Raw genomic sequence first — 144,179 nt, forward strand, 5'->3', positions numbered from 1 at the left:
AGTAGGAAAAGAACTATTAGAAACAGAAGTTCTCATTCTGAAACTTGGTAGCATGAATCTTAAATTTAGCTAATTGAGAATGAACCATGAAAAAAAGGTCTGGAGTGTTCTAACCAACTGCCTAGAATTTTAGACACACTATTTGACCTTTGACCTTAAATAGACTTCAATGTCAGTAATAAAGGACGACACGCCTCTTTTTTACCTAGCTATGCATAAAGGGCTATTATTACCATGACTCAATGACACAATCCTGTCATTAACAGCTCTCAAAGCCAGAGTGAACACTCGTGGGTTTCTTTAAGTTTTATTTTCTAATTTTATGTTCAAAATACAATTTTGTTTTCTTTGGAATGCACGTTCTACATTGGATCACTTTCTTCTAAAATCCAATATTCCTGATTTATATGAGCTCTCAATCAGTGGCCTAATTTTGAGATGACATCTTTAGGCTCTGATTTCATCAACAGAAAGACCAGTACGACAGGAAGTTGCGCTGACGCTACCACCCTATGTAAACATCCCAGGCATTTTGATTCCGTGTCCGACACTCATTGTTTTTGTTTTCCGTTTCGTCAGAAGGTTGGCCACAGTGCCCAGGAGTGCCTGCACGTGTCTGTAAGCCTTTATGAGCGTTCACGATCCGAAAAAGCATAGGGGCGGGACCTGGATGAACCCTGGACACGGGCAGGTGAGGCATCAGCTGGGACTCCGACAGCGGCCCCCTAGTGGGCGGGACAGGCCGAGACCTAGCACCCGGGCTCCCAGGGGGAGAAAGACCCGGCGGCCGCGGAGAATAGACCGGCGCCTCAAGGGCAGCCCGGAGGGGGCGTGACCGGCTAGCGGGGGCCCGGCCGGCGGGCGGAGGCGGGCTCTTCGAGGGCAAGGCGGAGGCGGGGCCGGAAGACAGAGGCGGGGCTGGGAAGAAGGGGGCGGAACCGGGTGAGGAGGCGGGATCGGCGGGTGGAGGCGGGGCTAACTGCAGGGAGCGGGCCGCGGGCGGGTCAGGGCCGGAAGACAGAGGCGGGGCTGGGAGGAAGGGGGCGGAACCAAGTGAAGAGGCGAATTCCGAGGGTGGAGGCGGGGCCGCCTGTGGAGGAGTGGCAGCCAGGCGGGCGGGACCGCGGTTGGAGGAGGAGCAGGCCGGCGGGGCGGGGCCACGGGCGGAGAGGGGGCGTGGCGGGGGCGTGGCGGCGGGGCGTGGGCAGCCGGGTAGGGCGGAGCCGGAGGGCAGGGTCGGGATCTCCCGGGCCGCGGTTGCTGGCCCGTCTGCTCGCTGCGGCCCCGCACTAAGACCATGTACTGGCGCCGCGCAGCGCTGGTGGGGACTCGGCTCATCCCGGTCAGGAGCAGCTCAGCCGGCCGGCTTGAGGGACCAGCGGGAATTTCGGGCTCCGGGTAAGCGGCTCTGAGAGCAGCACGAGCTGGGCGTGGCTGTGCGGCCTCGCGGGGGTCCGGACCTAGCGGTAGGCTGGGGCGGCTTCTTCCCGGGCGCCCGGTACGCCCCGAGTCGATCGAACCGCTGAGGCGCCTCGGAGGGCGGGAGGCCGGGAAGGGACCAGGAGAGAAGGTGCCTTAAGTGTTCTTGGCGATTTCGGGACCACGTGATCTTCAGATTGCACAAGCCTAAGTCTTGCTGGCTTGAACCTCCCCTCCTCCTCGGTTAGTAGATACAATACAAGATGCCCTAATAAATTAGTATTTCAAATAAACAGCGAATAATGGTTTGGTTTAAGTATATTCCAGATATTGAACGGAACATACGTAGGCTAAACAGTTATTCGCTGTTTATCTGAAATTCTAATTTAACCGAGCGATCTTTATTCTCATTTGCTAAATCTGGCTCCTGCGACAGGAAGTGGAAGTGGCGCTTTCTACCAAATGGCCAGGTCTTCGAGATAGGACGGTGTCGCCTCTGGCTCGAGCGAGGTCGGTGAATACCCGCGGCCCCGAGGCCTGCGTTGCGAGACCGCCTTCTCCCGCGAGGCCAGTCAGGGCTGTCTTACCAGCTCGCCTATCTGTACATCCATCCCTCTGTCTGGGACGTTATTCCTAACTCCTCAATCTGTTAACTTCTGCCACTTTTGCAAGACTCGAGGAGCCCCTTGATTAACCTCTGCTAAACTAGAAACCCCCTCCAGAAGGTGCCAATCACATAGTGTAACTATTTGACAAGTCCTGGAGGTTCAGTGGTGTTTTTACAGTGATACTATCCCTGCGGCATTTCAGCCCTTTGCCTGCTTAGCACATAGTAGGTGTTCCATAAACGTGGCATGGCTAGTAGCTACTTCATTAATGGAGAAGAGAAACGTGTATTGAACAACTTACTTTTTTTTTTTTTTTACAACTTACTTTCTTGACTGAAATTGGAGAAAAGTGCCTTCCAGTAGCTTTCTCTTTTCTTTGGCAGGGAAGGTGATGTTTCAGAATACACCTTCCACCTCCTCTTAGTACATAAGGAAATATGGTCTTAGGAAAGTTCTACTAGAATTCCTGCTTCCAGAGTAGATGCAAATAGTAGATGCTTTGGGAATACTAATTAAGTGTTGGAACTGAGATGAAAAGGATGTGTTCTCTTAGTTGATTGATGTGTTGTTCCACCTAAGCTCCTACTTAGGTCCACACCTTCATCCCTTAACCTCAATTTTCTTTCCTGAAAGCTAGATAGTAAAGGACACAGGCCTTTGTGATATTAGTAAACAAATACTTTGACAATGCTATTTTGTACTGATAGCAAGTAAAACTTTTCTCTTTCATATGTTTGGATATATATTTGCATATTGGGTTGCTCTGAATGGATCTTATCTGATATATTGTCCTTAATGTTTAACTGCACTGCTCTTTAAAATTCATTTTAGGATGGGGAACAGCACATCATCATCTTTGGGAAATGCAGCAACTGCTCCCGTGAATCAGATCCAAGTGAGTGATGGGGGACATGTGGGAAAAAACTTTCCTTGGTGGAAATAGAATTGTCGTACATATTTAATATGCTTATCTAAACTTGACATAGTCTAGTAAATTAATTACTAAGTTAATATATTTTTAAATCTGCTATCAAAATCATGCATGATACAAAGAAGTTCTGGATCATTTTCTTAGTCAGAATTTATGAGATTTATTCTTTTTTTGGCCGTGCCAAATTGCTTGTGGGATTTTAGTTCCCCGACCTGGGATCGAAAGTGTGCCCTCTGCAGTGGAAGCACAGAATCCTAACCACTGAACTGCCAGGGAAGTCCCTATGAGATTTATTCTTAATAGTGCCTTCGCTCCTCTAAATTGGGTCTATGAGGTTGACTGCTCTTTCCGTCTCCCCCACCTCAGGTTTCCTGTTGTTACCAGTCAGGGTGCCTTAGCCAGGCATACTGTTCATTTCTGCCCCGAGAAGCTGTTTTTCTAAAACATAGAACCTAGTTTGCAGTAGTTACTCTATGACCAGTCCTCTCAAGGATACTGTGCACTGCTGTGTTTTCTTGTCTTTCTCTTGCTTGAACTGCAAAGCCTAGTTAAATCTGCCTCAGAAAATTCCTCTTGTGTATATGTTTTTCTACCCTTATAGCCTACAGGATATTGGAGAAGGCAGTGGCACCCCACTCCAGCACTCTTGCCTGGAAAATCCCATGGACGGAGGAGCCTGGTAGGCTGCAGTCCATGGTGTCGCTAAGAGTTGGACACGACTGAGCCACTTCCCTTTCACTTTTCACTTTCATGCATTGGAGAAGGAAATGGCAACCCACTCCAGTGTTCTTGCCTGGAGAATCCCAGGGACCGGGGAGCCTGATGGGCTGCCGTCTATGGGATCGCAAAGTCGGACGAGACTGAAAGTGACTTAGTAGCAGCAGCAGCAGCCTACAGGACATACGTATTTCTCTGTTCCTCACCACCAAACACCACTACACACAAACATTTCTGCCTTTAGTTTATTTGACTACAAAAGTATTGACTCACAGCTGCTGAATATAACAATAATGTTGGAGACCTGTTGTGAGGGATTGCTTCTTTAAAATAAGAATAGGAAACCATGAGGAACTTCCCTGGCAGTTTGGTGGTTAAGATTCCATGCTTCCACTGCAGGGGGCATAGGTTCAACCTCTGGTCATGGAATTTGGCCTCACAATTTGGCCAAAAACAAACAAACGAAAAGAATATGAAACCATGAAATATTTAGCAAGGACAGGGTTGAGAAAATGTAAGAAGGAAGGTTCAAGAAACTGTGACACTGTCATCCTGAGTTTCTGCTCAGTTTGCAATCTCTCAGTTCAGTTGCTCAGCTGTGTCCGACTCTTTGCAACTTCATGGATTGCAGCATGCCAGGCCTCCCTGTCCATAACCAACTCCCAGAGTTTGCTCAAACTCATGTCCATTGAGTCGGTGATGCCATCCAGCCATCTCATCCTCTGTCGTCCCCTTCTCCCTTTCCCAGCCTTCAATCTTTCCCAGCATCAGGGTCTTTTCAAATGAGTCAGTTCTTTGAATCAGCTGGCCAAAGTACTGGAGTTTCAGCTTCAGCATCAGTCCTTCCAATGAATATTTAGGACTGATTTCCTTTAGGATAGACTGGGTAGATCTCCTTGCAGTCCAAGGGACTCTCAAGAGTCTTCTCCAACACCACAGTTCAAAAGCATCCATTCTTCGGTGCTCAGCTTTCTTTATTGTCCAACTCTCACATCCATATATGACTACTGGAAAAATCATAGTGTTGACTAGATGGACCTTTGTTGACAAAGTAATGTCTCTGCTTTTTAATATGCTATCTAGGTTAGTCATAACTTTTCTTCCGAGGAGTAAGCATCTTTTAATTTCATGGCTGCAGTCACCATCTGCAGTGATTTTGGAGCCCCCAAAAATAAGGTCTCACACTGTTTCCATTGTTTCCCCATCTATTTGCCATGAAGTGATGAGACCAGATACCATGATCTTAGTTTTCTGAATGTTGAGTTTTAAGCCAACTTTTTCACCCTCCTCTTTCACTTTCATCAAGAGGTTCTTTAGATCTTTTACACTTTTGCCATAAGGGTGGTGTCATCTGCATATCTGAGGTTATTGATATTTCTCCCGACAATCTTGATTCCAGCTTGTGCTTCATCCAGCCCAGTGTTTCTCATGATGTACTCTGCATATAAATTAGATAAGCAGGGTGACAATATATAGCCTTGACGTACTCCTTTTCCTATTTGGAACCAGTCTGTTGTTTCATGTCTAGTTCTAACTGTTCCTTCTTGACCTGCATACAGATATCTCAAGAGTCAGGTCAGGTGGTCTGGTATTCCCATCTCTTGAAGAATTTTCCACAGTTTGTTGTGACCCACACAGTCAAAGGCTTTGGTGGAGTCAATAAAGCAGAAGTTGATGTTTTTCTGGATCTCTGCTTTTTCTATGATCCAACAGATGTTGGCAATTTGATATCTGGTTCCTCTGACTTTTCTAAATCCATCTTGAACATCAGGAAGTTCACAGTTCACATACTGTTGAAGCCTGGCTTGGAGAATTTGAGCATTACTTTGCTAGCATGTGAGATGAGTGCAATTGTGTGGTAGTTTGAGCATTCTTTGGCATTGCCTTTCTTTGGGATTGGAATGAAAAGTGACCTTTTCCAGTCCTATGGCCACTGCCGAGTTTTCCAAATTTGCTGACATATTGAGTGCAGCACTTCCACAGCATCATCTTATAGGATTTGAAATAGCTCAACTGGAATTCCATCACCTCCACTAGCTTTGTTCGTAGTGATGCTTCCTAAGGCCCACTTGACTTTGCATTCTAGGATGTCTGGCTCTAGGTGAGTCATCACACCATTGTGGTAATCTGGGTCATGAAGATCTTTTTTGTATAGTTCTGTGTATTCTTGCCACCTCTTCTTAATATCTTCTGCTTCTGTTAGGTCCATACCATTTCTGTCCTTTATTGTGCCCATCTTTGCATGAAACGTTCCCTTGGTATCTCTAATTTTCTTGAAGAGATCTCTAGTCTTTCCCATTCTGTTGTTTTCCTCTATTTCTTTGCATTGATCACCGAGGAATCTCTACATCACTATTTGTCAGGGCTTCCCTGGTGGCTCAGATGGTAAAGAATCTGCCTATGATGCAGGAGACCTAGGTTCAATTCCTGGGTCAGGAAGATCCTTTGGAGAAGGGAATGGCTACCCACTCCAGTATTCTTGCATGGAGAATCCCATGGACAGTGGAGCCTGGTGGGCTACAGTCCATGGGGTCTCAAAGAGTCACATGCAACTGAATGACTTTCACTTTACTATGTTTCAGCCACCAGGGTGCTCCTCTCTCTCTAAATTTATGGTCTCAGTGTGTCTCTAACCTGAGGCAGCACAGTGAGGAAGGAGCACTGGCCTTGGTTTTGGGACAGGGTGGGTTGAATCCCACCCAGTGCTGTGAACTCCTCAACCTCAGTTTTCTTACATGTAAAATGGATTCAGTAGTACATCTCTGGCCTGTCTAGCTCTCCCTGAGATAGACTTTTGTAGTAAATATTGAGAGTGAGCAGAAGAGAAGCATGGAAATAGATTTGCAGACACATAGACTCTTGAGAGTCCCTTGGACAGCTAGGAGATCCAACCAGTCAGTCCTAAAGGAAATCAACCCTGAATATTCATTGGAAGGGCTGATGCTGAAGCTGAAGCTCCCATACTTTGACCACCTGATGTGAAGAGCCGACTCATTAGAAAAGACCTTGATGCTGGGAAAGATTGAGGGCAGGAGAGAAGGGGATGACAGAGGATGAGATGGTTGGATGGCATCACCAACTCAGTGGAGATGAATTTGAGCCAACTCTGGGAAATAGTGAAGGAAAGGGACACCTGGTGTGCTGCAGTCCATGGGGTCGGAAGAGTTGAACATGACTTAGTGACTGAACAACTGAACAGACACTGACTTGGAACCCTTCTGACCCCCGAGGGTAGATGTAACTTCTGAACCACTTTGTCCTACTCTCTGATTTTTGACCTTCATCTTGAAGGTGCTGCTTATGACTCGCACTAGGACAACCTAGCAGATGCTTGGGTGCTAGATCTGTCCATTCAGAAATTCCCAAAGGACCTGGGCATTGACATGCACAGAGCTCAACAGACCTCATCCGTGAAGTTGTGACACAGATGCACAGCGAAGCCTCGGGGTCTTTGTGACAAAGGCAGGCAGGATAGCTTCCAAGGCTAATATAGCTTCCAGGCTGATGTTAGAATTGTCGGGAATGTTTTTCAGAAATAGTTTCTGACCTCTGCCTCAAACCCACTGAGTCAGCATCTCTGGAAGTAGCTTTTCCAGGAACAATGAATGCTGGGGAATATCTTTTCAAAACAGTGATGACAGTTGTTTTTTTTACTATAAAGATATAAAAGGAAGGAGTGGAAGTTGAAGGGAAAAACTACTGTTTATACCTGGATCCTTGAAAGCCTTACATTTTGAAGAGAATTCATACATCATTGGGGCTTCAGGTGTCACTAGTGGTAAAAACCTGCTTGCCAGTGCAGGAAATGTAAGAGACATGGGTTTGATCCCTGGGTCAGGAAGATCCCCTGGAGAAGGGCATGGCAACCCACTCTAGTATCCCACGGACAGAGCAGCCTGGCAGGTTACAGTCCAAAGGTTTGCAAAGAGTCAGACATAACTGAAGCGACTGAGCATGCATGTATACGTCATTTTTCACCATTGAACATTAAGGAAGTGGGTCGATCATTTTGTAAAATATAAAAATACCAAATTACCATGCTATACATCTGAAACTAATATAATAATGTAAGTCAGTTATATTTCAAAGTAAAAAAAAAAAAAGCAAAGAAGGGAATTCTCCAGTGGTCCAGTGGTTAGGACTTCAGGCTTCCACTGCCAGGGACATGGGTTCAATCCTGGTTGGGGAGCTAAGACCCCATAAGCTGTGTGGTTCAGCCAGAAAAAAAAAAAAAAAATCAAAGAATGGTTAAGATGGTAAAAAAAAAAAAAAAAATTTTTTTAAAAGACAGTTAAGTAAGGAGTTAACTCCTGAACACCTTCTGAATATTCGAGACGTAGTATGACAGGAGATTAAGTACCTGGGCTGTGGACTCAGACTTGCGAGGGTTCAAATCCCAGCTCACCCACTTATGAACTGAGGACCAGGGGTAAGTTATTTACCCTCCTCTCTGCCTCAGTTTCATCATGTATGAAGTGGAGGCGATGATAAAGACCTATCTCAGTGCCGGGGACCAGCCCCGGCTGATCCAGGGTATTCGAAGCGGGGACGGCGTCGGCGACCTATTTATTTAAATATTTTATCAAAGATATAAAGAGTAATAAAATGAGGATAGCTCAGCAGGAAAATTCAGCGGAGAAAAGAGGCTGAGTAGCTTGGTTTACGCGGGAGACCAATAAAACTTCAAGACAAGAAGTTTGCACCACTTACGTAGGCTGCAGGTGTCCTTCTGTTCTCTCGAAGGAGAGGAGACACTGAGGCCTCCCCCGTCGGATCTTAGAAGCCCAGGCATAATTAGTAAGCATGGTGGGTTCCGCGCTCCAGATGGAGACTCAGCCAGAATTTGGGAGAGACAGCAACATGGGGAGACCAAGTTTCAGTGAACAAGGCCCGCACTTTATTTTCCAAAGTAGTTTTTATACCTTACGTTGTGCATAGAGGATAATGGGGGAAGGGGTGGAGTCATGCAAGGACAGCAGTTCCTGGTCCTAATCAAAGCCAGGCTTTCAAACTTATCATATGCAAAAGTTCAGGTGAATTACATCAGCTTCTGGCCAGGAGGCCTGTTAACATTTTAAGAAACTTATCTTTCTCTAAAGGTGATTATTCCAAAGTCAGGCACCAGCCTCCAAAAAAGCATTGGACAAAGCTGCATTCCTATAGGGCAAAGGTGAGGTGGGCTCAATCAAGAAAAGAATTAACTCAAGGGTCCAAGGTTACAAACATTGAGGCTACTACTTACATTTCTATACACCCATTATATCAGTCAATACACTGCCAAGGACACAGTAGGTAAGGAGTATGGAGACTTAGCAGCAAACATTGGCCCAATAAGTGAAAAACCCTTCACCAATACAATTTCTAATCAATCTTTTAACTACTCAAAGGAATCTGTGTTTAGACAGTTTAGAACATCTCCTACCTCTCACAGTTGCGAGGCTCTGAACAATCACATGTGGCCGGAAAAACCTATTCAGGCAGGCTAGAGGCTTTCCAAAGGAGTTTGTAGGTTAAACACTGTCACACCCAGGAATTATTAACTGGAACTGTAAGCTAACTCTTTTTTCAGAGAGGTAGTGGGGGACAGCCCCCCGTAAAGTCAGAGGTGTAGGTGAAAGCACAAAGCAGAAAGTAGGCAGACTCTGGTTTTGGGGGTAGATGCTCAAGAATTTCCAGGGAGACTCCTGAGGCTTGATCCCGCCTTTGCGTATGCCAAGCCTCCTTCCTCATGACCTTTGCCACGGGCGGAGCTCGCTCCCCACATCTCAGGACTATAGTGAGGTTTAAGTGAACTAGTGAAGGTAAAGTGTTGAGGATCGTGTTGGCACACAGAAGTGTCTGCTGTCTCTGAATTGGCTGTGATTATCTGCGTTATTACTCTGTGCCAACACTTTGTACCCATCACATCCCTTTTCCCTAATAATGTTCCTTTGTCCTCAGTCTACAAATGAGAATTAGATGACATAGGCTGAGTCTGAGCCCTAAATTGTGAGGCTCCAAAATCCATACCCTTCCTACTATATCATGTATCTCCTGTATCATGATTCCTTTCTGAGAGGTAATGTCTAGAGTTAAATTGATCTTTTTGTTTTACTGCAGGAGACCATTTCTAATAATTGTGTGGTGATTTTCTCCAAGACATCCTGTTCTTACTGTACGATGGCAAAAAACCTTTTCCATGACATGAATGTTAACTATAAAGTGGTGGAACTGGACATGCTTGAATATGGAAGTCAGTTTCAAGATGCTCTTCACAAAATGACTGGTGAAAGAACCGTGAGTCCGTTCCCCGTGGTGCTTTGCCCAAGTGGGTGGTGAGCTGGGTCACCTTGGGCCTGTGTCCTTGTGTAGGGAAAAGTGAGCCAGACACTCTCAGAACCTGAACTGATAAAGAAATGGCGGATCTTGGAACAGATTCATAGACCAGGAAACAACAGAGTTCTATTTTTTAAAAATTTTTACCGTGTGTGTGTGAGTGTGTGAAATGGGTGGGGTGATGGTGTTGGCATGAGTGGTGGTTTTTTTTTTTTTTTTTAATGAGTGGTGGTCTATAAATGGTTGACATCCTCCTGGGACTTTTTCAAGATGAAAGAATTCTTCTTTCCTCACTTGAACAGTGCAGATCAAGGGTGCTTCATTTTCTGTACTAATAACAGTGCTTTTGGGCTCCATGTTTTTAGATTCTTGAAATCTGAGGATTTTCCCATAATATGCGTTATGGAAAAAATAGAGGAAATTCCATGGTTGTCCAGTGGTCAGGACTCTGAGCTTCCACTGTAGGGGGCTCAGTCCCTGGCCAGGCAGAATTAAGATCCTGCATGCTGCATGGTGTGGCAAAAAAAAAAAATAAATAAAACAAAACCAAAGGAACAAAAAAGAAAAATAATGGCAACATTATTTTTCCTTCCTGTTTATATGTGCCATTTTCCTTCCTATTTATATGTGCCTGTTAAGGAGTTGATAATGTACTCTTCCCCTTTAGTAAACAATGGTAAGAAAGAACCACTTAAACATTATTAATCATTAGAGATTGCTAATTGCTTTATTTTGCCTTTTATATGTCAAAGCGATGAGGAGAAAGGGATTGAGAGTCAGTTTGTCCTGGGTTTAAACCCCAGTTCTGTCACTTACTTTATGATCTTGGGCAAGTTCCTGTGCCTCCTTTGCCTCCAAAATAAGACTAAAAAATAGTACCCACCTGAAAGGCGGTTGTTCAGACGCTGTCTGACTTCTTTGTGAGCCCATGGGCTGTGGCCAGGATTTTCCAGGCAAGAATACTGGAGTGGGTTGCCATTTCCTTCTCCAGGGGATCTTCCCGACCCAGGAATTGAGCCTGTCTCCTGTATCGGCAGATGGATTCTTTACCACTGAGCTAACCAGGGAAGCCCCATCTAAAGGGTTGGAGAGTTGAAATAGGTAATTATCAAAGAGCTTTTATATGGTGCTTTGCCCATAAAAGCACCCAGAGTAGCATGTATTAGGATCCTGTGAATGGCTTTATACTTCTGACACCCAGGGTGCTATCTAAACTTTTGTTTATCCAACAGGTACCACGAATATTTGTCAATGGAACTTTTATTGGAGGTGCAACTGACACTCATAGGCTTCACAAAGAAGGGAAATTGCTTCCACTGGTTCACCAGTGTCATTTAAAAAACAGTAAGAGGGAAGAACTTTAGTGATGTAAGTGCATATAACTTTGCTAGTCATATGTCACTATATATTTAGAATGATATTGCCTGATAATGCCTTTTAAATATTTGAAGGTGTTTTAAATATATGAATTATCTTCATGAAAAGGTTGTAAAAATAATGAACAATAAATCACTGTGGAAACATCTTATTTGCCAGTTCTTCAGTAAAAAAGATATTTAAAACTGAAGGAGCAGGTAATAGGTGACAACCTGGACAGACAGGCATCTGAAGTGAGTGCTGTAAGGGACAGTCCTGTGGGACTAAGCAGCTGCCCAGGTGACATGCCAGTCCCAGACGACCAAGAACTTTAGTCTGATTATGCAGGGACTTGTTACCAAGTGGAGGATTAACAGAAAGACATTTGGATGGGGGGACATAAGTTTTCAGTAGAAAAAAGCATAATTGTTACTGGGAATGAGGGTTTCAACATAAATTTTGGGGAGACACATTCAGTCCATAACACGGTAAATTACAGCTGGATAAAAGTCTTAATATAAATCTAAGGCAAAACTAGGTTTTGGCAGCTGAACTTTCTTTCCAGAATCATAGGTTAGAAAGAAAATGGTGATCTGTTTAAGAAAAAGTATGATCTTTTTTTTTTGGTCTTTGATTTTTAATGTTAATATCTGAAAGACAAACTTTAAAAAAAAAACAGGCCATTTTTCCCCCCTCACTTTTACCACTAATCAACTTAGACATGAATTGCCAAAATATTTAATTGGGAAGCTGAAAAGCTGCTGGGAAAAACGGGATTTTTAAAATATATTTAAGTTTCTTTGTTTACTAATACTAAAAAAAAAAATACTATTTGAACAATTTTTTTTAAAGGCAAGTTTCCTAATTCAGGTTTAAAATATAGTTTTGCTCATCTGTGAGGAAATATTTACAGTTGACCCCTGAACAAGGCAGGGATTGGGGCTCCAAATACCACCTTGAAAATCCAAGTGTAATTTAGAATCAGTCCTCTGCACCCTCAGATTCATCCAGTTACAGACTGTCTACTACTGCAGTATTTATAACTGAAAAAAATCTACACAGTTCAAACCCACGTTCCAAGGGTCAACTGGAGTTTGTGATCTTTCCTTCTCCATACAGCTGTTCACTGCCATCTTTAAATGTAGAACTCTAATATCGAATGAATGTTTATAAAGTTTTGGTGGGTATATTCATATGTAGCTTGTTCTCTTCAATTCCTATGGCTCAGATCTTAGAAATTTTAATATTAAAGTTTGATGGGAATTCAGAGAAATCTCCGTAAATTGGCACTTAAAATATTTTTATTTGCCTAGTTGAGTTTTGGTGTTACCTTTTCCCAAAGGCAACTTTTATTTTCTATTTTTTAAAATTTTGTAATTGAAGTATCGTTGCTTTCCAGTGTTGTGTTAGTTTCAGGTATAAAGCAACGTGATTCAGTTACAGATTAAATACCTATTACATATATATGTGTGTGTATATATATATTTTCAGATTCTTTTCCCTTACAGGTTATTTCACAGTATTTAGTAGTTCCCTGTGCTATACAGTAGGTCTTGTTAGTTAACTATTTTATATATAGTAGTGTGTATATGTTAATCTCAAATTCGTAATTTATCCTTTCCTTCCTCCCAAAGGCAACTTTGAATAATTTTTTTCCCACAAAAGAATCGTTTTAAACTCTTTAAAAAATGTGTATTTTTATTAAATCTAGTTTTGATTCTATAATTAATACCCATTGGAAAAGAATCCTCAAGCACATATTTTAAATAAACATTGAGGCATTTCAAGACCAGTATTAATGATCAAACCTTAATTTCATTTTATTCAACTATTATAAGATTGAATATTCAAATACTGTAAGATTATAAAATGTAAGGCCAGGAGCCTTACATCTTGTAAGCCATGCATGCTAAGTCACTTCAGTCATGTCCCACTCTGTGGCCCTATGGACTGCGGCCTGCCAGGCTTCTCTGCCCATGGAATTCTCCAGGCAAGAATACTGGAGTGGGTTGCCGCGCCTCCTCCAGGGGATCCTCCATCGAACCTGCATCTTATGTCTAACCTGCACTGACAGGCAGGTTCTTTACCACTAGTGCCACCTAGAAGCTTCTTACAAGGCATATAATAATAACCTTAAAATTCTTCTGTCAAGAAATAAAAAGACAAATACTTGATGTGCATAGAGTTTATTTGGTACCTCTATCAAATTCTACAATAATACAAGTGACTAGAAACAGTTCACATTGTGCCCACCTGCACTCGATGTCTAAAATGATCTATCCAGTATGGGTTTTGCAGGGCTAGACAGGAGAGTCCAGATTTCACAGTATTGGTGGAAACTATTTTGTCATGAAACAGATTTCATACATTAGTGTTTCATCCATTTTTCTATCAGAAAACAGCAGAATTACATTGTTAGATGTGTTATTTACAGTGATAACTTGGAAGACTCAACAGAGTATCAGTGAGTTTATCAACTGATCTAGGAAACCCCCGCCCCTCCTTCAGGGTCCTTTTCCTTTGAAATGGAATGTGTTATAAATCAGACTTTATATACTTTAAAGCACCAGCTTGACAATTTAAAGTTTTCTCTCATTTTTATAAAATATTCCTGCTTTAAAAGGCAAAGTGAATGTAAAAATGTGAATGTAATTAAACATCACTGGCCTGGATACTTCTTATTGCAACTGTTTTACAACTGTATTTACTTCTTTGAATGAATTGCTGGTAGGCTTGAAGGAAAATATTTGCCTTTTGTCTTGAAAAATTCCCTTAAAAAATTAATCATTTTTGGAACTGTACAACTTTATTTTTCACTCAGAGTGTTTAAATATGCAACTTGGTCCTTGGAGATCATGTTACATAGAGTCCAGCTTCTTGGATAATTTGTTATACAAAACAATAAAAAACCTTAAACTATCACAAGGTATTACTGATGTTAACAGTCATGTATGTATAACACATCAGTGTCCTAGGTTATCCTGTTAATGGGTGCTTAAACAACAAATGTACAATCAGATTTTAAAACTTGTTAAATTTCCATTCTTTATGTAAAAGAGAAAGCTGTAAAAGAACCTTCAAGTTCTATACTTCAGAAATACTGACACTATTAAGGCATTACTTAATGAACAGACCCTAAGCAAAGTATGTATGCCTGTGTTAGAGAGCTAGTCATATTTTAAGGCAGTCAGAAGGTTCATTTTTTTCACTTTAAGGCTCTTATATACTTCAATTTTATTCTATGCAGGCATTAGTCTGTATAGTTTAAATACTGAGTGGTCAAATATAGAAATCAAAGCCTTTATATAAAGAAAATGGAGATTTTATAACTAGATTATAACAGTTCTTCCTCAGCCAATTTTTTTTAAAGCTGATTTCATATATCTCATCCCTTAGGAGAATTTCTTCATTATCAGAAGCTGACAATAAAAGGAGGAAAATATAATTTAGATGCATTACAAGCTATGTCTAGTCACACCATACCAAATTACATGCAGTCCATCTTTAGTAGTGCAACAAAAATATTTTTTCTTGGTTACTGTTCATTAATTATATAGTATCTTTGATTTGGCTGTGTATGGATTCTAAACAGTTTGCATTACAAATAAAGCTTATTAAGTAATTTAAACAGAGGCTTCGATACAATGATTGTATTGATATAATGTTCATCAATTATGTGGTAACGATACATAAAATAGCAAGGCTTTAACCCCATTTACTACCCTTAACAATCCAAGTGTTCATTAAGTGAAAAGTACCTAACTTACTATTTCTTTTGTTCATGTAGAGATTCTGATAGCTTCTAAAAGCAGAAAAACTTAAATATATTTGAAAATGGAATATTTTCACTTCTGTTTGTAAAATTACTATAACATGGCAGTACTAAATTAAATAGAAGCAAACGGAAAAATTTTCTTAGGCTCAGAAATACCTTTTATATGTTTTCATTATATTTACAAAATTAATTCTCACTGAAAATAATCACATTAATTTCAGTCATAGAATTCTGCAACATATCTCCTAAATTTAAGTTTCTTTTTACTGATTTCCTATATAGTTTGGTATTTTCAGAGTTTAGGAAAATGTGTCATTTGTTATCATTTCTATTCAAACTGTAAGTTTAACTACATTATTAGTTTTCTTTTTTTTAATTATTAGTTTTCTGTATGAAAAATACTACCATAGGATTAATTTTTAAATTAACGTCATAATAATTTTTCAAAAGTAAATAAAACACTTACTAAGTAAAAAAATGTTCAATGTGGATACAAGTCTTATTTATAAGACCTTTTATATTACAAGCCATGTATATAGAAGCATAGTCAAGTACTTGGTAGACCAAAGATTTTGTGGGTAGTCTTTATAATTATGGAAATATGAGCACTGAGATGTGCTACTTTCTGAGAGTATTCAGTTATTTATTTTTCAAAGAGTGCTTTTTCTAAGAGCCAGGTAAACTTATAATTGCAAACAAAGGCTGAGTAACTAACCCTACTCATAAGGCCACAAAATTTCTGCGTACAGCTTATATAAAAGGTATACAAGTTAACTTGATTGGGAAGAGAATTTATCAATTTGATTATTGTTCCAGGAGACCTGCCTGTTATTAATTTGAAAAAAAATGTGCCCTTAACTCTATGTGGAACAAAAGGCAATCTGCAAAAGATGTATCCCAAACCTAAATACAGGTGACTTTCTTGTCATTCACTTTATTACTCAGGTAGAGCAGGAGTAGAAAAACAAAAAACCAAAATGTCAGAAGAAAGGAATTTTAAAAGAAAAAAAAGGTATAGAAGTAATCTTTCAACAAATAAGGGACTAGGGAGCAGGTATATGGGATATACTAGATTAAATGCATACAGTAAGTACACCTAATTAACTAGCTCGACTTACCTTTTCTCCTAATTCTCCCTTGAGCATGTTTCCATTGCAGCTATCTGACATTTCTCTAGAGGGGTTTATCGCCTTAACAAATCACCCAGGTCTATGGTAGACAAGACTAGAATTTTTCATTTTTGATTACTTACTGTAAGGGCCTTATTGAGAAATGTGTGGGTGCCTTTAAGTCATATTAAAATAAGTCCAATAAGTGATCACAATCATTTTCCTTTATCGTTTAGATGTAGCTTTATTGTGCTTCTAAAGATGTTTCTCACTTAACTGTCAGATCCTCACATTTATTCAGAAATCCTGTCTTAAATTTCCCAAATAACTTTAAATTGCTTTGCAGAAAAAAAGCCTGATTAACTGATATTCTATCATTTATAGATTTACCTATTATTTAAAAGGTAAGCAAATGTTTGTCAGACCATCTTCTTATTTAGAGTATGAGTTTGTTTTTTAATGGGATCTTAGATTTGGAATATATTACTTCTTTCTCTTATCAGAGAATGATGACATTTCCCATTCAGAACAGGAGTGTTTTAAAAAATTACTCAGCTTAATGAGCTGTTATTCTAAAACATTTTGTTTTTCAAAATATATACCCTATTAAAGATTTTAATTTTAAAGAAGGTCTAATTTGTATTGCAAGCCCTCTTCCCAATTTTGACTTTTATACAGATATAAATTCATTGATTCTTCTATGATCCAAGGATCAGCTATGTTATTTTTTAAGGATAGCACACTTGAATCACACAGGTTAAACTGGTTGTCTCCAGTCACACAGTAAGAGAGTGAAAGAGGCTCCAGGGAGATGATGGTACATCCCATTCATTGAGCATTTTCCTCACCAATATTCCCATAAGATGATCACTAAACTAAACAATACAAGACAGTGTTCCTAAGTGGAAGCTCCTAGAAATTTCAACTAACAAGGAAAGGGCAGGATTATAAGATTAGTTTTTGTTTTTACTAATTACAGCTATGTCCTGAAAATATTCACGTATTTTCTGGGACATAAAGTTTATTTTTCTTAGGGTTGTTTTTTTAAAAGCAACATTTTCCTAATCAGCGGTAATGCTACAAGTAATTCAGAAAATAAAACTTCTTTATTACTTGAGAATATTTTATTCATAATGAGGTAAAAGTTTTTATTTTTTCTATATGACTATGTTATATAGCAACACAGGTTATTAAGATACTAATTGTGCTTGAGGGTCACTATGAACTACAAAAGTATACATGTTCACAATGTCTCTGTTTTTCTACTCCTAAAGCAATCATGTATATACATTAAGTATTTCCTAATACCTAAAAAGATAAAAGTCTATTTTATCCCTTACTCTTGTAAGTAAATGTCTTCCCATCTCTGGGGAAATGAACACTGGAATGAGAATGAGGAGGCCGTTTCTAGACCTAGGGTTCCAATGTCACACTCTCTCGGACCTCAGGTTCCTAGCCTAAGTCAAAAAGTTACCTTTTACATTTCTAAGGTTATTTTCAGCTCTAAAGCTCCATGATTTGAAAATAAAGCTACCTTGTGTGGTGGTCTGTAGTTTTCTTTCTCAAATCTTAACATTTAATAGACTTTTCTATGTGACTTCAAAAAGGTCACAGCTAATCTTACTTCTCTGATGGATTTATTAATATTAGTTCCTGAATATTCTGACTAAATACAATATAGAAACAGTATTTAACCGAAGTAAATAAGCATTTATATTATATTCCACTTAACATTTCTATTAGGAATAAAAAGTTAGATCATGTTATAATTTTTAATTTAAGAAAACCTTGGGTTTATGTAATGAATTCAAGTATGATTACATAATTCTATTAGGTTCTTTAAACTTTAAACTCAATCTGAGCATAATATTTTAATGTATCGAAAGTAGCTACCATTTCAAATCTAATGCCTGACACAGGGTAAAAAAACCAAAGATACCAGAAGCGATGTATTTTGCGGGTGTTGGGTAGTGATGCCACTAGCTTTGTTGACCAAAATTTCAGGTAAATCACAATATTTACAAATTGCTACCAGTTGCCTTGAAGGAATGGCTACATATCAGATAAACCCAGTATAAACATGTCAAGTAAGTTTGAAAGGGACATTTTCTTGTCACTCCCAGAGCCCAAATTTCTCATCAAACAGAAGAATATACAAATTCTAACATTACTTAATCCTTCTGCCCCCTAACATAAAATCTCTAACCCCCAAGCACACAAGTCTGTGATTTACACTTATTGTTTGACTTTTCATAGTGAGAAGGCTTTAAAAATCCCCAGTAAATCTTTAAATACATTTAAAGAACAATACATAAAAACTAAAGTTTTATGTGCACATTATCTTAGACAACCATGATGTAATTATGAGCAAATATATTGGCATTTCAACCGCTTAAAGCTCCTCACACAGAAGGGGTATTTGCTCAAGAAAATAATGCACTGTATAATGAATAGGAAGTTTAATATACACAAATAAGAAAAATTTAATTTCCTATAGACTGGTAAGTGGTAATATGCCACTCAAAAATTGCCTTTCAAACCTGAAAGACCTAGCTTGCTTATTTTTTTATACTATCAAAAAAGAATATTTTGCCACAAATGAATAGTAGACAAAGAGAGGAGGGTGCCAATATGTTTACAATTAGAAATATCTAAAACCCATTTATAGTTAGCTAAAAAAAGTAATTAAAAGTAATTAAAACAATATTAAACAATTTAAAGTAAGATAAAGTAAGGTAAAATATTTTAAGGTATAACTGGATTATGGTTATAGTTGAGATTTTATTTGTCATATTTTTCAGATTGAGAGTAGGGGAAGTTAAATGCTTGAAACATCTTATGTTTTCATTTATGAAAAAATGTGTCCCTACATGTGGCTATGTTGGTATAAGCCACAGGAAACCGTCAAGTCATGCCCCTCACAGCAATAAACAAACAAAACAAACCAAAATAGACTTCCTCAGCTGACACAAACTTTAGTATTTCTTCTCAAAGGGTTTCCATTATGTTTCTGGTTAATGGTAAACAATCCTGTAAATGTAAATTAACCCTCAGAAACAGAGTATCTTTTCACTGACTGAGAATGCTGCTATTTATGTGATTGGACAAAACTGTTAAAAGCAATTTGTAAACTCATTCATAAGCAAATGTCTTGGTTGTTGTTTTATCCCCTTGGTACAAAAATTTACAAGGAGTTTCATAATCAATCACAGTACATGGTCCAGTGCATTTCAGAGTATTTGGACATTATCAAAGCTGTCCTTTACCAGTGAAAACATTTAAGAAAACTTCAAGGCATTTCTCAAACAAATGACATGATATAGGACTACTTACACTTTTGGCTCTCACTTCTTTTAAGTACAAATGTGATCATTCACCAAAGCAGAACTGCTGGACTATTTTACAGTGTCTCAACAAGAAGTTCTCTGTTAGGTAGAGGGGGCTACAGTGTATTCTGAAGCTATTTCCCCAAGGCTAGTTTAGTAGAAAGAACTTTGGGCTCATCTTATTGTCCCTTCCTTATTTTTTTGGTAAGGTAACCTTTCCATTATGCACATACTGTACCACTGTCTGACTTTTTTCAGTGGATTAAGATTAGCTGGCAAGTAGCTGTGTATTTTTAGCGAGATCACTGATGGCAGTGGACCTCTTAGGTTGTGCTGGTGCGTATGGTTAAATCATATCTAGTGTGAAACTTCGAATCACATCCAGAGCTCCAGTATCAAAGCCACACATGTCCAACATGCCTCTATCATCTGGGTCTGCAATGGTAAAGCCATTTGATGTCATTCCACAAACAATCAATTTAGCTGGAATATCCATATTCTGTAGGAAAAGATCAAAAACATTAAAAAAAATAGTATGTTAATAAGCAAAAACAAATAACCTCCAAAATGAAAACATTTTAAATTCTATCACAGTTTTTCATTACAAAGCCAATTTGTTTTTCCTCCATAAAATCTGTCAGTCTTCTGGGGCCAGAAGACTTCAGAAGAGAATGTGATCTTTAGAAGTACAGAAAATTAAACATGTGAACAACCTGCCTGAAATTCCCGCTTCTCTGCTGGATGTTATTACTCATTTTATGGACACAAAATACATTCCTGAGCAGCACAGGGATTCTGTACTCATGAAACCTGTCAGAATGGTCAAAGACATCAGACATTTTTACCAGCACATCATACACTGGGGCAGTATGTATGGGTACAAATAAGGAAAACAGTTCCTGGGGTTATCAAGTTTTGTTCTATGACATTGGTATGTATGACATATATAAATGTTATAACTATAATGTCAGTGTAATAACTTGTTCTCTGCAGCTATGATTTAAGGCTAAAATACTTAAGTTTTTGAGAAAGACTAACAATCACTGAGCGTGCACTATGTCAGATACCATGAGCTCTTTAGACAATTGACCTAATGTTAACTGTTATAACGAGGGCTTCCCTGGTGGCTCTGTGGTAAAGAATCCATTTGCCAATGCAGGCGACAAGGGTTCGATCCCTTGGTGGGGAAGATCCTCTGGAGAAGGAAATGGCAACCCACTCCAGTATTCTTGCCTGGAAAATCCCATGGACAGAGGAGTCTAGAGGACGACAGTCCAAGGAATCACACAACTTAGCGACTAAACAATAACAATTGTTGTAACAACCCTAGAAGGTAAGTAGTACTTTTAACCAACATGGTACATACCACAGCAGTGATATACTATTATGACATGTATCAGTTAAATAATTCACTTGGATCCACAGCTAGTATAAAGAGAAAGACCCAGGACTCAGAACCCAGGCTTCTTGATTCTGAGTTCCATTCTCTCACTTGTTGTCTTAAGCACACATGAGAATCCCCAGAAAGGATTGTTAATACACAGTCCCATCCCCAGAGTTCCTGACTCAGCAGGTCTCCCAGGGGCTCCAGGAACATGCATTTCTAACAAGGTCCCAGGTGATGCTAAGAAAAGGTGCAGGTAGGGAAACCACACTTTGAGAGCCACTGCTCTTCATCGAGTTCTAGTTCTACTTCCAGTCACACCTGCCACAGTTCAAAGGCTCCACATTCTCACCTGACTAGCAGATTCCATACTGGACAGTGCAGATACAGAACAATTCCCTCATTTCACAAAGTTCAACTGCAGAGCACTGATGAGAACTCAGAAATACTCATAACACTTAAAGCACACATTATATTATAGCTTTGCTTTACATTTATGTAGTTCTTAGCAAAACTCAGAAATGATGTTGAATCATTAAAAAGTTTGTGGTTAAATTTAAAAAAAATTTTTATTATTACTGAAAATACTGTTTGCAAAGGATATTAAAATGTGTACATCTGGAACTGGTTGAAATAAATTATATATGTGTACTCAGTATTTCCTCACTTCAAGTACTGTTGAGTCCAGAACTAGTGTCGTATATCTTTTACAAACGTACACAACTACCTTCAGTATTATTTTTTTTTTAAATATATTGACTGTTTTAGAAGTGAATCTTGTTTGGGGTGAGAATGAATATTAGAATTTACTTTACCTTTCGATATTCCCTCAGAGCGATAGCAGGATGGACACTTCCAGCAAAGGTCTCGTTATCAGTGAATACAATGAAGACATCAGCAGCTGTATTTGTCTTTTGAGCCCAGATCATTGGAAGAGAGCAATCAGTTCCACCTGCTGGGATCTAACTCAGAATAAAAACGTGGTCTTAAATGCTCTCATTCCCATACTGAGATGTCCAAAATAATTAAATACTTAAAAATACTATTTTACACGTTATCATCTTGTTTAGCGCCAATGTATATGCTTTCAGAAAGCTTGTAAAGTATATTTTTTACTTTGTGCTCGTAAGAAAAACTGAGATGTAATTTGTTCTCATATATTAATATCAGGTATGACATCAATACAAAGTTATTATAAAATACATGTTAAGTAAACTACATGAAATAGTTTCTTACCTGACTCATAGCCAGTAAAACTTGTTGTAAGGTCATATCTGTAGTCACTGGACATGGTACCATTTCATCTGAAAAAGCAACTATAGAAGAATCTTTCTCTGTTCGTGTGACAACCTGAAAAATTCAATAGTAGGAATTTTCACTACAGGGGAAACAAATAGTCTTTTAAAGTTCATCTTTAAAAGAAAATATGATGATTTATTTCTGAACTTACTGTGTGTGAAAACTATACAGTAACAGTATAGCTTTCAAAGCACTTTCACAAACTCTTACAAAGAAACTAGTTTTAACAACAATCCTTTAAAGCAAATAGAGTATATGTTATTCTTCTTATTTTATTAAATAGGCAATAAACCCACAGAAGAGAAGCTAAGAAGCTCGCTGATGGTTACTCACTACTGAATCAGGCTAGAACCGAAGTCTCCTCTCTGTTATTATTAGTCCTTGATCTTTTAACATCTATATTCGTTAATAATTTCTTTAAGCATTATCTATTTCTTTAAAAATATGAGTAACATTTAATATGTTTTTGTAAAATTAAAAGTTCTACTCTGATTTTTCTTTAGACATGCTTTTTCAATATACCTACAATATTGTATATACCTAAGTATTAAAGTATACATAAGTATGTTTTTGTTGTTGTTCAGTCGCTAAGTTGTATCTGACTCTTTGTAACCCCATGGACTGTAGCCTGACAGGCTCCTCTGTCCATGGGATTTCCCAGGAAAGAATACTGGAATATATAAGTATACTCAAATACATATACAATGACTTAAAGCTTTGCTTAAAACAAGTGAAAATATAATTTTTGATCATATCCAACTTTTTGGTTTTGCACCAGGTAAATATTTTCAGTATGGCAAAATCCTAAATTGCCTTAGGAGTTCTCACCATGCACATTGCTGCAGCTACTGTGCTTGCGTTGAGTACACTACCCAAAACTCTTTGGTCCATAGAACCACTGACATCAATTGCCAGTAAGAAACGCTTTCCAGTTGGCTCAACTGTCTAAAGAGAACACAAAACAATCATTAAAAGCAATCACAGAAACTGTAAATAAATTAAATTTCTAACATACCATATTTACTTAATTTTCATTCAAAGACTAAGATAAAAGGCTTGATTTTTGATTTACCAATCGACAAATATATAGAAATGCTTAGCTTTAACCAGCGGTAAAACAATGAAAATAAGATGGCCTATTTAATAACTTTAGTAGCTAGTAAAGAAGTTACAGTCTTCCTTTTTTTTTTTTAACTTTTCCTCATGAAGTAAACTGGGAATTTCTAGCAAGGAATTTTTTTTGTAGTAAAATATAAACAACATAAAATTTACTTTCTAATAATTTTTAAGTATATAATTCGGTAGCATTAAATACATTCACAATGTATTTTTTATATATATATATATATGTATGTATCGGAGAAGGCAATGGCACCCCACTCCAGTACTCTGGCCTGGAAAATCCCATGGACGGAGGAGCCTGGTAGGCTACAGTCCATGGGGTCGTTGAGTCAGACATGACTGAGCGACTTCCCTTTCACTTTTCACTTTCTTGCATTGGAGAAGGAAATGGCAACCCACTCCAGTGTTCTTGCCTGGAGAATCCCAGGGACCGGGGAGCCTATTGGGCTGCCGTCTATGGGGTCGCACAAAGTCGGACACGACTGAAGCAACTTAGCAGCAGCAGCAGCAGCATATGTATGTATGTATGTATGTATGTATATAACCATCATTACTAATTCCAGAACTTTTCATCCCAACAGAAACCCTGTACCCACTGACAATAACTCCTCATTTTTACCCACCTCTAGCCCTAAGAAACTTCTGTTTTACTTTCTACATCTATGAATTTGTGTATTCTGGAAACCTCATGAGTGGAACCACAGGATACTTATCCTTTCCTGTCTGGCTTGTTTTCACCTAGCATAATGTTTTCAAGGTTCATCCCTGCTGTAGCATCTTTCAAGTTCTACTACTTTGTAAGGCTGAATACTCCATTATATGCATATATCATATTTCATTTGTCCATTCATCTCCTGATGAATACTCAGGTTGTATATCATATTTCACTTGTCCATTCATCTGATGAATACTCAGATTGTTCCCACCTTTTGGCTGCTGTGAATAAACCTTCTATCAACATCTGGGTATGAGTACCTATATGAGTTCCAGTTTTCAATTCTTTTGGGTATATACATAGGAGGTGGTATTTTTGGATGGCCAGAGCCATCCAACTAGGTGTGAAGTGGCATTTCACTGTGGTTTTGATTTGCATTTGCCTGATGACTAATGTTGAGCATCTTTGCATGTGCTTAACTGGCCATTTGTTTACCTTCCTTGGAGAAATGTCTGTTCAAGTACTCTGCTCATGTCTTGAATTGGGTTGTTTGTATTTTTACTGTTGAGTTGTAGGAGTTTTATATATATACACACACACATATATGTATATAAATATATATATATATATATATATATATACCCCTGTAAAATAGATGATCTGCAAATATTTTCTCCTTCTCTGCAGATCTTTTCACTCTCTTGACAGTGTCCTTTGATGCACAAAAGGTTTGAGTTTTGATGAAGTCAAAATTTATCTACTTTTCTTTTCCTTTTGTTGTCTGTGCTTTTGATATCACATCTAAGAAGCTACTGCCAAACCCAGGGTCATGAGCTTTTATAATACGTCTTCTTCTAACAGCTGTGTAGTTTTAAGTCTTATCTACAGGTCACTTTGAGTTAATTTTTGTATGTGGTGTAAAGTAATGGTCCAGCTTCACTTTTTTGCATGTGGATATCCAAGCTCCCCAGCACCATTTGTTAAAGACTATGTCTTCTCTCTATTGAATTGTCTTGACACTGTTTATGCCAGTACTACACTGTTTTGATTACTGTAGCTTTGTAGTAACTTTTGAAATCCTAAATTTGGAAGTGTGGGTCTTCCAACTTTGTTTTTTTTTTTCAACATTAGGTTTCCCAATTTGGGTTCCTTTGAGAGTCCATATAAATTTTAGGATGGGGATTTCTGTTTCTGCTAAACATGCCACAGGGATCACACAGAATCTGTAGATTGCTTTGGGTACACCAGCATCTTAACGTTATGAAGTCTTCCAAACTAGGAACACCGGATGTCTTCTCATTTATTTATTTCTTCTTAAATTTCTTTCAGTAGTGTTTTGCAGTTTTCAGTAACTCAGTCTTACACCCCATAGTTAAATTTACTCCAAAGTTTCTCATTATTTTTGATGCTGTTGTAAATGGAATGTTTTCTTAATTTTGTTTTTGGACTGTTCATTGCTAGTGTATAGAAATACTACTGATTTTTTCCTGCTGAATTTATATCCTGCAACTCTGCTGAATCCATTTGCTAGATCTAATATTATTTTGTGGAATTTTTTAAAAAAATTCTTTTTGGTCATGCCACGTGGCATGTGGGATCTTAGTTCTCCGATCAGGGATAGAACCTGTGCCCCCTGCAGTGGAAGGGTGGAGTCCTAACTACTAGACTCCAGGGAAATCCTATTTTGTGAATTCTTTATGGTCTTCTCCATGTAAGATCTAATCATCTGAGAACATGATAGTTTTTCTCCCTTTCCAACCTGGACTGAGATTTTCCTGGTGGTTCAGCGGTTAAGATTACACTTATACTGCAGGGGGCATGGGTTCAATCCCTGGTTGAGGAACTAAGATCCTGCATGCTGCAGGAGTGGACAAAACAATTTTTATAATAAAAAATTTTTAAATGAAAATGAAAACAACCTGGATACATTTTAATATTTCTTCTCCTTTCGTAACTGCTAGAACTTCCAGTAAATGTAAATCAAAGTGGGAAAAGTGGGCATCCTGGTCTTGTTTCTGATCTTAAGGGAAAAGATTTAAATCTTTTACCCCTGAGTATGATGACAGCTGTGGGTTTTTTACACATGACCTTTATCACACTAAGGAAGCTCACTTCCATTCCTGGTTTACTGAAAGTTGTTTTTTTTTTTTTTAAATCAGAAAGGGTACAAGATTTTGTCAAATGCTTTTTCTGCATCAATTGAGATATCATGTGTTATCTTTTAACATGATGTTATATTACATTGATTTTTCTTATATTGTATGATCCTTGTATGTTGAGGGTGACTCTCACTTGTATACTCTCTTTAGTATGCTGCTGAATTTGGTTGCTAATACTTTGTTCAAGAGCAAGACTTTTTTAAAACCAAAAAGTTTTAACTTATGGCTCTGATATAGAATTTCCGTTTGTAAAAAAGATTATTCCCTATCAAGACAGAGGACATCTACTACTGATTAATGAGGAAAACAGGACAGGAGATCAAGTCCCTAGACTCCACAGGAATGCAAATTTTTAAATTTAGTAATTTAAAACATCAAAATTTAATGGTTGATGTCTGGTTGTTGTCCAAAGGTAGAGACAAATACTTTATTCATAAGCTTATGAATATAATCATAATTATATATTCATTTTCACATGAACAGATGAATACCTAATCAAAAATGGTTAAACTACTAATATCATCTTTAAAATGTGTTTCTAAATCCTAATTGGGTTTTTGTTTTCAAACAAAACTCAAACCATTACCTTAAACGTTTTATAAAAAGCGGCATCCAGAGCTTGCAGAATTTCTTCATCGGGGCGCCACTTCAGTTTTCCTCTGAGCCCATGACCTGTCTTATAAGTTTCTAACGCAATTAAAACATGAAATGGATGTATACGAGCCTAGAACATGACAGAGACAGAAAGCGAATGTCAAATTCAAGTGAAAAACAGTAATCATGTCTCTTAGATTTTTGTTATTGTTATTTGTTATTTATAGCTAATAAATTATTTTGTTATTTATAGCTAATAAATTATTTTGTTATTTGTTATTTATAGCTAACAAATCTATTTCATAAAGAGAAAAATGAGGACATATTAAACTTAGATTTCAGAGTCAATGCAATGTGGTATGATAAAAGTCTCAAAACACCTAAAAAATTCCCTGACTCCATTTCCAAAATTTAAGAGCCAGTTGTTTCAATTAGTAGTAGTTAGCAAAGGTAACCAGAGAAGGCAATGGCACCCCACTCCAGTACTCTTGCCTGGAAAATCCCATGGATAGGAGCCTGGTAGGCTGTAGTCCATGGTGTCGCTAAAAGTCGGACACGACTGAGTGACTTCACTTTCACTTTTCACTTTCTTGCATTGGAGAAGGAAATGGCAACCCACTCCAGTGTTCTTGCCTGGAGAATCCCAGGGACGGGGGAGCCTGGTGGACTGCCGTCCATGGGGTCGCACAGAGTCAGACATGACTGAATCGACTTAGCATAGCATAGCATAGCACTGCAAAGGTAACACTTACCTTTTTTAACAGTTTTTCATTACACAGCTTTTCACATACTAAAGACACTTCTGAATTTCCTGGTTCAAGCACTGAATTAGCGGTCATCTTTCCCAGATTCCTTAGTAATGCTGTGAGAGGCATTTCTTGTAACAAAGCCTTCCATACCTATTGCAATAAAATAGGTAGAAATAAAAGGAATTAAGGGGAAATGAATACATGTAACACAGACATATCAATTAATAATAGTCTTTAAGGCTTTCTTTTGGGGGTTTGGACCACTTTCTAAATAAAAATTTGTGTGGGTTGGTCAAAGGCTCATGGAACAAAGTAACCTGCTCTTTATTAGAGTAATAAAGTTAAGTACATTATATTTTGTGAAGGAACTGTATGTAAGAATTTTATTTATTTAATTAGTGAGGTAAACTAACCAATACATTTTCTGGAATGGAACTAATACTTAAAAATTGCCAACTACAGCTGGGCATTGTGCCCAGGTGTTTTAAATAAATGTTAATTTTAAGATATATTTAAAGTTTTTAGGGAATTCCCTGGCGGTCAAGGGGTTAGCACTTGGCACTTTCACTGACGGGGGCCTAGGTTCAATTCCTGGTCCCCTGGTCAAGGAACTAAGATCCTACAAACCATGCAGTATGGCAAAAAAATTTTTAAGTATTAATATATGTTAAAAGCATTAGCAAAATTTATCCTTTTACTACACAGCCTAAGTTCCTCATGTTTACTCATATGCTGGAATGTATTATAACTTTCTTACCTCTTTAGACTTTAAGTGATTTGTTAGGAGATGTTCCCTAACCAGTCTGTGCTCTTCTATCAGATGAATGACTTCCAGTTCATCTTTTGTGCGCTTCACTTTCTCTACAGCCTCGAGATACTTTAATAGTTTTTCAGCCTCCACAGAAAGTGCTTTTTCTTTATACATTTCATGGACCTCTTTCCAGCCCTTTGTAATATATTTGGTGACAATAGCAAGTCCTTCAACAAAAGAAAGAATTAAAACGGCATGTAGGATTAGCAGGTAAAAAACTGGACATGTTACTGAGAACACCTTATGTGAATGACACATCTAGATACAAAGGAGTTTAAACCAGGATGCTACTTCCCATAATATGACAAACGCACCTAAGGAAATGGAGTCAACTAATTTTTGCCTATCCCATGAGGCTCTGGAGGTAAAACTCTAACCTAATCCAAAGTCATTTTATTTCAGAGCTTTTTTTGGGGAAGCAATAGCAATGGAACCTTTAGTACACAGTAACTATCTCAGGTCCACATTCTCAATTCACAAATGTATAGATCTACCTCAGTTAATCTCATATTCACTTGCCCCTTTACCTGCTAAATAAACATGCATTTGTAAATTACAGAGATAAGTGAAGTGGACAGGCAGGTAGGTACCTTGTAATTTTTAATAGCTGAGAAAGTATTACAGGCCTAAATAATGTGTCCATTTCTTCTATAATTCCTTTAATAGTTGAAAAAGCTTTGGGTTGGGGGAGTGAGGAAATCTGGATTCTAGCCTATATGCATGTGTGATTATCTAAGGCCTTAGTTTCCACTTCTGTAAAACAGTGGGGGGACATAACTATCAAATTTCAAGGTCTATGGGGGGAAGGTAGGTAAAATAAATAAAAGAGGTCATTGATATAATAGTGGTCATGACTGGAGAATTAAACAATATACCTGACAGATATTTTAGTGAAATAATTGGAAAAAAAAAATTTGGCTTGGTGCTGCTACAGGAATATATTTTCAATATAAGGTACAATATGGATTTTTAAGTAACACTGGCAAATAATTCATTTTTCCCCCTTAAAATATAGTTCAGGCCAACTAAAATACACCTCTAAGGCAGACTGAGCCTATGTGCTATTTCTGAACTCTAAATAATCTGACTAAAAGTTAATACTCACACGCAGGAACTTCTAAAGAATTGTGACTCTGCTGTCTTACACATCTTAATGTGAAATCTGGAATTCCTGACAGTCCAGTCGTTGGGACTATGTGCTTTCACTGCAGGGGGTATGGATTCAATTCCTCATGGGGGAACCAAGATCCCACAAGCTACATGGTACCCAAATAAATAAATATAACAAGGATGTAATTTCTAATAAAAAATCAAAATATACATGTGTTTATGTATATAAATATTTACAGTAATTTATTGCTTAAATTTCATTTGAAAAAGTTCATTTGTAGTTTTAGAAAAAAGTGGTGAAACAGGAACTACTGAGGAGATTTCATGTATGAAGACATCACCACACAAGACGTGTAGGAAGGAGGAGAAGCAACCAACACTGCCCTTTACTTGTGTCAGAAACTGTGTCTAAGTATTCTGATATACACTACCACTGTTAGTCACAGTAATTTCAAGGGCTATTCCCTTTCTACCTTTTTTTAATAGATGAAGATACAGAAACTCGGACAGGTTCAGTTACTTGGTTTATGGACACACAGTAATAAGTAGAACTGAAATCTGAACTCCTCTGAGGGGCTGTCATTTCAAGTTTCACCTCTGCTGTAAGAAAAAAATGTCAACTTTGCACATGTTCATTTTGTGAGTGTTCACATTCAAAATTAATCCTGTGCAAAAGTTTTTCTTATTTCCCTTCTAAGGACTAAAGAGTCATTGTAGATCCAAATAACTTCTCAAAAGTCTCTTCTCATAGACACAGAAAAACTGCCCCAAGTTACCATGACCTCTGGATGACTGCTTTAGATAGTCTGTTAAGTTCAGCACTACTTCAGGTAGCCTTTAGGTTCCATGGAATGTATGTCCAAGGACGTGCTTAGTTGCTCAGTTGTGTCCGACTCGACTGTAGGCCACCAGGCTCCTCTGTCCATGGGATTTTCCAGGCTAGAATACTGGAGTGGGTTGCCATTCCCTACTCCAGGGCATCTTCCTGACCCAGGGATTGAACCTGCATCTCCTGCACTGGCTGGTGGATTCTTTACCACTAAGCCACATAGGAAGCCCCAAGATTTAGAATATCAACCTGCAAATCTGTCATTTGATTCTTAATCATTAATGTGTAGGTGTTTAATTCCAGGTTGGCATTAAACATATGAATTAGTCAATCAGTGTCTTGAGACTGAAAGACTATTTCTAGAAAATATTACACAATTGTCTGATGACAAATACAAATTTGCCATTTACTGGATATCTGTACCTCACCTGTCGCCATGAAGATCTCATACTTACCTTCACTGGAAGGTTTAAGATGTGACAATCTTAACAGATCTTTGTGAGACCAGCCGTTTCTTTGTTTGTATTTTGTAACTGCCAGGGCGAGGGCCATGCCACCCTTTTCATTATACCAGTCTGCTACAGCTTTCCGGAGGGCACGACCCCACATGCCACACTTCATGCTTTCCTTCAGATCTTTCTTAAACTGGATAAAAGTAAACAGGTGTGTAGGGATGCGACAAACTTCAGGAACAGCTTTGAAGGCGGCTTGTTTGGTGCTTATGTCAGAACACTGGGAGCAAATGGCGAGGGCAAAGAGCGTGGGTTCCTGCTTTGCGGTTCTGCCTTCTTGACTAAAGGATTTTATTTCCTGTATCACTTCACATCCTCTACCATCTTCAATCAATCTGATTAAAGCTTCGGCATTCTCAAGGCCCAGCTTCTGTTCTTTGATATAGTAAGTCCCACCTTCAGAACCAAAACATAAGAACCGGTGTAGCCGATTCATATCAGTGACTTGCCACACATATCCGCCTTCGGAATTAGCTATCTGCTTCTCATTCAGTGGCTGCATTTGGTTTACAGATTCCTCCATTTTTCTGTCTTTAGGAAGCCTATCAAAAAGCAAAATGTTATTACAAGAAAATAATAGAATTCTGTCTCATGGAAACTACAATTTAACAGAAAAACTTGTAATCACCTTTAAAAATCCAGATGCATTAACAGAATTATCTTGGAATTTTTTTGAAAAATACAAATGCCCAAAGTGAAAGTCGCTCAGTTGTGTCCGACTCTTTGAGACCCAATGGGCTATACAATCCATGGAATTCTCCAGGCCAGAATACTGGAGTGAGTAGCCTATCCCTTCTCCAGGGGATCTTCCCAACCCAGAATCGAAGCGGGGTCTCCTGCATTGCAGGTGGATTCTTTACCAACCGAGCTATGAGGGAAGCCCCACTATCACTATTTTCCCCAGGAAAAAAACCCAAAATTTACAGCTAGATAGAAATGATAAGATTATAAAAAGGAAAACCGTTTATTAATCTAGGCTTATTGAAATCTGCCATGAAATATTTTAATTTAAAAATATTGTTTAAGTAAGTTATGGTATGACGATCAGAAGTGACAGTCAAGAAGTTGCATTTTTGATGTAGTTTGCTGCTGCAGAGTCTGAGCAGGCAGCTAGGGTGGAGTCCAGAGGAGCAGAGGGAGAGGAGAAGGGGTGGGGGCGGGGCAGTAATGGTCTCTGACGCAGTGACTGCAGACAAGCTCTTCTTGTGTACCCAACATCTGTTCCTCCCTCCTCTTTTCTAACTATTATCCTCTTTCTGGTAGTCATATCCTTCAGGGGACATTCCCCAGCCCCAAGGGATGAATCTGGATTGCTCTAAACAGTGGTTCTCATAGTCTATGGGCATCAGAATCACTCGAAGTGCTAGTTTAAACATAAAATGATGGGTCCCATTCGCCCCATCCCCTCCTAGTTTCTTTCACAATTCAGAATGTCTGGCTGAGGCCTGAGTTTTGGTACCAGTTATGAGTCCCCAGGTGATGTTCTCAATCCTCTTGCCATGTGACTGGTACAGGTATTGGGCAAGTATCACAGCTCCTGCCAGTGAGACACAATAAATCTGCTGGTAATACTTCGGAGGTCTCCTTCCCTCTTAAAAAGGGGCCTGGACTCTTAAAAAGGCATGTTCTCTAAAAGAAACAAAAGAGCTATATATAGAAAACTATAAAACACTGATGAAAGAAATCAAAGATGACACGAATAGATGGAGAAATATACCATGTTCATGGATTGGAAGAATCAATACAGTGAAAATGAGTATACCCAAGGCAATCTATAGATTCATTGCGATCCTTATCAAGCTACCAATGGTATTTTTCAGAGAACTAGAACAAATATTTCACTATTTGTATGGAAACACCAAAAAAACCTCAAATAGCCAAAGCAATCTTAAGAAAGAAGAATGGAACTGGAGGAATCAACATGCCTGACTTCAGACTATACTACAAAGCTACAGTCATCAAGATAGTATGGTACTGGCACAAAGACAGAAATATAGATCAGTGGAACAGAATAGAAAGCCCAGAGATGAATCCACACAACTACAGATGCCTTATCTTCGACAAAGGAGGCAAGAATATACAATGGAGAAAAGACAATCTCTTTAACAAGTGGTGCTGGGAAAACTGGTCAACCACCTTTAAAGAAAGAAACTACAAAACGTTCTAATACCAAACACAAAAATTAACTCAAAATGGACTAAAGATCTAAATGTAAGACCAGAAACTATAAACTCCTAGAGGAAAACATAGACAAAACACTCTCTGACATAAACCACAGCAAGTCCTCTATGACCCACCTCCCAGAGTAATGGAAATAAAAGCAAAAATAAACAAATGGGACCTAATTAAACTTAAAAGCTTTTGCACAACAAAGAAAACTATAAGTCAGCCTTCAGATGGGAGAAAATAATGCCAAATGAAGCAACTGACAAAAAATTAATCTCTAAAATATACAAGTAGCTCATGCAGCTCAATACCAGGAAAATAAACAACCCAATCAAAAAATGGGCCAAAGAACTAAACAGACATTTCTCCAAAGAAGACATACAGATGGCTCACACACACATGAAAAGATGCTAAACATCACTCATTATCAGAGAAATGCATATCAAAACCACAATGAGGTACCATCTCATGCCAGTCAGAATGGTTGCTATCAAAGTCTACAAATAATAAATGCTGGAGAGGGTGTGGAGAAAAGGAAACCTTCTTACACTGATGGTGGGAATGCAAACTAGTGCAGCCACTATGGAGAACAGTGTAGAGATTCCTTTAAAAACTGGAACAGAACTGCCATACGACCCAGCAATCCCACTGCTGGGCATATACACTGAGGAAACCAGAACTGAAAGAGACACATGTGCCCCAATGTTCATCATAGCACTGTTTACAATAACCAGGACATGGAAGCAACCTAGATGTCCATCAGCAGACGAATGGATAAGAAAACTGTGGTACACACACACAATGGAATATTCAGTTCAGTTTAGGTGCTCAGTCGTGTCCGACTCTTTGCAACTCCATGAATCGCAGCACGCCAGGCCTCCCTGTCCATCACCAACTCCCGGAGTTCACTCAAACTCACGTCCATCGAGTCAGTGATGCCATCCAGCCATCTCATCCTCTGTCATCCCCTTCTCCTCCTGCCCCCAATCCCTCCCAGCATCAAAGTCTTTTCCAATGAGTCAGCTCTTCTCATGAGGTGGCCAAAGTACTGGAGTTTCAGCTTTAGCATCATTCCTTTCAAAGAACACCTAGGGCTAATCTCCTTTAGAATGGACTCGTTGGATCTCCTTGCAGTCCAAGGGACTCTCAAGAGTCTTCTCCAACACCACAGTTCAAAAGCATCAATTCTTTGGCGCTCAGCCTTCTTCACAGTCCAACTGTCACATCCATACATGACCACAGGAAAAACCATAGCCTTGACTAGATGGACCTTTGTTGGCAAAGTAATGTCTCTGCTTTTGAATATGCTATCTAGGTTGGACATAACTTTCCTTCCAAGGAGTAAGCTCAGCTATTAAAAAGTGCATTTGAGTCAGTTCTAATGAGGTGGATGAAACTGGAGCCTATTATACAGAATGAAGTAAGTCAGAAAGAAAAACACCAACACGATATATTAATGCATATATGTGGAATTTAGAAAGACAGCAATGATGACCCTATGTGCAAGACAGCAAAAGAGACACAGATATAAAGAACAGACTTTTGGATTCTGTGGGAGAAGCCAAGGGTGGGATGATTTGAGACAATAGCATTGAAACATGTATATTACCATATGTGAAACAGACGACCAGTCCAAGCTCGATACATGAAACAGGGCACTCAAAGCCGGTGCACTGCGACAACCCAGAGGAATGGGATGAGAAGGGAGGTGGGACACATGTACTCCTGTGACTGATTCATGTCAATGTATGGCAAAACCCACAATATTGTAAAGTAAATACAAGTAAATCCAATTAAAATAAATTAATAAAAAAAGGAAAATAAAAAAGGCATGCTCTTTCTGCTTTGAGATTTGCAGCACATGATGCCTGAAGTGGTGTCCGCTATCTTGAATCATGGGGGAGCCAGTTTAAGATGACATACAAATAAGGATGGCAGAGCCAGAAAAGATTTAAAAAAAAAAAAAAAAAAAAGAGCCTAGGCCATTGATACTATCAAGTTACCTGGAACTTAGAAATGTATTAATATATCATAGTGTGTTAGTGTTAGCTGCTTAGTTGTGTCTGACTCTTTGCAACCCCATGGACCATAGCCCACCAGGCTCCTCTATTCATGGGATTTTTCCAGGCAAGAATACTGGAGTGGGTTCCCATTTCCTTCTCCAGGGGATCTTCCCAACCCAGGAATCAAACCTAGGTCTCCTGCATTGCAGGCAGATTCTTTACTCTCTGAGCCACCGGGGAAGCCTAATGTATCTTTACTGTTTAAATTGTTGATAGGTTTTCTGTTACCTGTAGCTGAGAGCATTCTGATTAACATCCTGATCAACAGTGCTCATTTAGTTTGTGTCATCTGTAACTACCCACTTTTTCCTCCTTCCATTATCTCTAAAGCCACTAGAACTGACTGACTGGCAGCAGTATCACTTTTTATCTTCCTAATAGAGTAACCACAATCATCCACTGCTTTCCACTGCTGTTCTCTCTACAAGTGTTTACTCTCAGGTCTCCTGCCTGCACCACTACAGTGCACTGGGCTTCTCCCCATGGCCAACACCACAGTGACACAGCCAACAAAATCCTCAACCAGCATTTACTACATACTATGTGTAAGGCATGAAGGAAATTTCTGTTCCATTAAAAATAAGATTTTCAAAACTTTTCCTGCCCTCAGGGAAATCAGTCTGTATGATGTGGTAGAAATTTATTTATACCTCAATTTATATACAATTATGCACAACTTTATATCCAATTGATAAAGCACTTGTAATCAAGTGCTTTAATAGAAAAGTGAATAAACAGAGGAGGATAAACTAATGCTGTCTCAATAATCCAAGAAGGCTGAAAAACTGGTATATAAAGTTTGGGGAATGCATTCCAGTAAGGGGTATCTGTAATCTTGCTCTGTGTCTTTAAAGTTTAGAAAAGGAAGTAAGAATACTGCAAAGCAATGTTGACAAGTAAGGCAGTAAAATAAAGCAAAAGAAAAAAAATTTTGAAGATGATAAAAGCTTGAGCATGTTTATATACTGTAGGGAAGGCTAAAGATAGAATCCTGGTGAATATCAACAATTAAAAGCTAAGGACAAAAGGGTCCTTTGAAGGAGAAATAGGAGAGGCCCACAGACTTTAAATCAAGAGGAAGTGATTATCATAGATCATAACAGAGAATTTCACGGAGTGAATGGCTGGTAATGTCAAACACTTGGTAATCAAGTAAATAAGGCTGAAATTGGCAACAGGAATGCTGAAGAGAGGCAATCGCAGCAAGAAACAGCTGGATTCCAGTGTGGTGAAGAGGGCACACAGCAAGGAAGAGCCTTCACGGGTAAATGCTCTTTTATAGAAAGAAAGTTATAAAGGCAAGAGAAAAGCGAAGGTGGGACATAGAGGAAAAATCTTTTCACCTTTTCAGATGAGAGGACAGGAGGCTGAGGTTGGAAGTTTAATTTGGACAGTTGAAGGCAGTGGAGGAAGGGTGTTTAGTGAGGCAATGAGATCCCTGAAAGCTGCTCAGAGCATCCACGTGGAGACTGGCCTTGACAGCAAAAGAGCTATCCCTTTCCCTAAGGGTGATGGGGACGGGTAAGGGCCCCTCTGAGGGAGAAAGAGAAACAAGGAAATGACTGCGTTCCCAGTGGGGAAGTAAGTCTGGTGACTAGGACTGGGTCTCAGAGCGGGGAACACACAGTGCTTGGGAGAAGGTAGGTAAGGAGTAAATGGGAGAAAGCCTCACGTTCTGAATATAACTGAGGGGGACAGAGATTTGGATTGTGTGGAAATAGCAGTGTCAGTATTTCAATACGGCTCTGATACAAAGAAGATCAGCTCTGGGATTTCTTTGGAAGGACTGATGCTGAAGCTGAAACTCCAGTACATTGGCCACCTCATGCAAAGAGTTGACTCATTGGAAAAGACTGATGCTGGGAGGGATTGGGGGCAGGAGGAGAAGGGGATGACAGAGGATGAGATGGCTGGATGGGATCACTGACTCGATGGACATGAGTCTAAGTGAACTCCGGGAGTTGGTGATGGACAGGGAGGCCTGGTGTGCTGTGATTCATGGAGTCGCAAAGAGTCAGACACGACTTAGCAACTGAACTGAACTGAACTGATACAAAGTAGTGAATGTCAGGGCAGGCCTCGGCCTCAAGTGGTGTCCTCAGGTGGTGTCGGAGAGGCGGTGGTCATATTCTATCAGTCACTGGGGACTGATTTACAGTGACTGAGAGCAGCACAGGCTGAAACTCCTGGTGTAGTGGATGGTGCTTTTTCTATGTATTCTTAACCTCTTTTCAGCATGGCATTTACCTCTTCTTTTCAATCCAAAAAGACTAACTGCCTTCTCAAAGACTGATAACATTAATCACTAATTCTAGTAGAAATTATTATTTTGATTTTTATACTGCATTTGACATTACTGGCCTCTCCTTTAGATTTTACAAAAACTCTCTCTGGTGTTACTTCAACCAGGCCATTCTTGCTTACTAGTTATGTTTGTTGGATGAGTGTGAAATGACATTCAATTATCAGATTATACTACTACCCCAGCTTTCCTGCACCAAGGTCCCGGTGGTGAGTCCAAGGTCCCAGTATAAACCTAAAACCCCCTCCTTTCCAAGTTTTCCCTTGTATTATATTCTTTGTGACACACCCAGCTAACATAATGGTTCCCTTGAGAGTGGGGACCAGGTCTTACTTGTGTATCACTCCTCTAGAATATCATTTTTAAATAATTACTAATATATATTTAAGAATAACTAAGCAGGGCTTCCCTGGTAGTTCAGCTGGTAAAGAATCTGCCTACAATGCAGGAGAACCCAGTTTGATTCCTGGGTTGGGAATGTCCCCTAGTGGAGGGCATGCTAAACCACTCTAGTATTCTTGCCTGGAGAATCCCTATGGACAGAAGAGCCTGGTGGGCTACAGTCCATGGGGTCACAAAGGGTTGGACATGACTGAGCAACTAAGCACAGGACAGCACCAGTAACATTAAAGTTGATTTCTCTGAACCATTTATCTAAGTATTATGCATGACTTGCTTTTCTTTCCTGTAACATTTACTTTAAAAATAAGTCTCAATGCATACAATTAAAAACATAATTCTTTAACATAAATTCTGTAATCAGAAAAAAATAATAAATGTACTATATGCAGGTAACAGAAATACAGTTAAGAAAAATAAAACATGAAAAAGTTACAAAGTAATGAGTTCTGAGTAAAATAGTCATCTGAGGATAGTATTTCTCTGTAAATTCTTCTAATATGTTTAATATTAGGTATTCAAGTATCTTTTGTACACCAAGCAGCAAAATGAACTTTAATTCTAGGGAAGATGCCTGAAAAAGAAATGTAATTTTTATAATTCCTATTATAAGAAATGAAATTACTTATTCATAGCTGTACCAATGGAATCTTCCCTTAAGTCTTACATTAATGACAGCTCTGACCATGTATCTTTTCAATATTTCTGCAAGAGAAACTGTTCACTTTTTTCATATGCTTCTGTGAAAGTACTTTCCAGGATGCAACATAAAACATTAACAGCTATGGTACATGTCTACTTGCTTGTGTAGATATACCAGAGTCAGAATGTTTGGCAGCATATTCCAAGCTACTCTGTCACTGAACCTGCAATAGAAATTAACTTTAAAATTGGCTAGGTGGAGACCAGTCCTGGGTGTTCATTGGAAGGACTGATGCTGAGGCTGAAACTCCAATACTTTGGCCACCTGATGCAAAGAGTTGACTCATTGGAAAAGATCCTCATGCTGGGAGGGATTGGGGGCAGGAGGAGAAGGGGACGACAGAGGATGAGATGGCTGGATGGCATCACTGACTCGACGGACGTGAGTCTCAGTGAACTCCGGGAGTTGGTGATGGACAGGGAGGCCTGGCGTGCTACAATTCTTGGGGTTGCAGAGTCAGATATGACTGAGCGACTGGACTGAACTGAACTGCGGTGATAAAACACAGTGGTATAATAATATTTGGTTTTTGTGGGAGGTACGGACTACTGGGGGGAGGGGCTTCCCAGGTGGTGATAGTGATAAAGAACAAGCCTACCACCAATGCAGAAGGTTTGAGACCTGGGTTCAATCCCTGGAGAATCCCATGGACAGAGGAGCCTGGAAGGCTACAGCCCATAAAGTGGAAAAGAGTCGGACAAGACTGAAGCAACTCAGCACACACGCAGACTTCTGGGTATAAGACAGGCTACAATGATGTATTGTACAACACCGGGAATATAGCCAATATTTTGTAACAACTATAAACGGACTGTAACCTTTAAAAGTATTAGACTATCTGGTTTTTGTCCATGAGTCTCAAAAGGCTTCAAAAACCACTTGGGGTTTATATTAAAAAAAAAAAAAACACCTCAAAAATATACATGCATCCAATGTTCACAGCAGCGTTATTTACAATTGCCAAGGTATGGAAGCAACCTAAGTGTCCATCAACAGATGAATGAATAAATAACATGTGGTGTATGTATATACAATGGAATACAACTCAGTCATAAACCATAAAAAGGAATGAAAATTTGCCATTTTCAGCAACATGGGTGGACTTGGAGGGCATTATGCTACATGAAGTAAGACAAAGACAAATATTGTATGGTATCACTTATGTGGACTCTAAAAAATACAACAAACTAGTGAATCAAGAAACAATAAACAGGTTCACAGATATGAAGAATAAACTAGTGGTTACCAGTGGGGGGAGAGAAGGGGAGAGGCACAATACAGGTATAGAGGATGTATAAAGAGAATTATTATGAGATTATATGAAATCATGTGTGTGAAACTTAAAAATTGTAAAGCGGCATAGAATTTAAAGAATCTTTTATTCAAAACAATGTTAACAACAACAACAAAACCCTTGCAATATCCTGATTGATGGGTGTCTTTGTTATGCTAATGAGAGGGCTCTTTCTAGGCCTTTGGATTGCTTCCAGATAGGATCACCATAAAGACCAACAGTCTGATTAGAAGGCTGGAACTCTGGACCAGATCATCCTCCCAGGAGGGGAGGGCAGCAGAACACTGGGCTCAACCATGTGGTCAATGAATTCATCAATCCTGCTTACTTATAAGACCGCCATACACAAACTGCAGACCCCCAACTTCAGCACAGAGTCCAAGTCAGTACTGGTGGGGTGCCGTGCCAGGACTGCACAAACAGAAGGGATCCTGCTGCTGCCTCCAGACTGGCCTGGGCGTGTCCTCCATTTGGCTGTTTGAACTGCATCCTTTTAAATAAAACTGTAATCGTAAGGCTGGTGCTTTCAGGGAGTTGAGTCATCCAGGTGAACTACTGACCCTGAGAGGGTTGCGGGACGCCCACCTGGGCAGGCAGAAGTGTGGGGAGACTGGGGCCCTCCCAGAAGCTGCTATCTGAAGGAAGGGCAATCTGTTGGGAGTTCTGCCCTTTAACTTGGGAGATCTGATGGAACCGTACTCTGGAATGGAACTGAGGTGAAATGAATGTAAGGCACTGAGGTGACATCAGAGACTTGATCTCAAAACACAGACACCAAAGGCATAAGTGACAAAAGGAAAAAGGACAGGCTTGCATCAAAATTTAAAACTGTGTTTCAAAAGATACCACAAAGAAAGCAGAGAGACATCCCAGAGAAAGGGAGAAAACGCTTGCAAATCACACATATGATAAGGAATTTGTGTCTATAATATAGAGGGCATTCATAACTACATGATAAAATGATAAACGCCCCAATTAAAAAACAGGCTAAGAGTCTATATAGGTGTTTCTTCAAAGAAGATATACAAATGGCCAACACACACAAAAAATGCTGAGTATCACTGGTCATCAGCAAATAAAAACTGCAATGAGATATCATTTCACATGTACCAGAATGGCTACAATCAAAAGGACAATAATAAGCAGCATTGTGAGGATCTGGAGAAATTAGAACCTTCATACCCCGCTGGTGGAATGTAGAATGTTGGATCATATGATATCTCTATATTTAACCTTTCGTGGGATTGCTAGATTCCTCTCTAAAGTGTAAGGGGTTTCTTTTTGGGGATGATGAAAATGTTCTGAAATTAGATAGTGGTAACGATTACACAACTGTGTGTGTGTGTGCGACAACTCTGAATATACTAAAACTCCTTGAATGGGATGTGTGAAGTCTATCTCAGAAATGTTATTTAAAAAAATTTTTTAAATTGACTAGGCAAAATATATTTGCGAAGTTATTTAAAAAGATAAGCATTCAAATGATATTTAACCCTACTTTTTTTATATTTGTCTTTAGAAAGCAATTTGAGATACACACAGACATATATATGTGTGTGTGTGTGTGTGTTGTTGTTTAATTGCTAAGTCATGACCTACTCTTTTGTGATGCCATGGACTGTAGCATGCTAGGCTCCTCTGTCCATGGGATTTCCCAGCCAAGAATACTGGAATGTATTGCCATTTCCTTCTCCAGGGGATCTTCCTCATCCAGGGATTGAGCCCATGTCTCCTGTATTGGCAGGCGGATTCTTTACCACTGAACCACCTGGGAAGCCCATATGTGTGTGTGTGTGTGTGTGTGTGTGTATGTGTGTATATATATATATATATATATAAAAATATATATGTGTGTGTGTGTGTATGATGAGATGGGTGGATGGCATCACTGACTTGATGGACATGAGTTTGAGCAAGTTCCAGGAGTTGGTGATGGACAGGGAAGCCTGGAGAGCTGCAGTCCATGGGGCTGCAAAAGAGTTGGACACGATTGAGAGGCTAAACTGATATATAAACACATATGTGTATTTATATATATATATATATACACACACACATACATATGCTGCTGCTGCTAAGTCACTTCAGTCGTGTCCGACTCTGTGCGACCCCATAGACGGCAGCCCACCAGGCTCCCCCGTCCCTGGGATTCTCCAGGCAAGAACACTCAAGTGGGTTGCCATTTCCTTCTCCAATGCAGGAAAGTGAAGAGTGAAAGTGAAGTCGCTCAGTCATGTCCGACTCTTCGCGACCCCATGGACTGCAGCCCACCAGGCTCTTCTGTCCATGGGATTTTCCACCAAGAGTACTGGAGTGGGGTGCCATTGCCTTCTCCACACATACATATATAGGACCTTAATTTCTTCCTTCCCCAACTGCTTTCATCGCCCTTCTCAAAGCTTAAGCTCCAGTGTCAGTGGTTTAGAAGGCAGTTGGGGAGTGAGTTAGGTCAGAGCCTGGTCATCAGTTAATCCACTCCTGAACATCCAAGTGTTATAAATCCAGATTAACAAAGACAGTTAATTCTTCTTTCAGCTGGACTGACATACCCAGTATTCTTAAAGCACACCCCTCCAAAGAAATTTAATACAGCTTAAGTTTTATTAAACTTCTATAAATTAAAATTTGGGGAAGCAATCAAACAAATCACAATGTTACTAAAAGCACAGCCACATTTTGAAATTGGTTGTGGTTCTCTTTTTCCTAATTTTAAATGCAAAATCAGTGAATGCTAGTAATACACAGTATGTAATAGCATTTATTTCTGCTTCTCATTCACTGGAACTAGAACAACTATTGAAGCTGAAGCTCCAACACTTTGGCCACCTGATGCGAAGAGCTGACTCACTGGAAAAGACCCTGATGCTGGGAAAGATTGAAGGCAGGAGAAAGGGATGACAGAGGATGAGATGGTTGACATCACTGACTCAATGGACATGAGTCTGAGCAAACTCCAAGAGACGGTGAAGGACAGGGAAGCCTGGTGTGCTGCAGTCCATGGGGTTACAAAGAGTCAGACAAGAACAACTATAGTACCTTTTAACAATGCTAATACATGATTTCTAAGCATTCCTACATTTTTCTTAAAAGTACACATCTAAGTATCTTTCCAAAGTCTCTTGATCATTTGTTACTTGAAAAGGCTCCCTTTCATCCCAAGAGGTCAAACAAGTTTGTAGCTTACTCCTTTTTAAATGAAGTCAAAACTGACTTACACCTATGAGAGAGAGCAAGATAGTTTGGAAAAGAGAGAATACTGCAAAACCTGGGGCCACACGTTCAGATAACTGTATCACTCAGACTGGTAATGGACATGAGTGGATCAAGTCAAGTGTGATGTAATAAAAAGCAGTGAACAGTAGGAGACATAACAGCATGATATCCTGAAGGCACGCCCTTTCAGCCAACTGGTCAACATGTAGTAAGGGCCTTGTAATTCCAGATCCTCTCATTTTGCCCAAAGACCCAGAAATCTGGATTTTTATGTGAACTCTTAGGATTAAATCTTAACAATATAACTAAGGAAATTTGACCTCCATCCCTTTTCTGATTACTTATAGGTTCTGTCAAGGGCTAATTTTCAGTTTGGTCTCTACAACAGGCACCACGTTGAGCAGAGTGAGTATCAAATGTTAGTTTTGCTGTATTTACTTAGCACAGAAGTTCTAAGTTCTATTGCAAGTTCACAGCAATCCTGCAGATTAAAAAGTAACACAAATGACTGCAAACAGCCCTGGGGTCTGATGACACTCATTCTAGGTGTCATAAGGAAATAAGCCTAGACTCCTCGCCTCACAAACTTTCCCATTTAAGTATACTTAGCAGAACTCCCAGGGACGGGGGAGCCTGGTAGCTGCCGTCTATGGGGTCGCACAGAGTCGGACACGACTGAAGCCACTTAGCAGCAGCAGCAGCAGAACTCCGCCCCCCTCCCCCCACCAGCTTGAGGACAGTCTTTCAGGTATAAACTCCCAAGAAAGATTCCCCCCCAAAATTTTAAATCTAACACCTGACACAAACTTGGGCTTCTACTCCATAATACAACCATGTCTGTCTTAATATTAAAGCTGTCCCGCTGTTTCTCAATAAAATATATCACGTTTATTTTGTGGCTTCACACAACCCTGTAGGACAAAGTTCCCTTATTCCAGGTCCACCAAGCTGAGAAGCAAAGAATCAGAGTTTTACCAAGTAAAGCTTTTTTTTCCCCCTTGAAAGTCAAGGGCCTCTCCTGGAACTCAGAGATTCAGGGAGTGATGCATAATTAATACCACCCTTAAACACTTTATCTTAACATCAGTATTCTGCAAGGGCTTGGTGAAGAAGGGCTGTTTCGTGATTTAGTGAAGACAGCCATTTTTGGTCCAACGCATCTTTTAGTCTTAGGACCATTATACATGTTTTCAGATTTAAGACACTATATTTTTCAACCTCCTGTGCCTTGGAGGCATCGCACAGCACTTGTCTATCACCCCCCGATGGACGACAGGACGGATTCTTCTCCTCTCCCTCGTCATTCCCTCCAGCACAAACTCGTCCTGGGTCTTCTCACAAAGATCCTTCTCCTCAAAGCCTGCAGGCTGGGCAACGCCTCTCGGCGCAGCAGCGGCGGGAGGAGGAAGGAGGAGGAGGAGGAAGAAAGCGGGTCCTCGGGACGTCGGTCGGCAGGAAGCTCCGCAAGCAGCACCGGGAGGGGTCCCGGTCTTCCGGAAGGGTCCGGGCCAGCGAGGAGGCTCAAGGAGCAGCCGGTTCCGCTCCCCCCACCCCCGAGACGGGCAGAGCCCCGAGGAGGGGCGGGAGGAAGTCTGATCCGGCCGCGGAGATGCGGGGCGAGAGCCACGAAGGACCGGCCGGACCCTGCGCGTCCCCCCCAACCCCGCCCCCCGCGCCGCTCAGACCGCACAAAGGGCCGCAGCCACCCGGCCGCCCGTGGTTCCCTCACCTGTGCCCGGCGGCCAAGCCTCCAAAGCCGCCGCGCCACCGGGAGAAGTGCTGTGCGGCAACGCGCCGCCACCGTAAGACGACGACGCACGGCGGCCTGACGCGCGACGACTGCTCTGGGGCCGCCGCCGGGGCCTAGGGGTTCGGCTCCCGGGCGCGAGCCCCGCCCCCCGGCCGCGCCCCGCCCCTGCCCCAGACCGGCGAGGGGCCCGGATGTTCTCTCCTCAGGGGCCCCAGGCCCCGCCCTTTCTCGGATTTTGCCCAGACCGCCCGCCCCCTACCCCTTCCGAATCCGCTCCTGGTCCAGCGCGGCCCAGGGAGAGTCTCGCCCGCTCCCGGGTGGCTAGAGCGTCCGCCCGCGCTCTGTCGCGCTCCAGGTGACGGCGCCGCGGAGGCTGTCGGGAAGTAGGCGGGGTGACGTGTGGTGGACGAGCCCGCGGCGGGTTTGCCGAGCTCAGTGGCCGGCGGTGGCAGGAGCGAGGGCCGGGGGCGCCCGGAGCCGGAGGTGGAGCGGGGCGGCGCGCGGCCGGGGCCATGACGGGCAATGCCGGGGAGTGGTGCCTCATGGAGAGCGACCCCGGGGTCTTCACCGAGCTCATTAAAGGATTTGGTGAGAGCCAAGGGGGCCGTCCTGGGCCGGTGGCGGGTTACGGGAGGAGGCCGGAGCTGGTCACGAGCGCTTCTCTGCGGCTCCGGCCGCCTGGCGTCTGAAAGGAGGCGACTCCCGAATCCTGAAGTCGGGGAGAGGCGGGGGAAAGGCAGGGCTTCAGTGCCGGCAAGTCGCGTTTCCTTGGCGATCTGAGAGCCACCTCTCAGGGACAAGAACGTGTCCCCGGGATTCGACGCTCCAGGACTGGGTTCGCTGGCCCGAACCCTCCGCCCCGGCCGCCACTTTACGACTTGGAAGTCTCCTGTTTCCACCCCCGGCGCCCCCATCCCAGGCAGGTGTGTCCAGGTGTGCGTGTGAAGGCATCGGTCCTGCAAAAAAAAGTCAGGTGTGCCTTGTCGAGGGTTGGGTGTCCAAGGCCCCTGGCTGCCTGGGAACCTGACATCCGAGTCATTCGAAGCAGAACCCGTTGAGTGTGTGTGATCAGCCCTTCGGCCGTCCGCGCGGGCTGGCTACACGGGACGCGCGGGCCACCTTGCTCGTTCTGCTCGCTTGTGGCTTCCGGGAAAGTGTGCATTCTCCAGCGAGTGTTCTAGAGACCACATGCTTGTCTCTTAATTGCTTTCTGACTCTATTCCTTGTCTGTGGTCCCAAGTAACCAACGTATTCGACTTGGTGGCCTCTCTGCCCTTCTTGTCCCCTGTTCTCTACTTTGGCAGTAAGTTTATTTTTATCTGTTACATTTTTTCAGGTATTATTCATTTTAGCTACTATGTTATTAAAACCTGTACTGAAGGTAGAAATTCAACATTGATATGTGTACTGTTTGTCGTGCGTCCACGCTCAGTCGCTTCAGTTGTGTCTGACTCTTTGTGACCACATGGACTGTAGCCTGCCAGGCTCCTCTGTCCATGGGATTCTCCAGGCTGGGATACTGGAGTGGGTTGCCATGCCCTCCTCCAGGGGATCTTCCCGATCCAGGAATTGAACCTGTATCTCTTCCGTCTCCTGCATTGCAGGCAGGTTCTTTTCCCACTGAGCCACCAGGAAGCCCACTGTTGTACATAGCTATTTGAAATACCATTTATCACTCATATTTTGTTTACGTACTGTATATCTCAGACACATAGGTAGGGTTTCAGTATTTTTAGTGTGAATAAAGCAGGGCTGCTGTTCTGAAGAACTGACAAGCAATATATAATATGGCATGTTAACTGCTGCCTTAGAGTATTTACACACAAGTCCTGAAAGAACACAGGCAGAAGGAAAGGCATAAACAGTAGTGATATTAAAGTGTATGACTTAGGGAACAGCTGCTCAGTCCTGTCCATTAGCTTAGTTCTTTACCACTAGCGCCACCTGAGAAGCCCAGGGAAGGGGCTGGGGAAGTGACTAAAACAGTGTAACAGATTAGAGGAGTATTTGAATCCCAAACTGAAAAGATAAACTGAGGCCCAATTGTGTGCCGTGCTGTGTTGTGTGGATTGGCCTGTAATCCCCAGCGACTTAACTGTCAGATATTTCAATGCTGAAATGACATTTTTATAATTGAAAAACATTTACTTCATGTAGTGTGCAGTACAGTGGAATGGAATGAAGTGAGAGACCAGATAACTCTTAAGATGGTCAGAATCTGAGAAGATTAGCTCAATATGAAGTAGTGATTTGGAGAGGAGGTAGTCAATAATTTTGGCTTTAAGTCCACAGGACAGTTAACTGGTGGGATAAAGGGGGAAAGGTGATAATGACTTTAGTCTCTAGCTTCAGTTCAGTTCAGTCTCTCAGTCGTGTCCGACTCTTTGCGACCCGATGAACCACAGCACGCCAGGCCTCCCTGTCCATCACCAACTCCTGGAGTTTACCCAAACCCATGTCCATTGAGTCGGTGATGCCATCCAGCCATCTTATCCTCTGTTGTCCCCTTCTCCTCCTGCCCTCAATCTAGCTTAGGAGACTGGTGAAGTAAAAGAGAAGAGTAGGCGTAATGGACCAGGAAATAGGTTCAACTTTGGACATACACTGAATTTGAAATGTGCACACGTTTAACCATGAAGTTTTACCTTCAAAACCTTAACTATTATGACATGTTAAAGTTAACCTTAAAAAATGTTGTACCAGGCAAATTTGCTTATTTTAAAGTTAGTTCATTCTATTAACAGCTGTTGCTTCACTTTCATATGTGCAGAAAGCTTGGAATTGAAAGTGATTTAAAAGTCATGTATAAGAGACTGATACGGAACCGCACCTCCTGTACCTGCACTTGTGAAAAGTGAAGCAATATGATTGGCTCAATTAGCAGGAGACCTTTGCCAAAAGTTAAATGATGGAAGTTGTACATCATTATCAGCTGCTTCAAAGAGACAAAAGTTTATTTCTGTCTTTTTTTTTTTCCTCATTCACGTCACGGATTTAAAAATGCTTTTGGAAGTTTATTCTTTCAAAAGTGAAACATCTTATTGTTTTATAGGTGCTACTGTAGTTTTAAGTTTCTTCACTGAAGGGGAAATTATTTGTGAGTTCAGTGATTATATAATTAAAAATTCTGGTGGAATATAACATCAGGGTAAAACAAAGTTCTGTGTTAAGAAACTGATGGAGCAGAACTATATTTTTAATTGATACAGTGCATACATGATTAATAAATTGAGTAAAACAAACTATGATAGTCTACCAATTAAAAATAGAAGCTGTAAATTTCTGCTTCTAGCCAAGATAGAGTATCTGGGACTGGATTTAGTACAGCAAATCAGTGACCGCAGCTTTCCCTTCAATAAACTAGAAAAGGAAGGGCAGATAAAAGGAAATAATAGAGATCAGGGTTGAAGTTAGTAAAATAGAAAAGAGAAGAATAGTGGAGAAAGTCAATGAAACCAAAAGCTGTTGTCTCAAAGGTCAGTAAAATGGATAAACCTCTAGTCAGACTGATCAGAAGAAAGGAGAGGAGAAAAATGACAAATATCCAGGAATAAGAGAAATGACATCATTACAGATTCTATAGATATTAGAAGGATAAGTGAATTTTCTAATAAATATTTATGCAAATAAATTTGACAATTTAGCTGACGTGTACAAATTTCTTTAGACACAAATTACCAAAGCTCACTCAAGAAGTAGTTGATAAACAGTATAGCCTTATGTGTTTTAAAAAAATTGAAATTGTAATTTAAAATTTTCCCACAAGGAAAACTCTAGCCAAAATGTCATCACTAGTAAATTCTTGCAAATATTTAAGGAATTAGTAATACCATTTCTACACAGGCTTCTCCAAAGACATTGGAGAAGAAGTACTCCTCATCTCATTTTATGAGGGTCAGCATTAATTTTAACACCCAAACCAGACAAAGACATTGTAAGAAAAGGAAATTGCAGACCCATATCTATTGTCAACATAGAAACAAACATTCTAACCAAAATGTTAGCAAATCAAATCCAATAATATATTAAATAGTATGTCATGAATGAGAGGGGTTTATCCCAGGAATTCAGGGTTGGTTTAACATTTGGGATTCAATGTAATTCACCATATTAAATAAGAAAAACCATATGATTAGATTATCTCAATAATTGCAAAAGACATTGGACAAAAATCCAGCATCTGTTAAGAATTACAGAGTGTTAGGTTTTAGCCTACTTGCCAGCCAACAAATGAGCCTGCCACTATTTTATAGATGCTGGTAGACAGCTTCAACTTTAGAGGTAAATAATAGTATCACTCATGGCACGGTAGTCAGCAGGAGATTCATGTTTGCATTGGTGTCCTTATCCTCTGAGTCCATAGGAGTGAAGGTAACGCCACAGGCACGAATTTCTGTCAGAGCTGAGGAACCTCTGATCTTTGAGAGCCTCAGCTTTACAGTCTGCTTGCAAACTTGCTCAACCTTTGACTCTAGGGAGGTGATATTATAGACAGCAGATCAGTCTTCTCTCTGTCCCACACAGGGAGATACTATCCCTGATCTTCAAGTCTGTTTACTATTTTGACATTCTTGAAAAGACAGTTCTAAACGAACCTCACAATTTCTCTCAGAAGACAAGCAGTAACAGGAGAAACTGATTGAGAATTGTCTCCCAATAAAATCGATTCTTTATTACTGTACCAAATATTCCATTCTGTCAGCTACTCTGATTAATCTGACTGGACCTGCAGGACTGGTATCAAATCTGTTTATCCCTTGGGGTGTTTATGTTAGGAAGCCAGGTGACTTCCTCAAGTTTTTGTATTGGCCTTTCCTCTTGGCTTAAGGCATTAAATCAGGCATAACAGTATGTATTAGTGATCACACAGACCCTACCTGGGTCTGCAGGGAACAAGTCTAAAACAATTCCATCATCTACAACTCTGGCCCGTGAGTTGAGGCATTTCTGAGGGATTCAGGGCCAGTGTGGTGTTTCCTTTACATGGAGGTCTATTTCAAACACTCATAAGGTGCACGTCTGTTATTGTGGGGAGAGAGGTGAGTTAATGCCTGGCATTTACACAAGAAATAAAAGAACAGTTGAGTGTGCATGTGATACACTTGGAAGTGAGTGTTGACTCCAGTCTTTGGGACCTCCAAAAAGGCACCTTCTTATGAGTGAAAGTGAAAGTTGCTCAGTTGTGTCCAACTCTTTGCGACACCACGGACTGTACAGTCTGGAATTCTCTAGGACACAGTACTGGAGTGGGTAGCCTTTCCCTTCTCCAGGGGATCTTCCCAACCCAGGGATTGAGCCCAGATCTCCTGAATTGCAGGCAGATTCTTTACCAGCTGAGCCACAAGGGAAGCCCAAAAATACTGGAGTAGTAGCCTATCCCTTCTCCAGCAGATCTTCCTGACCCAGGAATCGAACGAGGGCCTCCTGCATTGCAGGTAGATTCTTTACCAACTGAGCTACCAGAGGGATATACGTTAATAGTGCCTCCAACTAAGGGCTCCTTGTTCATTTTTAATAACTGAGTTTAGTCCTTTTTGGAGAGATTGCCTAAGAGTTGACCATGTAGTTTTTCCTATTTTGTCACATCACCAGTTGAATGGCATTTGTCTGTGCCGTGTAATAACTGAAAATATGGTTGGGAAAGATATCTGGGGCTGTTTTTTGTGGGAGGTGCAGAAGCTGGCACCATGCCTGCTGCTTCTGGTGGAGCTGTTTATACGGTCATGGGGCTGGCAATCAATGTGTCCAAGCTGTTTGTTGAAAGATACCATCCCTAGCAGTCAATTAAATTTAAGTCACTGATAGTGGCTTAGTGTTAAAGAATCCACCTGCTAATTCAGGTGACACAAGAGATTCTGGTTCAATCCCTGGGTAGAGAAGATGCCTCAAAGTAGGAAATGGCAACCCACTCCAGTATTCTTACCTGGGAAATCCCTTGGACAGAGAAGCCTGGCAGGCTACAGTTCATGGGGTCACGAAGAGACACAACTGACCACGCACAACATTTTGGGAGTGCCTGCCCGAGTATTTTTCTTGGGGAGAAAGACTCCAGGTATGTTGTTAAGAAAATTATTTTTAGAATTAGTTTCTCAATAGAGCTATTTTATGGAGCCACCAGCACTATAGTACAAATGTGTTTGTCAATATATAAATATTTTTAAACAGTTTAATGAATTAATTTAATTAAAATTTAATGTTTTATTAAGTAAAATCAATTCGGTAAAAGCTGTGTTCTGGTTTGAATGGCAGATTATTTGGTTATCCTATTTAAGGCCCAGGATAGCTGTTTTTTAGTTTTTTCTGACCTGCAGTGGTAGTCTGCTACCTCTTAACTTGCAGAGCACAGCCCCTGTACCTTTCATATGCAAAGTCTGCAGACTGCATAGTCTCTGAGTCATATATATTTGTTTCCTACGAGGTCGAAGTTCTTGTATGTGTCTGTGTGTGCTCATTGTGTCCCACTCTTTGCCACCCCATGGACTGTAGCCACCAGGCTTCTCTGTCCGTGGGATTGTTCAGGCAAGAATAGTGGAGTGGTTTGCCATTTCCTTCTCCAGGGGATCTTCCCGACCTGGGGATCGAACCCATGTCTCTTGCGTCTCCTGCACTTGCAGGTGGATTCTTTACTGCTGAGCCATTGGGAAGCTTTTAAACATTGGTAAAGTAGTTTATTATTTTCTGTCCTTGTTAGGGCCTAATACCATGCTTGGCATATATTTTCAACCTGTGTTTGGTTGAATCACGCATACAGAACCTATGGATACAGAGTGCTGAATGTATTTGTTAAATACCAGCAATTCATTAACTTTTTAAAGCTCAACTCCCACTCAACATTTTACTTAATAAATATTAGAGAAGTCAGCATGGTGATACTTTGTGCTTGGTATTTGAGAATGTATACCTCACTAGAGAATTTTGTGGATTAGATGAAGCAGGTAGTATTCTCGTTTTAAACTTGAGGAAAGTGAGGCTTAAAGACATTTTCTTGCTAAAGGCAAAGAACTTAAAGGCATTGCTAGGATTACAACCCAGGCCTCTTGAATCACTGCTTATTTTTATTTCCATTATAACCTGCATTACTTGCAATTGAATGTACATAAAGGGATTATTGGCCTTCCCTGGTGGCTCAGATGGTAAAGAATCTACCTGCAGTGCAGGAGACCCGGGTTTGATCTCTGACTTAGGAAGATCCCCTGGAGAAGGGAATGGAAACCCACTGCAGTACTCTTGCCAGGAGAATTTAATGGACAGAGGAGCCTTTGGGCTACAGTCTATGGGGATGCAAAGAGTTGGACACGACTGAGCAACTAACACTTATACTTTTTCACAAGGGGATTATTCAGTTCAGTTCAGTTCAGTCGCTCAGTCAGGTCCGACTCTTTGCAACCCCATGAATTTTAGCACGCCAGGCCTCTCTGTCCATCACCAGCTCCCAGAGTTCACGCAAACTCACATCCATCGAGTCAGTGATGCCATCCAGCCATCTCATCCTCTGTTGTCCCCTTCTCCTCCTGCCCCCAGTCCCTCCCAGCATCAGAGTCTTTTCCAATGAGTCAACTCTTCACATGAGGTGGCCAAAGTATTGGAGTTTCAGCTTTAGCATTATTCCTTCCAAAGAACACCCAGGGCTGATCTCCTTTAGAATGATCTCCTTGCAGTCCAAGGGACTCTCAAGAGTCTTCTCCAACACCACAGTTCAAAAGCATCAATTCTTCAGTGCTCAGCTTTCTTCACAGTCCCACTCTCACAACCATACATGACTACTGGAAAAACCATAGCCTTGACTAGATGGACCTTTGTTGGTCTAGATATGCTATCTAGGTTGGTCATAACTTTCCTTCCAAGGAGTAAGCGTCTTTTAATTTCATGGCTGCAATCACCATCTGCAGTGATTTTGGAGCCCCCAAAAATAAAGTTTGACACTGTTTCCACTGTTTCCCCATCTGTTTCCCATGAAGTGATGGGACCAGATGCCATGATCTCAGTTTTCTGAATGTTGAGCTTTAAGCCAACTTTTTGACTCTCATCTTTCACTTTCATCAAGAGGCTTTTTAGTTCCTCTTCACTTTCTGCCATAAGGGTGGTGTCATCTGCAAAGCTGAGGTTATTGATATTTCTCAAAGCAATCTTGATTCCAGCTTGTACTTCTTCCAGCCCAGCGTTTCTCATGATGTACTCTGCATATAAGTTAAATAAGCAGGGTGACAGTATACAGCCTCGACGTACTCCTTTTCCTATTTGGAACCAGTCTGTTGTTCCATGTCCAGTTCTAACTGTTGCTTCCTGACGTGCATATAGGTTTCCCAAGAGGCAGGTCAGGTGGTCTGGTATTCCCATCTCTTTCAGAATTTTCCACAGTTTATTGTGATCCACACAGTCAAAGGCTTTGGCATAGTCAATAAAGCAGAAATAGATGTTTTTCTGGAGCTCTCTTGCTTTTTCCATGATCCAGCGGACGTTGGCAATATTAGATAGATTAGAAACATCTATCTCCTTATACATCAAGTTGAGTACTGTGTTTTCCTTTTACAAGGATGTATATGTGTCTAATATAAGGTTATTTAAACAGTGCCACTACTTGAAATTATACCTTTGCAAAAGATTTTGGGACTCTTAATTCAGTGACTTTTGTCGTTGTGGGTTTTTATGTGATATGTGCAATGTTTTAATGTTTGGTCTTTTTACGGTAGATTTCCAATAGCATAACCAGTGTTAACAGTTGCATCAGTGCCCTTTTGTGCCCTTTCTTGATACTCGTATAATTATAGGTTCAGTTTCGTAAGGTTTTTATTCCCCCAGCTTAATTACGTGGACATTTAGCAACCTGTTATACACATGTGGGTTGTTTCTAGTTCTCCTCTACTACAAATAACATAGGGCTTCCCTGGTAGCTCAGCTGGTAAAGAGTCCACCTGCAATGCAGGAGACCCTGGTTTGATTCTGGGGTCAGGAAGGTCCCCTGGAGAAGGGATAGGCTACCCACTCCAATAATCTTGCCTGGAGAATCCCTGTGGAAGAGGAGCCTAGTGGACTACAGTCCATGGGTCACAAAGAGTCGGACACAACAGAGTGACTAAGCACACACACAAATAACATAGTAACTCTCCTGTGACTTTAATACCTGAGTCGGTGCTAATAGATATTTGCTGAACAGAGCAAATTGTGGTAGTAAATGGTATAAATGCCCAAAGTCACAGAGTTGGTTGGTCATTGGTTCAATTTTTTTTTTTTTAAATCACTCATTTTTGCAGTTGGTCTAAAGGCTTCTCCAGCTCTGACTGGAAAATAATCTGGAGTATTAGAAAAATGCCCAGACTTTGGAACCAGACATGTTTTAATTAATTTTTTGGCATATGTTAGTTATAGTGATTTTAGGCGAGACACCTACTATCCCTAAGCCTCTTTCACGTAATACTTGCTTTGTAGGAGTTAGGGAAAATCCATTTAAAGCACTATACCCATTGAAGTTACTGGTAAATATGACTGTTTTTTTGTTTTTGTTTTTTTTCTCTTGTGATAATACTACTACCTGACATTTAGTGAACCCTAAAAGTGTGTGAAAGTGTTAGTTACTCAGTCGTGTCTGACTGTGACCCCATGGACTGTAAGCCCACCAGGCTCCTCTGTCCCTGGAATTCTCCAGGCAAGAATACTGGAGCAGGTTGCCATTTCCTTCTCCATAAAGTGTGTGAAGGCACTGTATTGAATGTATGTCATTCATAATAAATTATCTTATGAGATAATAAGTAATCTCCTTTATTCCTCACAACAGCTCTGTGAGTATGGGGAGCGAGAAGTCAACGGTAGTGGAGGCAGGGTTCAGACCCTGGCAGTTTGGAGGCCACGTTTTAACCATTACCACGATATGAACTGCTAGAGCTGGAGTCTCCACCTTGTCCTCTTGCCTTGTCTGGATTAGACACTTTGGGTTTGATAATTCATTTTGTTTTGACACTTTGGGCCAGGTAATTATTTGTTTTTGGGTGCTATCCCGTGCATTGTAGGATGTTCAGTATCTCTGGCTTCTACCTCCTAGATGCTGCCCACCCCCCCAAGTGGCAATAGTGGCAGTAACAATGTCTTCAGACGTTTGCAGTGTTCCGTGAGGGAGACGGGGATTATCTTGGTTGAGAACCATTGGGGGACTCTGATGTAGTTGACATTAAATTAAAATTTTAATTTGTATAGTATAAAATTTTAATTTGTATAGTAATTTGTATTTTAAAATGTATAGTATTGGAATTTTGGAAAGGGATCAGAACTGAATACGTGATCTGAAAGTCACTGTTAAGTGGTAGTTACATATTACCACTTTATGGATCGAGTGGACAGTAAGGAAGAAAGAGGGCCACGGGCAGAATTGTGGAAACTTAGCACTGGCAATGGCACCCCACTCCAGTACTTTTGCCTAGAAAATCCCATGGATGGAGGAGCCTGGTGGGCTGCAGTCCATGGGGTCACTAGAGTTGGACATGACTGAGCGACTTCACTTTCACTTTTCACTTTCATGCTTTGGAGAAGGAAATGGCAACCCACTCCAGTGTTCTTGCCTGGAGAATCCCAGGGACGGGGAAGCCTGGTGGGCTGCCGTCTATGGGGTTGCACAGAGTCAGACACGACTGAAGCGACTTAGCAGCAGCAGCAGCTGAGTGAAGAGGGTGGATGAAGAGGAGCCAGAGATAGAGAGAGACTGAGAAGGGACAGTCACGGGTGGTGCTTCAGTGAAAATAAATGGGGAAAGTTTTTAAAGTTGTCAAAGTAATATACTCCCTTTGTAAATAATTAGAAAATAGTAAAGAAAGGGCTGGGACTTGACTGAACTTGATCAGTTTTACCATTTTCATTTGTCATGTCGTATTGCACCTAAATGTACATTTTTTTCCGTTGGTATTTTATTTAATGGTGAAGGGAAAAATGCATTGTTTTGTCTTCTGAAGAAATAATTTCTTATTTCAGGTTGCCGAGGTGCCCAAGTAGAAGAAATATGGAGTTTAGAGCCCGAGAATTTTGAAAAATTAAAGTAAGTATATTTTAAATTATGTTAAAATTATGTCTGTATTTAAGCAAACTTAAGCACATTGTCTCCTTTATTTTTTTCAACTGTGTAAAGGGCTTCCCTCATAGCTCAGTTGGTAAAGAATCCTCCTGCAATGCAGGAGACCCTGGTTTGATTCCTGGGTCAGGAAGATCCCCTGGAGAAGGGATAGGCTACCCACTCCAGTATTCTTAGGCTTCCCTTGTGGCTCAGCTGGTAAAGAATCCTCCTGCAATGTAGGAGACCTGGGTTCGATCCCTGGGTTGGGAAGATCCACTGGATCCCCCTGCAGTAGTAGCCTTATCTTGGGCAACATTCTAGTAACTATGAGTAGCAATGCTGCTGCTGCTAAGGTCACTTCAGTCGTGTCCGACTCTGTGGGACCCCATAGATGGCAGCCCACCAGGCTCCCCCCTCCCTGGGATTCTCCAGGCAAGAACACTGGAGTGGGTTGCCATTTCCTTCTCCAATGCAGGAAAGTGAAAAGCGAAAGTGAAGTCATTCAGTCATGTCCAATTCTTAGTGACCGCATGGACTACAGCCTACCAGGCTCCTCCGTCCGTGGGATTTTCCAGGCAAGAGTACTGGAGTGGGATGCCATTGCCATCTCCTGTGAGTAGCAATAGAAATCGTAAAAAATTTTCTCACGTTTACTTCATTTGCACTATATTTCTTAAGTAAATGTCTAAAACTTAATATATTGACAACGTTTTATAGGAAGTAAAGAGTCTTCCTGCAATGTGGGAGACCTGGCTTTGATCCCTGGGTTGGGAAGATCCCCTGGAGGAGGGCATAGCAACCCACTCCAGGATTCTTGCCTGGAGAATCCCCATGGACAGAGGAACCTGGCAGGCTACAGTCTATGGGGTCACAAAGAGTTGGACATGACTGAGTGACTAAACACAGCACATATAGGAAGCAGGGTTTGGTGTCACTAATTTGTATTTTATTTTGTAGGCCAGTTCATGGGTTGATTTTTCTTTTCAAGTGGCAACCAGGAGAAGAACCAGCAGGCTCTGTGGTTCAGGACTCCAGACTGGACACAATCTTTTTTGCCAAGCAGGTATGGTCCTTGGACATTCTGAAGTCTCAAGAGCGATGCTTTTTATAAACAGGATTGTTTTCCACCTGTGTGTCTCTAGTGTAGCAGTTCTCAAGTTTCTTGGTCTTAGGATTCCTTAACATTCTTAAAATTATTGAGATCCCCAAAGATCTTCTTTATTTGAATTTTATTTATTAATATTTATCATTTAGATATTAAACTGAGACATTTAAAGTATTTATTAACTGATTTAAAAGAGTAAATTCTGTAAATGATAACATTTTTAAAATAAAACATATGTATATTTACCAAAGCAAAAGAGTAGTGAAAAGACTGCATTGCTTTACATTTTTGTAAACCTTTTTAATGTCTGGGTTAATAGCACACAACTGGCTTCTCCTATCAGCTTTATTTAGTCTATTGCAATATTTTTGTTTTGTCTTGTTTTCAGTTGAAATATATGAAGAAAATTTAGTCTCACACATGTATATAGTTGAGCAGGGAGGAGTATGTTCATTTCTTTTCTAGGAAGTTATGGATGTTCTTTGATATCATATCAAAACTCCAAAAATGTTTCTCTTCTAAAGATTGGTTACAATGTGAAATCTGAACTCATATTAGTAAACTTTGTACTTCGTTTTATTAAAATCCTCAGGTTTATCTTGCTCTTCAAAAGGATCTTTTACTCATGCAGCATCTGATAACATTGTGCGTTGGTCATTTTGAAAATTTACCAACTGATTTTGATTTTGTAAATGTTAGTACATATGATTATACACATTATAACAAGTCACATTTATTAATATCATCATCTGTATAGTCAGAAAAATTGTTAAGTATCATGAAACTTTTAAACTCACAGTGGTAGATCTAAGTCTTAGAAAATTCTAATTTTCACTTTAAAGGTCACATTTTATCAAGGATACCAAATATTATCAGGTGTTTTCCTTGAAGTGACAGACTCAATTCACACATTTCAAGAAAATATCTGCCAGATACAGTCTGAACAACTGTATTTATCTGCCATATGTCCTTTCAGGTAAAAACGACGTTCCTGGAGAAAAGTTAGCTGACAGTTCCAACAGTAGCAAGGGTGCCTTTCCTGGAATTGACTGGCGTATTTTGGTTTACAGTAGAAGTGCTTTATTTGTATTTCCTGTTTCACTCAGCAAATATTAAAGAATTGTACTCTGAGGTCAAAATGAAATAAAAATAATTTTTATTGCTTCATCAAAGACGTTCTTCAGTAAAAACTGGTTTTTGTTTAGCTAGTTTTTAGAAGTATACCTATGTGTCAGTGAAAGAATTTAGTGCCACTGCCTAAGTATGTTAATAAAATAGCTGCAGTGTTACCCACGATTGCTTTTGTGCTGCAGTGCAAATATGAAAGCAGGGGAAAACCAAAGACTGTCCTAGAATTATAAAGGAGACAATTTTGAGCTCACAAATCCCTTGCAAATAGTCTTAGGAGTTCCCAGGGGTCCATGTATCCCATTTTGAGAACTGCAGTTCTAATGTATACAATAAACATTTAAGCAACATTATTAGATGCCTACATATTTTAGAATCCATTGTTTGGAAAAGCTGAAAAAGAGAATGCTGAAAGAGGCTTGATTAATATATAAAATCTAAGCTAAAGATGATTACATTTGTTTGAAAATAGCACTTCTTTCTAAGACTCAAAAGATTAAGATAAACTGTTAAATCTTTAGAAAGGTGGAAACAATAAAACTGCTAATTCTCATTACTGCCCTTTTAACCAAACGTTTCCTGTTCCAGTTAGTAACTTGTTTCTCTTTTTCCTTTTCTTTTATTACTTCTTTGTTTTCCTACCAACTTTTAAGAACGGAGTGTTTTTAGAGAAATTAGAATTTTCTTGCTTTACCAAGGATTAGAAAAACATTTTATCGTATAGTTAAAGTACTTAAGTTATAGAAACGTCATGATGAGTGAATATACACCTGTGTCTATTAACCCCTCCCAACAGTTTGACTCATTCATTTAATCATCAAATAGTTGCTGAGCACTTCCTTTGTGCTGGACTTTATTTTAGATGCTAGGGGTATAATGGTGGGTAAGACAGGCATGTCTCTTTGATTTGTTATTACTGTCATGATAACAGTACCAATGGAAGCCAATATTTACCATTCCTGTTGTGTGCCAGATATTGTGCTTTAGACTATATTATTTATTTAATCCTTGCAGCAGCCCTGTGAGGTTGTTATCCTCATTTCACAGATGAAGAAATTGAGGCCTAGAAAAATTTACTTGGCTGAGGTCCCACAACTAGTACATGGTGGATCCAGAATTTAAACCCAGGTCTAAAGCCCAGGTTTGTGGTTTCACATTCTGTACTACCTCCCACATTTTCTATCCATCTGTTGACACATTCTTATTGTCATTTTTTTTAACTGAAGTTGGACTGTTGTGCAAAATATTTTGCTTCTTTTTTACTTAAAATTTGATTTTGTTCCATTTCAGTGCACATAACAGTATTAGATAACATATTGAAGGTTTATTAGGTACTTATATATATCTTATTTTTTATTACTAATTTACTTGTAGTAACTGATCCTCACAACAACCCTGTGTGGTTTTATAGCTTCCTCGTTATTTCACACATGTGGAAACTGAGTCCCAGAGAGATTAAGAAACTTGCCCAAGTTATGTGGCTAGTCAGTGGCAGAGCTGGGTACAAACCGAGGCATTGCTACGTTGAAGTCCATCCCATATCACACCACCACTTCTTTTAAAAGCATAGATCAGTCAGTTCAGTCGCTCAGTCGTGTCCGACTCTTTGCGACCCCATGGACTGCAGCATGCTAGGCTTCCCTGTCCATCACCAACTCCCGGAGTTTACGCAAACTCATGTCCATTGAGTCGGTGATACATCCAGCCATCTCATCCTCTGTCGTCCTTAGTATAAGTATCCTGTAATTTTTTAACTCACTTCTTAAGGATAAACATTTTGAGATTCTTCTCATGTAATGCAAATAATCCATTTATGAGTTGTAATATTTTGTATTTATATAAGTACCATTGTACTACAATAATTATAATAATATAATTATAATCATAATGTGTTATATTCTAGATAGTACAGAAGAAGTAGGGAACAGATAGTTTCACCCTTCAGGTGATTTTTCTAATTTTTAAGAACATTTTTGTTATTTTTTAAACGTATATGAGACTCTATACCCATTATACAAAAATGTAAGCATAACGGTTGTATGATGTAGAAAGTAAAGACCCTTAAAATCCCTACTCCAGAGATAACCACTTAGAACAATTTATATTTTTCAAGATGTTTTTCTGTGTGTGTCTATTTAATTATATTTCTTCCATACTAAATTGTAAACCCAGGAGTCAGGTATTTTGTTTTCACGTATACTTCCTGGCATGTGGTCAGTATCCACTAAATGTAGAAAGAACATTATAATTAAAGAGCACAGGAATTCACTAACACTAAAACACTAATGATGTCTGACTTATAGAAGCCTGGGTGTTTTTTTTAAGGTATAAGAAAGCCCTCTATAAAGAAAAAAAATGTTACTAGAGTATGAATTTATACTTTCTGGAGTTCTGTGATATTTTTCTAGTTCTGTATTGCATTTCTACCTTACTATAATTTAATGTTTTATTTGTATTACATTATTACTGCCATGTTTACTAATATTCCAGATTAGTGATTTCCTAATTATGTCATATATTTTATTCTGTACTGTGCCAACAGTTCCTGGTCAGTAACTCAACTTTAATATCAGTTCCTTTAGGGTATGTATCCTGTGAGCCTGTGTTGGAACTTTCATAGTATATATTACCTAATATATAATCCTTGGGTCTAGGCTTCACGAGCTTATAGTAATGATTTCTAATCTGGACTCTGAGGAATATTTTCAGACATTTAAAAAATTTAATTAAAATTGTGTCTATTTGTGATAAGGTCACATAGATTAAATATATAGTTATTTCCGTATGGAATCACATCAATTTAGAGAATGTAACTGCCTGTTTTACGCTAATCATATGGTGTAATTGGAAGTATGCAGGTGTGGGGGTCATTGATTAGCAAAATATTAAGAAAAGAAATTGTCTTCTGGTAATGATAATTTGTGTTTAAGGATCCAGGAATGACCTTTTTGGTAATGCTTCTCTGCGAAACATTGTTGTCTTGCTACTGTTTCACCGATGAGAAGCTGAGGTCTGTTTGATGTATTGTTAAGGTCATGCTGTGATGGTATTGGGTGTGTGTGTGACTCCGCCTGTTCAGTCTTTCAGGAAAGATCGGTTGTGTGTCTGCAGTGTGCCAGACACTGTGACAGGTGCTTGGGAGACAAGCAATAGTCAGGATCCCTGCCCTCGAAGGTGTTTAGAGTTTAGTGGAGGAGATTATTTAAGCAGTGAAATGAAAAACTATAGTGGAAATAAATGCTGCATGGAGTGAGCCATCTTGTGAAGTTTGAAAATAATCTATTAAGAGTACACTCACTTTGGACACTAACTGCAGGGTTTTGGGTCTTCAGTCCACCTTCCCTTCTGACTCTTGCAAGTTTGGGGAGTCCCCAAACCCATCCTCAGGTTCTGTAGTTTGTTAGAGTCATAGACCTCACCATAAGCTGTGTATTAAACTATGTTTCAGTCACATGATGACTTTATTACAGTGAGAGGACACATTAAACTCAGCCATGTGAAGAGACACGTGGGTCAGAGGCCAGGAGCGTTCTCTGTACACTGCTTCTGGTTGTCTTCTCCCAGGGGAGTCACAGACAGCACCAACTTCACTGGCAGTGATTGTGACAAAGTGCACAGTGTTCAGACCATCTCAACTGATTCCTGGGATCCAGTGTTTACTGGCCCTCAGTCTCCAGCCACATGAAGGCTGAGCTGTTGATCCAGAACCCACCCCGGTCACATTGTGAGACTGTCTGTGTGGTGCCCAGCCCCCAGGTGAACACAGACGCTTTTACCAGGCATGGCTCTTCAGGAGCTTGGAGGTCACCTCCCAGGAGCCAAGGGCCAAGGCCAGGCCTCTCTTAGGGCGAGGCCGAAGTCTTCACTACACACATGAAAATGGGACTGACCTTTCAGGGAGATCTGAGAAAGTTTCCCTGAGTAAGTGACAGTTCAGCTGAAATCTAAAGGTTAAGTAGGTGTTAAGTGGGAGAAGGAAGTTGAGGATCATCCCAGATTACTACAGCTGTATGATGGAAAGGAGTAGGGCTGGTAGCGTGTACTGGAAGAAGGCCACTGCAGCTCGACTGGAGAGAACACGGGCTGGGTGGCAAGAGATACAAGCAGCACATGAGTCAGGGTTTAGTATGATCAGCTATAGAGAAACAACGGTTTATGAGAAAGACAGGTTTTTCTCTTTCCCATCCACTGTCAAAGCCAGCAGGGTGGCAGGCTCTTTTACTTTGTTCCTTTGTATGTGCTTTCTATTCCAGTTACTTCTTGGTCTGAGATGACAGTTGGAGTTTCAGCTGTTTCTTCTCAACTCCACATCCTTGACAGTAGGAGAGGACAGCACCCTCCTTTTTGACGGACGTTTTCTAGAATTTGCCTGTGCCGCCTGCTTTCTTTTCTTTGGCTAGAACTCAGTCATATGACTGTACTTGGTGGCAGAGAAGACTGGGGAGCTGTCTTCATTCCAGGTGAATGTGGACCCAGATATATGTGAGTCCTTTGTTCTGGAAGAAGGAGAAGGTGGATATTAGAGACAGACTCCCCGCTTCCTGCCAAGGTGCCGACAGAGGCAGATCATGCTTGAGCCCTTTGTCTGTATCCTAAGAGCAGTAGAAGGTTACTGAGGTGTTTTAAGAAGGGTGATATGATTAGATTTTCATTTAGAAGAGATCACTTTGGCTCCACTGTGGGGAATGTGTTTGAGGAAGGAGTGGTAAAGGGTATGAGATGACATATCAGTTAGTAGACTTCTGTAGAAGTCCATGCCAGAGTAGGTAACACTCCTAGTAGGGATAGATGTGAACAGATTTGAATAACACTCAAGAGATAAAGTAACTAGCGCCTTTAATGTGTAACGATTGGGAGTGTCTAAGGAAGAAAGCATATCAGTCAATGATGATGCCTGTGCTTTTCTTTTCTCCTTTTTAAAAAATTGACCTTCCAGTACACAAAATGGAATTACGATTATCCCTGACTCATGACATACATTCCTGCCCTCCTTTACTTCACTCATTTGGCTACTTTATAACTAGTAAGCACCTTAGAACTCACCCTAGTAAACCTGCCAAGTAAACCTACCATCTGTCATTCTGTGTCCCCCAACATGGCTTTCATCCTCCGTCCCTTCATCTGAGTAACCTGCATGTGGAATTCTGTATCTCATTTCCTTGCTTTCTACTCTATATAATTTTTTCAAATCCTGAAACGGCCGCGTGTGTATAAAATTTTAACTTTATAAAAAGTATCACGTTCTGTGTATTTATTGATAGTTACGGGGTTTTGGATTAATTTTATATTATTAAGATTTATCCAATTTATTTTGCATGGTGTACAATAGTGATTGCAGGAACATGCATGAAGAGTAAGCAGTTGTTTGCTGTTGTTTAGTCACTAAGTCCTGTCTGACTCTTCTGTGACCCCATGGACTGTGTAGCCCACCAGGCTTCTCTGTCCATGGGATTTCCCAGGGAAGAATACTGCAGTGGGTTTCCATTTCCTCCTCCAGGGGATATTCCTGATCCAGGGATGAAACCCATGGCTCCTGCATTGGCAGGGAGACTCTTTACCACCGAGCCACCTGGGAAGCTTAAATAATTATTTTTTCTTCGTAAATTAGTGTTTTAGTTTTCATTTGCATCACTGTGAACTGTGTAGCTCTACTTATTTTTGTACATCTATTGTAGATGTGTGAATTTCTCCTGATGTGTAACCAGAAGTACCATACTACTCCATCTGATAGGTAAATGTATAACTTAAGGAGGAAATATCAAAGTGCTTTCTGAAGTAGAGGCTTCAGTTTATACCTGTACTAGCAATATCTGAGTTACTGTGTAGCCATGTACTCCAATATGCGGTATTGTTAGGCCTCTTTGATTTTTGCCAGCCAGCTCATTCTAAAATGGTATGTCTTCGTGGTCTGAGTTTACATCTCCCTGGTCACTAATCCTGTTGATAGGGTCTTGATACCTAGTGGCATATGTGTTTCTTCTGTGAAAGTCTTAAGGTACTTTTCTGTAGGATTAATGTACTTTTCTTTTTGATTTCTAGGCATTGTTTATATATTCATGATACTGCTTCAAATTGGTACTTTATTGTTTTACTTTTTATGGGTGTTTTTTGATGATGGAAATTTGTATTTTAGAGCCTGTGCTTTTTGTATCTTGTTTAATAAAGTGTTATCTATCTGAAGTTATGAAAGATATTTACCTATACATTTAAGTTTTAATTTTTGATATCTATGTCCATAATTCATCAGGAATTGGATTTTGGTATATCACTTGAGGTAGGGTTTCAATTTTACCTTTTTCCCACCTAGATCACCCTTTTCTTGAACATCCATATTTCCTTATTTATCTTACATGCCACCCCTGTTGTATATGTGTTCCATACATGTGTGTGTGTTTCCTGAGTTGTGCTGATCACTTTTGTCTGTCTCTGTGCCCATACCACCCTGATTTAATTCTTTTCACTGCTTTGTAAGTTCTCATATCTAATAGGTCATGTCTCCCCTACCTGCTCTTTTTTGGAAATATCCTTCCTGTGCTCTTCATATAAATTTCAGTCATCAAACTGTATCAAACTGTATGAAAACTTCTATTGGAATTTTGACTCGAATAACATTGAATATATATATCAACTTGGGGAGAATTTACATCTTCATGATATTAAGTCACAAACATATGTTTCTCTATTTAGACCTGCTTTTATTTATTTACTTTTAGATGTGTGTTTAAGCTTTTATTATCTTTAATATGTTGCATAATTTTCTTGATAAAGGTCTTTTACATATTTTGTTAGAGTTATTTTAATTTCTTGATATCTATGTTATAAATCATCTTCAGTTGCATTTTCTAGATGTTTGCTGCTTGTATAAAAGATAATTAATTTTTATGTCTTAATATTATATTTAGCCATCTTCCTCAACTCTGTTATCTCTGTTATTTGTTGGTTTGAGAGAAGTGTTTCTATCTAAATTACTATATCAATAATACCAGTCTTATTTCCTTATTTTGAATCCCTCTGTCTCTGTTTTTCCTATCTTATTGCCTGGTTTAAACCTCCAATAAAATCATTGTGATTTTAGAGGGAATGCTTTTACCATTTCCCATTTCAGATTTTTTTTTTTCCTTAATATTCTTTTTTGGGTAAGGACATTCTTTTAATAATTTAGTAAGTGTCCTTATTATGGAAGGACTAAGTTTTTTCAGATGCTTTTCTGCATCTGTTAACATGATCACTTTTATTTTCCCTCTTAATAGGTTAATATGATTAGTTACATTTATGAATTTTTCTAATATTAAATCATTCTTTCATATCTAAGATAAGCCCTGTTGGTCATGATATATTCTCTTTTTATGCACTGTTTAATTTAATTCAATATTTGTTTAGAGTTTTTTTAACATCTATATTTTTGAATGAAATGGGCCTTAATTTTCCTTTCTTGTAATGACTTTGGTTAGTTTTTGTATTAAGGCTGTGCTTATTTCATGAATTGGGTTGAAATTTCTTCTGTTTTGTAATTGTCCTGAAGAATTTGTATAAAATTTAAATGGTCTGTTTCTTCAAATTTTGGTAGAATTGGCCTATGAAATCATCTGTGCCTGGTATTTTCTTTGTGAATGTATTTTTAACTACTGTAGCCATGTGCTAGTTAAAAGACTTATTTGGGCTACTTATTTTTTCTTGACTTAGTTCTGGTAAGATTTTTTTTAATTTCTCCATTTTAGTTTAAGTTTACAAAATTGTTTTGTATGATTGTTATTCATATCCCCTTATTTTGTTTTAATCTTATTTTTAGTTGTATACCTGACACCTTGAGTTCTGACTTGCACATTTGGGTAATTCTAGTTTTGTTTGCTCCATTAACCTATTGCCCTTTATTATTTCATACTAGCATTATGTATGCAGAGAAGGCAATGGCACCCCACTCCAGTACTTTTGCCTGGAAAATCCCATGGACGGAGGAGCCTGGTAGGCTGCAGTGCATGGGGTCGCTAGAGTCGGACACGACTGAGCGACTTCACTTTCACTTTTCACTTTCATGCATTGGAGAAGGAAATGGCAACCCACTCCAGTGTTCTTGCCTGGAGAATCCCAGAGACGGGGAAGCCTGGTGGGCTGCCGTCTCTGGGGTCACACAGAGTCAGACACAACTGAAGCGACTTAGCAGCATTATGTATGGGGCTTCCCTGGTGTCTCAGTGCTATAAAATCTGCCTGCCAATGCTGGAGACATGGGTTTGATCTCTGGGTCAGGAAGATTGCCCGGAGAAGAAAATGGCAACCCACTCCAGTATTTTTGCCTGGGAAATCCCATGGACAGAGGAGGTTGGCAGGCATACAGTCCATGGGGTCTCAAAAGAGTCAGACATGGCTTAGTGACTAAACAACCACAAGCATTAGGGTTGGAGAAGGAAATGGCAACCTACTCCAGTATTCTTGCATGGAGAACCCTGTGGATGGAGGAGACTGGTGGACTGCTGTCTATGGGGTTGCACAGAGTTGGACACGACTGAAGTGACTTAGCATGCATGCATTGGAGAAGGAAATGGCAACCCATTCCAGTATTCTTGCCTGGAGTATCCCAGGGTTGGAGGAGCCTAGTGGACTGCTGTCTATGGGGTTGCACAGAGTTGGACATGACTGAGGCGACTTAGCAGCAGCAGCAGCAGCAGCTTTAGGGTAGCAACCCAGTGGATCTTGTTTGTTTTTAGCCATTTTCAATCCTTCCTGCAAACTGTATTAAACCGAACCTTTCTGAATCACTGTTTTTACTGCTATTTCCTATTTAAAATATCTTACTCCTAGGGTAAGCTCCTAATTACTTACCAATACTGATTTAGTAGATGACTAAGGACCCCATACTCTTGACTACAAGCATACTAATACAGGCAGACCAATATACTTATTGTATCAAACATGTCATCTTAATTTGTTCCTTTTTGTACCCTTTTCTCTTCCTGGAATGAATTCCCTTCTCTGTTCTCTAGGTTCTACTATGCTTTCAGTGTTCTCTTAAAAGTGGTGGTGGGAAAAACTGGCTCTTGCTCTAGTGGGCAGGGCCTTGCTCAGTAAGCTTTAATCCAAGTGGATTCCCTCCCTGGTAGTTTTTTTGGCCTGAGGTGGCCCAGCCCTCTGGTCTGCAGGCTCTATGGTCCAGTTAATGGCAACCTCCAAGAGGGTTTACGCCAAAGGGGACCTTCCCAGACTGCTGCTGCCAGTGCCCCCGTCCCTGTGGTGAGCCCCTGACAACCCACACCTCCACAGGAGACCCTTCAACAGTAGCAGGTAGTTTTGGTTCAGTATCCCGTGGAGTCATTGCTCCTTTCCTCTGAGTCTCGGTGCATACAAGGTTTTGTTTGTGCCCTCTGAGACTGGAGTCTCTGTTTCCCCTAGCCTGTGAAAATCTTGTAATCAAATCCTGCTGACCTTCAAGGTCAGATTCTCTGGGGATTCTCAGTTCCTTTGTCAGATTCCTAGGCCGGGAAGCCTGACATGGGGTTCAGAACCTTCACAACGGTTGGGAGAACTTCTTTGGTATTATTTTGTGGGTCACCCACTTTTCGGGAATGGGATTTGATTTTATCATGATTGTCCCCCTCCTGCTGTCTTTCTGCAGCTTCTTCTTTGTCTCTGGATGTGGGGTGTCTCTTTGGTAGATCCCAGTGTCCTCCTGTCGATGGCTGCTCAACAGCTAGTTGTGATTTTGGTGCTCTTGCAGGAGGAGATGAGTGTGTGTTCTACGCCACCATCTTGAACTGGAAGTCCTGTCTCTGCTTTTTAATACACTGTCTAGGTTCGTCATAGCTTTTCTTCCAAGGAATAAGCGTCATTTAATTTCATGGCTACAGTTACCATCAGTAATTTTGGAGCCCAAGAAAATAAAGTCTGTTAATAAATATTAAAAAAGTATTAATTTATCCTATAGCTATGACTCAGTGAAGATTGACTATAATTTATAATGCAGGACTTCAAGCAGTTTTAGATGCATTTCTCTAGGCATCTGCCATGTTCTTTTCGGTACGCCAGGATAAGAAGTTGTTCTCTAGCCTGTGTGTTGTGAAGTCAGGTAGCTGGCAGCATGAATGTGTGAATTGGATTTTGTGTAAGAGGTAGAGAGTGGAAGAGCTCAGATGAATTAGAGAATATATGGCCTCTTCAAGGAATTCAGACCAAATTCCTAAGGTTCTGGGGCAACCCTTCTTGTGACCTCCTGGTCTAGCCTTCCTTCTGTTGTTAAACTACTGCTTTATTTAAGTGTGTTACAAGTCAGAATGCTTTTAGTAGAACACTCAGGACTAGTTAAAGGTTTAAGCAGTTGGGGACTGTATACATAGTTTATACTGCAGAAATTATTTTCTGAAATAAGTTTTAAGTTCTTCCGAAAGGATGTATATAGGGTGATTTTTACATGTTTCATGAGGACAAGGACCACATCTCTTATGTTCACTGTGTGTTCAGCATTATCACAGTGTCTAGCCCCCAGTGGGTGTTTCAGTAAATATTTGAACTGAATGGCTGTGAACTTTTTAGTGTCTGAAAAAGAATTTTTTGCTACTTCTGTGCAGTATTCCCCCTCTTATCTGCTGTTTTACTTTCCATGGTTTTGGTCAGCTCTATTTGAAAATATTAAATGGAAAATTTCAGAAGTAAACCGTGAGTTTTAAACTGTGTGCTGTTCTGAATAGTGTGACGAAATCTCATGCTGTCCTCCATCCCACATGGGGTGTGACGCATCCCTTTGCCCCTTGTGGATGCTACCAGCTCATTAGCATAGGAAAGAACAGTTTATTTTTCGGGGTTAGTACTGTGCATGTTTGAGGCATCCCCTGGGGGTCTTGGAAGATCTCCCCCAAGAGAGACTCATGTGCTGTTTATAGCCTTACCACTTGGTGGCACTAAACTCATTTAAAAACCTAAAGAGGCATATTTATACCCATGCACACACAATGACTATTCTTCACACAAACACAAAACAGGTTGGTAATAAATCATGGATACTGTTAAGTCCTTATTAACTACAGAAGAGGAGGATCAGTAACCACATGATTTTCTCTTATCTTTTTTTTTTAAACCCAACTTTATTGACATATAACATACACAAAAAACCTGCATATTTAATGTATACAGTTTGATGATTTTGCATAGAGTTCTTTACTAATCCTTTAAAAAAATTTCTGAAGTGATAGATTACAGATTTGAAGTTCTTAGATCATAGGAGCGTTTGTTAGTATTTTCTGCCATAGCCTCAGTGCCTAGTGTCTAGCATTGGGTATAGACTGTGTCTTTAATGTGTCATCATTTTGAAAGAATGTGTGAATGAGTATAAATTTTAACTTCTGTTGACTTCAGTCCTACCAACCCATCCCCAGATAATTTTGGCCCAAGATAAGACAGCCCTAAGTCTTGTTTTAGTTAATGACCTTTATGATGTCTCCTTTAATCATTACAAATTTTCATCCAAATTTACTAAAGAACTGTGATTCAGATCAGAATACATATTAAAAGAAGTCAGCGGCAATGTTAATTGGATTCTGGATCTACTGTTACTTTTCTCTAATCGTCAACCATACTGTAAGGGGAATTCGAAGTGTGGTGTTATTACTGTTTGAGAGTTGGGAGTAAGAGAGTGTTCTCTAATGGAAAAAGCAGGCTTATCAAGGAATTTCTTAAACATACTGCAGTCAAAAGTGTAAGAACTCACAGATATTTATAAGATTTCAAAAGTCTCTGACCACAAAAAAGTGTAGGCGTGTAAGAGTTAATGAAGGAAGATGATTGAAGGATTTTATTTTGAAATCAGGCAAAATAGAAGTAATTTATCAAATTGTCAGATCATAACATTTTTGGAAAATGGTTTTTAATTACAGTGTAGTAATGAAATACAGCAGTGGGAATAAATTGTATTTTAAAAAATAATTTATCAAGTTTAACTTTACAGTGACTCTAGCTGGCATTTGCAATGATGGTCTGAGACTCTTTCCAGCTCTGTAATCTCAACTCTGAGTAGGTGCTGTAGGGAGTGTGGCAGAAGCCCTTGTCCATAAGTAGGTTATAATCTCGTTGGAGAGACCACAAGTGTGTATGGAGCCAGCCTCCAATGTTGGCAAAGTACAGGGATTTCTCACACCAGATCACCTGCCTCTTAGCTCTGTGCCCTCTGGGCAAGTTACTTAACCTCTTTGTTCCTCAGCTTCCACAAATGTAAAATGAGGATAATAATATTACTCCTTCTTCTTAAATTGTTAACTGACAGGATTAAAAGAAGCCTAGAAAAGTACTTGACACATAAGTGCTATCTAAATGTTTTCTTCTCTCAGTAGAATGTAAGGTCCTCACAATTTGTTAAATAAATAGTTAATAGCTAGAGGTTAGGGCTGTAAAGATTGCATTGAAAAATATGTGGACAGTATACTGCTGTTTATGCTGTCGTTTTTAGGAATTCAAATGAGGGAAGAAACTAATATAGATTGTTGCATAATTTCTCTAAAATTACACAGGTAAGTTAGAGTTTGCAGTGGATTCTGAAATTTGGATTGAGTATTTGTAGGCAGAAACAAGCTTATTAGGAAGTGAATAAGAGGGAAGGATAGGCTCTTTTGGTTTTATCAGGTATATTTTAGACCAGGAAAGATGGATTTCGTTACTCTAACTAGATTAGTCTTCAATTATGAGTTCATTTAATTTATTTGATTTAGCTCCAGAATTGCATAAAATTCCTGAAAATAGATTAAAAATGGAAATTACTCATGTTTATTATGTTTATGCTAATACTATATTAAGTAAAATTTGGAAGATATTTTTTTCATATTTTAGGGGTCAGTGTCACCAGTTGAAAGCTGGGTTTTTTTTAAACACATTGATAATATTTTTCCTTTTATATTTTATAGGTAATTAATAATGCTTGTGCTACTCAAGCCATAGTAAGTGTGTTATTGAACTGCACGCATCAAGATGTCCATTTAGGAGAGACATTATCAGAGTTTAAAGAATTTTCACAAAGTTTCGATGCAGCTGTGAGTACAATCTTATTATTCCTAAAATATCTTGTTTGTGGTGGTTCTTATTTTAATAGGCTACTTTTAAAACTTATTTCAGATGAAAGGTTTGGCTCTGAGTAATTCAGATGTCATCCGACAAGTGCACAACAGTTTTGCCAGGTAAAAGGACTTTATATTAAATATAATATTGGCTGGTTTATCTTTGCCGATTTGTTTCTCATTGTTTTTCTCTTCCCTGTAGACAGCAAATGTTTGAATTTGATGCTAAGACAGCAGCAAAAGAAGAAGATGCTTTTCACTTTGTCAGTTATGTTCCTGTTAATGGAAGACTGTATGAACTAGATGGATTAAGAGAAGGACCGATTGACTTAGGTAATGTGGTTCCTATTCCTGGCATTTCAATTTTGATGAAGAAAAAAGGATTAGATGTTTACCTTTGTTTCAGTCCCAGTGCGGTGTAGGTTTTGAAAGGGGCGGTGATGTCCTTAAGCTCTTCAGTCCTTTATGAAACTAAGTAATAGACAGTGAGGACATGTTGACTACTGTAGTTTCATTGGGACCTTTAATTTTTTCCTATGAGAAAAGTGTTTTTAGTCCCTAGATTACATAATTTATTTTTGATTTTTCAGTTAACTTTTAAAAACTACTTCTTTCAGTGAACTTAACTTGTTATTGATAAGAAATATGATCCCATCCCTGTCATCTGTGGTAAAATATTTTCCCTTGGATTTAGATCTTTCAGAATCTCTGTAATTCAGTGTTCAACAGTCTATAGGAATGTTTTTCTTCAAAGCTTCTATTTAAATAGTGCAGTACTGTGCTGTCCTTTGTGCCAAAGGGTGGATTTGTCCTGATCCCACCCCAACTCCAGCCTGGAGCTCATGATAAATGGTTATTGAGTGAGGCTGAGGTGGTTCTGATCTAGTAATGAACTAACAGACCCACAAAAGAAGTTTAACTCCGTATTTTACCTCATTAAGTTTTCTTTTTCTCTTTTTAAAGTTCGGTTTAAGTTCAGTGAAACCTGTTTTTATGAAATTGGAAAAGACTCTGATGCTGGGAGGGATTGGGGGCAGGAGGAGAAGGGGATGGCAGAGGATGAGATGGCTGGATGGCATCACTGACTTGAGGGACGTGAGTCTGAGTGAACTCCGGGAATTGGTGATGGACAGGGAGGCCTGGCGTGCCGCAACTCATGGGGTCGCAAAGAGTCGGACACGACTGAGCGACTGAACTGAACTGAACTGAATGTTATTTGCTATTCGCAAAACTTTTATACTTCCAGATTAAAAACTAAAAATTGAAGTTTTATTTTGCTTATTCTATTCTTACTGCCCACACCCATGCCTGGAACCAGTAGTTCATCTAATGCAGATTTACATGTTTAAAAATATTTATTTTTCTATGTTTCTTAAAGAAAATTAATAGAGTGTTCTTTGAATTATGTAGAAGTTGATTTTTTCTGGTTGGGGGTTGATCTGATCTCTGCATTTTCTCTCTGGGCATCTGTCTGGTCAGCCACTCTGTATTCATTGGATCCATCAGCTGTAAAGGACGTAAACTATAAAACAGAACGGCCAATTTTGCTACGCAGCTGGGGCTATGCTAAAATATAGGTGAAAAGGGAGGATTAAAATAACTGGGTAAAATCAGTTTTGCGTTGTGTGTGGATTTCAGTATTTTTTTTTCTATAGTTGTGATGGTGGGGAGTCAGATAAGGATTGAATCCTTATTTTGTCACTAACATGTGAGCAGGCTTTTCTTAGCCCTCAGTTTCATCATCTGTAAAATGAAAGGCAGTCATCCTTATCTCACAGAGACAAAGAGTTTTAATGAAATAATTCCCTAATTCATTACTTTCTCAAACATTTGTCTAGCACCACTAAGGGACACAATAATGTGACAATGCAAATTATGATAACTTATCATTTCCCCATAATCATTCCTGAGAAAGTAAGAGTTGAAGCTTAACATAGTTATGCTAAAAAGTTTTTTACTATAATGAATTTGCCAAAATATTAATAAAAAATACTTTGAGTAAACTTTTGAAATAATATTGATGTCAAATCTGAAGTAAATGCTTTTGCATTTCTTCCTAGGTGCATGCAATCAAGATGACTGGATCAGCGCAGTGAGGCCAGTCATAGAAAAAAGGATACAAAAGTAAATGCTCAGCTTATCTCTTTGGCATAACGAATGTCCTCATTTTTAAACATTTCTTTAAGCCTTTTTTTTTATTGTTGTTTTAACAATACTTACCAAACTTTTTCTTTGGATTGGATTAATATGTTCAGGAAATCATACAGAAAAATTTCTAAATTCTACATAATAATAAGTTATGTTGTCTTCATAGGAGCTAAATATGCACATCTCTGTTTAGGTAGATACTTTATACAGTTATTTTGTGAAGTTTATTGTTTCAGGGCTGTCTTTTTTATTAAATTAATTTTTATGTTGAGATAATTATAGATTCACATTAAGTTATAAAAATAAATCAGAGAGATCCTGTGTACCCTCTACCCTTCGGGAGGAACATCTTATAAAACTGTGGTACAGTGTCACAGCCAGATACTGATGCTGATGCAGTCAAGATGCAGGATAATTCCATCACTGCAGTGGTTCTTCATGATGCCCTTTTATAGCTGCAACCACTATACCCCTGCTCTGCCACCCCCATCCTTAATCCCTAGTTCTATAGTTTTTGTCATTTTAGGAGTGTCACATAAATGAAATCATAAAATATGTGACCTTTTTGAATTGACTTTTTTCACCCAGTGTAATTCTTTGGAGATTCATCCAGGATGTTAGGATTATCAGTAGTACCTTCTTTTCTATAGATGAGTAGTAGTCCGTGGTATGGATAGTCTATTATTATTTTTTTTTTGTCCATTCAGCTATTGAAGGACATCTGGATTATTTTCTGGTTTTTGCTGTTATGAATAAAGCTGCAGTAAACATTTGTGTACATATTTTTATGTGGACATAAATTTTTGTTTCTCTGAGATAATACCTAGCTGTATGGTAAATGCATGTTTGATTTTTTTAAAGAAATTGACAAACTCTTCCAGAGTGGCTGTACTATTTTATTTTACATTTCCACCTGTGGTATAGTATAAGTGATCCAGTTTCTCCACAAGCTAGCTAGGATTTGGTTTTGTCAAAATTTTTTCTCTTAGCCATTTTAGTAGGTGGGTAGTGATATTTCCTTGTGGTTTTAATCTGCATTTCCCTAATGACTAATGTTGAAGATCATGCCTTTTGTTTATTTTGTAACTGAATTGTTTGTTTTCTGACTGTGGAGCCTTGAGGTTCTTTATACCACCAGTCCTTCCTCAGACACTTGACTGAAAACAGTCTCTCCCGGTCCCATCGACCCATCCTCCATTGTGGTCTTTCACAGAGCAAAAGTTCTCCATTCCAGTCTAGCCCAGTTTGTCAGTTTTCCCAATATGTATTTTTGTTGTCCAACCTAAGAAATTTTGCCTAAACCTAGGTCCCAAAGATTTTCCCCTTTTTCTCTTTAAGGGTTTATAGGATAATACTTTACGTACAAGTCTGTGATGTATTTTGAATTAATTTTTGTGTGATGTGAAGTTAGGTCAAGGTTCATTTTTTTGCTTCATATTTTCAATTGGTTTAGCACCATTTGTTAAAAAGGCTATCCTTTACTAAACTGCTCCTGCACCCTTATAAAAAAAAAAAAATCCGGTTGGGCACATTTGTGTGGTCTGTTTCTGGGTTCACTCTTCTGTTCCACTGATCTGTTTTTCTCTTCTCTGCAAGTACGTCACAGTCTTGATTGCTGTAGGTTTATTATAAGTATTAGAATAGTCTGATGCCTCCAACTTTATTCTTTTTCTTTAAAGTTGTTTTAGCTGTTATAGTTATTCTGCCCTCCATGTAAATTATAGTGTAATTTTGTATCTACAAAAGTTCTTGTTGGGCTATTGATAGGAATTGTGTCAAACATCAATTTTAGGAGAATTGGTATTTTTTTTTAACTCAGCTGATGCTTGCAATCCATGAACATGATATGACCTTCCATTTACTTGAATCTTTTTAATTTCTTTCATCGGCATTTTGTGTTTTTTAGCATACTAATTCCATACATGTTTTTTCAGATTTATATCCCAAGTAGATCATGTTCTTTTGACTGATAACAAATGATACTGTATTTTAATTTTTAATTTCCATGTGATCATTGTTAGTGTATAGAAATAAAGTTTAATTTTTTTTCTTTCTATGTCTTGCATCCTTCAGCCTTGCTAAACTCACCCACCAGCTTTAGAAGCTTTTTGTGAATTCCTTGGCATTTCCTACATAGATAATCAGATCATTTGCAAATAGAGACAGTTTTGAATTTGCCTGTTTCTAATTTTGGTTTTATCAGTTTTTAAAGCTTTATATATTGTTGCAGGTCTGTTGTTTGGTGCATGAACACTTACAATCACTATTTCATTTTGGTGGATTGACATTTTTACCATTATGCATTGCTGTCCCTCTCTAGTAATTTTCTTTACTCTGAAGTTTACTTTATCTCCAGTTCATAGTCTTTTCTTTTAGCACTTGAGAAATGTTATGCCACTCCCTTCTGGTCTCCATGGTTTCTGCTGATAAATTCAGTGATTCAGTGTGTTTTCACCCTGTAGATATGGTTAACTATATTTGTTAACTTTATTCCTAGGTATTTTATTCTTTTTGAAGTAATTGTACAGGGAATTGTTTTCTTGGTTTGTCTTTCTGATAGTCATTATTAGTATATAGAAATGCAATAGTTTTTATTAGCTATTAAAACTATTAATAGCTCTAATAGTTTTCTGATAGAGTTTTTAGGGTATTTTGTATTTAGTTTCATGTCATCAGCAAATAGTGAGTTTTGCTTCTTTCTTTCCAATTTGGATGCCTTTTATTTCTTTTTATTGTGTGGTTGCTGTGGCTAGGACTTCTAATACTGTGTTGAATAAAAGTGGTGAGAGTAGGCATCCTTGTCTTGTTCCTGATCTTAGAGGAAAAGCTTTTTAGCTTTTCACCATTGAATATGATGTTAGCAGTAGGCTTAGCCCTTACTGTGTTGATATATGTTCCGTCTATACAAAGTTTGTTAAAGAGGTTTTAATCGTGAATGGATATTGAATTTTGTCAAATAGTTTTTCGCCCTCTGTTGAGATGATCATGTGATTTCTCCCCTTTGTTTTGTTGATGCAGTTATCACACTAATTGATTTGTGTATGTTGAACCATCTTTACATCCCTAGAATAAATCCCACTTGATCATGATGTATGATCTTTTTAATGTGTTGTTGAATTCAGTTTACTAATATTTTATTGAGAGTTTTTGCATGTGTGTTCACCAGGGATATTGGCTTGTAATTTTATCTGAAGTGTCTCTGATTTTTTATCAGGGTAATGCCATACTCAGAATGAGTTTGGAAGTATTCTCTCCTCTTAATTTTTTTTAGAATAGTTTGAGAAATATAAGTATTAATATTAGCTGTTCTTTAAATGTTTGGTAAAATTCCCCTGTGAAGTTATCTGGTCTTGGATTTTGTTTGTTGGGATTTTTTTTTTTTTTTTTGATTACTGATTCAACTATTGTTATTGTTTGTTGTTTAGTCTTTAAATCATGTCTGACTCTATTGCAATCCCAGGATCTTCTGTCCATGGGATTTTTCAGGCAAGAGAATTAGAGTGGGTTGTCATTTCCTTCTCCAGGGGATTTCCCAACCCAGGTATCAAATCCACGTCTCCTGCATTGGCAGGCATATTCTTTACCACTGAGCCATCAGGGAAACCCTACTCATTTAGTTATATAACTAGTAATCAGTCTATTCAGATTTTCTATCTCTTTCTGATTCGGTCTTAGAAGGTTGTTTCTAGGAATTTATCCATTTGTTGGCATATCATTTTTCATAGTATTCTCTTAGGATTGTTTGTATTTTTGTGATATTGATTGTAATGTCTCCTCTTTACAAAAGCTTTCTTAAAATGTCAGTTTTTATGGTTAGCCAATTGGTAGATTTGTGTTTACCCCAGAGAATAAGGAAGTAATCAAAATAGATTATCTTAATTATAACAGTGTTACATTTCTTTATTGCATTATAAACTGTCATTTTTTCTTAGGTACAGTGAAGGTGAAATTCGATTTAACTTAATGGCCATTGTGTCTGACAGAAAAATGATATATGAACAGAAGATAGCAGAGTTACAAAGACAACTTGCTGAGGTTTGTGGCCATGTGTTTTATGTACAAAGTTCTAGTTATTCTCTCAGGGAAACTATTTTCTTTTCTTCTTTCCTTCCTTCATTTTTTTAAAATACAGATTTAATCAAGTATCTTGAGTGGTGGTTAAGATAATGCACCCTGGAGTCAGGCTTCCTAAATTCAGCTCCTGCCTTTGCCACTTAGTGAAAGTATGATTTCGAGTGTATTTCTTTGTGCCTCAGTTTCTTCATGTAAAGTTAAAATAATAGTCTTTACCTTAAATGTTGTTGTGAAGAATAACTGAGATGATATATATATACAGACCACTTCAAAAAAGTGACAGACAAATAGTATGTACTAAATGCTGCTGCTGCTGCTAAGTCACTTCAGTCGTGTCCGACTCTGTGTGACCCCATAGATGGCAGCCACCAGGCTCCCCCATCCCTGGGATTCTCCAGGCAAGAACACTGGAGTGGGTTGCCATTTCCTTCTCCAATGCATGAAAGTGAAAAGTGAAAGTGAAGTCGCTCAGTCGTGTCCAACTCTAGCGACCCCACGCACTGCAGCCTACCAGGCTCCTCCGTCCATGGGATTTTCCAGGCAAAAGTACTGGAGTGGGGTGCCAAGTGTTCACAATTAACTATTTACTGTAATTTAATTATATAATTAAGCAAGTTAGAATATATTTGTTACAGAATTAATTGGGCACATTGGAGTCACATGTAATCTTTATTATTCCTTATGATGATTATCTTTCTAGTAAATATGATTGGCAAAGAGAATTAGTAATAGACAAAGACTTTTGTTTACATTTCTTTGATCACATTTTCCTGAGTATGTTTAAGCACATTTATTTTATAGCTAATAGAAGATTGTAACAATTCAGTACATTATACAATGGGTGGTTTTTAGGTAAAAATTCATACATATTGTAGAACACAGAAATTTGGGAGAAATACTACTTCTTCCTTATGCTTACTTATAGGCCCTAAATAAGTATTTCTTTCATCCTTTAATATTACAGTTATTAAGCTGATACTCCATCCCCAATATTAAGATCAAAATTGGGAAATGACTGTACTATGTTTATCATCTAAAAATGTTTTAGACTTAAGCCTCAGTTATTAGGGTGTGCTGGTTCTTTTTCTTTTCCCCAAGGAGGAACCCATGGATACAGATCAGGGCAGTAATATGTTAAGTGCTATTCAGTCAGAGGTTGCCAAAAATCAGATGCTTATTGAAGAGGAAGTACAGAAATTAAAAAGATATAAGGTAGGTGTTTTTCTTTTGTTCCTTAATGTTTTAATATAGTGTAGTGTATTTTGATGTGAAGGTATATTGACTGCTTGATTGCTCTTCTCCCCATTATTCACATGTTTTCAGAATGTGTTGATTCGCCTGGTACCCTACAGAGGTAACTAGTAAGGTTTCTTTCCTTTTTATTTTTCTTCAAGTATTATTATGAACAGATATTTAACATCTGTTGCTAATGTTCACTGCAGTTATTTTTAATGCTCAAATTACCCCGTCTTTGACCATTAGGAGGCACATCAGGCTATCTCCCAAGTTCTTTGGATGTGACTGTCTTCATGTCTGATAGCTTCCTTGCTTTCTAGCATGATAAGATGTTTCAGACTCTATCTTGTGCATTTCCTGCTTCAGACTTGAAATTGGCCATTTTTTTCAAGAAGTCCTGAGTTCTTTTGGTGAGAAATGGTGTTTAGAAACCATTAGCAACCATTGGTTGCTCAGGGTGCTTAGCGATATTGATTCTTCATTATTTCATATCTTCATTCAGGACTTTTCAGAGCTAAGAAATACGTTTTTACTAGTTTCTTTTTTTATCTTTGAAGAGAAAATACAATTGGAATTCATGTTAATACTCGAACTAAGGATTAAAGGGCTTTATATTTGAAGTTAAGCATTTGTGTCTTTTCAGTTGAAAATCTTGGTTTCTATCAGCATTAACATATACTTACTTGCTTTGTGCTATATGTATATGTATATATGAATGAAAAGGTTCAGAATAGCAGTGCTAGTAGTGTTAACAACTGAGAAGTGTTCTCGTAATTTTTTTCCTGAGGATGTATTTCATTTTGAATGTGCAATCAAACTAACGTATTTTAAAATTCACTTGGAAAAATTTTCTCTTGGTGTCATTCTGTCTCCAATTTAGTACATAGCTGGGTTCATTTTTTAAATTTTCTTTCCAATTTTTTTAGGGTTTTAAAATTTTTAAATTATGTCAACCATTGTATAACTCAGGGTGAAATACTAAGCAAGCCTATCTTCAGTTACGTTATTTTTCTTCATTTGCAGTCTGTCTGATAAACTTTTTTCAGAAATGGAGAAGAGTGAAGAACACTTTTTTAATTTTGTAGGACGTTGGAAACAGTACTTTGTTGATCTGTCATGTTTGTCACAGTAGAAAAAGCAGTTTTCATGTGAAGCTCAGTCTCAGGCAGGGATTGTTCTTCTTTCCGTTGTTTACGATAGTGTGAGAATGCTGCTTTGTAACATACTTAACAGCCAACAGTGTGATTGCTAAAACACATGGACCCTGGGTAGGCAGGATTTCTTTAGGTGGAGGTGGTAGGAGCTGGCTCCAGAGTGTTCCAGACAGGAAAAAGAAGGCCAAATTCATGGAGACAGGAAAGTAAGGGATGAAAGCTTGAATGTTATCTTCTCTTTTATGTGGTATTAAAAAACTGCCTACTATTTATGTATTCTGGTGTAGTGTTGTTACATAATTAACTAATTTTTCATGTTTGCCTTAAGTATAACACTGAGTTTTAGAATGTTTGCTTTGTTTGAGAATGCTTTGTTCAAAAATTGGGCTAAAAGAATTTAGCCAAAAAGAATTCTCAGACCAGATATAAAATGAACATGCTAAAATTTTATTTACTTCATTAATTGAGCAAACCTGTAAGATGTCACAACTAGTTCAAAGGAGAAGTCAAAGAAGCTCAAATTTATATAAACTGTAGGAATGCCAAAATGAATTTGCAAAAGATGGAAACTTTTTTTTTCCTATGGAAAGGGAAGTAAATTGAACCTCTACCAGACAGTGACAGGCTGCAGTCCCGTAACTTGGGAGAGTGTAGACAATGCATAGTTTTCCACCGGAGCACAGATTTTTCCCTACAGCTATTCCCTTTTTGGTCAAGAATAATCAAAGAAAGATTGTTCTTAATCACACAATAAAACTGGTCTTATTAAGTGTGGCCTTATTGTTTGCATAGGTGTAGTAGCAGGAGTGTTCATTTATCTTGTAGGCCTTTTTAGTTTGCTTTCATGAGTTATGTTTTCATAGATTATCTCAGATTAGACTTTTAAAAGCCTCCGTTGTTTGCTAAGCCAAGAGTAGGATGCTGTACCCCAGAGAACTCTCTCCACATATTTATTGTAATTTATTCCTAGTGGCAATGGAAATCTCATTATTTCTAATGCTTTTTGTATGATAATGGAGGATTTTCTTTCATTTCTATGTTGAGCTAGATCCAAAAATTAAAATATCAGAAGCTTAGTGAAAATAGTGTGGTTTGATATGTGTTTCATTTTCAGATTGAAAATATCAGAAGGAAGCACAATTATCTGCCATTCATTATGGAATTGTTAAAGACTTTAGCAGAACACCAGCAGTTAATACCACTAGTAGAAAAGGTAAGTCTTTTACTGGTGAGTACTTAAATTAGATTTAGAGTCTCTAAAAAATGTTACTTGACTTGAGTAGAGATAAAATTTGTTGAAGCTTTGCTTTTACTTACTTGTTTTTCAGCTTGAGAAATGCTGGATAGGTGTCATATTGCAAAATAAAAATAAGGAATTGCTTTGTTGCTTTAGCTTTCCGGAATCCTTAATGTTAGAAATTCAGATTGTGCTATATTAGAATGAAATTTAAAACATCTTTCTTTCTTTAGCTGAAAACAAATTATTAATTTTAATTATTGAAGTAATAGATGTTTCTCATTTAATTTAGCAAAAATTTGAATTATCATAGAGTTTAAAACTAGAATGAGCATTGAAAGGGGGAAAAGCATAACCTAGCCTGAGAAATAGGTTTCCTTATTCCCAACCTATTACCCTTTGCACTAAGGGAAAACTACTACAGGTTAGTGAAAAATTCTGATTACTAGGATTTTTTTCTTCCATATAAGGCACTTTAAGAAAAATTTTGAATAAATAAAGCGTATTTGTTTTTTGAGTTTATATGGTAAATCAGTGTTTCTGAAAGTGACCACTGGATACTTTTATTTATTTTTTTTATTTTTAACTGGAGGGTGATTGCTTTACAATGTTGTATTGGTTTCTGTGACACAGCATAGATCTCTTTATAACACTTGTTACCTGGCCCCTCCCCAGACAGTCTGGTTTAGGGAGGGAATCTGTAATAAGTTCTCCCAGGGGATTCTAATGAAGCTGGTCAGTTTACCACATTTTGAGAAGATAGTACTAGGCAAGTACAATTTTGGACCGTTAACTTAAAGACCAGAATACATTATAGATGTTTTTTGTTATTAACTTTAAGTTCATGAAGCACAGATACATTTCAACCCAACTGTTTGATACCATCAGGAAATCTGAATAATTCAAGATGTGTGTTCAGGTTTTTGTGTATACTTTATTATATAGATCCTGAACATGCTATGTACTGTGCTTAGTTGCTCAGTTGTGTCCAATTCTTTGCAACCCCATGGACTGCAGCCATCCAAACTCCTCTGGCCATGGGGATTTTCCAGGCAAGAATATTGGAATGGGTTGCCATACCCTCCTCCAGGGTATCTTCCCAACCCAGAGATCAAACCCAGGTCTCCCACATTGCAGGCAGATTCTTTACTGTATGAGCCACCAGGGAAGCCTGAGGATACTGCAGTGGGTAGCTGATCCCTTTTCCAGGGGAACTTCCTGAACCGGGAATTGAACCATGGTCTCCTGGATTGCAGGCGGATTCTTTACCAGCTGAGCTACCAGGGAAGCCTGAATTACCAAGGAAGTCTGAAGCATATGTTCAGCCTATGAACATATGCTTCAGCTTTTAGCATTAGAAGTAAAATTGTTGCAGGAACACTGCTAAATCTTCTCTTTACCCATATAGATTTTTTTCTATTCATGTATCTCAAGGTAGTAAAAATCATAAAAGTCCAAAATGTGAAACTAATTTTTAAAGGTTTAGAAACAATTAGGGTACTGTAATCCTCAAGATTGCCTGATTAACTGAGTATCTAGATATTAATATTCTTTGTATGAAACACTGTGAAATATTTCTCTGTTGAAAATACTAGAATATAGACTGCTATGGCAAATTATATGATATATCAGGTATTAAATATAGATAAATATTATCAGGGACCAGACAAATACTTTAGAGAAATTTTAAACGTATGTATTTTGCTTTAAAATTGGTCCATGAGTAAACTTTTTTGTGCAACTTTAGGACCATTTTTATTTGACTTTAATGACAGTATATTTCCATAATTTTTTTAAAAGCACAGTTAAAACAGCTTTCCAACTTTTGCATTAGAACCATAATTCCTTGGTTCACATTGTATTGGACACAGGGTGGCAGTATATGAATGCCTAGTGTTAGTAGAATACTAACCCAGTCTGTTCTTCATTTGTATTTGTTTTACTGAAAGAGTAGTTACTGACTTTCTTGTTCTTTGACTAATAATACTGCACAGGCAATATTGAGATGTATTTATTTCTTATATATATGCACCATCTGTTACATGCATAGATTTTGAAGGGAATTCAGATTCAGTATTTGATTAAAGTTTTTGAGATGTTTTGATTATCCAACATTTATCTAACTGAAACTGTATTTGAGGCAGTCTGTTAAAGTCAACAGATGTACACATAAGACACATCTCTGTCTTAAGCAACCTAGTTGGGGAGAGGATAGGAATACATAATTATAGTACTGTGCTGTACAATATCATTCTGATAAGTGCCAGAATAAAGTCATGCAAGAGATTCTGGGGGAAGCGCAGGGTAGCTCCTAAATATTAACTTTATGCCATTTAAAATTTTACATCCTCAAATTTTTACATCTGTTGTTAGAATTAGATGCTTAATTTCTACCAGTGAATCAGCTTCTTTAGTACACAAATATATTTTTGTTCATCTTATTTTGAAAAAATCATATTGTATTGAAATATCAGTTTCTGCTGATAACTGTAAATGTTAAAAATTAAAAACAACAGATCAAGATTAAATTTTATAGTTATATACAATATAAAGATTTCAGCAGTGAAAATTACTTAATAAATAAGTAACACTTCTGAGAAAAAATTACATGCAGAGTTCAGAAATGGATTATTACATTGAAACCCATCCTTCTTCCCCACAATGCCAAGTGAAAGAAAAATTAGGGACGAAGTGTGGAAGGGGTGGAAGGAACCGAACAGGAAGGTGTGGCTACTTTTGGCGGTGTTGCTAAGAGCTAAAGCTGTCCAGGCTCCGATTTTTGAGAACAGCGGCATTTACTTACTGCCTGTGATGGCTTGGAAATATTTAAGCTGTGAAAATCTGTTAATTTTACAAAATAATAAAGAGCGCAGACTTTGATTCTCCCAAGGGCCTGTGCCTTTAATGAATTAGGTTAAGATCTTGCCTTATAAGTGTTCTTGTTCTATGAAGCTTCTATTCTTATCTGATTAGTTCATTGAATGTATGTTAAATAAAAACTGCTCAGGAGGTAATATAAAAATGTATAGTTATAAAATTTCTTGTGCCATACCTCAAATCTGTTCCTTAAAGTATGAAATAAAATCAGCAGATTAACGTTTCACTTGTGAAACTTTTACTGATTCAGATATACTTATAATTCTTTAAAAATTTTATCCCAACTTTTATATATGTTTCTGAATCATTTTCTATCTCAGGTTTTTAGCAACCACCAATACCTACCATAGTTTAAAATCATAGATTTTGTTACTGTGGGGGATTCAGAGCAACCTCACAGTATTGAATTTTGTCCAAATTTTACAAAGACATTATAATTCAATTGGTATTAAATAACTGATGTACAGAATTTACTTTTTCTAGCCCTTAATAGAGACAAGGTAGAACATAGTTGTTCACAATAATATCTATGTTAATACCTATGATTACAGAATTATCTGATTTGAGTCAACAATTTTTAATATCTCAATAGCACACTAAATAGAAGGAACATATTTCTGAACCGTGAACATTTTTTCGATGCTATTTTGAAATACAGTATTTTTTATTTTTCAATAAAGGCCAGAATACAAACTTTTGGTTTAAATCTCAGAAATGTTACTTATTATTAGCTGTTGCTTTTAGGCAAGTTATTTATTTTACTATAGAATCTATTTCCTCATGTAAAATTTGGGAATAATACTTAGTTCACATTATTGGGGATTAAATGAGATCTTTTTGGTCAAGGTATATAGTTATTTTTAACTTATTTAATTTACCTTTAGTTTTATCTGAATTATATATTTTAATACGTGAATGGGTACTCTACATGTCTTTGCTTATTTAATTATGTTGTAAAATTTGTTATTAACCAGTTAATTCATTCTTATTAATCTTAGTAAGGTACCTGTATATTCAGACATCATTAAGAAAAGAATTACACATTTTATTTCCCAGTTACATCAAAAATGGAATTGTGTTTTTATTATTTGGAAACAGAAAACTTCTTTGAGAAATCATATGCATCAAATTACAAATTATTCTTTTTAATTGAAAATGTTTACATATACAATTTAAAAAATATATGGTACATACAACGTATTTACTCTTTAATATATTGTAAGGCATAGCATTCAGTTTTGTCATACAGTTGTATAATAATTTTATCACCTAATGCAGAATAAAAAAAGATTATAGTTCTAATCAAGGAAGGTTTTTTCCTTAATTGTATAATATCAAGGGTTTAATTTACTTGATCCTTTCTGATTCAAGTGCCATAGTGTAAAGAGCATTACATTCTAGTCTTATAAAAGCTTGCTTCTCAAAGTGTCACCTGAGGGCCAGCAGAACTGGCATAACCTGAGAGTTTGTTAGAAATTTAGATCCTCAGGCATTTTATTGAGTCAGTCTGCATTTTGACACAGTTTCCAGGTTATTAGTTTGATAACACTTTTAGCTCTGGCCTCCTCAACTGCTGAAAAGTGAAATAGAATTACTGTGTTCAAGCTCTATACTTGTTAGGAGCTTCAAGTGAACAACTCTTGAAAATGTTTTTTGAGTCATATTAGTGAGGTTTATCCGGAGAAGGCAATGGCACCCCACTCCAGTACTCTTGCCTGGAAAATCCCATGGATGGAGGGGCCTGGTGGGCTGCAGTCCATGGGATCGCTAGGAGTCGGACACGACTGAGCAACTTCACTTTCACTTTTCACTTTCATGCATTGGAGAAGGAAATGGCAACCCACTCCAGTGTTCTTGCCTGGAGAATCCCAGGGACAGGGGAGCCTGGTGGGCTGCCATCTATGGGGTCGCACAGAGTCAGACATGACTGACGTGACTTAGCAGCAGTGAGGTTTATCAACATTCCGGGTATGTGATCCTTTAGTTAAGTTAAACTCACTTAAACTATTATGTTAAACTCATTTATTCAAATATGTAGAAATCAATATAGGATTTTTCTTATACTCAGTTTGTATGAGAAGTGGACACATACGTAAATATATTGTTGTGAAATAGTTATGAATGAATATGTCTTTATGGAATGAGTAAATTTTTTTCTTAAAATTATTACCATTATAATAATACATTTTCAACTTCGGGTAAGAAATAACCACAAACCAAATATGATCCTTTTTATTGAGGACAAAGAATCACTATGTAATTGTCCAGGAAGAGTTTGTTGTGAGTCTCAAGTTATAAAAGATAATATTTTAGACATCTTATAAACAATGTATCTCAAGCCTTTTAGCTTAGGAGTGTCCTCTTAGACACATTTTAATATGAACTGAAACATACTTTTAAGATGTTATTGTATGCTGTCTTTAATTTCTAGGCAAAAGAAAAGCAGAATGCAAAGAAAGCACAGGAAACCAAATGAAGAAGACGCTTTGGGATGTGCATACATTTCTGCTTCTGCACTTATCTTCATGGAAACCATTAAGTATAAAGAACCTTGAGCAACTTTCTCACTGACTCAGTGCACGTTTGGCAGTAGTACCAGTCTGTCTTGTCTTTAATGCATGGATCCATAAACTCTCCCTACCTGCATCATGTGCATGTGGTGCGTCCTAAATAAAAGCGGTGTTCAGAGCACTGGCCCAAATTCCATTATTTGACATTGGATCTGAGAACTCCTGTTGGTTCTTTGGATAGATAACTGCCATAATGAATGTAGAAAATGGACAAATGCTATTCTCTACCTGTAATTGTTCTAATTAATCTTTCATTCAATCTTCCAGCTCAGTTAAATGCTTAAAATTTATAAATGTCAGACCTTGATTAAACTGAATCTCTTTTCTTCTCATCATTAATGAAAAAAAATAAATATTTCTATCTTATAGTATCTTAAGTATTTTGAAGATTTAAAAATGATTTTATCTTCTATACCAATTATTTAAAAAAGCTTGATTTTTAAGCAGATCATTTGAAAAGAACAAAAGTATAATTTCTAGTGATTTTCATTGCTATGAGTAGAAAAAGTAATAAACATCCCAATTTTATTTTAGCAAACTTTTTTCAGTGTTTGGAATTATTTATGTATTGTAGAATTGTTTCAGGAAGGTGTATTATGCGTCAAAGCAAAATTTTAGATGAAGAGCAAATTATGAAATCTTCAAGATTTGGGGTGTTACTCAGTTTGGCAATGTTTTTTCAAGCTGTTAAGCTGTATCTTTATAAAAAATCAAAGGTTGATCAATTTTGGCTATTATCTGTTTTTTATAAGACAGGTGATGATGGTGATGGAAGATCCTTGTTTGCCAATTTGAACAAAATTAGTACAGCCCAGTAGTTTATAAGAGCCATCTATAGTTTGCCCACAATGGAATTTGCTATTTCTTTTTAGAGTTGCTTTGTTATTTTTTTATGAAATGATACTGTATTCTTGCTCTAAATCTTCTTTTTCAAGTTAAACCCTAAAGGAAATTTTATAAAACTTCTATTTATAAAGGAAATAATCTACTTTTTCTTTACTAGGTACATTTATAAAATTGATCCATGACTCTTTACTATTTTATTATGGAAAAATTTAAATACAAGTAGAGAGACTGTATGCATCCTCTAATTTGAGACATGAATTTTTTAAGGTTTTTTTTTGTGTTTGTTTTTTTTTTTTTTTCATTGCTGCAAAAAGCTTTGTTTCCATTTGGTCCAAGACTTGGAAGAGGGCCCCAGGGTGGTTAAAAAACTGCCTAGTGGCAGCAAAGAGGGGCTTTATGCAGAAGTCCTGACACCAGTGGAGCTTCTCAAAGGCCGCTGGGCTCCAGAGTCTCCTAACTGTGCTCAAGGGTGAGCCTCTCAAAGAGACACTCATCCAGTCCAGCCTGGGGACCTCCAGCCTGGGGAGGTTAGCCAGGCAGTGGCTTATCTTCTGGCTGTTTCACCCACTTGTCTAGGAAGCGGCTCTCCAGGAAGTTACAGAGGTGGGGGTCCACCCAGGCAGAACCCAGGGCAAGCAGACCCAAAAGGGCCTGGTTCACAGCGTCCTGGGTTTTGCACCATTCATCTTGGGATGGCTTCTGCACCTCATGAAACAGGATGTGGCCGCCCCAATTGTTTTGCACTCTTCAAGAGTCACTGGGTCCCTGGTGCTTCATCTTGGCCAATTTACAGAAAAAGTGGCCCACACCCTCCAGAACCACATTGTTGCGGTGGGAGTAGAAGCCCAGAGAGGTAAGTGTAAGAGACCTGCAGGTGCATGTTGACAGGTGGTGAACCATGGTCTCTCCATCAGTGAAATCGGATGAATCTGGGAACTCATGACTATTCCGGTAACAAGGAGTTCAGTTCAAAAAATAGAGTTGACTGGTTCCGGAGACTGAGTGGCTGATTCTGAGGGTTGAAACTGAATAAAAGCTTGGAGGGTGGTCGAAAGCTGGAGTTTGGGGGTGTCCCTAGGTCTGTTCTGTCCAAACACTGTTGAAATAAGAGACACATTCCCAAGTAGCCAAGTGCACTGCTTAAGGATTGGTTTTATGCTTACTATATTGTGGTATTTTTAAAATAATATGAGGAAACCTAGTGGGAAATTGAGTAGTAAAATTAATGAAATATTTTTCATACATAATTTCAATTAAAGGTCATAAAGAAAATTTTTTGTTTTTCGTTTGTTCATGAGTAAATACATTTTGCTTTGGATACAGTAGTGATTATGGAGTGTTTTCAAAACCATGATACAGTTTAAAAATGATTTCATAAGAATTACTTTAGGTTCATCTTGATCTATACATGTATCTCAACTTTATATATTTTGTAAAGCAATGCAAAGAGTATTATAGTAAGTATTATCCAGTGACCAAAGACAGTTGTTGACCAAAGCATTATTGTCGTTTAGTTGCTAAATTGTCCCTGACTCTGCAGCCTCATGGACTGTGGCCTGCCCTGCTCCTCTGTCCAGGGAATTCTCCAGGCAAGAGTACTGGAGTGGGTTACCATTTCCTTCTCCAGGGGATCTTCCCGACCCAGATTGAACCCACAGTCTCTTGCATTGGCAGGCAGATTCTTGACCACTTAGCCACCAAATCTGTATTTATAAGGTCACTTGAGTTTTGACAGAGATAGCAAAGTAATCCAACAGAGAAGGAAACTCTTTTCAACAAATGGAGCCAGAAAAGCTGAATATTCCCATGGAAAAGATAACCATGATCTCTCCTACCTCACAAAAATGAATTTGAGGTGAATCCCAGACCTACATGGAATAGCTAAAATGTAAAGCTTTTTATAACAAAACAACATGTGACTATCTTAGGTCACAGAAAGCAGTGACCATAAAAGATCTAAAATTAGTGTTCATGAAAATTAAAAACTTGTCATTGAAAGATTCTTTTAACAAAAGTAACTAGTATCAAGTGACATTTAAAAAAATGTGTCATAGAGAGTGAATTAAGTCAGAAAAAATATATTAATGCATTTATGTGGAATCTAGAAAAATGGTATGTTTCTGTCGCTCAGTCGTGTCCAACTGTTTTTGTGACCCCATGGACTACACCACGCCAGGCTTTGCTGTCCACCAACTCCCAGAGCTTGCTCAAACTCATATCCATAGAGTCGGTGATGCCATCCAACCATCTCATCCTTTGTTGTCCCGTTCTCCTCCTGCCTTCAGTCTTTCCCAATATCAGGGTCTTTACCAGTGAGTTAGTTCTTCGCATCAGGTGGCCAAAGTATTGGAGTTTCAGTTTCAGCATCAGTCCTTCCAAAGAAATTCCAGGGCTGATCTCCTTCAGAATGGACTGGTTGGATCTCCCTGAAGTCCAAGGGACTCTCAAGAGTCTTCTCCAACACCACAGTTCAAAAGCCTTGATTCAGCACTCAGCTTTCTTTATGGTCCAACTCTCACATCCATACATGACTACTGGAAAAACCATAGCTTTGACTAGATGGACCTTTGTTGGCAAAGTAATGTCTCTGCTTTTTAATATGCTTTCTAGGTTTGTCACAGCTTTTCTTCCAAGGAGCAAGCATCTTTTAATTTCATGGCTACAGTCACTGTGTACAGTGATTTTGGAGCCCCCCAAAATTAAGTCTCACTGTTTTTGTTGCTTCCCCATCTGTTTGCCATGAAGTAATGGGACCAGATGCCATGATCTTTGTTTTCTGAATGTTGAGTTTTAAGCCAGCTTTCTCTCTCTTCTCTTTCACTTTCATCAAGAAGCTCTTTAGTTCTTCACTTTGTTCCATAAGGGTGGTGCATCTGCATATCTGAGGTTATTTTATTTCTCTCGGCATCTTGGTTCCAGCTTGTGCGTCATTCAGCCCAACATTTCGCATGATGTATAGTCTTCATAGAAGTTAAATAAGCAGGGTGACAATATACAGCCTTGATGTACTCCTGTCCCAATTTGGAACCAGTCTGTTGTTCCATGTCCAGTTGTAACTGTTGCTTCTTGACCTGCATACAGATTTCTCAGGAGGCAGGTAGGGTGGCCTTATATTTCCATCTCTTTAAGAATTTTCCACAATTTATGTGATTCACACAGTCAAAGGCTTTGGCATAGTCAATAAAGCAGAAATAGATGTTTTTCTGGAACTCTTCTGCTTTTTCGATGATCCAGCAGATGTTGGCAATTTGATCTCTGGTTCCTCTGCCTTTTCTAAGTCTAGTTTGAACATCTGGAAGTTCATGGTTCATGTACTGTTGAAGCCTGGATTGGAGAATTTTGAGCATTACTTCGCTAGCGTGTGAGATGAGTACAATTTTGCAGTGGTTGAACATTCTTTTGCATTGCCTTTCCTTGGGATTGGAATGAAAACTGACATTTTTCCAGTCCTGTGGCCACTGCTGAGTTTTCCAAATTTGCTGGCATATTGAGTGCAGCACTTTCACAGCATCATCTTTTAGGATTTGAAATAGCTCAACTGGAATTCCATCACCTCCACTAGCTTTGTTCGTAGTGATGCTTCCTAAGGCCCACTTGACTTTGCATTCCAGGATGTCTGAGTGATCACACCGTCGTGGTTATCTGGGTCATGAAGATCTTTTTTGTACAGGTCTTCTGTTGTATTCTTGCCACCTCTTCTTAATATCTTCTGCTTCTGTTAGATCCATGCTATTTCTGTCCTTTATTGTGCCCATCTTTGCATGGTATAGATGAACCTATTTGTAGAGCAGGAATAGAGGCCCAGATGTAGAGAACAGATGTGTGGACACGGACTGGGGAAGAGTCGGATGTGGGATGAATTGGGAGATTGTGAGTGATACATCCGAGAGCGAGTGGGAAGTTGCTGTATAGCACGGGGAGCTCAGCTCGGTGCTCTGTGATGACCTAGAGGAGTGGGGTGAGAAGTCCAAGAGGGAAGGGATATATGTATACTTAGAGCTGATTCATGATGTTACACAGCAGAAACGAACATTGTAAAGCAACTATACCCCAGTTTAAAAAAAAATTAGCTGTATAAAGCCACTGAATTAATAGCTATAAGGTTATTTTCTTATTAACCTAATTCTAATAAAATTCCTTGATAGGCCTGTCCATACCTTAAGAATGGTTTATTTTATCGGCTCCTTCTTTGATGAACGCAAATGCATTGTAACCCTGCATGATAATTTCTGGCAGTGAATAAAGAAGTATGTTACCTTTTTCTGTGTCCTAAATCATGAAGCTAGTGGAGAAAATGGAGGAATAAGGAACAATTGCAACCCACTCCAGTTTTCTTGCCTGGAGAATCCCGGGGACGGAGGAGCCTGGTGGGCTGCTGTCTATGGCATCGCAGAGTCGGACACGACTGAAGTGACTTAGCAGCAATAATATATAAACATTGGTTATGTGGAAATTTTTTTTTTGAAGTTTTTAAAAAGAAAGTCTTATTTGTTCATTTCACTTTTGCCCTTTCTTTTCTAAAATATGGTTTAGTGATTGAGTAGATAAAGGCACTTCCATTCGGTTTTATTCCTTTTAATATAGCCAGTCGTAAGGGATATACTTCTACTGTTTTAAACAAAGAAAGCTTGCCAACAGCTGCAGCACTGGCTAGTCTCACTTCATATGTTTAGTTCCCAAGATAGCTGCCCTTTTTCTAGCAGAGAGCAGTCAGCTTGACTGTGTCACTGGAATAGACAAATATTTGTTCTGAGATCATGTGCTGTGGGGACTTGCTCCCCTATTTAGATCATGATGAATACTCCTGTGTGTCTTGTGGTATTACATGTAGATTAATGCCATTTAGTTACTAATCCTAGTTGCCTCAAACATTTCAAGATACATTAAGAAATTGCTCTTTTCCTGTAAGATTATACTGTTGCTTATGTTTGGTGGGGGGGGGGGGGGGGGGATGGGTTTTAAAAGTTTTCCCCTTAAAAGAAAACTTAAAGAAAGATAAGAAAAATAAAATTATTCTTGATTCTACCACCAGAGATGACTACATTAACATTTTAGAACCCTAAATATTAACCAGAAGGACTGATGCTGAAGCTGAAGCTTCAATAATTTGGCCACCTGATGAGAAGAGCTGACTCATTAGAAAAGATTTCAATGTTGGGAAAGATTGAAGGCAAAGGAGAAGGGGGCAGCAGAGGATGAGAGGGTTGGATAGCATCACTGATTCAATGGACATGAGTTTGAGCAAACTCCTGGAGATAGTGGAGAACAGGGAAGCCAGGCATGCTGTAGCCCAGGGGGTTGCAAAGAGTTGGACACGACTTAGTACCTGAACAACAACAAAAGTGATCCTTTTCCCTACATGTTTTTGTGTGTTAGTCTTAACATGCCCTTTCCACATTCTGAAATAGATTTACGTAATATACATTATTTTTAATGACACTTTTTTGTATCATTGATAACTTCCTTGCAGGAAATAAATGTCTCTAGCTAGTTTAAGAGGAATGGGAATTAATATTGGGAATTTTGAAACTACTTAGTTCCTTACAAAGTCATCAGAAGGTATGGAGGCGTGAGCTCAAGTTTGGGTCCCCAGAAATGACTTGCAGTAAAATTGCTGGCCAACCAGGGCAGCTGCTGCTGCTGCGGCGTCAAGGGGCTCTCCACTGGGTTCCTGACATCAGAACAGGTTACAGTGGCTGTGTTCTGGGAGAGGGAACCTGCTGCACCGTCTGCAGGCAACGAGTGACCATACGTGGGGAAGCAGAAAACCGCCACCTCTGCGTGGCTGCACACGCCACGGAGGCGGCTCCACCTTACCTGTCTCCTCCAGGTCTTAGGTTTTCTGCAAAGAGAGTCTGGGAAATTAAGTGTTTAGCCCTTCAGTCTGCAGAGTAGGAAGGCATCCCAAGGATGGATGAGGAGATCGATGTGGGTGCTGGGTGCAAATCCATTTCATTCACACACTGTTACGTTCTCCACCAGAATAACTCCTTTTTACATGAGTGGGACATGTTTATTTTAGAGAAATGAGAAAATACAGAGAAGGAAAAATGTATAAAAATCCAATTCAATCCCATTACCCAGAGATTAATAGTGTTCTGATACAGATTTCTCCAGAGACTGTGTGTTTACACTCACACATGTAATAGGTTTCTTCTTGTTCTGAAAATGGGACTATGTTGCATGTGCTTTCACCCCAAATGTCTTTTCATATTAGTATTTATGTTTATTCCACACCTTTTTTCAATGGTTGCTTAGAATTCCACTATCTAAATATGCTTTAATGTATTTAACAAGCCCCCATGGAGGCTTATAAGGAATAAAACTTAGAAATGGGCAAACTGGATACCCCAATTTTTAGGGAGAAATTTCATTTTCATTTTAATTTTTTAAACAGTGCTTTTTTTTTTTGAAGTCTTTTGAATTTGTTACAGTGTTACTTCTGTTTATGTTCTGGCTTTTTTCATGCAAAACATGTTGGGATCTTGGTTCCCCCACCGGTGATCAAGGGCCTCCCTGGTAGCTCAGCGATAAAGAATCCGCCTGCAATGCAGGAGATACAAGAGACTGGTTCAGTCCCTGGGTCGGGAAGATCCCCGGGAGAAGGAAATGGCAACCTGTTCCAGTATTCTTGCTTGGGAAATCCCATGGACAGAGAAGCCTGGTGGGCTGCAGTCCATGGGGTCGCCAGGACGTGACTTAGTGACTAAACCACCACTACCACCAGAAATCGAACCAGCACCACCAGCATTGGAAGGCAAAGTCTTAACTGTTGGAACCATTGGACCCCCAGGGAAGTTCCTTATTTTTTAAAGTAAATTCAGTTCCTAGATGCGTCAATCACACATATCTTTAATTTGTTGTTTTCCTTATCGCATGGTTACTGGCAGTAAAGCCAGTGACTGACCAACTAAAGATTTATCACTCTTAGGACTTACCTAGGACTTTTGATTTTGACTTGATATGTTAACATCTTGACATACCTTTCTAGATACATTAATATCTTTGGTAACTTATTCTGATGGTCATTTATTCAGCGTACCTGAATTGTTCTAGATGCTGGAGATATACTGGCGAAAGAGATAAGGCCCCACTATCATGGTAAAACGAGGAATAGACAAGCCTGTATAATGCCATCTTTCAAGTAGTAGTGAGAAGTATAAAAAGAAACCAGGACAAAAGGATGGAGGGAGTTGAGGCTTAATAGGATGGCCATGGAAAATCCCTTTAAAGAGATGATATTTAAGCAGAGACCTGAATGAAGAGAATTGTCTTTCTGAAGTACTAACTCAGCAGTATGAAAGTGAATTGCATATGAGCAGAACTAATGTGATAATTCAGAATATTAATTTGCAGTAATGTTTGATGACAGTTGATTTGGGGTGTCAAGGTAAAAGTAATAGGTTGAATAAAAGTTACATTGAGAAAAGGCTAGGACCACTGGCTGGTGTTTTTTAGGCTATCCAGATATTTTACATAATAAACTCCTTTAACTCTTTCTTGTAACAGTAATAATATAGTACTACTAAACTGTAAATCCAGTGGTAAAAGCCTCATGCAAATGTATTTTTAAAAATAATTTAAGATATGATTAATAATGATTTAGATAATATAACTAAAATGAAATTACTAGAAAAATATGAGAGAATATTTTATTATTTGGGGGTCAGGAAAAACTTCTAAGCAAGAAATAAAACCTCAAAAAACGTAAAGAATCCAGAAATGAAATGCTTGATTCTATGAAAACTTTTGTACAATAACAGACACCATAAAACTCTTCTTAAAAAGACAGCAAGCTAATAAAATCTTACCATAAAAATGTAATATATATATTAGAAGTATAACATCTAATATACAGAGAGCTGTTATAAAAAAAAAGAAAAAGGTAACCTAGGAGAAAAATTGGCAAGTAATATGAACAAACAATTCACAGAAGAAATTAAAATGGCTAGTGATATTTTAAAAGATAGCAAATCCCACTAGTGATTAAGAAAATACATATGGAATTTAGAAAGATGGTAACAATAACCCTGTATACGAGACAGCAAAAGAGACACTGATGTATAGAACAGCCTTTTGGACTCTGTGGTAGAGGGAGAGGGTGGGATGATTTGGGAGAATGGCATTGAAACATGTATAATATCATATATGAAATGAGTCGCCAGTCCAGGTTCGATGCACGATACTGGATGCTTGGGGCTGGTGCACTGGGACGACCCAGAGGGATGGTATGGGGAGGGAGGAGAGAGGAGGCTTCAGGATGGGGAACACATGTATACCTGTGGTGGATTCATTTTGATATATGCCAAAACCAATACAATATTGTAATATTAAAAAATAAAATTAAAAAAGAAAATGAAAGTTAAGATAATAAAGGGATGCCTTTTTCCTGATTATGAAGGCAGTTAAAGTGATTGCCAATGTTTCTTTCCCAGTGTGGACATAAGACAGGCTCCTGAAACAGTGATAGAAGCTGTTTTGAAAAGCAGTTTGGCAATTCTCATGTTTAAGAAAATTCATCATTGTATTCTTTGTGAGTGTGTGTGTGTGTATGTGTGTGCTCAGTCATGTCTGACCCTTTGTGGCCCCATGAATATAGTCCACCAGACTCCTCTGTTCATGGGATTTCTCAGGCAAGAATCCCAGAGTGGGTTGCCATTTCCTACTCCAGGGGATCATCCCAACCCAGAGACTGAACCTGAGTCTCTTGCATTTTCTGTATTGGCAGATGGACTCTTTACCATTGAGCCACCTGTAATTGCAAATAATTGGAGACATCCTAAACACATAGCAATAGGGAAGAATAAATGAGTTATAGTATGTTGGAATACTGTGCAGTCACTGAAAAGAAGGAGGTGAATTTTTATGTATTAGCATGGAAGGATGTTTGTGATATATTTTTGAAGACAGAGCAAGTTGCATTATACTAATGTAGTAATTCATTTTCTGGAGAAAAATCTTAGATGGGTATATAAGAAAAAATACTTTAAAGTATCATACCAAACTCTTCAAAGTTTTTCAGTCCAGGAACTTAGAACTTTAAGGGTGAAGTGGGGAATTTTTTCCATTTTAAATTTATAGGTTTCTGAGATAACTGAGTCTTTCCTACCAGAATATATTACTTTTGTATTCTAAACAATAAGTAAATTATCAGTAAATTAGCTAATTATTGTCATAACAAAAGTATTGGCAGAATTTTTTTCAATAAGATGCTCCGTAAGTACAGTTAAATATGAACAAAATAAACAAATGTAGCAATATGCATATATATATATACACACACACATACAAATAACATATATTTAAAATAAATATATTTATTTTGCAATCTAAGGCATAGCTAGAATGCCTTCCGAGCAATAATAATACAGCGGATTATAGAGTTCTCCCCTTTGGTGACCATTCCCCTCACATTTTAAATATATTCTTTGATTTTACTTTCTTCCGCCTAGTTATTTTTTCCTTTGAAGCAAACCATCTGTATATAGCTTAGCTACTCACAGACCAGCAGCATCAGGCATCACCTGGGAACTTGTAAGAAATGCAGAATCTCCTTGCCCTAGACCAAGGGAATCAGAACCCGCATTTTAACAAGATGCCCAGTTGTTCCCTATGCACATGAAAATTTAACAAGCACAGCCTCACTTGTTACTTTTATGTTTATGGAAATGTTGTTTTTATAATCAGTGGGTGTTGGGCTTTATTTGTTGCACTTAAGAAACTGGTTTTAGGACTTTTACAGTTTCTGTGGCAAAATATAAAAGTGCAGTTGACTAGAAAATTTATTAGAAATAAAATGCAAAACCATCCACAATGTGCCAGGCATTGTCCTGTGTATTTTTGCATAGCAGCTCTAACTCCCTACAAGATTCAAAGTAAATCCTGTTATACCCATTTTTCACATGAGGACACTAAAGCACTAAGATAGTTCCTTGATCAAGTTCACACAGCTAGTAAGGAGTAGTCCTAGGATTCAAACTCAAGCTAAGACTGCTCAATTCATACTTCTTTCCTTCTCTCCCTCCTTCCGTCTCTTCTTTTTTCCTCCCTTTCTCTCTTTCCTTCTCTATCTCCCTATCCCACTCTTTTTCCCTATCCCACTCTTCCTCCCAGCCCCCTTTTCCCTCTCCTCTTCCTTCTACTCTCTTCTTCCCCACCTCCCATTCCTAGAGGTGACGTTGCTGTTGTTCAGTCACTGAATTATGTCTGACTCTTTGCAATCCCGTGGACTTCAGCACACCAGGCTTCCCTGTCCTTCAGCATCTCCAGGAGTTTGCTCAAACACATTTCCATGAGTCAGTGATGCCATCCAACCATCTCATCCTCTGTCACCCCCTCCTCCTGCCTTCAGTCTTTCCCAGCATCATGGTCTTTTCCAGTGAGTCAGCTCTTCGCATCAGGTGGCCAAAGTTTTGGAGCTTCAGCATCAGTCCTTCCAATGAATATTGAGGGTTGATTTCCTATAGGGTTGACTGGTTTGATTTCCTTACTGTCCAAAGGACTCTTCTATAGCACCACAATTCAAAAGAGGTGAAGTTGCATTATTACAAAGCACAGAGTAGAAGCACTCCCATCAGAAAATTCTGTCTGGATTTATTAGATGCTTTGCAGGAGATGCTGATGACCTTTGCTGGGTTATTAAGGAATGCACATAAGTGGTAACCATGATCTCTGGGGCCTGGTTATTATAATGATTCTGATTAGAGACTAACAAACTCTCCAGGTTGGGCTGTGTGTCCTAGTGAGATTACCAAAGTCCAAAATCTGCCCTTTAGGATTATGATTTGAGGCTTTGAGAGTATACACACTGCAGTGATAAGGACATTGGATAGTTGAGACAACTTAATAAAACTTGCAGGAGGCTAATGTATACCTGAAGGACAATTTATTAATTTACTTTACAATTAAAACTGCCAAGAGAGCCAAATATTCCTGATTGCCTATCAGTACATTCTCTCTCGGGTTACCAGGAAAACAGAATTAAGACCAGGAGGTTGGTTGACTGTGGTGGTGTGGTTTAGTTGCTAAGTTGTACCCAACTATTGTGATGACTGGCCCCCCACCCCCGGACTATAGCCCACCAGGCTCCTCTGTCCATGGGATTTCCCAGGCAAGAGTGCTGGAGTCGGTTGCCATTTTCTTATCCTGAGGATCTTCCTGACCCATTAGAAGTGGTCCAAAAGGACTTGTTTTTTAGAGGTACTGGCTGTTGTAGCCTATGACATGTTTTGCCATACTTAATGTCAACCAGATCTGCCTGGTTCACTACTCACCTCCTTGGTCAAAGAGTTATTATATCTTTTTCCTACACATTGCTAGGACTCAAAGACAAAGTTTTAAACTCCACAATTATCACCGGTTGATATCTTCCTACTACTCATATCACACGTTTTCAAATATGTTATAATTTAGGTTTATTTATTTCAGTGTTATTCTAATCTGGTTTCTTCCAATGACATGTGGAGGGAGCTTTTATATTTTTTACAATTTAATTTTTTTAACTGTCTCCAAATAAGGGTACTATTTCCTATAACCTAGGTAACATCTGGGTTCAGTCCCTGGGTTGGGAAGATCCTCTGGAGAAGGAAATGGCAACCCACTCCAGTATTCTTCTCTGGGAAAGTCCATGGATAGAGGAGCCTGTGCATGGGGTTGCTAAGAGTCAGATACAACTGAACACACAAACACACTTAACACCTATGGACATGGAATCAGTGTTTCTGTTCTAACATGGCCGGCATGACCTTTCACCTTCCTGAGACAACTTATATCTAATTTATATATTTGGAATGCCATGCACACTTCTGTGGAAAGTTTTTCTCTTAGAGCACACAAGGTTGTTAATTGGAATAGTTGTTAACACTGTGAACATTTGGTGACACAGTTACTTTTTCAGATTTTTTGAAAAACTTTACTTGGATGAACATTTGCGATCACAAACACTGATGTGTCCATGTAAGTCACCTCTTTATATCTTCTGTGAATCACTTGGTCACTGTAGCCTCTTCTGTCATCCTAAGAACCGAGCATAGTTGCTAACTTGCTCAAAGCTGGTAAACACAGCTTCACAGTTAAAACATTGACCTTTCTGCATAAAATTTTCTTCCCAGATTGTAACTTCCTGATGCAAAATATTACCAGCTACTGTGCTTGGACTTGAGAGGCCTAGGATTCTAGTCTTCCCACACTACTAATTTATCGTGTGACTATGACCTATAGTTTGTTTTCTGCTAAAACGTACTTTGTCCTTTGTTATACATTTCAAGTAGCCCTTATGGGGCAAACAGATGGCTTTCACATCCGTTTATACAACTAACCCTTAAAACAAATACTGCTTTATTAAAGCTTCATTGTTTTAGACACACACTTCTGGCCCTCTCTTGCTCTCATGGTTGAGTCTAAACATAAGAAATCAAGCCTCTGAGTATAAGCTGTATAAACTCTGCGTTCTGACGCAGCATCTCCGATCTGACCCCCAGTTGTTTGTACATACCATCTTTATAGCTTCTTTCCAAATGTATTCACCAAAACGAAAATCAGCTGCTTTCTGGATGTGTCTTTAAATAAATGCAAACAATTCGGGGGCCTTGGGGTAGAACTACCATTTAAAAAATTTTGAGGGACTTGGCTGGTGGCTAATAGTCTGCACTCCCAATGCAGGGGGCCCAGGTTCAGTCCCTGGTCGGGGAACTAGATCCCACATGCCACAGCTAAGAGTTTGCTTTCCACAACTAAAAAGATCCCATGTGCTGCAACTCAGACCTGGTGCAGCCAAACAAATAAATACTTAAAGAATTGAATTCTATATATTAGCATCAGTAAACGTCAGAACAGAAGCTCTGATTTTATAAATGCCGCATGATAGTATTCTAATAGAAGCAAGATTGAGAATAGGCTTTACCCTCTGCTTGCCCATTCACTGGCTCATTCAATCTGAGGTTCACTGCTTTGTTGGGAAAACATGGATGAAGAGACATGGTCTTGCTCTGTAGTCTTGGGCTGGGTTTTAATCTTGAGAGATTATAATAGACACTGGTGATAACTTCCCCAGAGAGCAGGGACAACATGATGATAAGTAACTATTACCCATCCATTAGACAAAACAGTCTAAATGAAGTCTAGTTATTGCCGCACATGCAGTAATAATATTTATGTAGTTCGAACAAATGTTTATGAGAATCAACTTCCACTTCAGATACCGACTTACTATTATATGTTGTGGTCATGGTGTAAATATTCCTGTCAACATTTTTCTTTTTTCAGTCAGTAACAGCTTCTTGTGGGGGGCAAGAAATAAGAGGAGAAAAAAGAATAGAGGTGTTAGCTGGTTTTCAGTTTAGGTTCTAGATAAATAATATGCAACAGTGGTGACTTCTAAGTTCTGTCAGCATTTGGGGGCTAGAGAAGTGCTCCCCAGGAACTGTGGAATTAAGGAAATAAAATTGCATTCTGCAAGTTAAATTGTAAGGTCAACACCATAACAGAATCCCCAGAATGAGGCAGACTGTTTCTAGGCCATTTGGATATGACATAAACCAGAGGTCACAAACTTGGGTCTGCAGACCCAGGCAGGTCATAGAGTGAAGCTGATCAGGTTTAACATACTGAACACAAAGTGATAGTCTTCACTTTTCACAAAAATATGTGCTTCCTCTACTGTTCTTTGACATACGTGCCCCTCTTTGTTCAATTTCCTTTTCTCTCTCATCTGTGAGATAGAACAGCACATATTTTATTTTTCTCTCAAGTTTGATAGGGAGAAAGAAGAACACAAACAGATTAATGGTGGGTGACCCGTGGCCGGAGTGGCAGAAGTCTAGTGAGCAGGAGAACTCACACCTTACCTGAGGGGCACAGCCATTCCTCAGATATAGCTGATTGTTTCAGGTGAAAACCAGGGCTGTTACTGCAGATCTTCTGTTTTTGAAAGAAGCCCCCAAACCAGGATTTACTAGAATTTCTCAATTTGGCAATGTTGATTTCAGTTTCCTTTAAAACACCATGCACCGAACAAAAACCATCTATGGGCTGAATTTGACCCAGTCTCCACTTTAAAACCTCAGCTATAACGTAATTGAATGTAGTAATATTTTATGAACATAGCTCACTCAAAAGGAGTTAGTCAAAAAAGAATGGCCAACTGTAGACATGCAGTTGTAATACAGTCATAGTACATATTGAAGTATGTCTGGAGGAAGAGTCTTACCCGCTAAATGCCTAGGTGTCTCTGATCTCAACACTTAGATATCTCTAATGTTAAACCCATCTTGCATTTCTTGGATAAAACCTAATTTGTTCCTGCTATAGTAGGTGTTTTTATATATTACTGGATTCCATTTGCTAATATTTTGCTTGGGATTTTTGTCTCTATATCTGTGAGTAATATTGGTCTTATTTTATCTTTCTCGTACTGCTTTGCTTTGATTTTGATAATAAGGTTTTGCTGCTGCCACATAATGAGTCTGATCATTCCAAAATCTGGAGTCTTACTGGATTATTTTTTGAGGTTTCTTTTAGTGCTTGCTTGAGTTGCCATGTGTGTTCCTTATCTCATTGTTCTTGAAAAGTTATTTGTAGGAAAATTTTGAGGCCTGGGCTGCAGGTTTCCTCCAGAAGAGGTTTATATTGCTTATACCAGGTACCCAGGGTTTCCCTGGTGGCTCAGGTGGTAAAGACACTGCCTTCATTGTGGATTCAATCCCTGGATAGGGAAGATCCCCTGGAGAACAGAATGTCAACCTACTCCAGTGTTCTTGCCTGGAGAACTCCATGGACAGAGGAGCCTGGTGGGCGACAGATGGGGTTGCAAAGACTTGGACACGACTAACACATGCACGTATACCCGGTACCCAAGGCTCAGCAAATTTGGAATGACCTTAATCTATTCTGAAGACCAGAGGTTTCTTGAGCTTCCTGAATGGTGCAGACCTGGGCTATTGGATTGCGCAAAGGCTGATTTAAGTACATGTCATACTTTGGAGTCCATTTTTTTTTTTTTTTGGTGGGAAGAATTTACAATTGAATCCTTATTGTACAGAAGACAGGGCTTTGATTTCTCTTCCTGTTGACCTGGGTGGCCATAACAATTAGTTTAAATTTTCAGAGTTTGACATATGTGTAAAGAGCAAAGGCATCTTTCATGGGTTCTTATCTGTCTTTTCTTTGGCCCGGTAATTTCTTATTAACTTGTTGATACTTTGATAATTTCATCCATTGTTTTTTGTTTAAAGTTGTTCTAAGCAGGAGATTTAGTCCATTACCAGAATAGCATTACTAGACAATGAAGTTCCTCCTCTGTTCATTTCTACATGTAAAGACTGTCAAGGTTTACTAGTAGAGTTCTTTTTGTTTATTTAAATGTAATTGACATACAACATTATATTAGTTTCAACTATCCAATATAGTGATTTGACATATACTTTATGAGATGATTACCATGATAAGACTAGTTATCATCTGTCACCATATAAAGTTACTTTGATATTATTGACTATATTACTTATATTACATCCCTGTGACTTAATTATTTTAGAGCTGGACATTTGTGCTTCTTAATCCCCTTTACCTGTTTCATTCACCCTCAGGCCCCTACCCTATGGTGACCACCAGTTTGTTCACTGTCTCTATGAATCTGTTTCTGTTTTGTTTTGCTTTTTAGATTCCAACTAGTAGTTCTTACTTATTTTTAAAATTTGAGAATAATTTCAATGAAAATATATGTAGTTCTTATCTCTGCAATAGTGGCATACTTCGTATTTCCATTTTCTTTGATTACTAGTGGAGTTCATCTTTTATGTGTTTGATGGCCATTTTTATTTCTTAGCTAGTGAAGTGAAGTACCTACCTGTTATGTATTTAGTCCATTTTTTTCTATTGATGTGTTAATATTTTTAAAATTAATGTTAGAAATTTTAATAGCTTTTTAGATATTAAGAAATGTTCGTTTTATAAGAAATGGTAAAATCTTATTTCTAGAGCTTCTAAACCATCAGGTTACTCCATCAATAAGTGAAAGTCACTCAGTCGTGTCCGATTCTTTGCAACCCCATGGACCATACAGTCCATGGAATTCTCCATGAGAGAATACTAGAGTGTGTAGCCTTTCCCTTCTCCAGAGGATCTTCCCAACCCAGGGATCGAACCAGGTCTCCTGCATTGCAGGCAGATTCTTTACCAACTGATCTATCAGGAAAGCAATAAAGAGGAGGAATATTGGTATGGGTGGCTTAAGGCTAATGATATTTGTCTCATTATAGTGCTGGAGACAGTGTCCTCTAACTATGTACTCACCATACTAAGCATCAGGTACTTAATGAGGTTCTGGGCATATAATAGTAAAAACAAGTTATGACCTTTGTCTTCATTAAGTTTGCTCTTTAGTGAGGTTGACAAACCTGAAAAAGTCATGTGTATAGATACACACACACACACACATATAGATAAACACACACAAACACACATTTGTTATTGTTCAGTCGCTCAGTCATGTCTGACTCCTTTTGACCCCATGGGCTGCAGCGCGTTAGGCCTCCCTTTCCTTCACCATCTCCCAGAGCTTGCTCAAACTCATGTTCATTGAGTCAGTGATGCTATCCAACCATCTCGTCCTCTGTCGCCCCCTTCTCCTCCTGCCCTCAGTCTTTCCCTGTATCAGGGTCTTTTCTAATGAGTCAGCTCTTTACATCAGGTGGCCAAAGTATTGTAGCTTCAGTTTCACCATCAGTCCTTCTAATGAACATCCAGGACTGATTTCCTTTAGGATGGACTGCTTGGATCTCCTTACAGTCCAAGGGACACTCAAGAATCTTTTCCAACACCACAGTTCAAAAGCATCGATTCATCAGTGCTCAGCCTTCTTTATAGTCCAACTCTCACATCACGTGACTACTGGAAAAACCATAGCTTTGACTAGATGGATCTTTGTTGGTAATGTCTCTGCTTTTTAATATGCTGTCTAGGTTCATCATAGCTTTCCTTCCAAGGAGCAAGGGTCTTTTACTTTCATGGTTGCAGTCATCATCTGCAGTGATTTTGGAACCCAAGAAAATAAAGTCTGTCACTGTTTCCATTGTTTCCCCATCTATGTGCCATGAAGTGATGGGACCAGATGCCATGATCTTCATTTTTTTAATGTTGAATTTTAACCCAGCCTTTTCAGTCTTCTCTTTGACTTTCATCAAGAGGCTCTTTAGGTCCTCTTCACTTTCTGCCATAAGGCTGGTGTCATCTGCATATCTGAGGTTATTGATATTTCTCCCAGCAATCATATGTATATATAAAATCAGTATATTTCTCCTGGCAATTATATATATATATAATTATGAACCAGTGTAAGTGCTTTGTGAGTAAAGATCTCTGTGAGATTATAATAGATCATAGGAGACCTGACCTGGAGGCTTTCCTGATGGCTCACTGGGTAAAGAATACACCTGCAATGCAGGAGACACAGGAGTCATGAGGGTTCTATCCCTGGGTTGGGAAGATCCCCTGAAGGAGGAAATGGCAACACATTCCAGTATTCTTGCCTGGATAATCCCATAGACAGAGGAGCCTGGTGGGCCACAGTCCATGGGATCACAAAGAATCAGACACAACTGAGTGACAATACATACACATGATTTGACCTCTCTGGGGGGAACTTTGAGCTGAAATCTGAAGGAGAAGAGGGAGTTTAGTAGACAAACCTGGGGGTTGTGTGTGGAGGGAATTGTCCCAGACAGATTTGACCTCTCTGGGGGGAACTTTGAGCTGAAATCTGAAGGAGAAGAGGGAGTTTAGTAGACAAACCTGGGGGTTGTGTGTGGAGGGAATTGTCCCAGACAGAAGGAAGGATGAAGGCTGTAGATAGAATAGAGCTAAGGAGGTTTAGAAATGCTAAAGTATGCCTGAGGTGTACAGAGTGAACGAATGTGTTGAGTCTGAAGAACTAGCTGTAGTGATTGTGCAGATTTTTGTGAGTTACACCAAGGAGACTGGTCCTCAAACTAATATGAATGGAAACCATTCAAGGGGCTGAAGCAGGAGAATGATGTGGTCATCATGGTGGGTTCTTCTTCAACTGGAGGTGACTCTGGTCTACTTAGGTCTCCATCTGTGTCTTTTTGGTGATACCTCCCTGCCACGGATGAGTTATGACTTAAGTGTCTTCTGACTCATGGCTTTTAGCTTCCCTATTCTTCCTTACACTTGTCACATTCTGCCCCCACACAAGGGTGAGCCCTCCTTAGAAACAGGTTACGCTATTTCTTGTGAAGTCTGGGAGCATACGTCCTGTCAGCCACAGCAGCCCGTGATGGCGTCCAGGGAGAATTCAGGTTCCTGCGTGAGCCATTGGGCAAATGATGGATGCAGTTGTCTGCTGCCCTTGCACTCTGCCACTGCCCAGCTCCCACTCACACATGCTGACTTCATCAGCATCTACACCCACTTCCCTTCCACAAACGTAATAAAGGGTAGCAAGGCTTTTCATTTTGTTAGGATGAGATTAGATAAAAGATTCTACGACTTTTAAGAAAAATAACATTGCTTCTCCTCTCAGTTCTGTTCAGTCGCTCAGTCGGGTCCGACTCTTTGCAACCCCATGGACTGCAGCACACCAGGCTTCCCTGTCTATCACCAACTCCTGGTGCTTACTCAAACTTCTGTCCATTGAGTCAGTGATGCCATTCAACCATCTCATCCTCTGTTGTCCCCTTTTCCTCCCACCTTCAATCTTTCCCAGCATCAGGGTCTTTTCTAGTGAGTCAATTCTTCACATCAGGTGGCCAAATTATTGGAGTTTCAGCTTCAGCATCAGTCCTTCCAATGAATATTCAGGACTAATTTCCTTTAGGATAGACTGGTTGGATCTCCTTGCAGTCCAAGGGACTCTCAAGAGTCTTCTCCAACACCACAGTTCAAAAGCATCCATTCTTCAGTGCTCAGCTTTCTTTATAGTCCAACTCTCACATTCATACATGACTACTGGAAAAACCATAGCTTTGACTAGACAGACCTTTGTTGGCAAAGTAATGTCTCTGCTTTTTAATATGCTGTCTAGGTTGATCATAGCTTTCCTTCCAAGGAGCAAGTGTCTTTTACTTTCATGGCTGCAGTCACCATCTGCAGTTATTATGGAACCCCAAAAAATAAAGTCTGTCACTGTTTCCATTGTTTCCCCATCTTTTTGCCATGAAGTGATGGGACCAGATGCCATAATCTAACTTTTCGGAATGTTGAGTTTTAAGCCAACTTTTCCACTCTGCTCTTTCACTTTCATCAAGAGGCTCTTTAGTTCTACTTCAAAGACTTTCTGCCATAAGGGTGGTGTCATCTGCATATCCGAGGTTATTGATATTTCTCCCAGCAATCTTCATTCCAGCCTGTGCTTCATCCAGCCCATCATTTTGCGTGATGTACTCTGCATATAAGTTAAATAAACAGGGTGACAATATACAGCCTTGACGTACTTCTTTTCCTATTTGGAACCAGTCTGTTGTTCCATGTCCAGTTCTAACTGTTGCTTCCTGACCTGCACACAGATTTCTCAAGAGGCAGGTCAGGTGGTCTTGTGTTCCCATCTCTTTAATAGTTTTCCACAGTTTGTTGTGACCACACAAAGGTTTTGGTGTAGTCAATAAAGCAGAAATAGATGTTTTTCTGGAACTCTCTTGCTTTTTCGATCATCCAACCAATGTTGGCAATTTGATCTCTGGTTCTCTGCCTTTCTTGAACATCTGGAAGTTCACGGTTCACATATTGTTGAAGCCTGGCTTGGAGAATTTTGAGCATTACTTTGCTAGCATGTGAGATGAGTGCAATTGTGTGGTAGTTTGCACTTTCTTTGTCATTGCCTTTCTTTGGGATTAGAATGAAAACTGACCTTTTCCAGTCCTGCAGCCACTGCTGAGTTTCCCAAATTTGCTGGCATATTGAGTGCAGCACTTTCACAGCATTATCTTTTAGCATTTGAAAGAGCTCAACTGGAATTCCATCACCTCCACTAGCTTTGTTTGTAGTGATGTTTCCTAAGGCCCACTTGACTTCACATTCCAGGATTTCTGGCTCTAGGTGAGTGATCACACCATTGTGGTTATCTGGGTCATGAAGATCTTTTTTGTGTAGTTCTTCTGTGTATTCTTGCCACCTCTTCTTAATATCTTCTGCTTCTGTTAGGTCCCTACCATTTCTGTCCTTTATTGTGCCCATCTTTGCATGAAACGTTCCCTTGGTTTCTCTAATTTTCTTGAAGAGATCTCTAGTCTTTCCCATTCTATTGTTTTCCTCTATTTCTTTGCACTGATAACTGAGGAAGGCTTTCTTATCTATCCTCACTATTCTCTTCTCACACTGTTCTATTTTCTTTGTTAGGCTCCTCCATTCTTACAGGTTCCACACAGAGATCTAGATGACTTCCAAGGTATGGTTCCTCTCCCAAGTGCTGTCCAACTACTGCTTAACTTCTCTTTCTAGATAGTCTTCTGTAATCTCAAAACCACTGTGGCTGAAAATACACTCACATCTTCCTTCCTGACTTATCTGTTCCCTTACTGGTAACTAGACACCCAAAATGAAAAGTCATAGTCTTGTTTGAGTTCCTTTTACCTTCTCGTCCTACTCATTGTGGAGGTCTTGAGGAGATATTTCACCTCTGTAATGGCTGATCATCACTAGCTTGCATTTCCTATGCCACCACCCTGACACTGGCAGGGCTGTCTTTAAAGCTTTAAGGTTCCTTCCTTCCCTGAGCCATACTCAAATGTAAAGCTACGCCAAGGACTTCTCTGGCAGTCCAGTGGTTAAGACTTTGCCTTCCAGTGCGGGGGGTGTGGGTTCAATCCCTAGTGGGAAGCTAAGATCCCACATGCCTTGTGGTCAAAGAGTGAAAATATAAAACAGAAGCAATATTAGGACAAATTCAATAAAAGACTTTTTATATGGCCCACATTAAAAAAGAACCCTTAAAAAATAAAATAAAGCTATATTCAACTCTAACATAGGAAGCTTAACTTGCACATTGAAATTTTAGAAATAATTTACTAGAATTTCTGAAAGCAAAAGCGAGTGTCAGACACAACTGATGAAAGCAAAATTCTGTATATATTTTGTGTATATTTTGTATATATTCTGTATAAAAGACAGTGAACTTTTTGTTTTCTCACTATCTCAGCTTTATTGTTGCCTTAGCTTAGTGGACAGAGTTCAGCCTTACCCAGACTAATACAGACATTTTGCTTTTTAATTCTGTAACTGCATATATTTCCCTTTGCTTTATTCTCTTCTTTAAATTAATCTTCCCCAGTCAGAACTCTTTTCTTCTCAGGAAAATGGAAATGCTCTCTCCTTACCAAATACATAAACTAACCAGACAGCTAAGACTTCGTGCTTCCACTGCAGGGCTCGTGGGTTTGATGCCTGGTTGGGGAACTAAGATCCTGCATGTCACACAATGGGGCCAAAAAGGAAAAAAAAAAAAGTGAGTGATTTATAGGCTACTCATGTTATATTTCTGGGCTGCTCTCCAGAAGTTCACCAAGACTCAGAACCAAAGGTGTCCCAGATATTTGTTGGAATGCAAATGAAGCCGAGTGCCAACTTTTTCTAAACTTGAACTCTGTCTTGGGCTTTCAATTTCTTCCCACCTGTTTTAAGTAAGTTCTGCTTACCAGATTCTTCTCTTCCCACATGCTGTTGAATTTCAGACTAAGTGTCTGCTGCTTCCACATTTATAAAAATATTGAATTGCTCCCTCAGATAAGTCTTGCTTGGACCTAGCAGATTTAGGGCAAGAGAGTGAGATTAATTTCCATTTTACTAAGCAGCCCAGAGCCCATCATTGGGTGCTCCTTTTCACTTTCCTTTTAATCTTTTTTATTTTTTAAATCACAAGTAAGTGGAGAGTATTTTTTCTTCTGTCCTATAGCACACTTTTCTCCTCTTTTCTCTCTGTGTCTTTTTAATGCTGAAAACTCTTTGCCAACAGCTACAGAGCTGCCCGACTCTGAAACCAAACACTCACCCCAGGACTGGGTGAGAATCTGTGAGCCTGGAACAAGTCTGGGGTAGAAAGACTTCCAGAACCCCTCTGTTTTAGGGAGAATGAGAGTTCCTTCTTTGCTGGAGAGAAGAAAGTGGATTTGAGGGAGAATGGGGAGTATTTCTGTCACAAACCAGCTGCCAAGTGTTGAGTAAAGTCTTCTGGTAATTAGCCCCATTGTTTATAGCATATACATACTATAGATATATTCTGCCCATTTCTGAGAAATTCAGTAGGTTTTTGGAAATCATCTCACCTTTATTTTTTAAATAATTTTTAAGTCCATGTTTGCCTTTTGAGATGGGAGAATAACCATTTTTTCAACACACTTTACCACTGAAGAAAACAAAGAAAGGCATATTTACATCAATTTCCCAAGGTTATGCAGAGACATGTAGAGCAGAGTCCCTTCTATATATTTCTTAAGTATTTTTGGATTTTAGGCTATTTCAGTGGAATCAGTAACTTCCACTTGCTCTGTTGTTCCGTTGCTAAGTCATTCCCAACTCTTTGCAACTCCATGCATTGCAACACGCCTAGCTTCCCTGTCTTTCAGCATCTCCCAGAGTTTGCTCAAACTCATGTCCATCGAGTCAGTGATGCCATCCAACCATCTTGTCCTCTGTTATCCCCTTCTTTCTTGCCCTCAATCTTTCTCAGCGTCAGGGTCTTTTCTAATGAGTCAGCTCTTTGCATCAGGTGGCCAAAGTATTGGAGTTTCAGCTTCAGCATCAGTCCTTCCAATGAATATTCAGGTTTGATTTCCTTTAGGATGGACTCATTTGCTAGCATTTATACTTGCTACTGCAGAAAATAAAACAGTTAACACTTCCCCTCTCATCAGAATCAAAGGAAACTTTAATACATTTTGTGTAACACCATCGTGGTCATTTAAAAAAATTACATTGCAGGCGTAAATTATAACATCATAGCAAAAAGTAAAGTGTAGCTTCTCCCATATTACAAATGTTAATAATGCAATTGTCTGCTCCTGAGAAGAACTAAGTAACATAGAAGGCAGTATTTTTGTCAGTCAGTAAACCAGTATTTTGGAGAAGGCAGTGACACCCCACTCCAGTACTCCTGTCTGGAAAATCCCATGGACGGAGGAGCCTGGTAGGCTGCAGTCCGTGGGGTCGCGAGCGACTTCACTTTCACTTTTCACTTTCATGCATTGGAGAAGGAAATGGCAACCCACTCCAGTGTTCTTGCCTGGAGAATCCGGGGGACGGAGGAGCCTGGTGGGCTGCTGTCTATGGGGTTGCACAGAGTCGGACACGACTGAAGCGACTTAGCAGCAGCAGCAGCAAACCAGTATTTATTGAACAGAAACTACATTACTGGCCCAAGGCAGGGACCCAGCCTGACAAGCCTGTGGCGTGTAGCAGGCACACCTGCTAGTGCACACGGTGCAGGAAGATGGGGCATTCTTGGCTGTAAATGCCTTGTTGAACTTCAACATCCTTTCTGACAGTGTTCCAGCAACCCCTGCTGGGGAAGTGGCTAGGGAGGTAACTGATTTTCCTTCTCTATCTGAAGTAATCACTATTAATCACTGAATTAACCACTATATGAAAATAAAACTGAATGATGTAGGACTGAGATCATAGACTTTGAAGAGAGAGAAAGCTGGGTTCGGAGATTATAGATTTTGAAGAGAGAGACAGCTGGGTTCGAGTCATGACTTTTTGATTGTTGTGTATCCGTAAGCAAGTCAGTTAATCTCCCTGAGTCTCAGTTTCCCCATCTGCAAAACAGATAAAAATAACCTCCCAGGACAGGCACTGTGAGCACTAGTGGTCATGACGTGTAGAAAGTGCTCAGTGAATGTATGAAATGGAAACTTACTCTTCAGAAACATTTAAATGATAAAATGGGTTGATTAGTTTTCATCTGTGTTTGGCATCATATAGGTATCATTACTTTGCCAACAAAGGTCTGTCTAGTCAAAGCTATGATTTTTCCAGTAGTCATGTATGGGTGTGAGAGTTGGACTACAAAGAAAGCTTAGTGCTGAAGAATTGATGCTTTTGAACTGTGGTGTTGGAGAAGACTCTTGAGAGTCCCTTGGCCTGCAAGGAGATCCAACCAAAGTCCAACCTAAAGGAAATTGGTCCTGAATATTCATTGGAAGTACTGATGTTGTAAATGAAACTCCAGTCCGTTGGCCACCTAATGAGAAGAACTGACTCATTTGAAAAGATCCTGATGCTGGGAAAAATTGAAGGAGGAAGGAGAGGGGATGGCAGAGGATGAGATGGTTGGATGGCATCACCGCCTCAATGTACATGAGTTTGAGTAGGCTCTGGGAGTTGGTGATGGACAGGGAAGCCTGGCCTGCTACAGTCCATGGGTTCACAAAGAGTTGGACACGACTGAGTGACTGAACTGACTGAGGTATAGCCCTTGTGGCTCACCTGATAAAGAATCCTCCCATGCCGGGGACCAGCCCCGGCTGATCCAGGGTATTCGAAGGAGAGACGGTGTAGGCGAAGATCAGGAAACAATTGCTTAATTAAATGTTAATCAAGGATATAAAGAGTAATAAAATGAGGATAGCTCAGTGAGGAAATTCAGTGGAGAAAAGAGGCTGAAATAAGGATAGCTCAGTGAGGAAATTTAGTGCAGAAAAGAGGCTAAATAATTCAGCCAGAAGGTAAGAGAAAGAATGACACGGGGAGACCAAGTTTCGGTGAACAAGGCCCGCACTTTATTTTCCAAAGTAGTTTTTATACCTTAAGTTATGCATAGAGGATAATGGGGGAAGGGGTAGAGTCTTGCAGTAAGCCAGGCTTTCTTCCTGCAAACTTATCATATGCAAAAGCTTAGGTGATTTGCATCATCTTCTGGCCCGGAGGTCTGTTAACATTTTAAGACCCTTTCTTCAGAAAACTTATTTTTCTCTAAAGGTGATTGGTCAGGAGCCACCCTCCAAAAGCATTAGATAAAGTTGCATTCCTACAAAGCAAAGGTGTGATGGGCTATAACAAGAAAAAGAATTAACAGGTTACAAACATTAAAGCTACTACTTACACCAATTATATTAATCAATACACTGCCAGGGACACAGCAGGTAAGGGATATGGAAACTTAGCAGCAAACATTGGCCCAACAAGTGAAAATCCCTTCACCAATACAATTTCTAATCAATCTTTTAACTACTCAAAAGAATCTGTGTTTAGACAGTTTAGAACATCTCCTGCCTCTCACAGTTGGGAGGCTCTGAACAATCACATGTGGCTGGAAAAACCTATTCAGGCAGGCTAGAGGATTTCCAAAGGAGTTTGTAGGTTAAACACTGTCACACCCAGGAATTATTAACTGGAGCTGTAAGCTAACTTTTTTCAGAGAGGTAGTGGGGGACAGCCCCCCGTAAAGTCAGAGGTGTAGGTGAAAGCACAAAGCAGAAAGTAGGCAGACTCTGGTTTGGGGTGTAAATGCTCGAGAATTTCCAGGGGGACTCCTGAGGCTCGATCCCGCCTTTGCGTGTGCCGAGCCTCCTTCCTCATGACCTTTGTCATGGGCGGAGTTCCTCACTGGCTCCCAGCAGTGATAGAATTCCAGTTGAGCTATTCCAGATCCTGAAAGATGATGCTGTGGAAAGTGCTGCACTCAATATGCAATATGCACTATGCACTCAATATGCAATATGCCGGCTCCCGGCACTCCCACAGTGTGGGAGACCTGGGTTCGATTCCTGGGTGGGAAGATCCTCTGGAGAAGGGAATGGCTACCCACTCCAGTATTCTTGCCTGGGATCCCATGGACAGAAGAGCCTGGCGGGCTACAGTCCATGGGGTTGCAAAGACTTGGACACGACTGAGAGACTAACACTGAATTCAACTGAAAGGTATAGCCCCAAAAAAGTCTTCTAGCTGTTTTCTGATAGGAAGTTAGAAGTTTTCATTGTAAGAGTTGTGTAGGAGGAACTTACATTTATTGAGGAACTCTGTTCCAGTCACTATTTAGAAATTTTATAGATTTGTCAGTGGTTCAGATGGTAAAGCGCCTGCCTACAACGTGGGAGACCCAGGTTCAATCCCTGGGTCGGGAAGATCCTCTGAAGAAGGAAATGGCAACCCACTCCTGTATTCTTGCCTGGGAAATCCCATGGACAGAGGAGCCAGGTAGGCTACAGTCCATGGGTCGCAAAGAGTCGGACATGACTGAGCGACTTCACTTTCACTTTTCATTCCTTCCAACAGTGTATGAGGTCGCCATTATAATTTTCATTTTACACATGAAGACATGAAGCTAAATTTGTTTAAGGGGGTTATCCTAAATCATATGGCTAAAAAGTGGTAAAATCTAGCTCCAAAACTTCTATCATTTTAAGTACTTGTGTAAGATCAATGAATTGTTTATATCTAAGACATGAGTTTCTGAAACTCCATAATCATATGCCTGAGTATTCAGGCAGTGAGGTATTAACTGCCTATGTCCACTGAAAGCTTTTGTCCCAACAAAGAGGCTTTCAAATTTGACAAAGGATCCTAATGGTCAAGTAAACCTTGATGATATAAACTGAAAAATAAAATACCCAGGCCAGCACCAATTATTTTAGTTTTCTTACAGTTTTTCAAAAAGTGTAAGTAAATTTGGAATCATTAATACTTTGGGAAAATAATCAATGATGTTAAGGTGCATCCTTGGAATGGGGAAACTGTTCTAACTATAGAATCACTACTATGGATATAAATAAAGAGATTTATCCTAATTATAAAATAATATTTGCCTATTAGAAAATGTTTAGAAATAAAGAAAATATAAAAAGTGCTTTTCCATTGTCCCAGCTCCTAAAGACTACTGTAATTATTTTGGTTATTCTGTATATTTAAAAATTAAGAAATTTTTGAAAAAGTGAACTGGATAATTTTTAAGATTAGAAAACTAAAGGTTGAGAAAGCTTACATGCCTTACCTAAGGATTTGTTGTTGTTGTTTAGTCACTAAGTTGTGTCCTACTCTTTCCTACCCCATGGACTGTAGCCCACCAGGCTCCTCTGCCCATCACATTTTCCAGGCAAGAATACTGGAGTGGGTTGCCATTTCCTTTTACAGGGTATCTTCCCAACCCAAGGATTGAACCTGCTTCTATTGCATTGACAGGCGGGTTCTTTACCACTGAGCCACCAGGGAAGCCCTACGTACAGATACTAATGACTAAAAACAAGTATTCATTTTGATAAAAAGTAAATAATCATGTGCTAATTTACACAACTTCATTGCAAAGATTGGAATGCATTTTATTACTATTAATAAATGTATTGCCCTGTTTTAATACTCAGATGAGGTATGGAACTTGTAGCAATCACTCCCAAGTCTTTCCTTTTTTCAGTTAACGGAAGCAGATAACATTTAGGGCCTTCCAAGAACACTCACCAGTGAGAAATTCCAAGGGAAATATGAAGTAACAGAAACAATGACATTAGGGGCTATTTTAATGGCCCATGTGGTTGTTCCCTACTCCTACCCTCAACGTTCAAAAGGGCACTTTTGCTCTAGAATGAAAATAAGAAGCAATGTGCTAGATGAAATAGGATCTTTTTGCACCTTGACTCAGAGAAACCAACTGCTCTAAGAAACTCTTCTGGGAACTACACAATTCTGTTCTCATAAATTTGCAAAATAATTTATTTCTTAAAAGTTTGGTAACCTGAGGTTTAAAAAAAAGGCCTTATTGAATCTAGGGTGAGTCAGAACATGTTTTATTTTGATGGAGCCAGTTACTTTTATTTGTTCAAAAGCAATCTTTGTTCTAGTTAATTTGTCTTCTGTTTCATTTCTGTTTTTGTTTTGTGGAAATAAAACATGGTAAAGAGACACATGTTCAGTTCCTGGGTCAGGAAGATCTCCTGAGTAGGAAACAACAACCCATTCCAGTATTCTTGCCTGGAAAATTACACGGGCAGAGGGGCCTGGTGAGCTACAGTCCATGGGTCACAAAGTGCTGGACACGACTGAGCGACTGAGCATGTACACATGCCCACAATTAGAGGGTGGAGTAGGACTTTGTTCATGAAAACGAATTCAAATCCCATTTTATTTACACATTGGGTGATGCCAAGTCACTCACTTTCTCTCTAGGTCTCAATTTCTTAATTTTAAAAATTTTATTAGTTTTATTATTGATATATACTTACTTGCTTTACAGCATTGTGTTGGTTTCTGCTGCACGACTAAGTGAATCAACTATATGTATACCCATATCCCCTCTGTCCTGAAGCTCCCTCCCACCCACCTGCATTCAGCTTCTTTAAACTAGCGGTGACCTTGTCTACCTTGTAGAGTTATGATGAAGATTTTAATCTCTGTTTAAATGATAAATGTAAGCTCTTAACAAGTGTTTTGTCCTGTTTCCCTTCTGAATGAATATAATAGCATCAGTTTTGTTGTGTTGTGTGTCTTGGTCATGGGAAGCAAGGCTAAATTAACATTTTGCCTTTGTTGCCATTCATTTCCATACAGAGGACTATCCTATCACTATACATACACAATAATGATTACTTGAGACTGAAAGTAGCCACACATGAAGAGTAATGGCTTTAAAAGGACAGCAACTGCAGAGGAAGGTAGGCCTAAGCAGTATGGTGTTTCCATGGAATCAGAAACAGAGGTTCTTTCTAGTTTGTTGTTCTGTCAAACATGGCTCCACCTCCCAAGGTCACCTTTTTGGGAGCTCTACAACAGGAAGGGGGACCCCTTTCAGGGCCCAAGACTGGGGTCTTGTCTAACACTTGGAAATGAATTGTCCAAGGAGATACACGTGCTGACGAAGCAAGAGACTTTATTGGGAAGGGGCTCCTGGGCAGAGAGCAGAAGCATAAGGGAACCCAGGAGAACTGCTCTGCCACGTGGCTCACAGTCTCAGGTTTTATAGTAATTGGGTTAGTTTCCAAGTTGTCTCTGGCCACATATGGTCCTTCCTGATGGCACATACATCACTCAGTCTAGAGGGATTCCAGTGAAGATTCTGGAAGATTGGTAGGACATATGGACTGGAGTCTCCTTTCTCCATTTGACCTTTCTGGAATTCTTCTGGATGGTGGTAGCTTGTTAGTTTCACACTCCTTACCAGGACCTCCTGTTTAAGATAACTCATGCAAGCAGTTACTATTGGGCCTGGCCAGCATGGACGGTGTCAGTCAGTGGTTCCCCTAACAGTTCCACCTGGATGTTGGAGCCCAACTCATAACAACCATGGTCCTGGAAGGAGGAAAGGGAGAGTTAGGAGATAATTCTCCCTCCTTTTTAAGTAAAGTCCTTCCCAGGAAGTACTGCACAATGTTTATTTTGATTGTTCCAATTAATCTACTTAATAAAAAGAGGTCAACATATAACGGCAGGTAGGTAGGACTCTCCTCCATGAAGTAATCCAAGGGACCCAGGCTAGTGAGGTGGCCCTGCCACCATCAACACGAGGGTTAAAAGGCTGCCACAAATGTTGCCTGTGGCTATTTCTTAGCCAACAAGGAGAAAGGTAGTTGTAGTGAGACCAGGGCAATCATCCTGGGAGGCTGACACATCACTCCAGTCTTACTGTGATGGTCAAACAGTGTAATGTCTGAGGCTGGCTGTCTGTGACTACAATTTAACTTTGTGAGAAGTTTGTATTACCCACAGGAAAAAGAGAATGGTTACTGGGGTATGGTCAGCAGTCTCTATTCCACGTGTCAGTGGCCAGAACTTAGTCATCAGTCTCTCCCACCTGCAGTGGAGGCTGGGGAGTGTAGTCTTTGGGTTGGATGGCAAAATATATCTGAAGAATGGGAGTACTTTCATTATAAAAGGAAGGCAGAATGAATAAGGAGAGGAAATTGACAATCTCCATTATAGTATGCGATTAAACTGCTAGATTACTAACACTTTCTTTACTCAAAAAGTTAAGGGCTGGGTTTTTCAAACAGTGAATCAGTATTCTCAGGTATTTAGATTGAAGGTAAAATGACTCATGTGATACAGTAAAACCTGTGAGTCTTTAAGATACACACAGTTGATCTATGATCACTGAAAATAAGATGATTTCCATGTTGATTTAGATACAAATTAAAACTATTCTTACTAAGTTCATTGACTTTTAAATTGCCATGTCCATAATTACCTGTCATTTCTTGTGTGACTTTACCTTGCTAGTGAACTTGGTGTTGGTTATTTCCTCCTCAGGAAACATCCAACCCCTTTTGTTTCTGGCATTGACTTTCTCTTTGCTCTTCTGAAACTTCTGAGATTGTTCCTTTTAAAGGCCGCCTATTTTTTAAATGTTTGTGCTCCCTAAACCTCTGTCTGGAGAGCTCACTTCATTCCATGTGTTCTCTGTACAGTTTCATGCTCATGGCTCTGCTGCTGCCTTCAGAGCATAGCTCCAGTGTTGGCCTCTTCAGCCCAGGCTTCTCTGAAAACCTCATCTGGATGTTAAATACCTAAGGGACAATTGCCATCTTTTAAAATGTTTTTTTTTTTTTAATTAAAGAATGCAAAATATAATATGCCAGAAAAGTGCACAAATCATAAATGTGTAGTGTACCACATCTTCTTTATCCATTCATCTGTTGATGGACCTTTAGGTTGCTTCCATGTCCCAGCTTTTGTAAATAGTGCTGCAAGAAGATATGGTACATACACAATGAAATATTACTCCACCGTAAAAAGGAACAAAATTGGGTCATTTGTAGAGCTGTGGATGGACCTAGAGTCTGTTGTACAGTGTGAAGTAAGTCAGAAAAATATCATATATTAATGCATATGTGTGAAATCTGTAAAAATGGAACTGGTGAACCTATTTGTAGGGCAGGAATAGAGATGCAGATGTAGAAGATGGATGTGTGGCCCCAGTGAAGGGAGGGATGAACTGGGAGATTAGGGTTGACATATACACTAGCCTGTGTAAAACAGATAGCTAGTGGGAACCTGCAGTATAGCATGGAGACCTCAGCTTGATGTTTGGTGATGATGACCTAGATGGGTGGAATGGGAGGGGTGGGTCCAAGGGGGAGGGAATATATGTATATACATATAGCTGATTCAATTCATTGTTCAGCGTAAACTACACAATGTTGTAAAGCAACTATGAAAAGTGAAATTGTTAGTTGCTCAGTTGTGTCCAACTCTTTGTGACCCCTTGGACTGTAGCCCACCAGGCTCCTCTGTCGATGGGAGTTCCCAGGCAAGAACACGGAAGTGGGTAGCCATTCTCTTCTCCAGGGGATGTTCCCGTCCCAGGGATCGAACCTGGGTTTTCTGCACTGCAGGCAGATCTTTACCGACTGAGTCACCAGGTCTAAAACAATTATACTCCAATAAAAAAGAAAACAGCAATAGATGAAAAAATAAACATGCAGGGTAGTGAACAGTTAAAACATAGACACCTCTGGAAACATACCCTTCAAAAGACAGAACTTTTTCAGCCCTGCTGAAGGCTCCTGGATATTCCTTACTAACTATATGACCCTTCCTCTCTCCTGGAAATATTATTGTGGTGTTTGTGATAAAGTCTTTCTTGCTTGTTCAATATAGTCTTACAAACCATATATGTACCTCTAAAGAATAAAATGCAATGTTGCTCATTTTAACTCTTGTAAATACAATAATACTGTATTTATTCTTTTGAAGCACATATTGTTAATCCTCAGAGTATTAAATCTTTTATCATAATGAAGAAAACCTCTTTATTTTCAGTAATGTATTTCTCTTGCTTTTGATATAATTACTACAACATTATTGTAGTTAGTATTTGAATTTTTCCCACTTTTAAATTTTCAATCCTCTGTACAATTATGTTTTGGAAGTCACACATAGCAAAAGTTAAATCTAGGGTCTCAATATTTGACTTCTACTTGGAGCATTTAGTATATTTAATATAATTGTGATATGAGGAATTTTAAATCTGCCACTTTAGTTTCATTTTCTACTTGTCTCATCCAATTGATATTTCTTTAAAAGTGTCTTTTTTCTTGCCTTCCTTTGATTGAAGTTGGTTTTTTTATTTGTTAAATCACTCTATTTTGTTCTCCCCCTGTTGGTTTTTGAAGTTATAAATTCCTTCCTTTATTTGCTTCGTAAACACCTTCTGATCGTTCAGAGCACAGCTTAAGTCTATCTTTGGAGAACATCTCTCTTGAATCCTGGCCCTTCCCCACCATGAACTAAACACAGATGACTGTAGTTCCATGTTCCACACTGTACATAAGTCACGTGTAGAGTACTTATCAGCCTTCCCTGGTGGCTCAAATGGTAAAGAATCTGCCTGCAAAGCAGGAGGCCTGGGTTTGATCCCTGTGTCAGGAAGATCCCCTGGAGAAGGAAATGGCAACCCACTCTAGTATTCTTGCCTGGAAAATTCCATGGACAGAGGAGGCTGGCCAGACAGCCATGGACAAATCCCATGAAAATCCCATGGACAAACAGCTGAACATGACTGAGTGACTAACATAGCATAGTACTTAATCACCCTGCAAGTCAACTGTCACTTATATGTCTTTCTCTCCTAACAAACAGTGATATATTTAATGACAGAGAAAACACCTAATATATCCTTGTCAGTCTTTTAACATAGTCCTTTTGGGACCAGATATTATATAAATGGAAATCATGCCTCTATCCAAGTAGCTCAGTAGTAAAGAATCTGCCTGCCAATACAGGAGACACAGGTTCAATCCCGGATCAGGAAGATCCCCCGGAGGAAGAAATGGCACTCACTCCAGTGTTCTTGCCTGGGAAATCCCATGGACAGAGGAGCCTGGCAGGCTACAGTCCATGGAGTCGCAAAGAGTCTGACATGACTGAACGACTGAACACACACACACACACACACACACACACACATTCTATAAATAAATTTCAGTTGAGACCAGCAACTCAACTTATATCAAAGTACTTCTATCAAAGGCTATGGTTTTTCCAGTGGTCATGTATGGATTCAAGAGTTGGACTGTGAAGAAAGCTGAGTGCCAAAGAATTGATGCTTTTGAACTGTGGTGTTGGAGAAGACTCTTGAGAGTCCCTTGGACTGCAAGGAGATCCAACCAGTCCATTCTAAAGGAGATCAGCCCTGGGATTTCTTTGGAAGGAATGATGCTAAAGCTGAAACTCCAGTACTTTGGCCACCTCATGTGAAGAGTTGACTCATTGGAAAAGACTCTGATGCTGGGAGGGATTAGGGGCAGGAGGAGAAGGGGACGACAGAGGATAAGATGGCTAGATGGCATCACCAATTCGATGGGCGTGAGTTTGAGTGAACTCTGGGAGATGGTGATGGACAGGGAGGCCTGGCGTGCTGTGATTCATGGGGTTGCAAAGAGTCGGACACGACTGAGCAATTGAACTGAACTGAACTTATATCAAAAGTACTTACATTAAAACTTTGAAGTACTTAAATCAAAACTTTAGTCATAACTAAAATATACTTTTTGTGTGTATGTATATATATATGTGGAGAAGGCAATGGCCACCCACTCCAGTACTCTTGCCTGGAAAATCCCATGGACAGAGGAGCCTGGTGGGCTGCAGTCCATGGGGTTGCTGAGAGTCGGACACAACTGAGCGACTTCACTTTCACTTTTCACTTTCATGCACCAGAGAAGGAAATGGCAACCCACTCCAGTGTTCTTGCCTGGAGAATCCCAGGGATGGCGGAGCCTGGTGGGCTGCCATCTATGGGTCGCACAGAGTTGGACACGACTGAAGTGACTTAGCAGCAGCAACATATATATATGCATACATGTATATGTGGGCTTCCCTTGTGGCTCAGCTGGTAAAATATCTGCCTGCAAAGTAGGACACCTGGGTTCAATTCCTGGGGTGGGAAGATCCCCTGGAGAAGGGAAAGCCTACCCACTCCAGTATTCTGGCCTAGAGAATTCCATGGGGTTGCCAAGAGTCGGACATGACTGAGAGACTTCCACTTTCATATATATATATATATATATATATATATATATATATATATAGCAAATCTCTGAAATTTTAAATGTTTGGCCATAGGGCAAAAATGAGCTCTTTCTTTTTAATGATCTTTTCCCATCAAATTAGATGTCATAATGTATTATAGTGCTATATTTGCCACGGAGAAGGCAGTGGCACCCCACTCCAGTACTCTTGCCTGGAAAATCCCATGGACAGAGGAGCCTGGTAGGCTGCAGTCCATGGGGTCGCGAAGAGTCGGACCCGACTGAGCGACTTCACTTTCACTTTTCACTTTCATGCATTGGAGAAGGAAATGGCAACCCATTCCAGTGTTCTTGCCTGGAGAATCCCAGGGACGGGGGAGCCTGGTCAGCTGCCGTCTGTGGGGTCGCACAGAGACGGACATGACTGAAGCGACATAGTAGTAGTATATTTGCCAAATATCTAAATGAGTGGTTCTCAGATTTTAGTTTGCACAAGAATTACTGGGGAGAGTTTGTTAAAAAGGGTATGCTCCTTGGATCATCTCCAATCTCCTTTCTTCTCTTCTTTACTTACCCAAATTATGCTAATCCTCAAGGTCTTGTTCATAGGCGGGTTCTCTGTAAATCCCATTTCTCATGGAATCCTTTCTTCCTACCCACCCCCTCCCTCAACTCTTCAAGTCCCTTTCCCACTTGGATTCTTAGCCTGAGCTGACAAGTACTGCTTCTTCTGCTTGTTCCCAGAGGAGCGTGCCAGATGAGGTTCCAGTTCACATTTTATCCTCAGGGCCTAATCTATATTCTTCCTGTTCTCAGGTCTCCAAGGCTGATTGTCTTTCTCTCTTTCTCTTACTCTTCCTTGAAGGTAAATGTAGTGTTGTCAAGAGTAACTGAACCTGGAAAAAGAAAAATTGGGTTTCAAATCTCAGCCCTCCTGCTGCTACCTCTGTGTCTCTGTCCAGCCACATTCATCTCACTGGGTTTCATTTTCCTTCTTCCATCATATGTTGGAGGTATATTATGAAATTATTAAATATATGGTAGCACATTAAAGGTACACAGAAGGTTCTAAGTAAATGTTACTTCAGTTTAAATAATATTTGACTTCCTGATTAAAGCATGAGGGTGAAGCCTATGTCTTACTCATATTTGTGACCCCTCAGGTTTTGCAGTGTTGGTAAAAATGAATTAAATGTAATGAATCCAACTGACTATAAGTAACTGGAAAGCAGTTGGAACCCTGTATACAAATCTGAGAGGCTGTTAAGCCACAAACTTAGTTTACTGCAGATTCTCCAGAAACAGGAGATAACAAGAAACATTTTGAAATGGAGGTTTAATTATGGTACTTGCATTACAGAAGTCTTGAAAACAATGTTTTATGTCAAGTTGACATTTTCTTTATAATTTTTAGAAAAAAGAACTTCATTTTTCTGTTAACTTGATAGCCTTTTTCCCGCCCACTAATACCAAATAATCTACCTTGATGTTTTTTACCCCCGTTTATTATTTGCTTAATGTAATATGAACAAGCCTTAAGATATTTAAGTCCCTGGGGCTGAGCAAAACACATATAACATCACAGGCCTTGTTCAGATTTCTGCTGACTTAAGAACATGTCTTCAACCTTTGGCTTAACTTTGCTACCCGTAGGGAGATGCAGTTTCAAGATAACAAACAAATTGAGGATAATCTGTTATATAATCTATGACAATAAGACTCACCATTATTTTAGTCAATTATTCAATTAGATTCAGAAGAGTAAGAAACTGCTATCATCAGAATTGAATTATTCAACTATTCAAGTACCAATTAACTAGTCTGAGGGTAATCCATGTCTTTGACTTAATTATATATGTCCTTAGAATTATTCTCTAATTATTTAAGGGTTGTGAATTTACCTGTTCTTGGACAACCAGACATGCTCCTTCAGAATAGGGATTGTATTTTCCAATGCAGTTTCATGGAAAAGAGCCATAAAGTAAAACTTACATACTTGCGTGTCTGTTCTTGACTCTGCCACTGACCAGCAGTGTGGAATCAGACAACTGCCTTGGAACTTGGATCCCCTACCTGTACAACAAATGTGTTAAAGAATGATCTCTAAATTCATTTATTTTTACCTTTTCCCTACTTTTAAAATAACATTATACTGTATATAGCTGTGTGGATCACAACAAACTGAAAAATTATTAAAAAGATGAGAATACTAGACCACCTTACCTGTCTCCTGAGAAACCTGTATGTGGGTCAAGAAGCAACAGTTAGAACTCGACATGGAACAATGGACTGGTTCAGACTGGGAAAGGAGTATGACAAGGTTTATATTGTCACCCTGCTTGTTTAATTTCCATGCTGAGTACATCATGTGAAATGCTTGGCTGGACGAATCACAAACTGGAATCAAGACTGCTGGGAGAAATATCAACAACCTCAGATTTGCAGATACCACTCTAATGGCAGAAAGTGAAAAACTAAAGAGCCTCTTGATGAGAGTGAAAGAGGAGAGTGAAAATTCAAGCTAGCTTAAAACTCAACATTCAAAAAACTAAGATCATGGCATCTGGTCTCATTGCTTCATGACAAATAGAAGGGGGGAAATGTGGAAACAGTCACAGATTTTATTTTCTTGTGCTCCAAAATCACTGTGGATGGTGACTTCAGCCATGAAATTAAAAGATGGTCCTTCCAGTAGTCTTGTACAGATGTGAGAGTTGGACCATAAAAAAGGCTGAGTGCTGAAGAATTGATGCTTTTGAACTGTGGTGTTGGAGAAGACTCTTGAGAGTCCTTTGGACTGCAAGGAGATCCTAAAGGAAATCCTAAAGTCAATCCTAAAGGAAATCAGTCCTGAACATTCATTGGATGGACTGATGCTGAAGCTCCAATTCTTTGGGCACCTGATGCGAAGAGCCAACTCATTGGAAAAGACTCTGATGCTGGAAAAGATTGAAGACAGGAGGAGAAGGGGCAACAGAAAATAAGATGGTTGGATGGCATCACTGACTTAATGGGCATGAGTTTGAGCAAGCTCTGGGAGAAAGTGAAGGACAGGGAAGCCCTGGAATGCTGTAGTCCATGGGATCACAAAGAGTTGGACACGACTGAGTGGCTTTCATTTGGTGTCAAATCAAAAAAATCATCACCAAGACTATTGTCAAAGAGCTTCCTACTTATATTTTCTTCTAGGGGTTTTATAGTTTCAGATCTTACATTCAAGTCTTTACCATTTTGGGTTCGAACCCAAGAGTATGAACCCGAGGGTAGTGTTCTAGTTTCCTCCTTTTGCATGTAGGTGTCCAGTTTTTCCCAACATTTTTTGTAGATACTGCCCTTTCACCATCTTGATTCTGTGGTCATAAATTAATTGACTATATATATGTGGATGCATTTCTGGGCTCTCTAATCTGTTCCACTAGTCTGTGTGCCTGTTTTTAGGCTAATAACATCCTGTTTTGATTACAGTAGCTTTGTAAACATAGTTTGAAATCAGAGTTTGATGCCTCCAGCTATGTTCTTTCTCAAAATTGTTTGGCTATATGGGATCTTTTGTGTTTTCATACAAATTTTAATATTGTTTGTTCTATATCTGTGAAAATGCCATTACAGTTTTTTTTAATCTATTGATTACTTTGGGTAGTATGGACATTTTATTTTGAATTTTTTATTTTGTATTGGACTATAGCTGATTAACAGTGTTGTATCGACATTTTATTTTGAACTTTTTACTTTGTATTGAGGCTTTCTTTTATTTTTTTTAATTATTTGTTTTATATTGGAATATAGCTGATTCACAATGTTGTGATAGTTTCAGGTGAACAGTGATGGGACTCGGCCATACATCTATATGTATCCATTCTCCCCTAGCATTGAAACAAGCATTTCTACACGTAACATTGTGTGTTACGTGTACACATAACATTTCTACATGTAACATCGAGTAGAGTTCCATGTAGGAACTTGTCAGTTATCCATTTTAAATACAGCAGTGTGTATAGGACCACCCCAAACTCCTTTAACTGTCCCTTCCCCCCATCAGCCATAAGTTCATTTTCTAAGTCTGTGAGTCTCTTTCTGTTTTATAAGTAAGTTCATTTGTATCATTTCCTTTTAGATAGTTTGGGCGTTTTAACAATATTAATTCTTCTGATCCATGAGCATGGAATAACTTTGCATTTATTTGTGTGTTCCTACAGTTTCCTTCATGAATGTATCATGGTGTTCAGTGTACAGGTCTTTCATCTCTTTGGTTAACTTTATTCCTAGGTATTTTATTATTTTAGATGAAATTATAAATGGGATTATTAATTTCTGTCTATGTAGTTTATTATTAGTGTATAGAAATACAAGATATTTGTGTGTATTTATTCTGTATCCTGCAACTTTACTAAATTCTTTCATTAGATCTAACATTTGTTTTGGTGTGATTAGGGTTTTATACATATGATTTCATGTCATTTGCAAATAATGACAGTTTTATTTCTTCCTTTCCAATTTGGATGCCTTTTATTTCTTGTTATTTCTTTCTTTATTTCTTTAATGCTCTGGCTAGGAATCCCAATACCATGTTGAATAGAATGATGTGAGTGGGCATCTTTGTGTTGTCCCTCTTCTTAGAGGAAAAGCTTTTAGTCTTTCATCATTAACTATGATGTCAGCTCTGGTTTGTCATATATGGCCTGGTATATTGAGGTACGTTCCCTCTGTACCCACTTTGTTGAGTTTTTTTAAAAAATCACAAATGAATGTTGATTTTATAAAATACTTTTTCTTCATCTATTGAGATGATTCTATGATCTTTATTCCTCACTTTGTTTAGTAGTGTATCACATTGATTGATTTATGAATATTGAACCACCCTTGCATCACTGGAATAAATCCCAGAGATGATACACTTGATTATAGTGTATAATCCTTTTCATGTACTATTGAGTTCAGTTTGCTAATATTTGGTTGAGGATTTTTGCATCTATGTTCATGAGGAATATTGACTGTACTTTTCTTTAGTGTCCTTTTTTTGGTAATATTTGCCTCATAAAATGAGTTCAGAAGTGTTCCCTCCTATTTTATTTTGGAAAAGTTTGACAAGGGTTGCTATTAACTCTTCCTTGAATGTTTGGTAGAATTCACCAGTGAAGCCATCTGGTTCTGGACTTTTGTGCATTGGGAGATTTTTGATTACTGATTCAATCTCCTTACTAATAATTGGTCTGTTCAAATTTTTTATTTCTTCATGAAACTTTCTAGGAATGTATCCATTTCTTCCAGTTGTCCAATTTTTTGTCATTTAGTTGTTCATGGTGTTCTATTATGATCCTTGTGTTTCTGTGGTAGCAGATACTATGAGACTTTTAAGGATCTGCCCTGTTGCCTTTGACAGCATTGCAATCCCATCAGACCCTCTGTTGTTTACATTCCAGCAATCCCGAATCACTTATATTTCCCCATAGAATGCCATACTGATCGATACCTATTTATTTTCCTTGGCATCGACTTTCCTGTTTTTGCTTAGCTTTATTTCTTCTTCCTCAGTTTCTTTTATAGGGTCTTCTTTTCCTTGTGTGTGCATATGTTCCTTTCTCCACACTTCTGTCCTGGGCTTCACTGTAACCACTTTTCTTGAGTGATCTGTCTCATTCACTCCTGAGGGTTTGATTGCCATCTATATATTCCTCCCTTCATACTCTTAATTTTCAAATGGATGTTGCACAGATGTTCTAATCTTAATGTGTCAGATGCTGCTATTTGTCTCTTTAAAACTCATTCCTGTTTCTTCCACGTAGACTGTAAGAGATTTAAAACTCAGTTTTTGAGCCTCCTTTACAGTTAAAGGTGGCCATGTTAAAAGTTCTAGAAATGTCACACATTCGGGAATCTCCTGGTGCCACTTCTCCTTACTTCTTTGCTGAGAACTCTGGAGGCACAGGAGGCCCTTGGGATCACAGGAAATGAAAACTATGCATAAGGCTGGAGAAGAGGAAGACTGAAGGAAATGGGTCCCTGATAGTATTGTTTAACCCAGAATCCAGCCTGTGTTGTCTGCACCCAGGTTTTTTGTATGAGTAAACAAAAATTAGCCACTACCGTAGGGTTTCTTGTATCTGGTTGAATGCAGTCCTAATGCGACACCCAACATGTCTCATTCTTCTCCTTACTTTTCATCTTTTCTCATATCAGTGAGTGATACTGCACTTAACCCAGGATCCCAAATCAGAATTAGGGAGTGAAACTCAATTCTTCCATTTTCCTATGATCCTGTCCTTCTGAATATTACATCTTTAATATTGTTAATATTAAATATAATAATCAGTCCATCTGCCTCTCTTTATCCCCACTGCCATAGGTCTTGTGGGGACGTGAATTTTGTGAAGACATTATTCAACCCATCACATAAAGTTGAGAGTCTCATAAGGAAGTTTTAGTCAAGGCCTTTTAGAATACAGTGTATATTTTTGCAGTGTATCCAGCCTGCAAATCTGTCTTAAAAATTTTCTGTCAGGAAGTAGTACGTCTAAAACTCAGATATCCTTTTTATCTTGCTCTCCTATGGTAATAAGTATATCTAACTTTGTCACTCCTTAAATTTCTTAGGTGCGGCCTAATTTATTTATATCTAATGTGCCATTTGGTACTTCCCTGGTGGCTCACTGGTAAAGAACCTGCCTGCCAGTGCAAGAGATGCAAGATCAATCCCTGGGTCGGGATAATCCCCTGGAGAAGGGAATGGCAACCCACTCCAGTATTCTTGCCTGGGAAACCCAATGGACAGAGGAGCCTGGCAGGCTAGGGTCCGTGGGGTCACAAAAGAGACACGACTGAGTGACTAACAAATGTGTCATTTAAATATTTTCTACTGATCAAAGTCAATGATTACCTAGCAAAATACTATCTAAACAAAAGATTGGTGCAGGCTTATTGAGGGCTCATTAAATATGGATGATGATAAATATTAAGAGAATCAGCCAGATAATAAAAGAGGGGGCCTAGTGCTTTATTCTCAAAACTCAAACACAAATTTCTCCTCTTTGGGCATAAATATTTCACCCCAACCCAAACTTATTTTAGAGCATTATCAAAGAAATCTCAAACATTTAGAGGGGTTTTCTTTTTAAAGTAGTGATTAAAAAACTCAGGAATTCAGAATTACTGGTTTTGTTAGTATTTCTTGAAGGTAGCTAGATAAAGAGGGTTTTGGAACCAGACTTCTAGTGGGAGGCATTACTGTAAGCTGTACCATGGGTGTCATCTGGAGTGATTTGAAACCATAGAAACAAATCAAAGCTAATGCTGGTGTTTGCCTTGAACTGAGATTGCATGCACGTGACTTTTCATACTGCCAAAAATGGTTAAGAGTGTTCACCAGCCAAAAATAGATTCAGGTGCATTTGCCCTGTCTTTGTGCATTTATAGTTGCTGAATTATTTTAACATTTATGAAGTCATCTCTCTGGTCTCCTGACATGGTTGAGAAAGTGACTTTATTTATCTTTTACGGTAATTCGAGTTGAGGTAAGAAGAAGCAAGACTGTAAAGCCGAACTGCAGGATGACCATTAGTACTGTGTCTCTTAAGCAAAACACGCCTTAAAGTGGCATAGGAAACCACTCACACCTCTTTGTTTGAATATGGCTGGCACACAGATTTCAGAGCACTTAAAGAAGAGGTAGAAAGCAGTCATCTTTGATACACTGGGTAGAAAAAATAAAGCATATTAAATTTCTGCTAGATCCAATACCACTCAAGTAGAAATAATATAATTGAATTTCCTAGGCATGAAAAAATCTTGAACTGCTTTTTTTTATGTTGAGAATCAGTCTTGAAAATATAAAACTTTGGGGGATAATAGTTTAGGGAAGCTTTTTATATTTTATATTATATGTGAAATGATCCATACAAATGAAATAGAACCTAACAGAATTCATTTTAAATATATGGAAGTTGTTATTTTCTTTTTTCACAATAGTTTTTTTTTTTTTTTAAAGATTAAACTTTAGACTTATGCAAATGTCTCTCCATTTGACTCTACTTGACTAGAAATTATTCTCCAGTGACTCTCTTCAACTACTCTGTTAATAACAACAGAGTGACAGGCCAAGGCCAAATCTGGCTCTCAAGTGTGTTTCTTTAAACTTGTTTTGAATGTGAATGTACTTCAACTTTGCTCTTTGGTTGCCCATATTTTGCCCAACCTTCCTCATGTGTTCATTCCCATTTCCTATGGCATTTGGAGTCTCTCTGATGCCACTTTCTCTATCTCAGTCTTCCAAGTGGTGCTCTTCTTCTTACTAAATTCTCGAAATCTGTTTTCTCCATTCAACTCTGTATGTCATAACTTTGTATGTCTTGCTCTTCTGTTTCCCAGCTTGACTTCTCCCTGGAGCAGCATGATAGAAAGGGAACAAAAAACCCAGAATGCTGAAAAAACTCACAATACTTTTTCTAGGACTGAGAAGCTGGACCCTGAATGGGCATCAATACATAGCTTTCCCACTGCTTTCGTCAGGACTACCACCTTTATTGATCATTGCTCCTGAGAGGCAAGACTGCTGACAGAGACACCACAGTGAGAAAGCTTATGGCAGCAGAATCCTCCGAGTCTGTCCTTCCTAATTTTGCTCAAGCATCCACCCCTCCACTATACACTTAAGCATGAGGAAAGTCTGGCTCCAACTCAGGTTAATGTATCCTGATTCTTTTTTTATAGCCAGCATTAAAAAAAAAAATGTTTATTTGTCTATGCTGAGTCTTAGCTGTGGCCCTCAGGATCTTAAGTTGCAGCACATAGGATCTAGTTCCCTAACCAGGGATGGAACGCAGGCCCCCTGCATTGGGAGTGGAGAGTCTTAACTGCTGGACCAGCTGGGAAACTGCTATCCTGATTATTTTATTTTACTTATTTATGTATTTATTTTGGAATTTAGACTTAAAGCATTTTTTTATTGGCGTATAGTTGCTTTACAATGTTGTGTTGATTTCTACTGTATAGCAAAGTGAATCAGCTGTACGTTTACATATATCCCCTCCTTTTTTGTATTTCCTTTAGGTCACCACAGAGCATTGAGTGAGTTCCTTGTGCTAGACAGTGGGTTCTCATTTGTTATCTATTTTATACATAGAATCAATAGTGCATATATATCAATCCCAATATCCCAATTCATCCCATCCCACCCTTCCCCATTGGTACCTGTATGTTTGTTCACTACATCTGTGTCTCTATTTCTGCTTTATAAATAAGATCATCTATACCAATTTTTCAGGTCCCTTTGTCCTGATTATTTTAAGCCATTTGTAGTACTTCCATGGTATCCATTTCAGGCCACAGAAGTACGAGGGGTGTTCTCCTGGGGGCTTCTGGTATGATTTCTTCAGTTTCAAGAAGGTGACACTGAAGAAGCAGAGCTTTTTAACCTCTGAACTTCACCCTGTCAGGATGTGGTGGCTGGAAAGGGTGCCACCATCCAAGAAGAAGCCAATATAAGGAGGAGGGTGGAACCAAGAGAATCGCAGAGATGCTGAACTGAGATCCTGACAAACCACAGCTGGAATTGCCCGACCTCCATCATTTCAGACCCTGTGAGTCAGGTCTTCTTGGTCCTCTCAGTTCAAGGCACCCTCAATAGTAAATCTTCCAGATTTACCACCTCTTTGTTTAATGGGCAGAATACTCTGACTTACAACACAAACTCCAGGAATCTGTTCATTTGTTGTCCTTTGAAATGTCAAACTCTTCTAGATATGTATTCTCTGTCTAGGAAGAAACCCTGTGGACAAAGAGCTCAGTGTTCTGCTGAAAACAGTTAACTGCTGCTCTGTTACCTGTTTTTTCCTTTTATACCACTATTACGATGTGGTTAGAATTATTTCACTTTGCATCTGCAAACTGATTTATTTTTTGCAAAGTGCTTTGTGTCATTTATTTAGTTCCAATGACAGCCCTGTGAGATAGAAGAAAAGACGAAGAGACAAAAAATGGAGCCCAGAAATGTTACGTGATTTGGCCAGGGTCACACATCTACAAAGTGTCAAGGCTCGGGCTTAAATCTGGGTTCTATAACCCAAGACCTAGTGCTTTTGCCACAAAACCACAGCTTGAGTTTGGAGCAAACCTATGGATTATGGGGAAGGAACAGTTTACAAAAAAGTAGTCAGGTGGCTCCAGACATACTGCAAAGAAACTGGATTCTGCTCCTGGCTGTGTCAGCCACTAGCTGTGAAATATCAGGTGAATCATTTTATCTCCAAGAGCCTCAATTTCAAGGAATTACACTAGGTAATCTATTATGTGCTTCCTGATTCTAACATCCTGTGATTCTGTAACCGAGAGTTACTTATGCAAATAGGGTACAAATCGTGCCTAATAGAAGCTGTAAAGCTTCCCTAGTGGCCAAAGAGGCACCGACTGTGTGTTTTTGGCTTGGGGTTCTATTTTCGCCTTCACGTTCATGCCTCTTGAGCACCTGTGAAAATGTCAGCAGTTAACAGATGGGTTGAACATCAACATAAACTCATAACCCGAGTCACAGGCTTTTTTGTTTGTAGAACAGTTTTAATCTAGAGCTGCAAAAATCATCTGTTGATGAGCTAATCTTGTCACCATGATTCTTGGGACGTATTTAATTAAGATGGTATATAAGTCATCCCTGTCGTGTTTCGGGGATGCTTCTTTATTAGGCACTTGAACGGCAGTTTTCCACAATTAATTGTCCCATGACTGGCTTCACTATTTTAATGAAGCATGTGATATTTGCTGCCTCAACAGATTTAGGTTTGCAAATTTAGCACTATGGGGGCTATTTTCTCCTAAGCAATATGTCAGCAATTTGAGAAAACTGCCATTGGGGAAACCGTGTTGCTTTGGTTGCAGTTTCATGATCCTAAAATTCACCTTGCCACAGACAAATTATTATCAAAAAAAAGAAAAAAATGTAGCATACCAGGACTTGGAAGTGAAGTCACTCAGTCATGTCCGACTCTTTGCGACTCCATGGACTGTAGCCCACCAGGCTTCTCTGTCCATGGGATTTTTCCAGGCAAGAATACTGGAGTGGGTTGCCATTTCCTTCTCCGGATCTTCCCAACCCAGGGATTGAACCCGGGTCTCCCACATTGTAGGCAGATGCTCTTTACTGTCTGAGGGTCTCTTAAATAGAAACTGGTCTATTTCAGAAACTGGGAACTATTTGCTGCAAGGTTATAAAGTAGTGCTTTATGAAGACATATAAGCACTGGGTGAGTAAAAATATCATGTGCTATGACCACATAAGGAAAACAGCTAAAGGAGCCTGGGAAAGTGATTGCAATGAGTCTAATTGTGTGTGGAATACATTGGACGTTGAAAAATGATGCTGGAAATGGAGTCCTCAGAGGGATGTTTTAGTTTTTAAAGAGAAAAATTTTTTTCTTCCAGCTTTACTGAGGTATAATTGACATACAGAACTGGATAAATTTAAGGTGAGCACCACAATGATTTGATTTACATACATCTTGACATGGTTATCACAAGTTAGTGAACATCCATTGTCTTGTATACATGAAAAAGAAACAGAAAAAAAATTTCCTGGTAATGACAACTCTTAGAATTTACTCTCAGCAACTTTAATATATAATCTAAAGCCATGTTAATTATATTTATCATGTTGTATATTACATCTCATTGTTGTTCAGTCCCTCAGTTGTGTCCAGTGCTTTTCGACCCCATGGACTGTAGTATGCCGGGCTTCCCTGTCCTTCACCATCTGGAGCTTGCTCAAACTCATGTCGATTGAGTCAGTGATGCCATCCAACTATCTCGTCCTCTGTCGTCCCCTTTTCCTCCTGCCTTCAATCTTTCCCAGCATCAAGGTCTTTTCTAATGAGTTGGCTCTTCGCATCAGGTGGCCAAAGTATTGGAAATTCAGCTTTAGCATCAGTCCTTCCAATGAATATTCAGTGTTCATTTCCTTTAGTATTGACTGGTTGGATCTCCTTGCAGTCCAAGGGACTCTCAAGAGTCTTCTCCAGCACCACAGTTCAAAAGCATCATTTCTTTGGCACTCAGCCTTCTTTATGGTCCAACTCTCACATCCATACATGACTACTGGAAACACTATAGCTTTGACATAGATAGACGGACCTTTGTTGGGAAAGTAATCTCTGCTTTTTAATATGTTTTCTAGGTTTTTCATAGCTTTTCTTCCAAGAAGCAAACATCTTTTAATTTCATGGCTGCAGTCACCATCTGCAGTGATTTTGGAGCCCAAGAAAATAAAACCTGTCACTATTTCCATTGTTTTCCCATCTATTAGTCATGAAGTGATGGGACTGGATGCCATGATCTTAGTTTTTTGAATGCTGAGTTTTACGCTAGCTTTTTCACTCTCCTCTTTCACCTTCATCAAGAGGCTCTTTATTTCCTCTTCACATTCTATTAGGGTAGTGTCATCTGTATATCTGAGGTTATTGATATTGCTCTTGGCAATTGTGACTCCAGCTTGTGCTTCATCCAGCCCAGCATATTACTGATGTACTCTGCATATAAGTTAAATAAGCAGAGTGACAATACACAGCCTTGAGGTCCCTCATGCCTGTGTGCTAAGTCGCTCAAGTTGTGTCCAACTCCTTGTGAACCTATGTTCTGAAGAACATAGCTTCTGAGGAACCTGCCTGGTCTCTCTCTCTCTCCAAGGGATTCTCCAGGCAAGAATACTGGAGTGGGTTGTCATGCCCTCCTCCAGGGCATCTACCCAACCCAAGGATCAAACCCATGTCTCACATCTCCTGCATTGCCAAGTGGGTTCTTTACCACCAGTGCCACCTGGGAAGGCTGACGTCCCTTACTTATAACTGGAAATGTGCCTTTGACCACCTTCATCCAATTCCCTCCCCTTATGTCCCACCTCTCTTGACTACAAATCGGATCACTTTTTCTATGAGTTTGTTTTGTTTCTTTCTAAAGTAAAATTGACCTATAACTAACTATGTTAGTTCCTGGTACACAACATAGTGATTTTATACTTCTACTCATTTCAGCTGATCACCACAACAAGCCTAGTTACCATCTGTCACAAAGATATTACATAATTATTGACTATATTCCCCACACTTACATTTCATACCAGTGACTCATTCATTTTGGAGCTGGAAGTTTTAGACCTTTTAATCTTCTTAGAAGGATGATTCTGAGTGTAAGGATGGTGACTGATGCAAACAATTGTAAATCTTTGCATTAGGTGTTTTTTTAAGCGACAAAACCCTGACTTGCACTATTCAAGTAAATTAGAATTTATTGGTTTATGTAAGTGGGGAGTCTAAAAGGCAGGCTGGACCCCTCTGACTGCAACCAGGGACTCACATTACTTTTTGACTTTGCTTTTCTCAATGTTGGCTTCATTCTGTTCATAAGATCTTGGTACACAAAGTAAAGCTGCCTATAGGAAGCTCAGAGATGTTCCAAGGCTATGTACTTTCTCTCCCTCAGGATGTGTATATGAATTCCAAGGAAGAGTCTTGTTAGCCTTATCTGGGCCATAAATTCTCTCTGGCCCAAGGAGATAGAGTACTCTTTATTTATTTATTCAAGTATAATTGATTAACAATGCTGTGTTAGTTTCTGGTGTAGAGCAACATGATTAAGTTATAAATATATATACATATATTCTTTGTCACAATCTTTTCCATTATGGTTTATCACAGGATATTGAGTATCATTCCCTGTGCTATACGGTAGGACCTTGTTTATCCATCCTATATATAATAGTTTATACTTGCTAATTTCAAGCTCCCAATCCCTCCCTCTTCCACCCACCCTCCCACTTGGCAACCACAAGTCTGTTCTGTGTGTCTGTGAGTCTGTTTCATAGATAAATTCATTTGTGTCATATTTTAGATTCCACATATGATATCATATGGTTATGTCTTTCCCTGACTTACTTCACTTAGTATGATAATCTCTAATTCCATCTGTGTTCCTGCAAGTGGAATTATTTTGTTCTTTTTGAATGGCTGAGTACTATTCCATAGTAATATATACGTACCACATCTTCTTTATCCATTCATCTGTCCATGGACATTTGGTGATTTCCATGTCTTGGCTATTGTGAGCAGTGCTAACATAGGGGTGCATTATCTTTTTGAATTATAGTTTTGTGTGGGGAGATAGAGTACTCTTATTACCCAGTCTAGGTCACTGCTCAGGTTTGGAGACAAGGCAGCATCATACTGACAGCCCACTGGGATGGAACCACAAGCTATAGGAATGGGAAGAATTCCCAAAGGAAGGAATGCTGGACAGACAAAACTATATGTGTACTTGAAACTTTTATTGAGATTTGAGATTTGAAAATAAAAATTCTTCACATTTAACACTGCACCTGAAGTTTTGAAACTGAAATTAAACACGAGTTATGGACAGAGTTTTTCAAAATTATCTAGAAATTCTATGTCCTAAAATTAGAACAGATGAAATAATCAGAACTGAATAAAAGTTGAGTCAGGTAGAGTGCTTTTTTCCATCTAACTCATGTTTTTCCTATAAACTCATTACTCAAAGAGCTATGCATTAGTAAACGTAAATTATGAAATGTAAAATGGCCAATACTTTAGAGGAAGATAATTGTGAATTAGTTCTCTGTTAATGGCAGAATCAATGATTCATTTCTCTTTCCACACTTGACTACATCTAATGTAACCTGTTAGATATTGAACATGAAGAGATCATTAAACCTTACTGACGTTAGTCATTAGATTGGGTTCCCTGGAACAGACTCGGATGGATGGTTACATGCAGAAGGTTTGTAAGAAAGGGAGGCAGGAAGGCAGGATTAGGCAGAGGGAGAAGCTGACCCACCACGTGACTGCCACTGAAATCTCAGCCTATTCTACTGGCATTCTGAGGGGCCTTCAAATGTCTCCCAGATGGAGAAAAGGGGGCCAGGCCTTTGCACACCTATGATGGCCAATCATCAGATGTGGGCTGATGGGGTGGAGAGGCTGAAAGAAACTTGGTTAAAGCAGCTTCCTCAGCTACGGGCAATTCCTGGAATGGCCGCTGTGGAGCATGCACAGACTACACTGCCCGGAGGTGGCGGGAGCCAGTGGTTTGGTTTCGCGGGACCCGGCACCAGGTGACACTGCACAGCCTCCGTGACTGAATGACATTTAATAGCTCCACACAAGGGTCAGATATATTTTCATTTTGGACTCCAGGCAGAAATAGTCTCTTTGGCCAGAAACCCTTTAAAATGTTCCTCATAGTCGATAACAAACGAGAACAAAGCAGTCAAGCGGAAGAATGCCAATTGTGCCTGGAGAAGGCAGTTACTCAAAAGAAGAAACAAGATCATTTCAGCGAGAGGAACAGCAGGTGTTACACGGTCACTTTCAGGGTTAAGAAGCAAAGACCCACCTGTGTAGGGCCTGGAAGAAAGATTAAAAAATGGTAGACCAAATCTTGACAGAACAGCTGGACGCAAACAAAAGATCTCGGAGACCAGAATGGGTCCCCTTATCCAGACTCCTTCATGGCGTTCGCTTGTATCTTGGTGAGTGACAGCTGGGACAATGTTACGGTGTAATCTTTTCAGTACAATAGCATCTCTTTAAGTCTTCCTAAGCTCCTGTTCAGTTCAGTTCAGTTGCTCAGTTGTGTCTGACTCTTTGTGACCGCATGAATCGCAGCACGCCAGGCCTCCCTGTCCATCACCAACTCCCGGAGTTCACTCAGACTCACGTCCAATCGAGTCAGTGATGCCATCCAGCCATCTCATCCTCTGTCGTCCCCTTCTCCTCCTGCCCCCAATCCCTCCCAGCATCAGAGTCTTTTCCAATGAGTCAACTCTTCACATGAGGTGGCCAAAGTACTGGAGTTTCAGCTTCAGCATCATTCCCTGCAAAGAAATCCCAGGGCTGATCTCCTTCAGAATGGACTGGTTGGACTCCTTGCAGTCCAAGAGACTCTCAAGAGTCTTCTCCAACACCACAGTTCAAAAGCATCAATTCTTTGGCGCTCAGCTTTCTTCACAGTCCAACTCTCGCATCCATACATGACCACAGGAAAAACCATAGCCTTGACTAGACGAATCTTTGTTGGCAAAGTAACGTCTCTGCTTTTGAATATGCTATCTAGGTTGGTCATAACTTTCCTTCCAAGGAGTAAGCTCCTATTGGGCTGGCCCCAAAATTCTTTGGGATTTATCGTGACATCTTATGGGAAAAACCTGAACTTTTCGCCAACCCAGTATAATAGGGTCAGAAAGGAGGGTGTTTTATGTTCGGTCTCAAGTTTCTGTCTAGCACCTGTTCCTCAGATCCTGTTCCCCTTCCATCTTCAGCTCCACTTACATTCAAATATGAACAAAGAATATGGGATCACCCCACATCCAAGGTAACGCTCCAACACCACTGGAAAATAAATGAATGTAGTGAAAGGAACAAATGAGAAACAGACACGTTCTAGAAAGTCTCCTTGTATGGAGCGCAGGCCCAGTGCAGTCCTTAGGAGGCCGCAGTGCAGCACTCTGTTAGCCTTCCACCCTCTTGGCAGGCAGCTGGTTACCAGCAGACCACTAATGCTGCTCAGCTATTGGGAAGCACTGCAATGGGCCCTCCCCCAAGGGAGCAACTCTCAGCGAGTGACCATTAGTGGGCCTACTTGGCCATTGGTTGATGCTGCAATGGACCCATCCCTCAAGCGAGCAACCGTCAGTAAGTGACCATTAGAGGTCCCATTCAGCCAAGGTCGGTGGAGCGATGGTTCAGGCAGAGAGTGAGGTAAGAGGTGAGTCCCAGCCTTCTTTCCAGGGCCCTCCAACTCATCCAGCCTCTGTCCAGCGGGTGATCTGGGGGCCCAGCAGACAGATGGGAGGCTGTGTCCTGCAGGGACACAGACCTCTCAGTGGCCGCCCACTGGCCTGGCCCAGGCCTTGTGGCAGTAACCCTTGCCCTCACCTCTATGACCTAAGGGCAGTGGCCGTCTGCCCGGGACACTGTCTGCAGGACTTGCCCCTGCCATATGGGTGGCCTGAGGAGCCTGAGAGCCAGTTGAGGCCTGGGCGCCCAGCTCCCTCAGTGATGAAGGCTGGATAGGGTCTGGGGACCTGGCCCTGAGGGAGCTGCTAGCTAAGCTCTGCCTCCTCTCAGCCAGGACCACAACCTCAGAGGGGAGAGTCGTGCCTCCTCACCTGGGCCTGTTTTGTCAGAACAGAGAGTAACACTTGTTAGATAGAGATTTACAGGAACACGTTCCCTGACCAGCCCTGACCTCCAGAACAAAGACTCTGACACCAAGATGTTTACAGCTTCCCTCATGCCTTCATCCCCTTTCTTAGCAAAGGGCTTAGCTGAGAGCTTTCCAGGAGTTTGAGGGTTTTAAGGCCTGTGCCATTCCTTTCCTTGCAGGAGACCTTTCTCTGCTCCAAACTCCAACGTGTTGGTATTGTTTGGCCTCATCATGGGTCAGGCATACGTACTTGCCTTTCAGTAAGACACGGAACAAGAGAGAAATACAAATACGTTCTAATAAGTATCCTTACAGGAGGAATTAAGGATGCCATGGTTGAGGAAATTCATAGAACAAATGAGTGCTTTTGGAAATTAAAGGTGTTAATTAAATTTTAGAAAGTGTTATAAAAGAAATGGAAAATAAAGTTAAGGAATCTCCCAGAGAGTAGGACAAAATGGCTAAGTCTAGGGTAGAGATTTTATACAGAGTAACAAGGATGTACACAGTGAAAGAAAGAGCTGCCTAGAGAGACCCAAGATTGGTGGGCAGTTTGGAGGTTCTGGAAAAGGTAGAGAAACTGGAAATACTAGAGAAAGCTTGTGGTTACACAGCTGTGTGAATTTGCACAAATAATCTAAGCTGTAATTTCTCATCAGCAAAATGAAGACAATAGATTATTAAAAAGGCTAAATCATGTCAAACAAGAAGCAGTAGCACCTGCCTTCCAGTAAATGTTCTCCAAATATTAACAATTAATATGACCTGAGTCCATTTCTCTTTGGAAAACCAAGCTCTTGGAATGAGAAATCCTAAAAAATAATAGAATTCTTTGTCAAAAAGCCCACATTTTATGAGGAGCCTGCATTTAGCCTTCAGGCTGCTGTTTATGCTGAGTTAAAAAAAAAAATCTATTTAGAAGCTCATTTAACTTTGTACTGTTTCTCCCTCTTCTTCTTAGGCACTGAGGAACTCTGTGGATAAAATGAAATGAAGACCTCAGTTTCTAACAGATCAGATCAGTCGCTCAGTCGTGTCTGACTCTTTGCGACTCCATGAATCACAGCGGGCCAGGCCTCCCTGTCCATCACCAACTCCCGGAGTTCACCCAGACTCACGTCCATCAAGTCAGTGATGCCATCCAGCCATCTCATCCTCTGTCGTCCCCTTCTCCTCTTGCCCCCAATCCCTCCCAGCATCAGAGTCTCTTCCAATGAATCAACTCTTTGCATGAGGTGGCCAAAGTACTGGAGTTTCAGCTTTAGCATCATTCCTTCCAAAGAAATCCCAGGGCTGATCTCCTTCAGAATGGACTGGTTAGATCTCCTTGCAGTCCAAGGGACTCTCAAGAGTCTTCTCCAACACCACAGTTCAAAAGCATCAATTCTTCGGCACTCAGCTTTCTTCACAGTCCAACTCTCACATCCATACATGACCACAGGAAAAACCATAGCCTTGACTAGAAGAACCTTTGTTGGCAAAGTAATGTCTCTGCTTTTGAATATGCTATCTAGGTTGGTCATAACTTTCCTTCCAAGGAGTAAGTGTCTTTTAATTTCATGGCTGCAGTCACCATCTGCAGTGATTTTGCAGCCCAGAAAAATAAAGTCTGACACTGTTTCCACTGTTTCCCCATCTATTTCCCATGAAGTGATGGGACCGGATGCCATGATCTTCATTTTCTGAATGTTGAGCTTTAAGCCAAATTCCAACTGTTACAAGATGATTTTAGGATTACTTGTTCACGAAGTTTAAAATAGTGATAACCCAGACTCAGGTTCAAACCAACAGCAGCCTCTGTAATCACACTTCTTGCGAGGAAGCCAGGCCTGATGGGGTGAAATTCTCTTCACTCAGGTGATGTTTCCCCAGGAGCCTCACCTGTAATGCCGGCGACAGGGGTACAGAAGCTGTTCCAGACGGGGTGAGTTTCTTCCTTTTTACTTCCTTCCTCAGGGATATTCACTCTCCCTGCCTCTGGTTGGCCTGGTATGATTTTATGATTAGGACAGGGTTTCCTGTTGTTAGGCACTGTGGATAAGCTCACCATAAGCCTGAGTCAAACCAACAACTTTATGTTCTCTGTAGATCTTGAAATGGGTCTCTGTGAGACCTTGTGGTTTCAAGTACTAGAAGTGTTAGCTGGTTGGGAAGATGGATGAATTGGGGGATATGGCTGTAATTAACAGCCCTTCTCAAAAAAAATACTTGCTCATATACCTGGGAAATCTGGGAGACAGCTGACTTTGGGTACAGTTGAATAGCAGGACTTACATGACTAGAGGTTTCTCTTGGTTTCTTATCTCTGTTTCTGTTCATGCTAGTATTTTGGCCTCTTTCTGTTGTAGTGTAGAGAGATTTTTCTCCATGTAATTTTGGAAGATGGCTAGTAATCAGCCCTAAATTTAAAATCTCCCATAATTGCGACTCCAAAAGCGAAGAAGAAATTCACATTATTTGAAATGGCACAGCAGTCACATGGAGGACTCTGACCAATCAGGGTCTTGGACTTGTCTCTGAATGAACCATGGTTACTAGAAGTGTTGAGGCCCCGACTGGCCTGACATGGTCCTTTGCTCACACTGTAACAGAGCCCTGTGATGGTGGTGGTGGGGAGATATTTCTCAAAGAAGGCGGGGTGTACTGTTGTCACAAGCTTAGCCTCATTTTTCACATGGTGAGGAAGAAAAGAGGAGGTGGATCTGCCTTGGTTTTGGTTGCATCCTTGACTTGATAACCTTATTTGTTAGAGTCCAAGCTCATACTAAGGCTTCCCTTGTAGCTCAGTTGGTAAAGAATCTGCCTGCAGTGTAGGAGACCTGGGTTCGATCCCTGGGCTGGGAAGATCCCCTGGAGAAGGAAATGGCAATCCACTCGAGTATCCTTGCCTGGAAAATCTCTTCGACAGAGGAGCCTGGTGGGCTGCAGTCCACGGGGTCGCAAAGAGTCAGGCACGACTGAGCGACTAACACTTAAGCTCATACTGCTCACCCCACGACAGGCTAGTAAATTGAAAAAATTAGTTGTTGAGGCAAGGAATAACAACTTTATTAAGAAAACCAGTAAACCAAGAAGATGGTGGACTAGTATCGCAGTGAACCATCTTGCCTGGGTTTGACGCTAGTTTCTTTTATAGAGCAGAAGGGGGTGAGGAGGTAAAATAAAAAAGACGTTGCTGCTGCTACTGCTAAGTCTCTTCAGTCGTGTCCGACTCTGTGCGACCCCATAGACAGCAGCCCACCAGGTTCCGCCGTCCTTGGGATTCTCCAGGCAAGAACACTGGAGTGGGTTGCCATTGCCTTCTCCAATGCATGAAAGTGAAAAGTGAAAGTGAAGTCGCTCAGTCGTGTCCGACTCTTAGCGACCCCATGGACTGCAGCCTACCAGGCTCCTCCACCCATGGGATTTTCCAGGCAAGAGTACTGGAGTGGGTTGCCGTTGCCTTCTCCAAAAAAAAAGAAAAAAAAAAAGACATTAAGTTATTGCAGATAGTTCCTGGTTCCAGCCAGACTCTGGAGTGGATATGTTTATTTCTTCTTTCCTGCAGCCTTTCACAGGTAGGCCTGGTCAGGATGTTTCCTGTGAACTAAACAAAGGTATTTTAGCTTAACTCAGGCCTGGGAGGCAGGATCTCAGGAAATGGACCATTATGTATACTCTAAGCTATAGGCAACATCCCTTTAGTGATTAATTTGTAGCAAAAGCAATAGAATACAAAGGTTAAGGAAAAACAGAGCCAGTATGAAGTCAGTTTTCTTCTCTGTTATATATTCAATCTTAGCTCCTCAAAACTGTGATGAATATTCTTTCAACATGTATTGGTTTTTAAATTAGCGCTTGGCAAATTTATTTGACCATTTTCAATCATTCAAATACACATACAATATTAAAAGAGTTCATTATGAATAATGCTTTTGACTGAGTTCCTTTCTCTCTTTTGGCAACGTTTATCTAGGACCCAGTACAGGCTATATATAGAAAAAAAGAGGCAAAGCCTTTATTCTCCTCAAGTTTATAAGGTAACTTACGAAAGAGAAAGACAATTAGATCTACACACACTGGCAAGCATAATTTGAAATTGTTTTATATGTTATTGGATTTTATAACAAAAGTAGACATCTGGGTTATATTGGCATATCAGAGAAACTTTCTCACAAGAAGCTGTATTTAGGTGGAGTCTTTAATGATGAATAGGAATTAACCAGTTAAGAATATAGGGATGACTTTCCCTAGAGAAGAAACAGCATGTGTGAAGGGTTCCAACTGGGGAAAAAAAACCCACTGAAGCAAATTTGTTGTATCAGAATGGAGTGAGAGGCATAAAATGTGAGACAAAAGATGAAGTCGGAGATCCTAGCTAACCTTGCGGGCTGGGCTGAGACGTTAAAATGTTTACTTTGCATGCAGTAAACAAATCAAAGCAGTGATACATTTTTATTTATGTCGACAAAAATCATTGTGATTTGTTCATTCATCTGTTTATTTAGACTATAGATTATGGAACCACAACTGCTTGGGCTTGAAGTCTAATTCTGCCACTTACTACTTGTTGAGGACAGGTTTCCTCAACTCTTTGTACCTCAGTTTCCTCATCTGTAATATGGGCATAGCAATAGTAACTACCTCATAGATGTGTTGTGTGAATTAAATGAGTTAGATATAAGTAAAGGTGAGAAAAGTACTTGGAGCATGTCGTTGTCTTAAGTGCTTGCTATTATAATTACTATTGTTATTAAATATATATGTATAAGTGACTCCTAGGGTGCCAAATGACAACCCACTTCAGTATTCCTGCCTGGGAAATCCCATAAACAGAGGAGCCTGGTGGGTTATAGTCCATGGGGCGCAGAGTCGGACACGACTGAGTGACTGAACATGTGATGCCTAGGTGCCAGGCATTGAGGAGGTGTGAAATGGACTTTGCAAAGAATGAGAGTGTTTTCTCACTAGAGCATTTATAGTAAGGTTGTCAGTGTTAGCTGTCATTTTGAGCTGAATGATCATGATTTATAGGGCTACTGTTCTGCTTACATGTTTCACAATTACCTAGGCTATTGTCAATGGATTTCAGAATTAGACAGACTTAGATTTTGTCTCTGACTTTGACTCTTACTAACCAAGTGCCTCCATTCAATAAGTCTCAGTTTCCTTATCTATAAAATGAGACATCAAAAGCACCCACCTCATAGTGTCATTATAAAGAATAAACAAAATTACATATGTCTGTATTTCTGTATGTATGTGTCTGTATACACATGTGTATGAAGTTTTTAGCTACTTATTACATACTTTCTAAATGATACTTATTATTAATCCTCAATTAAGAGATGGTCATAGTAGTATATTTTTTTTCAATGCAAGCCTCTTGTGTTTAATTTATATATCTTTCTGATACATACTCTGAATTATTGAGAAATTGGATTCATTTTTAGCTGCTTAAAATATACCCCAAAGAGGAGGAATGCAAACAACTCTTATTGTAGATATTTTTAGGTAGGAGAGTAGAAAAAGCTGAATAGAATTGAAGATAGATTTATATATTTTACTAAAAATGCTTATAAAAATTTAAACCATTGATGGTAAAATATGTTTATAAATTATTTGTATGTTAGAAATAATTATGATGAAGAAGAAAATAAAATAGTAACATAGGGAATTCCCTAGCAGTCCAGTGGTTAGGACTCTAGCTCTCACTGCCAAGGGCCTGGGTTAAATCCCTGGTCGGGGAACCGAAAATCGCAAAGCCTTGAGGCCAAAATAATAAATAAATAAAATAGTGACATACACTCAAAATATTTTCTTACCTGGCAAAAATGCAACATTTTTTAAAACTCATATGGGTGGCTTTAAATTTTATCCTCCTCTTTTGTTATTTATAAGGAAACACACATAGATGGATTTTACAAAACTCAAATGTTTGTTCTTTAAAAGGGAAAGTCTGATTTGAATATCTGTATCTGTCGTTTTCAAACCTGTC

At 39.4% G+C, this 144,179-nt stretch overlaps 3 protein-coding genes across 11 annotated transcripts; 2 read left to right on the top strand and 1 right to left on the bottom strand.

Moving 5' to 3' along the window:
- Nucleotides 1-550: 550 nt before the first annotated feature.
- Nucleotides 551-22,731, top strand: GLRX2 (glutaredoxin 2). Of its 7 annotated transcripts, none has more exons than XM_070767918.1 (5): nt 1,210-1,398; nt 2,859-2,922; nt 9,775-9,951; nt 10,982-11,091; nt 11,223-11,358. In XM_070767918.1, the coding sequence occupies exons 1-4, from the start codon at nt 1,298-1,300 to the stop codon at nt 11,084-11,086; spliced, it is 447 nt and encodes a 148-aa protein (XP_070624019.1). In that variant the 5' UTR covers nt 1,210-1,297; the 3' UTR covers nt 11,087-11,091; nt 11,223-11,358. The 7 variants fall into 7 exon arrangements, with proteins under 7 accessions (XP_019831838.1, XP_070624019.1, XP_070624018.1 ...); XM_070767917.1 differs by lacking the exon at nt 10,982-11,091 and adding an exon at nt 22,523-22,731 and having other exon boundaries at nt 1,211-1,398; XM_019976278.2 differs by lacking the exon at nt 10,982-11,091 and adding an exon at nt 21,774-21,985 and having other exon boundaries at nt 1,211-1,398.
- On the bottom strand, nt 13,517-44,782 carry RO60 (Ro60, Y RNA binding protein). Its single transcript, XM_019976276.2, has 9 exons — nt 44,650-44,782; nt 30,724-31,322; nt 28,276-28,496; nt 27,522-27,668; nt 26,762-26,899; nt 23,068-23,184; nt 22,177-22,290; nt 21,756-21,902; nt 13,517-20,055 (listed from the first exon to the last, which is right to left on the bottom strand). The coding sequence occupies exons 2-9, from the start codon at nt 31,301-31,303 to the stop codon at nt 19,903-19,905; spliced, it is 1,617 nt and encodes a 538-aa protein (XP_019831835.1). The 5' UTR covers nt 31,304-31,322; nt 44,650-44,782; the 3' UTR covers nt 13,517-19,902.
- A 266-nt stretch (nt 44,783-45,048) lies between these two features.
- Nucleotides 45,049-86,382, top strand: UCHL5 (ubiquitin C-terminal hydrolase L5). 3 transcript variants are annotated; one of them, XM_019976281.2, is made up of 11 exons: nt 45,049-45,258; nt 55,627-55,690; nt 56,663-56,768; nt 70,819-70,944; nt 71,027-71,088; nt 71,171-71,301; nt 73,029-73,092; nt 77,049-77,151; nt 78,289-78,402; nt 80,695-80,793; nt 86,126-86,382. In XM_019976281.2, the coding sequence occupies exons 1-11, from the start codon at nt 45,183-45,185 to the stop codon at nt 86,168-86,170; spliced, it is 990 nt and encodes a 329-aa protein (XP_019831840.2). In that variant the 5' UTR covers nt 45,049-45,182; the 3' UTR covers nt 86,171-86,382. The 3 variants fall into 3 exon arrangements, with proteins under 3 accessions (XP_019831840.2, XP_019831841.2, XP_070624016.1); XM_019976282.2 differs by having other exon boundaries at nt 45,050-45,258; nt 78,292-78,402; XM_070767915.1 differs by lacking the exons at nt 45,049-45,258; nt 55,627-55,690 and adding an exon at nt 58,953-59,079.
- Nucleotides 86,383-144,179: the final 57,797 nt, after the last annotated feature.

The sequence above is a fragment of the Bos indicus genome, chromosome 16, assembly GCF_029378745.1.
Source record: "Bos indicus isolate NIAB-ARS_2022 breed Sahiwal x Tharparkar chromosome 16, NIAB-ARS_B.indTharparkar_mat_pri_1.0, whole genome shotgun sequence".
Classification (NCBI taxonomy): domain Eukaryota; kingdom Metazoa; phylum Chordata; class Mammalia; order Artiodactyla; family Bovidae; genus Bos; species Bos indicus.

Coding starts and splice junctions, on each gene's coding strand:
- GLRX2 (XM_070767917.1), top strand. CDS start 1,298: ATGTACTGGCGCCGCGCAGCGCTGGTGGGGACTCGGCTCATCCCGGTC. Junction 2,923..9,774: donor CTCCCGTGAATCAGATCCAA/GTGAGTGATGGG, acceptor GTTTTACTGCAG/GAGACCATTTCTAATAATTG. Junction 9,952..11,222: donor AAATGACTGGTGAAAGAACC/GTGAGTCCGTTC, acceptor TTTATCCAACAG/GTACCACGAATATTTGTCAA.
- RO60 (XM_019976276.2), bottom strand. CDS start 31,303: ATGGAGGAATCTGTAAACCAAATGCAGCCACTGAATGAGAAGCAGATA. Junction 28,497..30,723: donor TCTTAAACCTTCCAGTGAAG/GTAAGTATGAGA, acceptor CTTTTGTTGAAG/GACTTGCTATTGTCACCAAA. Junction 20,056..21,755: donor CTCTGAGGGAATATCGAAAG/GTAAAGTAAATT, acceptor CTTTTCCTACAG/AATATGGATATTCCAGCTAA.
- UCHL5 (XM_019976281.2), top strand. CDS start 45,183: ATGACGGGCAATGCCGGGGAGTGGTGCCTCATGGAGAGCGACCCCGGG. Junction 45,259..55,626: donor CGAGCTCATTAAAGGATTTG/GTGAGAGCCAAG, acceptor TTCTTATTTCAG/GTTGCCGAGGTGCCCAAGTA. Junction 70,945..71,026: donor CACAAAGTTTCGATGCAGCT/GTGAGTACAATC, acceptor AACTTATTTCAG/ATGAAAGGTTTGGCTCTGAG.